Here is a 109,276-nt window from a genome sequence, read left to right on the forward strand (position 1 = left end):
TCTCAAGTTAATGATTTTAGTGCTTTTCTCTGTATGGGAAGATGCAAGAATCTGGGCTCATTGCAATTATTCCTTAGATATGCATCTTCCTTATCTAGGGCCAGTATCCTGTTTTCCTCCATCCTGAATGCCCCTGGGGCGCGCTGTCGGGGGTGGCTGCCGCAGCTGCTGACTTGGTGGCAGGCGACATTCTTTGTTTACTGAAATGACAGGCGACATTTTTTTCTCCCCACATCATGCAATTATTTTATTTGCATTCTTTCTCTGCCATTTTTCCTTTCCCTACCCATCTTTTTTTAGTTTCTCCTACACTCCTTTTTCCTTTCCCCTCTGGCATGGCCCCCTTTTCTGGGTAAGCCTCCAAACTGTGACTGTACGGTCATCACTCAGCCCCAACAGAAAGGTCACAGTGGGCTCAAAGGGCTGCCAGCCTCGAGCTAGAGTGCGCTGGGTGAGTGGAAACAGGCCATTGGAGTTATTTGTTTCCCCCAGCAGGATTCTTCTCGACCTGTCCCCCAAAGATCTGGTCTAACCTGCTAATGATTCTCAACTTGCAGCATGCATCACAATCACCAAAAAGGCTTCTGAAAACACAGATTACTGGGCCCTACTGTGGAGTTTGAGCCAGCAGTCTGGGGTGGGGCACGAGAATCTGCATTTCTGGCAACTTCCCAGGTGATCCTGATGTTGCCATTCTGGAAACCACACTCTGAGTAAAGAGGCCCCAAACCGAGGTCACCTGTCCTCTGGGGAATGGGGTTAAGAGGTGGGGGAGAAGAGACTTTCATTAACTTCTACAGTATTTCAATTTTTACAGCAATCAGATTTTTTTTGTAATAATGGTTTTTAAATTAATGAGTGCAAATCATTTTTAAAAATCAAATAATTTTTTAAAGTATGAAATCTAAAGGAAACACACTTTCTAAAAAAATATTTTTAACATCTTTATTGTAGTGTAATTGCTTTACAATGATGTGTTAGTTTCTGCTTTATAACAAAGTGAATCAGCTATACATATACATATATCCCCATATCTCCTCCCTCTTGCGTCTCCCTCCTACCCTCCCTATCCCACCCCTCTAGGTGGTCACAAAGCACCAGGCTGATCTCCCTGTGCTATGCGGCTGCTTCCCACTAGCTCCTGGACTCCAGTCCCACTCCTCAAAGTAATAACTGGTAACAATCTCTTTTTCTCAACTCTCGGGAAAAAATTATGCATGTACCTGCATATATATTTACATTTTTTAAATTAGATAAATATGAGCATGCTGTACATATTGTTTAGCGACTTGCTTTTCTCACTTAGTGGCATATCTTGAGGATGGTCTTTAAAAGTCGTATAGCTTTGCCTCATTCTTCTAAATAGATTTCATTGTGTAGCTGTACCATAATTTATATTTATTTATTTAATTTTGGCTGTGTTGGGTTTTTGTTGCTGCACGCGGGCTTTCTCTAGTTGCGGCGAGCGGGGGCTACTCTTCATTGTGGTGCGCGGGCTTCTCATTGCGGTGGCTTCTCTTTGTTGTGGTGCACGGGCTCTACGTGCGCAGGCTTCAGTAGTTGTGGCACGCAGGCTCAGTAGTTGTGGCTCGTGGGCTCTAGAGCGCAGGCTCAGTAGTTGTGGCCCACGGGCTTAGTTGCTCTGCGGCATGTGGGATCTTCCCAGACCAGGGCTCGAACCCATGTCCCCTGCATTGGCAGGCGTATTCTTAACCACTGCGCCACCAGGGAAGTCCCTGTACCATGATTTATAAAACGCAAATATTCTTAAACCCCTCTTCCCCAAACAAACCCCTAGATCTGTCTGCAGCATCACCCTGTGGTTAACATAGGAATTGCATCACATAGCAACATCATTAATAATAAGGGAATTTTAATAAATTACTTAGACTTATGTCACTGTTTTGAAAAATGGAAACTTGCCACAAGGTAAGCACCGCTGGTGTGGCCGGAGCAGAGTGAGGTCCAGCCGTTGTGATGCTGAAGTGGATTTTTGGAACCCATTCAGCCATCTGATTATCATGCAACATTAGGAAGGTCATTCCATGCTCTGTGTGCATCTGATATTCCTCGCCACACACCCCCCTCCCAACTTGGAGGAGAAGGGACATACTCAGCTGATGGAAGGAAGTTACTTCTTAGAAGAGGGACAACTTTAAACACTAGTTGGTCTCGTGTGTGTGTGTGTGTGTGTGTGTGTGTGTGTGTGTGTTTCACTTTAATCATTTAAAGAGGGGTGGTATAGTGCAGTAGTTGAGAGCGGGGCTCTGGCATTGTACTGCCTCAGTTTGACTCCTGCCTCTACTACTTACTAATTGTGTGACCTCTGGGCCTCAGTTTCCTCATCCATAAAATGGAGATAATAATAGTAGTACCTATGATGTAGGATTATGACAAGGATTGAATGAGGTACGTGAAAAACCCTGACAAGTAGTAAGCACTTGACAAACATTCCTGTTACTGTTATTAGTCGTAGTAATTGTAGTGTTCCCTTCTCTCTGCCAGTGTGTCATAGACCTAATGACTTCTCACTGGTGCTCACTGATTAAGGAAGGACCATTGCTATCCTTCATATTTTAAAATTTTTTTATATAAATGCATACATGTCCAATGAAGAACGCTTGTAAAACACTGCTAAACACCAAGAGGAAGATTAAAATAACCTGTGGCCCTACTTCCGCCTAGAACATCCCTTCTCCTCCCACCTCCTCCAACACCAGGCTGGCTTCTGCTTCTCCTTCAGGTGACATGACTCTCTCCCAAGAAATCTTCTTTAACCAGTCAAGGCTGAGTTAAGGGGGTTTCACCAACGTGCTCCCCTAAAGCTCTGGACTTCCCTCATCATGGCGTTCAGCACACTGTAATTGTCTGTTCACTGGCCCAGACCCCACCGGAGTCTGTGAGCTTCTTTAGGGCAGAGGACATGGCCATTTTTTGTTTAATTTATTTTTTTTTTGAAATATAGTTGATTTACAATGTTGCAATAATTTCTGCTGTACAGCAAGTGGGACATGGCCATTTTTTCACCTATCTATGCTCATAGTAAGCGCTCAGTAAATGCTTATCAAATTCACGAATGAATGGCAGGTCTAAGAATAGGGTCTCGCTTTTGGAGATCATATGGCCTAAGTGCTGAGCTGGCGGAACGGTCTCCCCAGCAGAATATTTCCCAAGTTTTTTCCATCTGTGTCACATCAGGGAAAGTGGCAAGATACATGCCTTCTTTCCACTAGACCAGCCAGCTGACCAAGGACAAACTGCTAACTTCCGCTTCTACCACTTTCTCACTTTCTCTTCGTCTATATGTCTCGCTTTGTTGCACTCTCTCTTTCTTTCTTTCTGTCTCTCTCTCTCTCTGTCCCTCTGTCTCTCTCTCTCTCTCACACACACACACATACACACACCTCCCTTAGCTCTTCACTGGAATCTCCACATTCTCTTTCAACTGAATAGATTATGAAGGAGAGGGATCCCAGGACATTAGGACCCACAGAACTGTGAGACTGTGTGTTGCTTAGGCAATAATGTCATATCATTCCCTTCCTTTGCAGATGGGATTTGGAGGAGAGGGCTCAGAGCCAGAGATTCTTACCTCCCCCCTTTATGACCCTGTTGATGGTGACAATAACCTGAGGCTTCAAGTGTAACTGAGAAGGCTGCTGCCAGCTCTTTGGAGTAAGATGGCAGCCACTTACTGCAGGCTCCTGATAGGGAATGATAGACATTTAAAATCAGAAGAGCTCTTGTCTGCTTCAACCCCTTCATTTTGCCCAGGGAGGTCAAGTTACTCGGCCAAGTAGGCAGCAGAGCTGGGAATAGAACTCTCACCTCTGTATTTCTTGCCTAGTGCTCTATTCTCAGTTAGCTCAGACCCTGTGCTCTAAAAGTCCCCCTTCATTAAAGTTTCATGTCATTGAGAAAGGCCAGGAAAACACTGAGGGCCCTGTTCAGTTCCGGAATTTGTTACATGGAGACCTTAGCACTCTTATGAATTGAAATGTGTAAGTTTCCTAGCAACTTCACTCTTCCAGATGTTATTTATTCCCTTTTCCAGCTGACTGTTCATGGAAGTCCTTGTTGGCTTTACAATGGGCTTTGAGGAAGACAGTCCATCTGGCCAACTCCTTCATTAGGGATGTAATAGGAGGCACGAACAATAAGTACACTTCTCTTGATTCCATCCCTTTCCTTCCATCCATGTTTCCCCACCCTTTCTCCCCAGACACAGTGATTTCTGAGAGCCAGGGTGGCTTCCAGGGTAGACACAGACACCTGAAGACCTGTGAAACCAGGATTCAGACACCAACCTTCCTGCCGCATCCAGCACAGGGCTCGCACCTAACACTCACTCACGCTCCTCAGCATAAAACCCAGGAAAGCTGGTTTCTGGGCCCATTTTGGCCACTACTCGCTCTGTGGCCTGTTCAGGTCACTTAATCTCTTTAGCCACTTAATCACAATTTCCTCTACTGTCTAAGGGTTTGGACAACAGCAGTGTTTCTCAAAGTGTGTTCCAGGGAGTCCATGGGCTCAGAGGAGGTATCTCAGAGCAGGTGGGCAGGACGTCTTGACTTTCACTCCACACCAACAAGAATGGCTCCAGTTTTCTCTGTTTTATGTATTTTTTTAATTACTGCTAGATCTTTACTTATTTATTTATTTTTATTTTTGGCTGCATTGGGTCTTCATTGCTGCGCACAGGCTTTCCCTAGTTGCGGCGAGTGGGGGCTACTCTTCATTGCAGTGCGCGGGCTTCTCATTGCGGTGGCTTCTCTTGTTGCGGAGCACGGGCTCTAGGCGTGCAAGCTTCAGTAGTTGTGGCACGTGGGCTCAGTAGTTGTGGCGCACGTGCTTAGTTGCTCCGGCATGTGGGATCTTCCCAGACCAGGGCTTGAACCCGTGTCCCCTGCATTGGCAGGTGGATTCTTAACCACCACACCACCAGGGAAGTCCCCAGTTTTCTCTGTTTTAGATCATGGGTTTTTGTGGGAAATTTTGCTTGAACAAAGGGCTCTGTGGCTAAAAAAAACTGCAAGAAACTTTGCACTAGAAAATCGCCATGGTCACTTTCAGCTGTAACAGTCTAAAATCCTAGCTTCTTTCTGGGTTTCCAAGATAGGCCTGTCTGATAATGAAGGATTCTGGTATCTTTTGTTCTAAAAAGAGCAGCTAAAATGAGAAGACTTGAAGAGCACATCCATGGCAGGCCTCTAGGGTCACCTCTAAGCTGGTGACACCAAAAAAATAGTAATAGCTACACGTGTCCTATATGCCAGGGATTGTTGTAAGCCTTTCACATGTAATTCTCACAACAACTCTATAAAGTAGGCATTATTGTCTCTGTTTTACAGATGAGGAAACAGAAGCACAGAAAAGTTAAGTAACCTGCCTGTCTTTGTCAGCTCGGGCTGCTATAACAAATTACCGTAGACTGGGTGGCGTAAGCAACAAATATTTATTTCTCATAATTCTGGAGGCTGGGAAGTCCAAGATCAAGGTGCTGGCAGATTCAGTGTCTGGTGAGAGCCAGAGCTGGTTGACAGACAGCTACCTTCTTTCTGTGTCCCCACATGGTGGAGACATCATCTCTCTCATGTTTCTTCTCATAAGGGCACTAATCCACCCTCATGACCTAATTACCTCCCCATAGGCCCCACCTCCAAACATCATTATGTTGGGCATTAGGGCTTCAACATATGAATTTAGGGGGGACACAAACATTTAATCATAGCACTGCCCATGGTCACATGTCTATTAAGTGCAAACCCTGGCAATCTAGCTCCAGTGTCCATGTTCCTAACCATTACCCTGGTTGTACAAAGTCTCTAGCACCAGGTGCTCTTTCTAATCTCTGAAAATCCATCTGCCCATTGGACATACCCACTCAAACAGCTCATTGTCACCTCAAACTTAATTTCTCCTAAACCAAACTCATCATTTCTCTTGTTCCCCAAGCCGGGTGTCCCTTCCCATTTCCTTTGTCCTCATAAAGATTTCTAGACTTTGTTTTTAATGTCTTGACATTATCTTTAATCCAGCTCCTCCATACCCCAAACTAGCCACTCACCAAATTCTGTTGATGTTTCTTTTACTATTTCTCTTGAATCTATCCTTAGCACTCTAGTCCCACCCTAGACCAGGCCGTCATTGTCTAGCTGCTCTCCTTGACTCTAATCCTTCTTACACACCAATGTCACATTGATCTCTCTCAGATATTGTTCTTACCACATCCTCTTACTAATCAAAACCCTTCACTAGCAGGAGCTTCTGGGAGAGATTTTTCCTCTCACAAAAAGAGATGAATTGGAAAAACACTCCAACAACCTCTTGCTTGAGGTACTAGAATTAGGATGTGATGTTTGGTGCTGTGGCAGCTATCTTGGAACCATGAGGGGAGACATCATTGTTGCACTGAGGATGTCAGAGCAAAAAGACAAAAATGTTGATGATATGGTTGAGTTGCTACACAAACCCCGGGACTGCCCACCTCGCAACTTCTTGTTAAGTGGGATAATAAAAGTCCGTATAACCTTAAGTCACTGTTAGTTGGGGAACTTTGTTGCTTGCACTTGAAGTCATCAGAACTAATATCCTTCATCCATGAAGCTGTCCATTTGTTCTACCAACAATTCAAATCCTGAAATGCTTTCAAGATGCAGTTCAAACCCTCCTTCTCTGCTGAGCTTCTAGCATTTAACATGTGTCCTACAGTTCGGTACTTCATTACGATGAGGTTTTGTATAACTTTTCACTCTAGCTTCTCCGAGGTTCATTTTGACTTTCCAACTAGACTAAGTTCCTTGAGGAGTATGCCTTCTACTAACATATTTTTCCCCAGCGCTGCCAGCAGTGCTTAAAATGGTGCTGCAGTCATCAGCCTTCCTTGTCTGAATAATAATGGTGTCTGTAAACTATTGGAATGTTTAGTGCTGAATAAGAGGCACCTTGTGTCTCTCCTCACAATAAGTTCTTTTTTTACTCCAGCACAAATAATTCAAAGTCCAAAGTAAGCAGGTGACATTTTATGAGCTCAAAGGGTTTTTTTGAGATTTGACAAGTTGTTAAATATTATTTAACCCCGAAATCTACACTGTGGAACGAAACAGACTCATAGACATAGAGAACAGACTCGTGGTTGCCAAGGGAGAGGGGTGTGGGGGAGGGATGGATGGGGAGTTTGGGATTAGATGATGCAAACTATTATATATAGGATGGATAAACAACAAGGTCTTACTGTGTAGCACAGGGAACTGTATTCAATATCCTGTGATAAACCATAATGGAAAGGAATATGAAAAAGAAGGTATATATATGTATAACTGAATCATTTTGCTGTACAGTGAAAATTAACACACATTGTAAATCAACTATACTTCAATAAAATTAAAAAAAAGAAAACAGAACTTTAGGTATACAATTTTGTACATAAAATATAGATTTTACCTAAAGATGTGAAAAAAATCTATACTGTGGAACATATAAATCCGTGTTTCTCAGTCAACTATACTTCAAAAAAATCTGTGTTTCTCAATAATGACTGCACAGTAGAATCACCTGAGGAACTTTTTAAAACATACAGATGTCAGGATCCCACTTCCAGAGATTCTGACTTAATGCCAGGTGTGGTCTGTGTGTCAGAGGTTTTAAAAGGTCTCTGCGTGATTCTCGTGTACAGTCAGGGTTCAGACCCACTGCTATAGATCACTGTGGAAGTCCTAAAGCAGGGTTCTTAAACTCTAGTGTCCATAAGAATAACCTGTGCTTTATGTCAAATGATAATTTCTGAGCCTCACTACCACAGAATTTAAGAGTCTGGCTGGGGCCCAGGGATCTGCATTTTTAGAAGATAGCCAGGTGATTCAAATGTATTTGGTCTGTGGGATACATTTTGAGAAACTCTATCCTAAATGAAAACATATTTAGAAAAGTCTGTGGTCCATTTACTTGCTTAAAAATATACTTTTGGCAGAAAATTAATCTGTCGCTGTTGTAAATCAGATATGGGAAAAGCAATTACGGTTCTCTGCTCTAAAGAAAAAAAAAAAACAACCCAAGATTTGTTCAGTGTTTAATGAATCACACCGAAGGACAATGCTAATTTCCAATGCGTTAGAAGTGAGTATAAGTATGGAAAAGAAAAAAGAAAATTGTGTTTTAAATGATAGGAACATTTTCCTTAAAATTAAGTGGTCATAAACTTTGCAAATGATCCAAATCTAGGAGATCGAGCTATTTTGATGACTCAGATTCAAATGCATCAAGACTTCTAACAATGTGGAACAGACTGGTACAGTGAGTCCAAACCAGTGAGATAAAACTAAACAGAGATCAACATAAAGTCTGCTTTGACTTTTTTGTTTGTTTGTTTTTAGTGTTTCACAGGTACAGGATGGAAGAGACCATACTTGGCGAAAAAGATCTGCAGGTGCTTATTACTGACAAACTCAATGTGAGTCAACAGTGTGACTCTTAAAAAAAAAAAAGGTGTAAAGTGCAAGCTTGGAGTACTTAGGTAGAAAACTCAAGTCAAAAGAGGTGATATCCCCATGGACTCTGCCCCGGAGTCATAGATCCAGTTCTGGGTGGGTACCACAGTTTGGGGACATTAAACCAGAAAGCCTCCAGGAAAGGGAGACCAGAATGGAGAGGAACTCCGAGATCTCCCCACAGGGACTTGCTCATGCTGGAGAACAGAAGTCCTAACGGGGCAGCTGTCTTCAAAGTCCTACAGGTTGAACTGGAGAGGAAATAGGAAGATTAGTTTGAAGTCAGAAGGAGCCAGGATTCAGTTCAGTAGGAAGGAAGAGTTTCTAACCATAAGATCTTAAAAAGTAAGAACTCGCACTGACTTGTTCTGAGTCACTGAAAGTGTATTACAAAGAAGCTGAAGGAGCATTTATCCAGAAAATGTAAAATGCATTTCAGCACTAAAAGAAAAGTTAGATAAGATGACTTCTAAGCACTCTGTCAACTTAGATCCCACAGCTTTCTGAAATTCCTTGTGCCTCAGTAGTTGTTAAAGGAGGGAATTTACAGTGAATGAAAATACAAAGGACGGTGATGTTGTAAAAGGAAAGGGACCACGTGATAAAAAATGCAGGCAGCCTATAGAAACTGGAAAAAGCAAGGAAACTCATCTCCCCCCAGAGCCCCCGGAAGGAATGCAGCCCTGCTGACACCTCGATTTTCGGACCTCTGACCTCCATAACTGTAAGATAATAAGTTTGTGTTGTTTTAAGTCACCAAGTTTGTGGTGATCTGTTAAAGCAGCAACAGAAAACTAATGTAACAACCCCTGTATGAAAGACTAGCAAGTTTTAGGGACTAAGAGCCCTGAGCATTTTGCCCCCAAAGTTGGCATTTATAAGATTTTGATGGAAAATGTTGTTTTTGTTTTTTTGGTTGGTTTGCTTGCTTCCTTTGCCACTTAAAAGTCCCAGAATAAGAGCACATGCCAGTTTTCAATGGTCTCAATAAAGAGTTTGGTTTCTCATCTAGCCCTCTAGAAACCTGCCCATCTGGACAACAATTGTGGGGCAGTTTGAGGCCCTGTCTCCGTTTTCCGTGCCCTTCCTACCCTTCCCTCCCCTCCGCCACTCAAGTTCCAGGAAATCTACCTAGAACCATCTTCATCTGATGACTTCTTTCCAACTCAGGGGCTGCTCAAGCACTCATACCTTCAACTTGCAGTATGGGTAGGGTTTTTTGCATCCTTGCTAACATCTTGCTTTGTAATCTAGTATCTAGCCATTTACTCACTTAAGCAAGATGCCCGGCTCCTCTCTGTCCGCGTTAGCGGCCTTTCTGTTCTTCATGTACAGTCACACCCCAGGGCCTTAACACTGGCTGTTTTCTCTGCCTGGAACATTCTTTTTTTTTTTAATTTATTTTTTATCGAAGTACAGTTGATTGACAATGTTTCAGGTGTACAGCAAAGTGATTCATATATATGTATATTTTTTCTTTTTCAGATTCTTTTCCGTTATAGGTTATTACAAGATATTGAATATTGTTCCCTGTGCTATACAGTAGGTCCCTGTTGTTTATTTATTTTATATAGAGTAGTGTGTATCTGCTAATCCCAAACTCCTAATTTATCCCTCCCCCACCCTGCCCCGAATAGTCTTCCCTCAGATATCCAGATGGCTCTCTCACTTCTTCCAAGTCTTTGCTTACCTGTCACTTTCTTAATGGAGCCTATCTTGACCACTCTATTTAATACTGAAACACCCCCCTACACACACACACACCCACACACAAACACTTTCAAACTCCCTTTTCCTGCCCATTTTTTTCACAGCCCCATCTCCTCCTAACATAAAATATAATTTATTAATTATTATGTTTATTGTTTAGGGTCTGTCTTCCCCCACTAAAATGCTAATGACACAAAATGCAGGATTTGTGTCTTTCCTGTTCACTGATAGATCCTAAGCATCAAGTACAGTGCCGGGTACATAGGAGATACTCAGTAACCATTGTTGAAGGAATGGATTTATTCTCCTCCCTGTGCTGACACTAGGCCAGATCAGAGGGTACAGCTATGAAAGAATAAGACGTTGTGTGACCTAGAATCGGCCTGCCCAATATTGTACACAGGTTTGTTTTTTTCTTTTTTTAATACATTTATTTATTTATTTATTTGTGGCTGCATTGGGTCTTCGTTGCTGTGCGCGGGCTTTCTCTAGTTGCGGAGAGGGGGGCTACTCTGTTGCAGAGCACGGGCTCTAGGCGCACGGGCTTAAGTGGTTGTGGCACGCGCGGGCTTTGTTGCTCCGAGGCATGTGGGATCTTCCCGCACCAGGGCTCGAACCCGTGTCATCTGCATTGGCCACTGCAACACCAGGGAAGTCCCAGGTTTGATTTAGTTTGACCCGCCAGGCTATAAACACCTGGGGACAAGTACACTCTTACTTCCCTCTAGTCCCCGGGCGCTCAGTCCCTATCTCCCCCTCCTCCCCACGCCTAATCACTGTGCCGGTGCTTGCCTGTTCTCTCCAAGTTTCTCTCCTCTACCCAGTGGAAAAGAGTGGGAAGGGAGTCACATCACTCCTGACCCTGATCTAGATACTTATGGATATACGTGGTGTTGAAGCGCTGTGGATAAAACACAAAAGATGCTTAGAACAATAGTTTTGGGGTTTTTTCAAACATATATTTGTAGGAAAACCTCAAACAACTCCCAAACTAAAAAAAAAAAAAAGTTCAGGTGTGTATTACCTTAAGCAAACCCAATAAATGAGAACTCAAAAACTGCTGAGGGGGAGCAGAACACATCAGCCCAAGATGTAACACTTTGGCATGTGTATTGTTTTCAGATGAAGGCAATTAAACCCCAGCAGACTCAGGAAAAGCTTTTTACCTCCCCCTTAACTGCCTAGAAGAATTGAGGTAGGGGGCCAATACTAGGAAGAGAGCTATTACCAGAGAGAACTTTTATATCACAAAGACTCCCTTGCAAGGCATGGCAAACATTTGTTTACTAAACATTTCCTCTTCCCATCTTGCTGTGAATTGTCTTCCTCCCCTTTGAAGCCCCAGACCCCTACCCCCTTCTCCTTAGCTCAGGAAGGTACAGAAGCCTGTACCTGACTGCCAGGGACTCTTCATTTTCTTTGTGGGGCTTCTGTACATATGTAATTAAATATAATTAAAATTGTTTTTCTCCTGTTAATCTGCCTTATGTCAATTTAATTATTAGATCAGCCAAAGAATCTAGAAGGGTAAGAAAAGTTTTCCGCCCTTACACTTATGAAGGTAGATTTGATCTGGGAGTGGTTATTTGCATTTCAAAGGATGCCTCACTTCACAGAAAGAATTTCCCACAGGGCTATTTCAAATAGTTTACTCAATTGAAAATATTGAAACTGAATGTCTCAAAATGGAGGATTAAGTGAAGCATGTTACATTCATACAATGGACTATCAAAGGGTCATTAAAAGTTATACAATGGGAAATGCAAATATTGTAATGAAGGAGAAGAAACTGGAAACAAACAAAATTGTATAATTACAATGATTTTTTAAAATCCATAATAAAAAGCCTGGAAGGAAAGACTCTAAATTACTAACAGGGATTGTTTCTGAGTGTTGAGATTGTAAATAACTTCCTTTTTGTCTTTTTTTTTTAATATATTGGTTTATTTATTTTTTTGGCTGCGTCAGGTCTTAGTCACGGCATGCAGGATCTTTTGTTGTGGCGCGTGGGATTTTCATTGGGGCATACGGGCTTCTCTCTAGTTGTGGCCTGCAGGCTTCTTTCTAGTTGCAGCACATGGGCTTCTCTCTAGTTGTGGCATGCGGGTTCTCTCTCTAGTTGTGGTGCACGGGTTCCAGGGCGCGTGGGCTCTGTAGTTTGCAGCACGCGGCCTCTCTCCTCGAGGCGCATGAGCTCAGTAGTTGTGGCGCGCGGGCTTAGTTGCCCCACGGCATGTGGGATCTTAGTTCCCCGACCAGGGGTCGAGCCCGCATCCCCCTGCATTGGAAGGCGGATTCTTTACCACCGGACCACCAGGTAAGCCCCCTTTTGTCTTTTGAATTGTCTGATTGTCCGCATTTTCTATAATAACTGTAGTATTTTTATCATAAAGATTAAAATAAACTTTTAAAAATAAAAATCAAGGTTTGAGTTTTAAAAATTCAATTCACACAAAACTTTCAGAATTGTCACTGCTGGGGTGTGTCTGGTGAGGGGGGTGGATTCCAGGACATCTGTTTATGAAGTCTTTATATAATTCTCCCATTTGTTTAAAAATAGGTCTATAATAATCCAATAACTAAGGGAGAGGAGTGGGAAGAAAAAAAAACCTTTTAAGATCTTTTCGAGAAAATGTGTGGCAGTTGCTTCTGTGGAGAGTGAGGGAGGAAACTGTCAAGTGATCATTTAAAACCCGTATCTTATCATTTTGCGGGCTTGAAGTGAATTGGTTAAATGAATTTAACCCGTGATTTATTTGTTCTTTGTATCCAATGGGAGAATTCCCTATAAAAGTTCAAAACTGGTAGATAGGACTATACAAAAAAAGGTGAAGGCGGTGATGACAAACCAATACATTAAAGGAGGCTGTTTGGAGAAATCGCTGAGTCAAGAGTCGGGCAGTCACGTGAAGATTTTAATAAAAACGAAACTTAACCAGAAGTGGTTGGCTCCCTCCCCTCTCCACCCCCTCTTGGTATTGTTACAGGAGCGGGGAGCATGGGTTTCTGTGCTTTGGATCCTCGGCGGGGCGGACCCGGACGGGCCAGGGCGAGAGAGGTGGCGGAAGGAGGGGGATCTTGGCCCGCCTGGCGCGCCTTTGGACATGTGGGTCAGCGTTTCGGGAACAGGAACAGATCGATCTGGGCGAAACATTGGCTTTTTGTGTCTCCTGCGTTTGGTACCTTCGGAGGGCCGGTTGCAGCTGTGGGCGGCCGCGCTTGCTGCCAGCGGTCAAGGCGACCTTGCTCAGCAAAGCGACTATTGTACTTTGAGCTAGTGACTCCGGAGGCTTTGCCGCTTTCCAGGCATTCCTCCAGGAGCTTTCTCCCCCTGGAGGCCTAGCCTTTAAACGCAGTTTGTTTTTGCAGTGCGATGCTGCTTTATTCTTGGCCTTGGCGCCAAGAATAGCCTGCAATTCTGACCAGTTAATCACGGCCTCTCGGAGAAAAGAACAAAAAAGTGCGGCGGTAGTTTATGTCTAACGTTGGTGATTCTGAGTTCACTGACAGTAGTTGCTTTGAAGTCTTTCTCCAGCGCACTTAGTCACTTGGTATCCTTTATGGCCCAAGAATCTGCACCAAAGCCTGGCGCCTCTCCTGGGTTGGCTATAGATGACTTGGATAGAAAGAGACACCACAACTGTTTCGTGCATATGCATATGTCAAAGCTCATCAAATTGTACCTTTTAAATATGTGTAGTTTATTGAATGTCAGTTATGCTTCAATAAAGCTGTTTAAAAGGAACACAGAGGATTAACTAATAAATGGTAATCAAGACTATGTAAGTATGGGAATACCTCAGAGATATTGCGGGTTCGGTTCCAGACCACGGCAACACAGTGAGTGACACGAATTTTTTTTTAAAATTTATTTATTTATTTATTTTTGGCTGTGTTGGATCTTTGTTTCTGTGCAAGGGCTTTCTCCAGTTGCGGCGAGCGGGGGCCACTCTTCATCGCGGTGCGCGGGCCTCTCACTGTCGCGGCCTCTCTTGTTGCGGAGCACAGGCTCCAGACGCGCAGGCTCAGTAATTGTGGCTCACGGGCCCAGTTGCTCCGCGGCATATGGGATCTTCCCAGACCAGGGCTCGAACCTGTGTCCCCTGCATTGGCAGGCAGATTCTCAACCACTGCGCCACCAGGGAAGCCCGACACGAATTTTTTGGTTTCCCAGTTCATATAAAAGTTACATTTACATTATATTGTAGTCTATTAAGTGCGCAATAGCATTATGTCTGAAAAAAACGTACATACCTTATTTTAAAATACTTTATTGCTAAAAAATGCTAACCATCATCAGAGCTTTTAGCAAGTCATAATCTCTTTGCTGGTGGAGGGAGGGTCTTGCTTCGACGTTGATGGCCGCTGACTGATCAGGGTGGTGGTTTCTGAAGCCTGGAGTGGCTGTGGCAGTTTCTTAAAATAAGCAAAAATGAAGTTTGCCAAATTGATTGACTCTTCCTTTCACCAACAATTTCTCTATAGCATGCAGTGCAGTTTAGTAGCATTTTTTTTAATAAATTTATTTTATTTTATTTATTTTTGCTGCTTTGGGTCTTCGTTGCTGCGCGCAGGCTTTCTCTAGTTGCAGCGAGCTGGGGCTACTCTTCGTTGCGGTGCACAGGCTTCTCATTGCAGTGGTTTCTCTTGTTGCAGAGCACGGGCTCTAGGCACGCGGGCTTCAGTAGTTGTGGCCCGTGGGCTCAGGAGTTGTGGCTCGCGGGCTCTAGAGCACAGGCTCAGGAGTTGTGGCGCACAGGCTTAGTTGCTCCGCGGCATGTGGGATCTTCCTGGACCAGGGCTCGAACCCACGTCCCCTGCATTAGCAGGTGGATTCTTAACCACTGCGCCACCAGGGAAGCCCTGTTTGATAGCATTTTACCCACGTAGAACTTCTTTCAAAATTGGAGTTGTCAACTGAAAAAAAAAAGCACGATGTAAAAGTTGAGAATTATGTTTTATTTGGTGGACTTACTGAGGACTATAGCCCAGGATACAGCCTCTCAGATAGCTCTGAAGGACTGTTCCAAAGAGATAAGAGAGGAGATTGTGTGTGTGTGTGTGTGTGTGTGTGTGTGTGTGTGTGTGAGTTTTTGCTGTAAAAAAAAAATGTAGTCGAACAGTAAAAGAGTACTACCAGTCACAAAAAAACAGCCATCTCGTTAATGATTTTAGTGCTTTTCTATGTGTGGGACGATACAAGAGTCATTGAAATTATCCCTTTGATGTGCACCTCAATTATCTAGGGCCAGTATCCAGTTTTTCTCCATCCTGAATCCCCTCAGTGTGCACCGTTGGGGGCGGCTGCAGTGACTGATGGCTTGATGGCCACAGTCTCCTTTGTTTACTGAAATGGCAGATGAAATTCTTTGTCCACTGAGTGAATCGTCTCAAACCCTGCTGCTTTATCAACTAAGTTTATGTAATATTCTAAATCCTTTGTTGTCATTTCAACAATCCATTAAGTTCTCTGTCTTATATGGGCACTGTTTGTGCTGCCCCAAAACAGTTACAATAGTCATGTCAAAGATCACTGATCACACATCACCATAACAAATATAATAATAATGAAAAAATTGAAATATTGTGACAATTACCAAAATGTGACAGAAACACCAAGTGAGTAATTACTGTTGGAAAAATGGCACCGATAAATTTCTTGATGTAGGGTTGTCACAAACCTTCAATTTGTAAAAAACGCAGTATCTGAGAAGTACAATAAAATGAGGTATGCCTGTAACTGATAAAATGCAAAAATATATTTCTTTTATCTATGTCACTGAGTGGTAAAAAATTAATATCAATTGCCCTTTTTGGTGACTTAGTTATTACTTATTTTAAAGCCTTCAATTTCTGTAAATAGAGGCACATGGTTTTATTTGCACAGTTTTTCCTAGATGAGGATATTTCGTTAGTGTTTTATTTATAAGGGCTGTGACACCTAAGAAAACACAAAGCCACCATGCCTCAAAACCAAATAAAAACAGAAAGAAAAGAAAACATCACAGACCAGTAGGAAGTAACAGGACCAGAGTCAGGAATCCGGCGAGGGAGTCAGGCTGACCTAGGTCTGAACTCAAACTCTGCTACTCGCTAGCTGTGTGAGTAGAAGTGAGTCCCTTATTTTCTCTAAGCCTCAGCTCCCTCACAGAGTCCTGAGTGAATCAGGGTCAGCAGAGGAGGAGCAGAAAGTGGGATCGTTTGGCTGGAGCCCCTACTCTAGACGGGAGAATGACTTATCACACAGGTGTTGATCCTAAGTGAAATCCATGGAACTCTGGTGCTAGAGGCTGGGAGTCTGATGAATGTCTTCAAAATCTGGAAGCTTGGGGCTTCCCTGGTGGTGCAGTGGTTGAGAATCCACCTGCCAATGCAGGGGACATGGGTTCGAGCCCTGGTTCGCCAAGATCCCACATGCTGCGGAGCAACTGAGCCCATGCGCCACAACTTGCTGAGCCTGCGCTCTAGAGCCTGCGAGCCACAACTACTGAGCCCGCGTGCCACAACTACTGAAGCCCACGCACCTAGAGCCCATGCTCTGCAACAAGAGAAGCCACCGCAGTGAGAAGCCTGCGCACCGCAACGAAGAGTAGCCCCCGCTCGCCACTAGAGAAAGCCTGCATGCAGCAACGAAGACCCAACGCAGCCAAAATAAAATAAAATAAGTAAATAAATTTATATTAAGAAAAATATGAAAGCTTCCCAGGCCTTGAAGACCTTTAAGGCATAAATGAGATAATAATGAATGTGAAGGCTCAAAACAGTACCTGATACATAGTAAGGACTGCACTCGATCAGTGGTACCTATTTTTATTTTGTTATTATTGGTGGAGGAACCACCTACCCCATAGTATTGTGAGCAGAGCATTAATGAAATAAAGCAAGTAAAATTCCTAGCAGAGAGCCCGAGTCGTAAGAGATACTCAGTGGGTATTAGTTCTCTTCCCCGTTTTCTCTCCTTACTTTGAAATGTTCACCTCAAATTCAGCCCACTCCATGAAGCTTTCCCTGCTTCACGTCCTGCAATGCAATGCCTGTGGCCTTTCCTGTGGCTATGGGCCAGGACACAGGGAAGCATCGTGAGGGGGACCTGGATTGTGTCACCTGGCGCTGAGCTGCCAAGCAGTGTCTAAGTTTGCACTGAAGTGCTGCCCTGGACTTTATGTACTTTAGCGTAGTTGCTGTGAGGGCAAGAAGTGGAGTGTCACGGCTTGGGTTTTCCAGAAGCATATGCTGAAGTGGAATTGGGGTTGCAAGATGTTTAGAGATCAATATCTGTGAAAGGAAGGCGTGGGAGGCAGGACTGGGCAAAGGGAAAAGTCGAACAGTGATGCTAGCGTCACAAAGCCGTGGCCACCCCACGGGAAGGTCTGGAGCGAGTGTTGCCTGGCAGAGTGTCCCACAAGGGGCTGACAAGTCCAGGCCTTTATCCACTTCTTTCTCTCAATCACCGGAAGCAGGCTGCCCTGGCAAGAGCATGACCTCGTGACCTGACGTGGAAGCCAACCCTGAAGTGGCTGACCACTGGGGTCTGAGCACAGTCTCCGCAGCTGGGCAGCAGGTCCTTCCTTGAACGGGGATCAGGAGGGTGTGTTCTTTGTGTCCACCGCATTGGGGGGTAAACCAACAACGCAGTGACACATACCAAACTGCTGATTGTTCAGAACACTGAATTCCAAGCGTATCTCAACATGTTAAGGAAGAGGATTGGCAGTCATCCCTTGATAGAGGATAGTAGGAAAAGTGAGTTGAAATGTCTGTGCACCAGACACTTCTACATGTGCCATAAGAGCAAAGTTTGCTCTCTCCAAGAGGAAAAGAGACCAGACTATTGCCAAACGGGTCCTGTGCTATTGGTAGGGTTTTATATAGCACGGGAGCAAGGTAAGTTAGGATGAGGAGCAGCAAGGGCTAGAAGCAGAGTAACTCTTAGCCGAGGGTTGCCCAGGAATCGATCAGGCCTCATGGCAATGTTCTCATCACTTGGGAAGCATGTTAAATTCCCAGACCCACCGCCTCTACACCATTCTACTCAGTCAGAATCTCTCAGGTTAGACCCAGGAACCAGCATGTTTAATAGGCATCCACGCTGCTTCTTCTGCAAGTTACAATTTTCAAACCCTGCAAATCTGAACAACAGCCAGTGATAACCTCTCTTTCTGACCCTTTCCAGATAAGCATAATTAACCTCCCCATGAGGGATAAAAGGAAACATGCCCAGATCACAGCAGCCAAGGACAGCTCTCAACCTCAGGTTTCAGGTAGTGGTGGAGGATGTATTTGACACTGTCCAGCTGCCTGCCACCTGTACACTGGCCAGTTGTTCCCTTGCCTGCGAGCTCCAGATATGAGTTGCAGAAGCTGTCAGGTCACTAGTTAGCAGGGTCAGTGGGAGATGTTGGAAAATACAGGTTAGGTGTACATGAAGGATGTGTCGGAAATAGAAGCTAAGCAGTCCTGCCAGACAGTATATAGAGCAGTCTGAACATTCTTGCAACAGTGGTTGTGTAATTTATGCATAGTATAAATCTACAACTATATTTTATTGATTGACAATGTTTTTCTACTTTACAATAAATCCTCTTAGAAGTAATGAGTACCAGTAAATGAAAGTGTTTATAAAAATCTAGGCACCGAGTTTGATGTTATATATGTAGCTCACACAAAATGTCTATTGATGTTTACCATCTATGGAGCCTGCAGTGATATAACTTACCGCACAGAAACCAGAAGAAGCATCACCATCTACTTCAGAAGTCAGTACGTAGTTATTCTAATAACGGGCTCAAGGATCACACATGAGGATATAGAAGGTTTACATAACTCTGTGCAGCATGACTTGTCATGTATATCAAATGGTTGTCCTAAAATCATTTTGCTCATTTTCTAAATTTCCTTGTGCATGTATGAAGAGTGAGGCAGTAGCCATGAAGGTGTTGGCTGAATTAGCCAAACAAATGGTTCAGTGATACCAACTTTATATCAGTGCCTTCAGGTGCTTCAAATGGAAGAGAAGCTAAATTAATAATGGTTCAAGGACTTCCTTGGTGGTGCAGTGGTTAAGAATCTGCCTGCCAATGCAGGGGACATGGGTTCAATCCCTGGTCTGGGAAGATCCCACATGCCATGGAGCAACTAAACCAGTGTGCCACAACTACTGAAGCCCGTGCTCTGCAACAAGAGAAGCCACCGCAATGAGAAGACCACGGACCGCAACGAAGAGTAGCCCCCGCTCTCCGCAACTAGAGAAAGCCTGCGTGCAGCAACAAAGACCAAACGCAGCCAAAAATAAATAAATAAATAAATAAATTTATAAATAATAATGGTTCAATTATTTCCTCCAATGCATGGAATCAAATAACAATTTTGGAAGTTAATTTTGATGAAGATAAAACATTTGTCAGCATTAGAAATGCTACTGTAAGTTTAGTAACAAAGTGTAACATTGAAGATAAAATTGTTTTTTCTCAGTGATAAGATGAACACAACTTTTTGAATTAATTAATCAATTAATTAATTTGCTTGTGCCGAGTCTTAGTTGTGGCAGGTGGGCTCCTTTAGTTGTGGCAGGTGGGCTCCTTTAGTTGCAGCTCAAGGGCTCTTTAGTTGTGGCACATCAGCTCCTTAGTTGTGTCATGTGGGCGCCTTAGCTGCAGCAGGCAGGCTCCTTAGTTGCAGCTCGCCGGCTCCTTAGTTGCAGCACACGGGCTCCTTAGTTGTGGCATGCGAACTCTTAGTTGCAGCATGCATGTGGGCTCTAGTTCCCTGGCCAGGGATCAAACCCGGGCACCCTGCATTGGGAGTGTGGAATCTTAACCACTGCGCCACCAGGAAAGTCCCCAAGATGAACACAAGTTTTAACAGAGGAAAATGTCATGGTAAAAATAGTGTTCTGAATCAATTAAGAAATCTATAGAGCAGGAACATCTTTGGGATTGGTTATAGTGCACATACAATCGACAACTGCATACAAATAAGCTGCAATATTATACCTATTGAAAGAGAAGCTGTAGTGTCAAATTTCCAAATATATTTTTTTCTACAAATACTATTAGGGTCCGAACTATTGTTTTTGTATGTGACAAAGTTAATGTTGAATACCCAAAATAAGAAATAAAAACCCAGCATATGCTTTCTGTCTTTGCCCTCCATCGTCAGTCACATGTTAGAAATGTTTGTACTTTTGAAGAACCACTTTGTCAGTCCACCTAAGTGTCCTACAGTGGTATTGAACTTTTTACAGAGTTCTCTGAATTTGGGGTTATTTTATTCAACATCAGTTGGAAATAGTTAATGAAAATATTCAACAGAGTCCTAAAAAAAAATCTCTTTGGCTTTTGAAGCTCTCAGCAAATATCAGCAAAAACAGGAAGGCATTGGAATGTATCCCTAAAAAAGGATTGGAACAGGGACCTCCGTGGTGGTCCAGTGGTTAAGACTCTGAGTTCAATCCCTGGTCTGGGAACTAAGATCCCACATGCCATGCAGCCAAAAAAAAAAGGATTGGAACAAATTATGGTAAACAATGAATAGGATTTAGTTGTGAAATTCTGTAATTGTGCTTTGGGATATCTTGACTTGTGAGAAGACACTTAAAATTTTGATAGAGCTCCTATATCTTAATTGAATAAAATTTTAATTGGCTACATTTATGTTCTGTACCTGAATGGAATGAAATTGAGAAGGCCTATGATCTTCAGCATCCAAATTTGGTGAAAGTTTCAAAAGAAACGTAGAGACTTTTAAATGAGTTTTGTGAAAGTATTTCCTCATGCATGGTACTTTTTTTTTTTTGAAGCATACTTAACTAACGATGTTGTGTTAGTTTCAGACGTACAGCAAAGTGATTCAGTTATACATATACATGGATCTATTCTTTTTCAACTTCTTTTAGGTTTTTAGGTTAATAATTTAGGTTATTACAGAATATTGAGCAACATTCCCTGTGCTGTACAGTAAGTAGGTCCTTGTTGGTTATCTATTTTAAATATAGCAGTGTGTACACTGATGCATGATACTTTGAATAGACAACCTACAGAATGGGAGAAAATATTTGCAAATGATACGACCAAGGGATTAATATCCAAAATTTAGAAACAGCTCATACAACGCAATATCAAAAAAACAAACAACCCAATCAAAAAATGGACAGAAGACCTGCCAGACTTTTTCCAAAGACATACAGATGGCTAACAGGAACATGAAAAGATTCTCAACATTGCTAATGATTAGAGAAATGCAAATCAAAATTACAATGAGGTATCACCTCACACCTGTCAAAATGACCATCATCGAAAGCCCACAAATAACAAATGCTGGTGAGGTTGTGGAGAAAAGGGAACCCTCATACACCGCTGGGAATGTAAATTGGTGCAGCCACTATGGAAAATGGTATGGAGGTTCTTCAAAAAACTAAAAATAGAACTACCATACAATCCAGTAATTCCACTCCTGGGTATATATCCAGACAAAACAAAAACACTAATTCAAAAATATACATGCACCCCAATGTTCACAGCAGTACTATTTACAATAGCCAAGATATGGAAGCAATCCAAGTCTCCATCAACAGATGAGTGGCTTAAGAAGATGTGGTATAGGGCTTCCCTGGTGGTGCAGTGGTTGAGAATCTGCCTGCCAATGCAGGGGACATGGGTTCGAGCCCTGGTCTGGGAAGATCCCACATGCCGCGGAGCAACTAGGCCCGTGAGCCACAACTACTGAGCCTGCGCGTCCGGAGCCTGTGCTCCACAACAAGAGAGGCCACCATAGTGAGAGGCCCGCGCACCGCGATGAAGAGTGGCCCCCGCTTGCCGCAACTAGAGAAAGCCCTCGCACAGAAACAAAGACCCAACACAGCCATAAATAAATAAATAAATAAATAAATAAAAAACTTAGGATTTCTTTCTAAAAAAAAAAAAAAGATGTGGTATATGTACACAATGGAATATTACTCAGCCATAAAAAAGAAGGAAATTCTGCCATTTGCAGTGACATGGATGGACCTAGAGATTAATTTTTTTTCTGTAGAGAGACAGATATGCCAATGAAACACCAGGAAGAAGATATCTGCTGTGTTCCAAAAAAACGCTATTAAAAGTTTGAATCCTAATTACAAAAGTAATACGTGTTTATTAAAGAAAAATTGGAAAATACATACAGTTTCAAAGAAGGGGAAAAGATCTATGATTTCATCACATAGCTATTAATAACCTTTATGTCCCTTCAGACTTTTTTCAACATATAATGCCCAGAAAATGCATACAATATCAACTGGGCCAATACCCTAAATACAATTTCGTGGTCTGATTTTCATAATATTTTTTTTGAATTTTTAAATTTTATTTTATTTATTTTGTTATACAGCAGGTTATTATTAGTCATCAGTTTTATACACATCAGTGTATACATGTCAATCCCAATCACCCAATTCAGCACACCACCATCCCCACCCCCCCACGGCTTTCCCCCCTTCGTGTCCATACGTTTGTTCTCTACATCTGTGTCTCAACTTCTGCCCTGCAAACTGGTTCATCTGTACCATTTTTCTAGGTTCCACCTACATGCGTTAATACACAATATTTGTTTTTCTCTTTCTGACTCACTTCACTCTGTATGACAGTCTCTAGGTCCATCCACGTCTCAACAAATGACTCAATTTCGTTCCTATTTATGGCTGAGTAATATTCCATTGTATAAATGTACCACATCTTCTTTATCCATTCGTCTGTTGATGGGCATTTAGGTTGCTTCCATGACCTGGCTATTGTAAATACTGCTGCAAGGAACATTGGGGTGCATGTGTCTTTTTGAATTACGGTTTTCTTTGGGTATATGCCCGGTACTGGGATTGCTGGATCATATGGTAGTTCTATTTTTAGTTTTTTAAGGAACCTCCATACTGTTCTCCATAGTGGCTGTATCAATTTACATTCCCACCAACAGTGCAAGAGGGTTCCCTTTTCTCCACACCCTCTCCAGCATTTGTTGTTTGTAGATTTTCTGATGATGCCCATTCTAACTGGTGTGAGGTGATACCTCATTGTAGTTTTGATTTGCATTTCTCTAATAATTAGTGATGTTGAGCAGCTTTGCATGTGCTTCTTGGCCATCTGTATGTCTTCTTTGGAGAAATGTCTATTTAGGTCTTCTGCCCATTTTTGGATTGGGTTGTTTGTTTGTTTAATATTGAGCTGCATGAGCTGTTTATATATTTTGGAGATTAATCCTTTATCTGTTGATTCGTTTGCAAATATTTTCTCCCATTCTGAGGGTTGTCTTTTTGTCTTGTTTATGGTTTCCTTTGCTGTGCAAAAGCTTTGAAGTTTCATTAGGTCCCATTTGTTTATTTTTGTTTTTATTTCCAGTACTCTAGGAGGTGGACCAAAAAAGATCTTGCTGTGATTTATGTCAAAGAGTGTTCTTCCTATGTTTTCCTCTAAGAGTTTTATAGTGTCCGGTCTTACATTTAGGTCTCGAATCCATTTTGAGTTTATTTTTATGTATGGTGTTAGGGAGTGTTCTAATTTCATTCTTTTACATGTAGCTGTCCAGTTTTCCCAGCACCATTTACTGAAGGGACTGTCTTTTCTCCATTGTATATCCTTGCCTCCTTTGTCATAGATTAGTTGACCATAGGTGCGTGGGTTTATCTCTGGGCTTTCTATCTTGTTCCATTGATCTATGTTTCTGTTTTTGTGCCAGTACCATATTGTCTTGATTACTATAGCTTTGTAGTATAGTCTGAAGTCAGGGAGTCTGATTCCTCCAGCTCCGTTTTTTTCCCTCAAGACTGCTTTGGCTATTCGGGGTCTTTTGTGTCTCCATACAAATTTTAAGATGATTTGTTCTAGTTCCGTAAAAAATGCCATTGGTAATTTGATAGGGATTGCATTGAATCTGTAGATTGCTTTCAGTAGTATAGTCATTTTCACAATATTGATTCTTCCAATCCAAGAACATGGTATATCCCTCCATCTGTTGGTATCATCTTTAATTTCTTTCATCAGTGTCTTATAGTTTTCTGCATACAGGTCTTTTTTCTCCCTAGGTAGGTTTATTCCTAGATATTTTATTCTTTTTGTTGCAGTGGTAAATGGGAGTGTTTCCTTAATTTCTCTTCCAGATTTTTCATCATTAGTGTATAGGAATGCAAGAGATTTCTGTGCGTTAATTTTGTATCCTGCAACTTTACCAAATTCATTGATTAGCTCTAGTAGTTTTCTGGTGGCATTTTTAGGATTCTCTATGTATAGTACCATGTCATCTGCAAACAGTGACAGTTTTATGTCTTCTTTTCCAATTTGTATTCCTTTTATTTCTTTTTCTTCTCTGATTGCCGTGTCTAGGGCTTCCAAAACTACGTTGAATAATGGTGGTGAGAATGGACATCCTTGTCTTGTTCCTGATCTTAGAGGAAATGCTTTCAGTTTTTCACCATTGAGAATGATGTTTGCTGTGGGTTTGTCGTATATGGCCTTTATTATGTTGAGGCAGGTTCCCTCTATGCCCACTTTCTGGAGAGTTTTTATCATAAATGGGTGTTGGATTTTGTCAAAAGCTTTTTCTGCATCTATTGAGATGATCATATGGTTTTTCTTTTTCAATTTGTTAATATGGTGTATCGCATTGATTGATTTGCATATATTGAAGAATCCTTGCATCCCTGGGATAAATCCCACTTGATCATGGTGTCTGATCCTTTTAATGTGTCATTGTATTCTGTTTGCTAGTATTTTGTTGAGGATTTTTGCATCTATATTCAGCAGTGATATTGATCTGTAATTTTCTTTTTTGTAGTATCTTTGTCTGGTTTTGGTATCAGGGTGATGGTGGCCTCATAGAATGAGTTTGGGAGTGTTCCTTCCTCTGCAATTTTTTGGATGAGTTTGAGAAGGATGGGTGTTAGCTCTTCTCTAAATGTTTGATAGAATTCACCTGTGAAGCCATCTGGTCCTGGACTTTTGTTTGTTGGAAGATTTTAAATCACAGTTTCAATTTTATTACTTGTGATTGGTCTGTTCATATTTTCTATTTCTTCCTGGTTCAGTCTTGGAATGTTATACCTTTCTAAGAATTTGTCCATTGCTTCCAGGTTGTCCATTTTATTGGCATAGAGTTGCTTGTAGTAGTCTCTTAGGATGCTTTGTATTTCTGCGGTGTCTGTTGTAACTTCTCCTTTTTCATTTCTAATTTTATTGATTTGAGTCCTCTCCCTCTTTTTCTTGATGAGTCTGGCTAATGGTTTATCAATTTTGTTTATCTTCTCAAAGAACCAGCTTTTAGTTTTATTGATCTTTGCTATTGTTTTCTTTGCTTCTATTTCATTTATTTCTGCTCTGATCTTTATGATTTCTTTCCTTCTGCTAACTTTGGGTTTTGTTTGTTCTTCTTTCTCTAGGTCCTTTAGGTGTAAGGTTAGATTGTTCATTTGAGATTTTTCTTGTTTCTTGAGGTAGGCTTGTATAGCTATAAACTTCCCTCTTAGAACTGCTTTTGCTGCATCCCATAGGTTTTGGATCGTCGTGTTTTCATTGTCATTTGTCTCTAGGTATTTTTTGATTTCCTCTTTGATTTCTTCAGTGATCTCTTGGTTATTTAGTAACGTATTGTTTAGCCTCCATGTGTTTGTGTTTTTTACGTTTTTTTCCCTGTAATTCATTTCTAATCTCATAGCGTTGTAGTCAGAAAAGATGCTTGATATGATTTCAATTTTCTTAAATTTACTGAGGCTTGATTTGTGACCCAAGATGTGATCTATCCTGGAGAATATTCCGTGCACACTTGAGAAGAAAGTGTAATCTGCTGTTTTTGGATGGAATGTCCTATAAATATCAATTAAATCTATCTGGTCTATTGTGTCGTTTAAAGCTTCTGTTTCCTTATTTATTTTCATTTTGGATGATCTGTCCATTGGTGTAAGTGAGGTGTTAAAGTCCCCCACTATTATTGTGTTACTGTCGATTTCCTCTTTTATAGCTGTTAGCAGTTGCCTTATGTATTGAAGTGCTCCTATGTTGGATGCATATATATTTATAATCGTTGTATCATCTTGGATTGATCCCTTGATCATTATGTAGTATCCTTCCTTGTCTCTTGTACCATTCTTTATTTTAAAGTCTATTTTATCTGATATGAGTATTGCTACTCCAGCTTTCTTTTGATTTCCATTTGCATGGAATATATTTTTTCATCCCCTCACTTTCAGTCTGTATGTGTCCCTAGGTCTGAAGTGGGTCTCTTGTAGACAGCATATATATGGGTCTTGTTTTTGTATCCATTCAGCAAGATTGTGTCTTTTGGCTGCAGCATTTAATCCATTCACGTTTAAGGTAATTATCGATATGTATGTGCCTATTCCCATTTTCTTAACTGTTTTGGGTTTGTTTTTGTAGGTCCTTTTCTTCTCTTGTGTTTCCCACTTAGAGAAGTTTTGTTGTAGAGCTGGTTTGGTGGTGCTGAATTCTCTTAGCTTTTGCTTGTCTGTAAAGCTTTTTGTTTCTCCATCGAATCTGAATGAGATCCTTGTCTGATAGAGTAATCTTGGTTGTAGATCTTCCCTTTCATCACTTTAAGTATATCATGCCACTCCCTTCTAGCTTGTAGAGTTTCTGCTGAGAAATCAGCTGTTAACCTTATGGGAGTTCCCTTGTATGTTATTTGTCATTTTTCCCTTGTTGCTTTCAATCATTTTTCTTTGTCTTTAATTTTTGACAATTTGATTATTATGTGTCTCGGCGTGTTTCTCCTTGGGTTTAACCTGTCTGGGACTCTCTGTGCTTCCTGGACTTGGGTGGCTATTTCCTTTCCCATGTTAGGGAAGTTTTCGACTATAATCTCTTCAAATATTTTCTCGGGTCGTTTCTCTCTCTCTTCTCCTTCTGGGACCCCTATAATGCGAATGTTGTTGCGTTTAATGTTGTCCCAGAGGTCTCTTAGGCTGTCTTCATTTCTTTTCATTCTTTTTTTCTTTATTCTGTTCCGCAGCAGTGAATTCCACCATTCTGTCTTCCAGGTCACATATCTGTTCTTCTGCCTCAGTTATTCTGCTATTAATTCCTTCTAGTGTATTTTTCATTTCAGTCATTGTATTGTTCATCTCTGTTTGTTTTTTTCTTTAATTCTTTTAGGTCTTTGTTAAACATTTCTTCTCGATCTTTGCCTCCATTCTTTTTCCGAGGTCCTGGATCATCTTCACTATCATTATTCTGAATTCTTTTTCTGGAAGGTTGCCTATCTCCACTTCATTTAGTTGTTTTTTCTGGGGTTTATCTTGTTCCTTCATCTGGTACATAGCCCTCTGCCTTTTCATCTTGTCTGTCTTTCTGTGAATGTGGTTTTTGTTCCACAGGCTGCAGGATTGTCATTCTTCTTGCTTCTGCTGTCTGCCCTCTGGTGGATGAGGCTATCTAAGAGGGTTGTGTAAGTTTCCTCAGACCTAGAGATTATTATGCTTAGTGAAATTACTCAAAGACAAATACTGTGTGATATCACTTATATGTGGAAATGAATAAATAAAAGAATGTATATAGCAAAACAGAAACAGACTCACAGATATAGAGAACATACTAGTGGTTACCAGTGGGAAGAGGGCAGGGGGGAGGGGCAAGAGAGAGGTATGGGATTAAGAGGTATAAACTGTTATGTATAAAATAGATAAGAAGGATATATTGTACAACACAGGGAATTATATCCATTATTTTGTAATAGCTTTTAATGGAGTGTAACCTATAAAAATACCGAATCACTATGTATGCTGTACACCTGAAACTAACATAATATTGTAAATCAACTATACTTCAAAAAAATAAATAAATAAGATAGTATGTTAAAAAAGGAAAAATAGGGTGGTTTACAGAAATGAGCCAGTTGAAAGCATGAACAATTTGAAATTTCTTAACCATCAAATGCAAGTTTGAAAATTATTGCAGACACTTTAAAAAATTTAAAAATAATAATACCATATTGAAAAAATACATTCTTCACGAAGATACCAATGATGCATTATAAAAGGCAGGACTAAGAAATTGATCAGACTATGTGAATATGAACCAATATTAATTACTCTACCTACGCTATTTTTATTTTTATTTTTTTATTTTTTATTTTATTTTTTGGCTGCATTGGGTCTTCATTGCTGCATGCTGGCTTTCTCTAGTTGCGGCGAGCAGGGACTACTCTTCATTGTGGTGTGTGGGCTTCTCATTGTGGTGGCTTCTTTTGTTGTGGACCACAGGCTCTAGGTGCGCAGGCTTCAGTAGTTGTGGCACGTGGGCTCAGTAGTTGTGGCTCACGGGCTCTGGAGCACAGGCTCGGTAGTTGTGGCGCATGGGATTAGTTGCTCTGCGGTATGTGGGATCTTCCCAGACCAGGGATCAAACCTGTGTCCCCTGCATTGGCAGGTGGATTCTTAACCACTGTGCCACCAGGGGAGTCCCCCTATGTTGTGTAAAAAAAATTTTTTGGCCACGCTGTGTGGCATGCGGGATCTTAGTTCCCCCACCGGGGATCAAACTTGTGCCCCCTGCCGTGGAAGCATGGAGTTTTAACCACTGGACCGCCAGGGAAGTCTTCTTATGCTATTTTTAAATGTTCAGATAATCAATATAAATAACTTATATCTTGCTTTAATATACACAAGTAGATTTAATTTTCATTTTTTAAAAAAGGATTTTCTTTTTGACCCTGGGTTTTGCACTCCAATATAATTAAATCAGTTTGGTGAAAAACTTAATATTTCACAAATTATAAGGTTATTTTTAGAGTTCCCTTCACTCTCAAAAGTGTCTCGGTTTGGACAAGAAGTTATATTATCACCGTAACTATAGCATACTTAGCACATTTGCTTTGGCAGCAGCTGGCCAGGGCTTCAATCCCAGCTCTGCAATTTAGTAGCTTTGTGACCTTAAGTAACTTATTTGATCTCTCTCAAACTCAGTTTCCTCATCTTTAAGATGGGAAAATAACAGAAACTCTTTCATTGAACTGTTGTGAGGATAAAATGAGATAACACGTATAAGGCACTTGGCACAGTGCCTTGGCTTATCTAGCACTCAATAACCATTATTGAATTATTGATAAATATCATTATCGTTTTTGTTATTATTATTAGGAGGCTATGTTTGTGATTGTTGTCAGACTTTATCACTGACTTGGCATCCTAACATTAGCACATTGCTTGCCTGACCTTATCTTTGGTGATCAGGAAGATTCACCAAATTAAATTACTGCATAGACGAGCATTTTCAAGAATATTTTTTGTAGAATACTGGCATTGCAAGATGCTCTTCCAGCAAAGGGTTCTGCAGTCAGCTGACACTGGGAATCTATAGTCATGGCTTGCAAATTCAGAACACGTACTGTATTAGCACTGCAAAATGTGAGAACTCCTACAGTCAAGAAACACTTTTATTTTGTTTAACACCCCATTTTCCAAATTTATTTGATAATGTAGCCTCTCCTCTCTCGATTGTGTGTATGTGATACCTCAAAATTAATATTCTATAAAGCATATTCCGCGAAACATGGATCTTGTCTAACTTTTTCATTTGAAAAATGGGAGGCCTAATTGGGAGAAGGACTTTCCCAAGGCCACACAGTAATAGTTGATACATAGGTCTTGATTCCAGGTCTCCAAATCCTTGTACCTCTTCTTCTAGGAAAGTCTCTTTATATGTAATAATCTTTGTGTACGGATACAGTAATGTGAACTGTAGGTTAATAAGTAGCTGTGTGATACCTTTGAAAATTCAAGGCCAAGGACAATTTTTTAAAAAAATTTATTTATTTATTTATTTATTTTTGGCTGTGTTGGGTCTTCGTTTCTGTGCGAGGGCTTTCTCTAGTCGCAGCAAGTGGGGGCCACTCTTCATCGCGGTGCGCAGGACTCTCACTGTCGAGGCCTCTCTTGTTGCAGAGCACAGGCTCCAGACGCGCAGGCTCAGTAGTTGTGGCTCACAGGCCTAGTTGCTCCGTGGCATGTGGGATCTTCCCAGACCAGGGCTTGAACCCCTGTCCCCTGCATTGGCAGGCAGATTCTCAACCACTGTGCCACCAGGGAAGCCCCCAAGGACAATTTTATAATAGCCAGAGGTTTTGTATTATGAAACCTGCAGCTTTAACAGCCTTCACGTTCTCTGGGACTGAGGGTTTCTGCACATAAGCAGAAACCGCAGATCACAGGGACTGCGGATCACAGTTAATGGGACATTGTCTCTTGAACTGACACAAGATGAAAGCCAGAGGGCGCTCGTTCCCAAGGCTATCAATTTAGATGCAAAGAGTAGGAAGACACAGAAGCAGCAAGTTTCAAAAAGACTGAGGAAGACAGAAGATACTATCACTGAAGGCATGATAATGTTTAAGATATAAAGCCATGGAAGACAAATTAGAAAAGAAAGGGAGGCCGAATAGGACTGTATCAATGTATAAAACTTCTGTTTCATAATCAACAAAACGAAGAAAAAAATGTAATGTGAAAATAGATGTGTGTATGTATGTGTGTATTTATGTATATACATACATACATATATCCTATACAAATCTATGAGACCAGCAATTTTCCAACCAGCCAAAATGTGTCAAGTTCATATTAGATGAAATAAGATAGAAATAATAATTGCTAATATTTATTAAGCACATTCTATGTGTTAGGTATGTGTGCTATCTCATGAACACTTAAACAAGCCTATGAAGTATTATTAGAGCACTGTCCTCATTTTACACATGTGGAAACTGAGGCTTAAAATGTTAAATAACTTGTCCAAGTTCACACTACTATCAACAGAATAAACAGCTGAGACTCCAAGTGTCTCCCTCCAGAGCACCCAACTACTCCTCACTCCCTCCCCATGGGTTATAAGGCCCTGCGTGGCCTGGCTCTGGCTTCCTTCTGCAGCCTTTCTCATCACAATTTGCATCCAGCAGGACTGAAATACAGGTCCCTGAACAGGTCATGTTCCTTGCATAGGACCCTCTTCCCTCCATCTTTACCTGACTCAATCCTACTTGTCTTTCTGGTCTCAGCTTAGACTTCACTTCCTCCAGAAGTCTTCTCTGCTCTGCAAGTCTGGCTTAGGTGACCTTCCTCTGTGCTTCCATAGCTCCCCATCATTTCATCACACTGCATGGCAGTTGCCCACTTCCTGATCTGTGCCCTCTGTTAGATTGAGAATTTGGGGAGAGCAGACACTAGGTCTCTCTTGCTCCCGACTGCATTTCAGCTCCTGGCACAATGCCTGGCATATAGTAAAGTTCCCTATACACACAGAAACTCCTCTATTTGAGACATTTCTTAGAGCCACAAAGCTGTATGGAGGGCAAATGTCATTAACTCTGTCTGCCACCAGCAGCTTATTGACTGTCATTTTGGTCTCTGGCATTGGCATTCATTGGATGTGTTTGCTGTGATTTTGCCTAGGTTTGAGCAGTTTAATGAACATTATTAACATATATCTGATACATACAAAAGCAGTGAGAGTGTTGAAAGTCCTAGTAATAAGTGACGTAGGGTTACAATAGAAAGGAAATTAGAATATGAAAATTACAAGTGCTGCACAAAAATATACATGAATAGTTGAAGAATAGTAAACATTCTGATGGGCAAACACTAGATCATGCAACATGTGAACAATGATGAGCCTATGGAGGCCAAAAAAGTCAAGAACTATGTATTTTGTCTGAGGAAATCAGTGTCCTAAGCTAGTTCCTAGAGCACCTTATTTTGGGGATAGCTAGAGGTCTTTGCCCACTTTCCGGAAGTCAGTTTTCCATCCTTTTATGACACTACTATCAGAGCTTCTCTGAAAACTATTATTGTGAAACCTTGAATTTAAAGATGGTATGGGAAAAAAAGACGTTATAGCAAAGAACCAGGATAATCAATCTTTATGAAGAAGGGCTACATCCTTTAAAAAAAAAAAAAAAAGCAAGTTCCTCCCATTGCATATCTCCTTGTTCCATTTGTATAGAATTTTACAAAATATTATCTAGATTTTGTAATTTATTATCATTTCTTCAGTGCCTTTTAGAGGTCAGGCACTTTTGAACTCACTTAATCCTCACAATGTCCCTGTGAGACAGATATTATCCCATTCTACAGATTCGGAAACTATGGCTCTGAAAGGTTGAGTAACTTCCCTAAAGTCACACAACTATAAAGTGTTTATATTGGAATTGGAAGCATAATTTTGTTGAATCCAACATGCTCTTTACACTACACCAACAAGTTTTCCCTATTATCTAATTTCATCCTCACAACAATCATGCAAATGAAGGTAAGAAAATTATTTTCCCCATCTTCAGATGAAGACAGGGAAGCCCAGAAATGCTCAAGGTCCCACCATTAGGTAGTGATAGAGAAGTAAACTCAAATCTTGTTTTTTTTTTTTTTGCTGCACCTCGCAGCTTGTGGGATCTCAGTTCCCTGACCAGGGGTTGAACCCAGACCATGGCAGTGAAAGCCTGGAATCCTAACCGCTAGGCCACCCCTAGGGAACTCCCTAAACTCAAATCTTTTATTTCTAAGTGCAGTGCTCTTTCCAGCTCACCATAATTTTACTTCTTCACAGATTGGTTAAACGCTAATGGTTGGAGCCTTTGCAAGGGTTGGACATTCTTAATGGCCAAGGAGCGTGTGCCTGAGGGGAGGTGGGGGAGGGGCTGGTGTGCTCTTTTGGTGGGATGAGGAAGGGAAGCAGCAGCAGCAGAGGCCCTGGCCATTGGATTTTGTCCCCCAGCTACTAGGCACTTCCCACTGCACTGGCCTTTTGGTGACATTCCTAATCTGTCCAGTGAAAACTGTCCATCGCTGACCTGTACTCTTCAAATGCAATCCTGGCCAGGCTATGTGGGGGCATGATAGATTTCGTGTGTCCTTTCAAAACACTGTGTTCTGGATTATGAGGCCTTTGGACAATTGAGTTGATGACAAATTTGTCTTATATGATTAATTGCCAGCTTGTGTCTTTAGGGAAATAGAACAGAATGACCCATTTGTGGATTAACTCTTTATATGCTATCCTGGAACCCAGGGCTAGCTGGGAGGGTCCCAGGGCACTGGGGCAGATATTAAAGCCTGAGGACAGATTCTGGTCAAATTTCTTGAAATGATTTCCCTGAGAGTTATATGTTTTGCATTTTAATGAGATTGTACCCATTTCTGATGTATGTGTTTATCCCTAAGAATTCCAAATATTACTATTAGTTTAGCTTGCCATTAATCTGATATTGAACTCTTTCTTATGCAGTTGCACAATACTTATGTACAATACTAATGCATAATACTCAAGATAAATGTATGGAAATGTAGAAGACTTCTGCCTCCAGTCAAGATGGAGTAACAAGGACTGAATTCACCCTCTGCCTGAAACAAGCAAAAAAGAGAGAGAAAAAAAAACATACAAAATTCATGAAACAATAATTTTTTAAGATACATCAGGCAATGAAGAAAAAGTGATCCCTGAAAGATGGTTAAAAAATAAGGTGAGTCCTCTGATCGAGACTGGTTACATAAGTTGCAGAGCCCAGTACAAAATGAAAAAGTAAAAGCCCTTATTCAAAAGGCAGGAAAAGGGCTTCCCTGGTGGTGCAGTGGTTAAGAATCCGCCTGCCAATGCAGAGGAGACGGGTTCAAGCCCTGGTCCAGGAAGATCCCACATGCTGCGGAGCAACTAAGCCCATGCGCCACAACTACTGAGCCTGCGCTCTAGAGCCCACCAGCCACAACTACTGAAGCCCATGTGCCTAGAGCCTGTGCTCCACATCAAGAGAAGCCACTGCAATGAGAAGCCCGCGCACCGCAACGAAGCGTAGCCCCCACTCGCCGCAACTAGAGAAAGCGCGTGCACAGCAACAAAGACCCAACTCAGCCAAAGATAAATAAATAAATAAATAAATAAATATATTTTTTTTTTTTTTAAAAAGGAAAAATGTTTTCCTTTCTTCCACATTCTCTCTCTCAACCCATCATGGTGGTTTTTATGTGCTATTTAATGTTACATTCCCTCAGACATGGGATACTTGCAGGGCAAGTGCAGACCCTCAGAGGTACCCAGAAGCTGTGCCCTCTGACAAGGCATGCACACACATGCTTGCAGCAAACCAGCTGTTGGCTTCTCCCTCATGCCACCAGCTGAATCAGTGCCCCCAGGAAGATGAGCCAGAAATCCCCACTTCCCATGGTCTGACACCCCAAACCACTGTGGATAGACAGCCCCAAAGAGTATTACAACTTCTGTGCCAGGATGGGTAGGTAACTGGAAGAAAGTAGGCAAGAGGTTCATCCTGGCTGAATCTCCTGTTGAATGTACTGTGGAACTGCCAGCTTGGGGCAGGGATGGTTGCCACCATGCCCCACCCTGAGATTCCACAGAAACAGTCATCTGATTCTGGCTCTCCCTGTGCCCATGCCCAAGCCCCCACTGGAGAGACAGGGTATCACTAGTTGCTGGGCGGGGGACGAGGGAGGAAGCTGAGGTGCCAGAGATAGGAGAGTGGTTAGCAAAAACCTATCCAAAGAGGCAGTGAGACAGAGAGAGGAAAGGCCACATGTGAACCCTGGCTCCAAGCCCCCAGTGTATGCTCTGTTGTCCCACAGGATTTCACTTACAAAACACAAAGATAAGATTATGAATTTCAAGATGGTGGTCACAGAGCATTAAATCCAAACATGGGCCCTTTTGGAGCTTGGGGCCCTGCACTACTGTCACAGGTCCATGAAGCCAGCCTGTCTACCAAAAAGGGGAAACCAAGGCAGCCTGGCAGACTTCCTAGATTGAGTAGGCACAGCTAAGCATCTGGAGACTCCAAGGCAACTAGAGCACATATGAAAGAATACCAGAGAGGAGAGAACTGCACAGAGGCAGACCTCCAAAGGTCTGCAGATGGTGCCCCTCAAGTGTTAAGCAGAAAACTAAGCAGTGCATTCACGTGAGGAAAATAACTCACACAGAAAAGATCTGAAAGAATTTGAAGAAAGAATGCCCGGTGCTCATATAAGGCCAGGAATAGTGCCTGTTCCCACCAGCCAGAATAGAAAACCTCATGATTCACAGGGCATTGAGTAGAGTAGACAGATAGGTCTTGCTGGAGTAGCAGAAAATAATCAACACTAGGAAGCTCAAGAAGATTCACAGAAGTACAAAAATATCCAAGACCCAAATGGTAAAATTGACAGTGCCTGGCATCCAATTAAAATAACTAGACGTGCAAATAGGCAAAGAAACACAACCCATAATAAGGAGAATAATCAATTGATCAAAAACAAAGCAGAAATGTTAGAATTAGCAGAGAATATTAAACCAGTTATAACTATATTCAACATGTTCAAAAAATTAAGTAGACACATGGAAGATATAGAAAAGACACAAAATGAACTCATAGAGATAAAAACTACAATGTGTAATATGAAATATATACTGGATGGAATTAACAGCAAATTAGACATTACCAAAGAACATATTAATGATTTGGAAGGCATAGCAATTGAAACTACCTCACCAAAAAAAAAAAAAGAATGAAACTGGACCCCTATCTTATACCATGCACAAAAATCAACTCAAAATGGATTAAATACTTTAACGTAAGACCTAGAACCATAAAATATATAAAGAACACATACAACTCAATAGAAACAAAACAAAAAAGAAACAAACAAAAAATCCAATCAAGGGACTTCCCTGGTGGTCCAGCAGTTGGAGTCTGCCTTCCAACGCAGGGGACGCGGGTTCGATCTCTGGTTGGGGAACTAGGATCCCACATGCCGCAGGGCAACTAAGCCCATGCGCCGCTCAACTACTGCGCCCACACGCCACAACTAGAGAGAAGCCCGTGCACCACAATGAAAGATCCTGCATGCCACAACAAAGAACCCATGTGCCACAACTAAGACCCGATGCAGCCAAATAAATAAATATTTTTAAAAAATCCAATCAGGACTTCCCTGGTGGCGCAGTGGTTAAGAATCCGCCTGCCAATGCAGGGGACACGGGTTCAAGCCCTGGTCTGGGAAGATCCCACATGCCGCAGAGCAACTAAGCCTGTGCACCACAACTACTGAGCCTGCGCTCTGGAACCCACAAGCCACAACTACTGAAGCCCGCGCACCTAGAGCCAGTGCTCTGCAACAAGAGAAGCCACTGCAATGAGAAGCCCATGCACCGCAACGAAGAGTAGCCCCCACTCGCCACAACTAGGGAAAGCCCACACGCAGCAACAAAGACCCAATGCAGCCAAAAGCAAATAAATAAATAAATAAATAAATTTTAAAAATCCAATCAAAAAATGGGCAGAGGAACTGAACAGATATTTTTCTACAGAAGACATGCAAATGACCAATAGGTACATTAAAAGATGCTCAACATCATTAATTATCAAGGAAACGCAAATCAAAACAATGAGATATCACCTCACACCTGTCAAAATGACTATCATCAAAAAGTCTACAAATAACAAATGCTGGTGAGGATGTAGAGAAGAGGGAACACTTATGTGCTGTTGGTGGGAATGCAAATTGGTGCAGCCACTGTGAAAAACAGTATAAGGGTTCCTCAAAAACTTAAAAATAGCCCTTCCATATGATTCAGCAATTCCACTTCTGGGTTTACATCCAATGGAAATGAAAACAGGATCTCGAGGAGATATCTGCCCTCCCATATTCATTGCAGCATTGCTCACAACAGCCAAGGTATGGAAACAACCTAGGTGTCCATCAACAGATGAATGGATAAAGAAGATGTGGTGTGTGTGTGTGTGTGTGTGTGTGTATATATAAACAAACATAACAGTTATGATTAAGAAGTAAATCTTTCCATTTGTGACAACATGGATGGAGCTGAAGGCATTATGCTATGAGAAATACGCCAAACAAAGAAAGATAAATACTGTATGGTATCACTAACATGTAGAATAAAAAAAAAGTCAAACTCATAGAAACAGAGAGCAGAAAAATTGTTGCCAGGGGCTGGGACAGGGGTGGGGAAAATAGGGACAGGTTGGAAAAGGGATACAAACTTTTAGCTATAAGATGAATATGGTCTGAGAATCTAATATAAAACATGGTCCCTATAGTACTTCCCTGGTGGTCCAGTGGTTAAGAATCCACATGCCAGTGCAAGGGACACAGGTTTGATCCCTGGTCTGGGAAGACCCCACATGCCGCAGAGCAACTAAGCCCGTGCACCACAACTACTGAGCCTGTGCACCATAACTACTAAAGTCCGTGCACCACAACTACTGAGCCCACATGCCGCAACTACTGAAGCCCGCACGCTCTGGGGCCTGCGTGCCACAACTACTGAGCCTGCATGCTGCAACTACTGAAACCTGCGTGCCTAGAGCCCATGCTCCACAACAAGAGAAGCCACCGCAAAGAGAAGCCTGCGCACCACAATGAAGAGTAGCCCCCACTTGCTGTAACTAGAGAAAGCCCATGTGCAGCAGCAAAGACCCAGCGCAGCCAAAAATAAATAAATAAACAAACAAAACCATGGTCACTACAGTTAACACTGTATTGTATAATTAAAATTTGCTAAGAAGGTAGAACTTAAATGTTCTCACAAAAAAAATAAATAAATGAGGTGATGGATGTGTTAATTAATTAGATGGTGGAAATTCTTTCACAGTATACATATATATACCCATATCAAATCACCACAATGCACTTTAAATATCTTACAATTTTGCCAACTATACCTAATTTTAAAAAATTAGTTATTTTAAGAGGATATCATTTGGGAATATGTCTTTCATTTTGACTGAGGACCAATCTGAATATGAAGATCAACACATGCGTAGTGAACAAACATTTCAAGGCTGACTGTACAACTTTTAAAATTTCTCATCCTATTTGTAGTATAAAATATACAAATAAAAAAAGGGTTAGAGTTTTTATGAAGATTTCTTTGTAAAGTATGTGGCCATGCTATGTATCATGAAGGGAGGGGGTTGGGGTAGGGAGGGGAGAGGTGGATGAGTTGGTAACTCCTTCACCTCAAGCTTCCTTGGGATAGTTACTTCCACTGAGATAACCTGAAAGTTTGAAGTGTGTTTAGGGCAATTCAGCACCCTTAGAGCTGGTGTCTGCCATATGTCTGAAAACTAAAGAGACCTATGGCAACAGGATGGAGGGATTTGTGTGGGAAGCAAATATACTTTCTCTGATTGTAGGGGTGACAGAAAGATGGCTACATTCTTACTGACCTGAAGAGTTTATTGTCATAACACTAAATATGTTAAAGATAATATCATTCATCTAACATTTCTAAGTATCATGTTTGCTGTAACACTGGAAATTGAAGATTTATGTTACTTTATAGATATGTAGCTTACTAATATCTTGCTTGAAACACATCAAAGTGGTTCATATTTAATATGGTTTGCCTTTTCTTTTACCAAAAAATTATTTAATGTAGTGCACCCTCCCTCTTATTGTTGGTGTATTTATCCTAGAAAACAGACAGATTTAGAAAAGCAGAAAAAATTAAAACAATAAACATTGCATGTTCCAAAGCTTGAGAAATCTTACACAATGATTTATTCATGGTTCCTAATTTATAACTTCTGATTTCTTGATAATATACTACTTAGAGAACTGAAAACTATTAACTGAAAGACTTAAAATAGTATAAAATTGTATCCAGAAAATTAATTTTTTTGGCTTTTTAAAAAAAATTTTTGTCTGCGTTGGGTCTTTGTTGCTGCACGCGGGCTTTCTCTAGCTGCTGTGAGCGAGGGCTACTCTTCACTGCGGTGCGGGGGCTTCTCATTGCGGTGGCTTCTCTTGTTGCTGAGCACGGGCGGGCTTCATTAGCTGTGGCACGTGGGCTCAGTAGTTGTGGCTCACGGGCTTAGTTGCTCCGCGGCATGTGGGATCTTCCCGGATCAGGGCTCGAACCCGTGTCCCCTGCATTGGCAGGTGGATTCGTAACCACTGCGCCACCAGGGAAGCCCTTATTGGCTTACTTTATAATTGTTCATATATCAGAAACATTCTTCTCAGTAACAAGGGACAAGGGATCTATACATAAAAAATATAGCCATTAAGTAAGAACTCTTATTAAACTTGAGTTGCGGAGATTATTTTCTTGTCATCACCTGTTTAGTTTGTGACCTAGATAAATGCTACTTGCATTAATGACTTAAAGGAGGAAATAAATAATCTATTCTATTAAATATTTGCCCTGTCCTTGAATACTTGTACAGAACAAGGTAGTTTATAATAACAGTTAAATATCAGACGTATATGATCACTAAATCATTTAGTTTTGATTAATATTAAGATATATCAATTTGCAAATGATAGCAGAGATGTTTGACCCAAGTCTTTAAGAGCTCATTTATTTTTGACCCATGTTGAGGTATAAATTGAAAATTCTTATAATAATAAAAACTGCTTTTGAAAACAATCAAATAAGCAAACAAAACTATCCAAAAGGAAACACAGAGAGAAAAACAATACCAAAAAATGTAAAGACCATTAATGAACTGTGTGACAATTTCAAATGGCCTAATTGGAGTCCATAAAGGAGGGAGAGGGCAGAAAAAAATATTTGAAAAAAAAATAGCAAAAAACTTTCGAAACTTTATGAAAACTATAAACCCACAGATCCCAAAAGCTCAATGAACCCCAATTAGAAGAAACAGGAAGAAACAACACCATAAGGAACATCATAATGAAACAGCTCAAAACATGTGGTAAAGAGAAAAACTTAAAAGCAACCAGAGGAAAAAAAGGCATTTTGGAGGTTTGGCAGACTGCTGGAGAGGAGTGAGCACCTGTGGCTCTACTAAGTTTGGTAATCTGGAAGAAAAGAAGTGAACTGGAGACATTAAGAGGCAATGCTCCCACAGATAGCCTCATCCACCAGAGGGCAGACAGCAGAAGCAAGAAGAACTACAATCCTGCAGCCTGTAGAACAAAAACCACATTCACAGAAAGACAGACAAGATGAAAAGGCAGAGGGCTATGTACCAGATGAAGGAACAAGATAAAACCCCCAAAAAACAACTAAATAAAGTGGAGATAGGCAACCTTCCAGAAAAAGAATTCAGAATAATGATAGTGAAGATGATCCAGGACCTCGGAAAAAGAATGGAGGCAAAGATCGAGAAAATGCAAGAAATGGTTAATAAAGACCTAGAAGAATTAAAGAACAAACAAACAGAGATGAACAATACAATGACTGAAATGAAAAATACACTAGAAGGAATCAATAGCAGAATAACTGAGGCAGAAGAACGGATAAGTGACCTGGAAGACAGAATGGTGGAATTCACTGCTGCACAACAGAATAAAGGAAAAAGAATGAAAAGAAATGAAGACAGCCTAGGAGACCTCTGGGACAACATTAAACACAACAACATTCGCATTATAGGGGTCCCAGAAGGAGAAGAGAGAGAGAAAGGACCCGAGAAAATATTTCAAGAGATTACAGTCAAAAACTTCCTTAACATGGGAAAGGAAATAGCCACCCAAGTCCAGGAAGCGCAGAGTCCCATACAGGATAAACCCAAGGAGAAACACACCGAAACACATAGTAATCAAATTGGCAAAAATTAAAGACAAAGAAAAATGATTGAAAGCAACAAGGGAAAAACGACAAATAACATACAAGGGAATTCCCATAAGGTTAAACAGCTGATTTCTCAGCAGAAACTCTACAAGCCAGAAGGGAGTGGCATGACATATTTAAAGTGATGAAGGGGAAGAACCTACAACCAAGATTACTCTACCCGGCAAGGATCTCATTCAGATTCAATGGAGAAATCAAAAGCTTTACAGACAAGCAAAAGCTAACAGAATTCAGCATCACCAAACCAGCTCTACAACAAAACTTCTCTAAGTGGGAAACACAAGAGAAGAAAAGGACCTACAAAAACAAACCCAAAACAATTAAGAAAATGGTCATAGGAACATACATATCGATGATTACATTAAACGTGAAAGGACTAAATGCTCCAACCAAAAGACACATGCTCGCTGAATGGATACAAAAACAAGACCCATATATATGCTGTCTACAAGAGACCCACTTCAGACCTAGGGACACATACAGACTGAAAGTGAGGGGATGGAAAAAGATATTCCATGCAAATGGAAATCAAAAGAAAGCTGGAGTAGCAATACTCATATCAGATAAAATAGACTTTAAAATAAAGAATGGTACAAGAGACAAGGAAGGATACTACATAATGATCAAGGGATCAATCCAAGAAGATAACAATTATAAATATATATGCACCCAACACAGGAGCACCTCAATACATAAGGCAACTGCTAACAGCTATAAAAGAGGAAATCGACAGTAACACAGTAATAGTGGGGGACTTTAACACCTCACTTACACCAATGAACAGATCACCCAAACAGAAAATTAATAAGGAAACACAAGCTTTAAATGACGCAATAGACCAGATAGATTTAACTGATATTTATACGACATTGCATCCAAAAACAGCAGATTACACTTTCTTCTCAAGTGCGCATGGAACATTCTCCAGGATAGATCACATCTTGGGTCACAAATCAAGCCTCAGTAAATTTAAGAAAATTGAAATCATATCAAGCATCTTTTCTGACCACAACACTATGAGATTAGAAATGAGTTACAGGTAAAAAAACGTAAAAAACACAAACACATGGAGGCTAAACAATACGTTACTAAATAACCAAGAGATCACTGAAGAAACCAAAGAGGAAATCAAAAAATACCGAGAGACAAATGACAATGAAAACACGATGATCCAAAACCTACGGGATGCAGCAAAAGCAGTTCTAAGAAGAAAGTTTATAGCAATACAATCCTACCTCAAGAAATAACAAACATCTCAAATAAACAACCTAACCTTATACCTAAAGGAACTAGAGAAAGGAGAACAAACAAAACCCAAAGTTAGCAGAAGGAAAGAAATCATAAAGATCAGAGCAGAAATAAATGAAATAGAAACAAGACAATAGCAAAGATCAATAGAACTAAAAGCTGGTTCTTTGAGAAGATAAACAAAATTGATAAAGCATTAGCCAGACTCACCAAGAAAAAGAGGGAGAGGACTCAAATTAATAAAGTTAGAGATGAAAAAGGAGAAGTTACAACAGACACCGCAGAAATACAAAGCATTCTAAGAGACTACTACAAGCAACTCTATGCCAATAAAATGGACAACCTGGAAGAAATGGACAAGTTCTTAGAAAGGTATAACCTTCCAAGACTGAACCAGGAAGAAATAGAAAATATGAACAGACTAGTCACCAGTAATGAAATTGAAACTGTGATTAAAAATCTTCCAACAAACAAAAGTCCAGGACCAGATGGCTTCATAGGTGAATTCTATCAAACATTTAGAGAAGAGCTAACACCCATCCTTCTCAAACTCATCCAAAAAATTGCAGAGGAAGGAACACTCCCAAACTCATTTTATGAGGCCACCATCACCCTGATACCAAAACCAGACAAGGATACTACAAAAAAAGAAAATTACAGACCAATATCACTGATGAATATAGATGCAAAAGTCCTCAACAAAATACTAGCAAACAGAATCCAACAACACATTAAAAGGATCAGACACCATGACCAAGTGGGATTTATCCCAGGGATGCAAAGATTCTTCAGTATACGCAAATCAATCAATGCGATACACCATATTAACAAATTGAAGAAGAAAAACCATATGATCATCTCAATAGATGCAGAAAAAGCTTTTGACAATATTAAACACCCATTTATGATAAAAACTCTCCAGAAAGTGGGCATAAAGGGAACCTACCTCAACGTAATAAAGGCCATATACAACAAACCAACAGCAAACATCACTCTCAGTGGTGAAAAACTGAAAGCATTTCCTCTAAGATCAGGAACAAGACAAGGATGTCCACTCTCACCATATTATTCAACATAGTTTTGGAAGTCCTAGCCATGGCAATTAGAGAAGAAAAAGAAACAAAACGAATACAAATTGGAAAAGAAGACATAAAACTGTCACTGTTTGCAGATGACATGATACTATACATAGAAAATCCTAAAGACGCCACCAGAAAACTACTAGAACTAATCAATGAATTTGGTAAAGTTGCAGGATACAAAATTAATGCACAGAAATCTCTGGCATTCCTATACACTAACAATAGAAAATCAGAAACAGAAATTAAGGAAACACTCCCATTTACCACTGAAACAAAAAGAATAAAATACCTAGGAATAAACCTACCTAGGGAGACAAAAGACCTGTATGCAGAAAAGTGTAAGACACTGCTGAAAGAAATGAAAGATGATACCAACAGATGGAGAGATATACCACGTTCTTGGATTGGAAGAATCAACGTTGTGAAAAATGACTATACTACCGAAAGCAATCTACAGATTCAATGCAATCCCTATCAAATTACCAATGGCATTTTTTACAGAACTAGAACAAAAAATCTTAAAATTTGTATGGAGACACAAAAGACCCCGAATAGCCAAAGCAGTCTTGAGGGAAAAAAACGGAGCTGGAGGAATCAGACTCCCTGACTTCAGACTATACTACAAAGCTACAGTAATCAAGACAATATGGTACTGGCACAAAAACAGAAACATAGATCAATGGAACAGGATAGAAAGCCCAGAGATAAACCCACGCACCTATGGTCAATTAATCTATGACAGAAGAGGCAAGGATATACAGTGGAGAAAAGACAGTCTCTTCAGTAAGTGGTGCTGGGAAAACTGGACAGATACATGTAAAAGAATGAAATTAGAACACTCACTAACACCATACACAAAAATAAACTCAAAATGGATTCGAGACCTAAATGTAAGACCGGACACTATAAAACTCTTAGAGGAAAACAGAGGAAGAACACACTTTGACATAAATCACAGCAAGACCTTTTTTGGTACACCTCCTAGAGTACTGGAAATAAAAACAAAAATAAACAAATGGGACCTAATGAAACTTAAAAGCTTTGGCAAAGCAAAGGAAACTACAAACAAGACAAAAAGACAACCCTCAGAATGGGAGAAAATATTTGTAAACGAATCAATGGACAAAGGATTAATCTCCAAAATATATAAACAGCTCATGCAGCTCAATATTAAAAAAAAAAACCCAATCCAAAAATGGGGTGAAGACCTAAATAGACATTTCTCCAAAGAAGACACACACATGGCCAAGAAGCACATGAAAAGCTGCTCAACATCACCAATCATTAGAGAAATATAAATCAAAACTACACTGAGGTATCACCTCACACCAGTTAGAATGGGCATCATCAGAAAATCTACAAACAACAAATGCTGGAGAGGGTGTGGAGAAAAGGAAACCCTCTTGCACTGTTGGTGGGAATGTAAGTTGATACAGCCACTATGGAGAACAGTATGGAGGTTCCTTAAAAAACTAAAAATAGAATTACCATATGACCCAGCAATCCCAGTACTGGGCATATACCCAGAGAAAACCGTAATTCAAAAAGACACATGCACCCCAATGTTCATTGCAGCACTATTTACAATAGCCAGGTCATGGAAACAACCTAAATGCCCATCAACAGACAAATGGATAGAGAAGATGTGGTACAAATATACAATGGAATATTACTCAGCAATGAAAAGGAATGAAACTGGGTCATTTGTAGAGATGTGGATGGACCTAGAGACTGTCATACAAAGTGAAGTAAGTCAGAAAGAGAAAAACGAATATCATATAGTAATGCATATGTGTGGAATCTAGAAAAATGGTACAGATGAATCGGTCTGCAAGGCAGAAATAGAGACACAAATGTAGAGAACAAATGTATGGACACCAAAGGAGGAAAGCGGGGGGGGGGGGTGATGGTGGTGGGAGGAATTGGGAGATTAGGATCGACATATATACACTACTATGTATAAAATAGATAACTAATAAGAACCTGCTGTATAAAAATAAATAAATAAAATAAAATTCAAATCACACACACACACACAAAAACCAAAGGTGAAATACGTTCAGACATAAAAAAGCAGAAAGAACTCATCACCAGTAGATCCCCCACTAAAAGAAATGTTAAATGATGTCCTTCAGAAGAAAAGTGATACCAGATGGAAATCTGGATCTATACAAAGGATTTTAAAAAATCATTTAAATCTCTTTATAAGATATTTGACTTAAAAACAAGAACGGTGTTTTGTGTGGTTTCCAACATATATAAAAACAAAATGAATAAAGATCCAGAGGGCAGAAATGGAAGAACAGTATTGTGTGATTCTTATACCGTAAGTGAAATGGTATAATATCACCCAAAGGCAGAATATGATAGGTTAAAGATATATAACTATAAAATCTAAAGCAACCTCTAAAATAACAGTTATAGTTAATAAAACAACAAAAGTGATAAAATAAAATCATAACAATGCTCAATTAATATTAACTTTAAGTCTAATTTATCACTTTTTCCATTTATGAATATTTTTGATTTGATATCTAAGAACTTTTTATCATAAATCCCCATAGATTGTTCCCTGTTTTTTCCTAAAAGTTTTATATATTACATTTAAGATCATGATAAAATTTGAAAAATGAAGCCAATTTAAGAGATAACATTAAGTGTACCAACATTTGCATTGTAAGGGTCCCAGGAGAAAAGAGAGAGAAGGGGATTGAAAATGTATTTAATGAAATTATGGCTGAAAATTTCCCAAACCTGAAGAAGGAAACAGATATGTATACAGCAAGCACAGAGGGTCGCAAACAAGATGAACCCGAACAGACCCACACCAAGACATATCATAATTAAAATGGCAAAAGTTAAAGATAACTAAAGAGGTCTTGGGACTTCCCTGGTGGTCCAGTGGTTAAGACTCTGGGCTTCCACTGCAGGGGGCATGGGTTGGATCCCTGGTCAGGGAAAATCCTGCATGCTGCATGGCAGGAGTTCTATAGGCAGCAAGAGAAAAACAAAATCATATACAAGGGAATCCCCATAAGGCTATCAGCTGATTTCTCTGCAGACACTTTGCAGGCCAGTAGGGAGTGGCATGATAATGTTCAAAGTGTTGAAAGGGAAAAACCTGCAACCTAGGATACTGTACCCAGCAAGATTACCATTTATAAAAGAAAAAGAGATAAAGAACAAGACAAGCAAAAACTAAAAGACTTCATCAATACTAAACCTACCCTGAAAGAAACATTAAAGGGTCTTCTCTAAGTGGATAAGAAGAATGTATAGGAAAGGGAAAATCCCACTAGGAAAGGCAAATATATAGTAAGAACTGAGAATCAACCACTTAAGCCAGTATGAACATAAAAAGACAAAAAACGGTAAAAGCAACTATAACTAAAATAAACAGTTAAGGGATAAGCATGAAGATATAAAATAGGACATCAAAAACACAAAATGGGGGGAGGGGAGTAAAAAATGTAGACCTTCTAGAATGTTTTTGAACTTAAATGACTACCAGTTTAAAATTAGTAGATACAGGACTTCCCTGGTGGCGCAGTGGTTAAGAATCCGCCTGCCAATGAAGGGGACACAGGTTCGAGCCCTGGTCTGGGAAGATCCCACATGCCGCAGAGCAACTAAGCCTGTGCGCCACAACTACTGAGCATGTGCTCTAGAGCCCGCGAGCCACAACTACTGAGCCCACGTGCCACAACTACTGACGCCCGCGCGCCTAGAGCCCGTGTTCCGCAACAAGAGAAGCCACCACAATGAGAAGCCCGTGCGCCGCAACGAAGAGTAGCGCCTGCTCGCCGCAACTAGAGAGAGCCCACACACAGCAACGAAGACCCAACGCAGCCAAAAAAATAAAATAAATTAAAAAATAAAAAAATAAAAGTAGTAGATATAATTATAGGCCAACACATATGAACCCCATGGTAACCACAAATAAAAAACCAACAATAGATACACAAAAACTAAAAAGATAGGTACACAAGAAAACTACTAAGGAAAATCATCAAACCACAAGGGAAGAAACAAAAAGAAGAAGAAATGAACAGAGAAGAACTAACAAAAACAACTGGAAAACAAGTGATAAACTGGCAGTAAGTACACACCTATCAATAATTACTTTAAATGGCAATGGACTAAATGCTCCAATCAAAAGACAGAGGGTGGTTGATTTGATAAAAAAACAATACACTTGAATATGTTGCCTACAAGAGACTCACACCATATACAAAAATAAACACAAAATGTATTAAAGCCTAAATGTAAGACCTGAAACCATAAAACTCCTAGTAGAGAACATAGGCAGAGCAGTCTTTGACATAAATCGTAGCAATATTTTTTTGGATCTGTCTCCAAAGGCAAAAGAAATAAAAGCAAATATAAACAAATGGGACCTAATTAAACTTAAAATCTTTTGCAGAGCAAAGGAAACCATCAACTAAAGGAAAAAACAACCTATGGACTGGGAGAAAGTATTTGCAAATGATATGACCGACAAGTGATTAATATCCAGAATATACATAAACAACTCATACAACTCAATATCAAAAAAAAAAAACCCCAAAATGGGCAGAAGACCTGAATAGACATTTTTCCAAAGAAGACATACAGATGGCTAACAGGAACATGAAAAGATGCTCAACATCGCCATTAGAGAAATGCAAATCAAAACAATGAGGTATCACCTCACACCTGTCAAAATGACTATCATCAATCAGTCTACAAATAACAGTTGCTGGTGAGAATGTGAAGAAAAGGGAATCCTCTGCACTGTTGGTGGGAATGTAAATTGGTACAGCCACAATCGAAAACAGTATGGAGGTTCCTCAAAAGACTAAAAATAGAACTACCATATGATTCAGCAATTCTACTCCTGGGTATATATCCACAAAAAATGAAAACACTAATTCAAAAAGATACATGCACCCCAGTGTTCACAGCAGCATTATTTACAATAGTCAAAATGTGAAAGCAACCCAAGTGTCCATCAACAGACAATTGGATTAAGAAGATGTGGTATATATATACAATGAAATATTACTCAGCCATAAGAAAAGAAATTCTGACATTTGCAGCAACATGGATGGACCTAGAGATTAGTATGCTTAGTGCAATAAGTCAGAGAAAGACAAATACTTAAATGCAGAGTTACAAAAATAATACAATGAATGTACATAGCAAAACGGAAACAGACTAAGATATAGAGAACAAACTAGTGGTTACCAGTGGGGAGAGGGAATGGAGGACCAGCAAGTTGGAGTATGGGATTAAGAGATACAAACTATTATGTATAAACTACATAAGCGACAAGGATATATTGTATAGCACAGAGAATTATAGCCATTGTCTTATAATTTTAATGGAGTATAATCTGTAAAAATACTGAATCACTATGCTGTACACCAAAACTAATATAATATTGTAAATCAACTTACTTCAATAAAAACATAAGAAAATAAAGCTTCCAAGAAAAAAATATTCTTAAGACCTTGTGGTAGGGAAATACTTTTTCAACGAGATACAAAAAAGTTCTAAACATCAAGGAAAAGATTGATAAATTTGAGTAAATTAAGAAATTCTGTACATCATAAGTCACCTGTAAGAGTGTAAAAAGTGGGACTTCCCTGGTGGCACAGTGGTTAAGAATCCGCCTGCCAATGCAGGGGATACAGGTTCGAACCCTGGTCCAGGAAGATCCCACATGCCACAGAGCAACTAAGCCCGTGCGCCACAACTACTGAGCCTGTGCTCTAGAGCCCAAGAGCCACAACTACTGAGCCCATGTGCCACAACTTCTGCAGCCTGCATGCCTAGAGCCTGTGCTCTGCAACGAAGAGAAGCCACCACAATGAGAAGCCTGCACACAGCAACAAAGGGTAGCCCCTGCTCGCCACAACTAGAGAAAGCCTGAGCACAGCAACAAAGACCCAACGCAGCCAAAAAATAAATGTATCTTTTAAAAAGTGTAAAAAGTCAAGCTACAGTGTATCATACAATTGTCTCTAGTCATATGCAGTTATTGAGTACATGAAATGTGACTAATCCAAATTCAGATGGGCTGGAGGTGTAAAATACAGTCTGGGTTTTGAAGACTTTGTATAAAATGTAAAATCTCTCTAATAATTTTTATATTGATTTCATGTTGAAACAAAAATACTTTGGCTATGATGGCTGTGATGATTAACTTCATGTGTCAAGTTAACCAGGACACAATGTATCCAGATATTTGGTCAAACACTATTTCAGGTGTTGTCTGTGAGGGTGTTTTTGGATGAGATTAATATTTGAATTGGTAGATTGAGTAAAGCAGATTGCCCTTCCTAATGTGGGTGGGCCTCATCCAATCATAGGCTTGAATCGAACAAAAAGGCTAACCCTCCCATGAGTGGGAATTTCCTCCTGCCTGACTGCTGTGGTGAGACATCAGTCTTTTTCTGCCTTTGAACTCCAACTGAAACAGCTCTTCTTGTGTCTCCAGTCTGCTGGTTTTTTGGACTGGAACTACACCATTGGCTCTACTGACTGCAGATCATGGGACTTCTCAATCTTCATTACTGTGTGAGCCAGTTCCTTAGGATAAACCTCTCTCTCTCTCTCCACACACACACACACACACACACACACACACACACACACACACACACACACACACTCACTACTTGTTCTATGTCTCTGGAGAACCTCAATAGATTGGGTTAAATAAAATATATTAAAATTATTTTCATGTTTATTTTTGGCTTTTTTAAGATGGCTACTAGAAAATGTAAAATTACACGTGGCTCACATTATATTTCTATCGGCCACTGATGATCTAACATATATAAGGAACTTCTGTAAAAAAAGAAACAAATTTATATCCCCCAAGTGCTTTAGATATTGGAATTAACTGATACAGGATACAAAGTTACTAGTGTAAGAAAAATATTTACTTAAAAGAAAGAACGACAAAAATGAGCAAGCAACAGCAGATTATCAAAATGACTAGGCAGATTTATATAAGAAGCAAATAAGACTTTTAGAAATAAAAAATATAAACTGTTGAACTTAAAAGTTTGGTGGATGAATTAAAGAGAAGGTTGGGCACTGAAGACAGAATTAGTTTATTGGAAAACAGTTCTAAAGAAATTACCAAGAATGCAGCCTTAGGGATGGAAAATATGAAAGAGAGATAGAGATAGAGGATAAAATAAGAAACTCTACATGTCTGACTTAGTTCCAAGCGGAGAAAAGAGAAAGAATGGAGGAGAGGCAATATTTGAAAAACAAAATAATGGTTGAGGGCTTCCCTGGTGGCGCAGTGGTTAAGAATCCGCCTGCCAATGCAGGGGACACGGGTTCGATCCCTGGTCTGGGAAGATCCCACATGCCGTGGAGCAACTAAGCCCACGTGCCACAACTACTGAGCCTGTGCTCTAGAGCCCGCGAGCCACAACTACTGAGCCCACGTGCCACAACTACTGAAGCCCACGCACCTAGAGCCCATGCTGCACAACAAGAGAAGCCACCGCAATGAGAAGCCCGCACACTGCAACCAAGAGTAGCCCCGGTTCCCCGCAACTAGAGAAAGCCCACGTGCAGCAACGAAGACCCAACATAGCCAAAAATAAAATAAATAATAAAAATAAATACATTTTAAAAAAACAGTAAAAAAAAAAGATGTTATGGAACCAGCTTTTAACTTGGAGGAAGGGACAAAAAAACAAAAAAAGAAAAATAAAATAAAGTAGAGGGAGGGGACATGAGACGAGGAAATGTAGCTCTAGAGGGAGTGTGGCCCTGCAAACACCTTGATTTCAGGCCAGTAAAGCTGATTTCTGACTTCTGGCCTCTAGAAATGTGAGAGAATTAATTTCTGTTGTTTTAAGCCACTACATTTGTGGTAATTTGTTACAGCAGCCACAGGAATCTAATGTACCTACTATGGCTAGAAACTTCCCTAAGTGTTTGAGATACATCAATGAACAAAACAAAGGTCTCTGCCCTAATGGAGCTTAAACTCTACACTAGCGGAGTAAACAGACAATATGCCGTTAAGTATCGTTAACAAGTAAATTGCATAGTATGTAAAAGGTAACAAATGATATGTAAAAAAGGAAAAAGAGCAGGGTGAGTGTGGAATCGGTAGTGTACGTGTGGTGGCATTGGTGGGCAAGTTGAAATTTTAAATAGAATGGCTATGGTAAGCTTCACTGAGAAGGTGGTGTTTGAGCAAAGACTAATGTTTTAATTTGTGGTGTTCATTTTTAAAAAGAGGACAAAACTAAAACATTGGACAACAACACTGTGTTAAGTTGGGGGAGAGGTGATCAGTATTAAAGTGTTTTAACATCTTTATATTAATTGGGAGGAAAATTTAGATATTTTTGACTTTGTTAAGCATACATGCTAACATATCAAGGGTAATCAGTAAAAGAATAGAAATAGAATATATAACTTCCAAATAAGTAGTGGGGAAAATGGAATAAAAAACAAAACTCAATATATAGTTTTTAAAGCTGAGAAAGGAGAAAAAGCAAAGAAAATTAGAAGAGATAAAGAGCAACCCGTAAGATGTTAGAAACAAATGCAAATGGATATAATTTTCCAGTTAAAGGACAGAAATTGTCTTCAACTACACCTCAATAAAAAAATAAATGTATATTATGAAAAAAATGACAGAAATTGTCAGATTAGGGGAAAGATGGGAAAATCCATCTAATATGGAAGAGACACACCTAAAATATAAGAATATAAGAAAAGGCTGTTAAGCAATGAAGAGATGTACCAAGCAAATACTAGACAAAAGTCTGGGTAGTTATTTTAAGACAAAATACTAAAACTGACTCAAGAAGAAATAGAAAATCTGAAAAAAACTATTAAGAGATTGAATCAATAATCAAAAATCTCCCCATAAAAGAAAGCCCAGGACCAGATAGCTTTGTGAATTCTAGTAAATATTTAAAGAACTAACACCAATCCTTCTCAACTTAAATCTAGACTAGTTTCATACTGACTTTACAAAACTACTTGACTTTGAGGATTTGGATAAAACAATGTTTCTACTTGTGCTTGATTTTTCTAAAAGAGAACATTTAAGAATAAATACTCACCTTGAGGATTCCTGGGAATCATCCGTTACCATACCTTCCCCTCCACATTTCTACAGCATTACCATCAAACCACCACAAAAATTAAAGAGAAACTTAAAAAATAACAAAATTGACAACTGTGAATTCATTAAAGAAATCATTAGGAAGAAGATGTTAAGTTCTGTGGTTTTATAATATTCTTACAATATTTGAATTTTAAAGATCTTCTCCAGAAACTTTTTTTAAATAAAAGTTTTATTGGAGAAAAATAGAACCACCACGTACACAGGGAAAAGAGCACAAAAATTCAACTGATACAGAACTGAAAGTCACAATTATCCAATGTTGTTTGCGATTACTTCTCAATTTCTTAAACAGCTTCCCTCAATTTGTTTAATAGTCTCACCAATTTTTCAGCTGAAATAGCATCAAGTTTTCAAAAAATTAAGAGCCTCAGGGAAGGGACCAGCTTTCAAGATAACAAAGGTAACACCAAGAGTCTCCTAATGGTACCAATTCTACCTAAAAATTCATTAAGAGTAATTATCGAGTCTGGTGGAACAGTCTACGTATCTCACAGACCATCAGGGATGAGTTAGAACACTGACTTAGATGGTCCAGTATGGAGAGAGGGCAAACAAAATAGCTGCATTTCCTTGTCAGATAAGCTCAGTTAAGGAAACCAGGGAGGCTCTAAGAAAATACAGGCAATGGCTGCTCAAAAATAGTTAGGAAGGCATTCTAAATACCACATACTGTTGGACAACAGTATGTTAAGTTTGATGCAATTATCAAGAAAACAGGCAACTTTTTAAAAAAAATAGCTGGTCACAGTTCTTTGAGAACTCAAGAAAACAATCAATAGCAAACACAAGAGCCAAAAGTCTCAGTTGAGGGTTAGGACCTAGGTATTCTTCTTAATGGTTCCAAATAGTCAAGGAAATACACTGTTGCAAAAAAGCATTAAAGCAGTTCTGATTTTTTAAAAAATCAAAACAAAATTTCTGCTTTTCCTCCAAGATCAATTCCCTTCAAAGCTTCAAGGAAAAACAAACAAGGAAGCAAAACAGAACCCCAAACCCAAAAACAAAAGACCACTGATGGTAAAAGAGAAGACTTTTACTCACATTATCAATTTGAAGAACAATACTTTTGCTATTTTCTATGTATGAACAATCCTAGGACATTCCCCTGAAAAGTAGGTGTCCAGTGGCTATGAGAACTCTTTATCTTCAAGCAATTTTGAAAGGAATAAGATCAGCATAATACAGAATTTGAAATTCCCAACTAGGGGGTGTATGGGGGAAATGAGGAAGGATCTAGTTCTATCTAGGGCTTTAGGAAGTTAAAATAAGGATGATAGGAAATGCTTATATGCCAACAAAAAGGAGAGTTGAGGTGCTTCCAAAAAAAACCTTTGGAGGTATTTGTAGTGAGGTGGATGGAGTTAGAGTCTGTCATACAGAGTGAAGTAAGTCAGAAAGAGAAAAACAAATACAGCATGCTAACACATATATATGGAATCTAAGAAAAAAAAAAAAGGTCATGAAGAACCTAGTGGCAAGACGGGAATAAAGACACAGACCTACTAGAGAATGGACTTGAGGATATGGGGAGGGGGAGGGGTAAGATGTGACAGGGTGAGAGAGTGGCATGGACATATATACACCACCAAATGTAAAATAGATAGCTAGTGGGAAGCAGCCGCATAGCACAGGGAGATCAGCTCTGTGCTTTGTGACCACCTAGAGGGGTGGGATAGGGAGGGTGGGAGGGAGGGAGACGCAAGAGGGAAGAGATATGGGAACATATGTATATGTATAACTGATTCACTTTGTTATAAAGCAGAAACTAACACACCATTGTAAAGCAATTATACTCCAATAAAGATGTTAAAAAAAAAAAAACTTTGGTAGAGAAAATAGGAATGCTAAGTCCCAGGAAGCCTGTAACAATCTACAATTGGTCCAAGTTAAAGACAAAACTGTCCAAACAACATTAAAGTCTAAAGGAAGTTGAAAACTAGTTTATGAATTTTTGCTCTTGTAAAAAGTTACAAAACACGTGGGTTTTGGTCTCTTTTGCGACGTTCATATTATATTCATTTTTAATATGAAGAAAGAGTTGGATTTTTCTCTCCTACCATGTTCTTCTAGTACAACTGACCAGCAATTTTCTATTTCAGCTATTTTTATAAGTACCTGTTAATCAGCACAGTAAACTCAGGGCTGAACCATATACACACATCCCATGGGAACATTTTAGGATGTGTGTATACAAGACTATGTAAGCAACTGTCCCTCTGCTTGAAAACTTGTTTCCAAATAAAATTTTTAAAAACATCCCTTTCAGTGTAACAGAACATTACTTAGTAAAATATCAATAGCTATGACAACTTATTTTTCTCTTCAAGGGAAATCACAAAACAGGTGAACAACCAAGTCCAGGGTGGTTTTTCTATTTGATAAATACATCCAGAACTCTGTACAGTAAATAAAGTTTGCATGCAGTTTAAGTATCTTTAAATGACATTTTAAGCAAATAAACCTTTTGCTTCATAATTAATGGTGTATAAGAACCCCCCTCCTCTTTTTTTAATAGCCATAGGGACCTCTTCCCCAGTTCCAAATAGGAATCATGAAGACCAGGTACTTTCTTAAGAGTTTTCTGCACATCATACTAAATAACATGCAAAGAGTTCAACAACATTCTTCTTAAAGGTAAGTATTACTCTTTAAATGGGCATGTTAACCACTGAAAAGTCACTCAACTATTTCCATTACACTGCTTCATTTGGTCATTGGTAGTATAAAAGAAGTCAAATAATAACAGGTTAGTTTATCCACTGGCTACTGCTTATGACACCAAATGCTCCAAGGCCAACATTTTATGCAATATAATTGTACTGGTTTGGATTTTCTTTATCTCTTTCCATGTAGTCCCGGTCAATTAAAGATTCTATTCTCTTCTTAAGATCAGCAGGCTGTAAGAGAAGGCAAATTTTCAGTGCAAAGCTCATAATCACTGGCTCAAGCCCATTTACCAATACCCCATGAAAAAAAAAAAGAACAGTTTTGACTCATTGATTTAATGTATTTAATCTCCTTAATATTTAATTTTTATTTTTAAAATCTTAGTATTTTTTAATTTTTATTTTTTAAATCTCCTTGATTTTTTAAAGAGGAAAGTATAATGAAAATAAACCAGGTTAAAAAATGTTTTTAGGGCTTCCCTGGTGGCGCAGTGGTTGAGAATCTGCCTGCCAATGCAGGAGACACGGGTTCGTGCCCTGGTCTGGGAGGATCCCACGTGCCGCAGAGCAACTGGGCCCGTGAGCCGCAATTGCTGAGCCTGCGCATCTGGAGCCTGTGCTCCGCAACAAGAGGGGCCGCGATAGTGAGAGGCCCGCGCACCGCGATGAAGAGTGGCCCCCGCTTGCCACAACTGGAGAAAGCCCTCGCACAGAAACGAAGACCCAACACAGCCATAAATAAATAAAAATAAAAATTATTAAAATGCTGCTAGGTTTTCTTTAAAAAAAAATGTTTTTACACTATACATACACTGTCACATCTTATCATATTATTTATTTATCTGTTTATCTATTTATCTACCTATCTATCTATCTATCTATATCTATCTATCTGGCTGTGCTGGGTCTTAGTTGCGGCAGCACGAGGGGTCTTTGTTGCTGCGGGCGGGATCTTTACTTGTGGCATGTGGGATCTAGTTCCCTCACCAGGGATGGAACCCGGGCCCCCTGCACTGGGAGCAGGGAGTCTTAGCCACTGGACCACCAGGGAAGTCCCCTGTCATACTGTTATACAATACTTTACTTTTCTATTTTAAAGGGGTCTTCTAAGAACCAGCTATTCTCTGCACAAATACAAAAGACTACCATAACTTCACAAAAGGAACACATTATAGTTTAAGGAAACAGAACACTATTTAGTTTTGCCAAGATAGTTTGAGAAAATAAGTAGACCCTAAATTTGGACAAAAGCTGGTTCTCAAAGTCAGGTTGCATTTTTATAAATTAAATTAAAAATGTACTATGGAAATCACTATTTAAAAGAATACTACAACAAATGGTTTGATAAGTGAAGTATCATCTCATAATTCAGATCTTCGTATTTCAGGTTTAAGGTTTAACTGTTACCCGCTATAAATGATTTGAATTTTTGAATCCTACTTGTTGAAAAATCATTGAGAAAGCTTATAGCTTGTTCTCATGATTGCATTCTTAGCTCTTGGGTAACAAAATTCCACTGTCTTTTGTATCTAGCCTATAAAGAGAATATAATCTTGCTTGCTAACAGTTTTTCAGATTGTGTAAAATGGCTACTTGATCAAGAAAGGTAAAGAGGGAAAGTAGTTTGATGGGGCAGCCAAAATTTCACCAAAGTTTGAATTCCAAGATTTGAAAATCAAAATGACTTTCTCTTAATTATGGTGAAAGACCTAGAATATCAGCACAATATTTATTACAGTGATCCTCTACCTTCCCTAGCTAGCTAGCATCAGTGATCTCTCTGGCTAGAGGTGAAATGATTGTTAAGGCAGAATATGAGGGTGAGAGTGTGGTAATGAGGAGGCAGTATTAGGTTTGGAGGAGAGAGAAAGCCTACCTTATTAGCAGTGACAGCTAATGAGCACTTATGTGCCAGGCCCAGTGCTAAGTTTTTACATATATTATCTCATTTAAGCTTCACAATAATCCTACGAGATAAGTACTATTATCATCTCCATTTTACAAAAGAGGAAACAAGCTCAAAAGGTGAAATGACTTACCTAGGCCCAAAGCTCATGAGAACCCTAACAGCCAAGAGTCTATCCAAACTTTACCAAGTGTTTATCATCACAAGAGTTTGGGAATCTTCTAAAACATGAGATACAGTCCAGTACAACACCACATTGTCTAAGGCGCTTTATTACTGGGCATTTATAACGGAACATGTCCATGTGACGACTAATTTGTTTGCCAGAACTACCGCTAAGCTTTAAAAAAGATGCCTAATGATTACTAGTTATCTGTATAGTTTTTAATGGACACTTACACAAGCTAACTAAACAGATTTAACTTAATTAAAATAACCAAATCTGTCAAATAGCTAGGTATTTCAAGGAGAAAAAGGAAATAAAAATAACAAGGAAGCTCAAAAAAATAAAGTGAATAAACTTGAAAATTTCAAAGACTCACTTAGCAGCTAAACTTTCAGGTATAGGAGCTTTTATAAATTGTTTTCCCCTTTTGTCACAACTGCCCACATATGCCAACAAAGGTTTTTTTGGAATCATATATATGAGCATAAGAAATGAAAACTTTTGTCCCTCCAAATGGTCTTGAGGTTTTATTCTATGTTTGTAAGATTTGTGTCTGAAAAATCTAATTTTTATATATAATAAACTCAATATTTTTTATATATAAGCAGCTCAATAATAAAACACAGAAGTACCTACCTTTACTGGAAATTTCAACTGGTTGTACACTTCTGAAACAAGAAGATTGTGGCTAAGTGTCTTTCTCATCTTCATAATTCGAACAATTGCAGCATCAATTTGATACTGTCTGTCTTGAAATACTCTTTCTGTGGTGCTTGCTTGTTCCTCAACCTAACAAAAAAGTTTTAAACTTAGGAACTGTACCTGAAGTGAAACTTGATTACTTATACAAATTGTACATTTTAGGGACATGATACAGTTAATGCTTTAAATATACTGAACTATCAAAAGAAACCTTATAAATACAGACAAGGACAGAAAAAACCCTACAAACATAACTCCTACCTGTCCTAATGTCCTATATCAATGAAGTAACGCCAATATTAGTTAATAGAAAAATACCATCTTTGAGCTGCTTTTCTAGAAAGAGAGACAGCTGATGCAGAATTTATCATTTTCTTTTACTCTCTTCTCAAAATCTTAATGTGTCACAAGAGGTTATTGACCAGATTTCTGTATGACATTAGCTTATCTGTAAAAGTGACTGATTCTGACATCTGACTCAAAGTATGATACCAACCAGCTAAGCTAACCAGTGTCAAACTTTTTTTTTTTAACTTTTTATTTTATTGTATTTTATTTTTTGGCTGCCTTGGGTTTTCGTTGCTGCGCAGGCTTTCTGTAGTTGTGGCGAGTGGGCGCTGCTCTTCGTTGTAGTGTGTGGGCTTCTCATTGTGGTGGCTTCTCTTGTTGTGGAGCATGGGCTCCAGGAGCGCAGGCTTCAGTAGTTGCGGCTCGCGGGCTCTAGAGCACAGGCTCAGTAGTTGTGGTGCACGGGCTTCGTTGCTCCGCGGCATGTGGGATCTTCCCAGACCAGGGATCGAACCCGTGTCCCCTGCATTGGCAGGCGGATTCTTAACCACTGTGCCACCAGGGAAGTCCCAAATTTTTTTTCATTAATTTTTATTTTGTAATATATAAATCAGAAACGCACAGTTAAAAAAAGTCAGTTAACCAATTCTAATGCTAAACGAAGAATGTTCCTCTTTAGCACCTAAATTAAAAGAGTAGTTTGGGCTTTTTTTTTTTTGCCTCATCACTCGGCATGCGGGATCTTTATTCCCCCCATCAAACCTGTGCCCTCTGCGGTGGAAGCACGGAGTCTTAACCAATGGATTGCCTGGGAAGTCCCTAGTTTGGGCTTTTTGCAGTTAGTTTCTTTCTGATACAGCACACGTTTTAAAATAACACAGTAATCTAAGGGAATATCACGCCTTTGATGTGAATGTTAACGAGACGAGACAGGAACTTGTTTGCGACCTTGACTTCTATCCCTATTATAAAACTTTTTCTCAAATACTGCATTAAACCTTGTTGGAATTGAAACCAACTGGTTTCAGGAAATGCTGCAGTTGTTGGTTTCCTTAATAAAAGTCTCTTACAAATTCAAATGGTAAAAACAAACAAAATATTCACTGTTGATCAAAGAAACACTAACTAAACCTTCCAATTTTTCACCAAGCAAGCTGGCAAAGATTAAAAAAAGAAAATATAATCTTTAGTGCTGGCAAGGGCACAGTAAGACAGGCACTCACATTAGACAGTGTAAATTGGTCCAATCTTTCTAGAACACAAAATGGCATAATGTATTAAGACTCTTAAAATGTTCACACTCTTTAACCCAAAAAATCTACTTCCATGATAAATTTGTAAGGAAAGGATAAGAGAGATTAAGATTTAGGTACAGAGATGTATCTTGCTGTTTTATTTACAATACTAAGAAGTTATGAATTTAAGTGCCCAACAATGGACATTGGCTGAATAAATTATTATAGCTGTGTAAAAGAATATTGTGTGGCCATCTGCCATTTTATAAAGATGCTTAATGGCATGGAAAAATTCTAAAGACTTGGGGCTTCCCTGGTAGCACAGTGGTTAAGAATCTGCCTGCCAATGCAGGGGACACAGGTTCGAGCCCTGGTCCGGGAAGATCCCACATGCCGTGGAGGAACTAAGCCCATGCACCACAACTACTGAGCCCGCGTGCTACAACTACTGAAGCTCGCGCACCTAGAGCCCGTGCTCCGCAACAAGAGAAGCCACCGCAATGAGAAGCCTGCGCACTGCAATGAAGAGTAGCCCCCACTCGCCACAACTAGAGAATGCTCGCGCGCAGCAACGAAGACCCAACGCAGCCTAAAATAAATAAATTTAAAAAAATTCTAAAGTCTTATGTTAAACACACAAAAAGCAGGATATAAAACTATCAGGCCCAATTGTGTACACCCCCGCCCCCTCAAAACCTACAAAATCAAATACTGAAATACACTGAGCTAGATATAGGCATAGATAATGTTAATGTTAGTGGTAGTATTCTAGGCTAAAATCTTCTTTATAAATCTTTATTATGAACAAATATAATTCCAGTACATTAGAATGAGGAGAATGCAAAAGAAATACCGTTTCTTTCATCTGAATTTGATTGATCTTTATCCTGAAAAGTTTGTGCTTGAAATCATCATTACAAATGAACTTGTCACCATCTTCGATATCTTTACCCTTTGGATTTTTCGCCAGAACTCTAGCTTTGCCACAAGCCAATGACTGCAGTGTTCTTCTTAACTCTCCATCCTCTGAAGAAGAAAGAGTGGCTTAGTTATTTGTTACTTGTTACTAACTCATCAACACGCACAGCTACATTCAACCTCAATCTAGCTTCTACCCCACCCATCTATTAAAACTGTTTCCTTTTTTCCCCAAGATCATGAACAACTTCCTCTTTGTCCTATCCAATGGCTTTTTTCCTGGTCATCCTCTAAAGGCTTCAATTATCATTCCAAGTGGATAACCACCACATCTTCAGAAATGACATCTCATTTTCCCCAGTCCTACATTTAAAGGATACCTCCAGCTGGCTCTTTTACTATCATCAATTTCAGTATGTCCAACATTTTATTCATCATCTTCCCCATAAAACTGTCTTCTTTCCAATTGTTAGTTATGAAGCTACCAACCTCCTCTGGTGAGAAACCCTGGAATCATCTTTTAACTCTTTCCTCTCCTTCATCCTCCACATATCTAGTAGTTGCTTCCTTAGAGATGCTTCGTCTCTCTTCTCATTGGCCTCATTCTAGTCTAAGCTCGTTATCACTTTACGCCTGAATTATCCCATTAGCTTCTGGACTGGAATCTCTTCATCCTTCAAGCTGCCCTACTATCTATTGATTATAGGCAAGCTGCCCAAGTAAGTCACTTCCAATATGTCACACACTTGAGATCCTACAATGTATGTTTCACTTGCTAGATTTGTAAGGCTCTCCATATCTTACCTATCTAACTTTGTATCTCACTACTCTATGCTGCAGTTAAACTTTTTATGACTCCTGCCCACACTGTGCTCATTCCTTCCTCCACGCCTTTTCTCACGGTATTTCCTCTTGCAACATATGCCTTCTCCCTAACTTAAATCTGAAGGCCCAGCTCAAGTCCTACCTCCTTCATGAAGGCTTTCCCAGTTGTGCCAGTCCACAGTTATCTCTTGCTTCACTGAACACCTAACACACTCTGTCAGCACCACAGATTGGTATTTATTGGTCGTGAAATTAAGTGTCATTTCTCCCTTTCCCCATGGTTATAAGTGCTGAGGAGGGGGATTATCCCTTTATAGTCCCCCAGAGCTCTTAACCAAGTGGAGTGCACATAGTGGACACCGACTAATGCATGCTAATCAAACGATTCAACACATACCTATTCCGGTAGCCTGCTTGATCTCTTCTAAACTGAACTCCTCTCCCTCATTAAACATTAGCAGCACCAGTGTTTGAAAAAGAGAGACCTGGAGTTCCTTTTTACCCTGTTGGAGAAACAACAGTGTTTAGCCATCATTTTTTTAAAAAAATGCATGAAAATTAATCAAATAACTAATCTCTTACTGGAAAAGCATTTTTCAATTAGTGGATTTAGAAACTCGGATTAACATTATCCAGAAAAGCCGGTATGTTCAGTGTAGGGTTTAGGTGTGATCCTACCTAAAATAGGAGGAAGGATTGGGTGACCTTTCTACAGGTCTTTTTTTAAGCCTTATAATTAAAACAACAAAGTAATGAAAATTAATAACTCGGTTTTATGTGTCATTACAGATATTTATCATGAGCAACAAGAAATCACTATTTCAATGCATTTTCAACTTGTCTGATTCAGATTAGTCATGAAAAGCTGTAGGATTTTTTGAAATTAGATATGAGAACTGTTCCCCTTAACGCCCACTCTATTCTCTAGCTCCCAGCAACAAGAAAAGAAGTTTCCTGTCAAGAAGTGGCAGCGTGAATTTTGCATCCACAGGTGGGGAAAGGGTGTGGGAGAAAAGGGTTATTGGTTTTGGTTTTGCAGCAGGGCCCAATCAACTGTGGAAAAGACCACATTCTTATAATATACACAGGGCTGTGACAAGCTATCACTATCTCATGCAGATATTTAGGACAAATTTGTAAAACACCTTAAACCTTCAAATTAAGAGGGATGACCTCAATATCAAAGATGAAGGTGAAAACTAAGTTTGGGGAACATCCACTTACCTCTTTAAATTCTGCCTTTAGCACACAGTGTCCTAGGGTTGACTGCCATTGAAGTTTCCTGCCACTATGTTTGCCTAGATAAAAGGTCTTGAAAATCTCCTGAAGTTTTACCATCTACAATAAATAAAACAAAGCTTTATTTAAGCTCTGTATCCAATATCACGTTCACCACTTTTTATATTTACCTCATATGTAAAAATTTCTGGAAGTTTTAAAGACTATACAGAGCAAGTCCACTGATCACTTTGATGTAAGGTAATAACCACCAAATCTAATGGCATTAATCAGTCTTTACACTCTCTGATCTGTCTGCAACATTTTATCATCCCCTCTTTTGAAACATTCATCTCCAATGTCTTCGGTGTCTCTGCAACATGCTGGTTCCTTTATCTCACTATTGCTTCTTCATTGGATTCCTTCACAGGTACCTCTTCCTACCACCTACCAAATGTGATCCTTTTTCAAAGTTCTGCCTTAGGCCTGTTCTTCCTGTTTCCACATTCTCCCTCTTAATGAGGGAGATCTGCTCCTTGGGCTTCCATGATTATCTCCATGGAGGACTCTCAGTATCTATCTCTCTAGCCTTAACCCTTTTCTAAGCTTCAGTCCTGGGTTAAGACATTTCCCCAGGAGTTAGGATGGATTTACTCAAGCATCTATCACTCAGCAGTCCAACCCCCAGGTGATATACGGGCAAGAATTTTTGAGAGCCGGGCAGAGTGATGGGTACAACCTGGGGAACTGAAGGAAGAGTCAAGGAAATTGGCCCTGAACTCAGAAACTTGGCATCTTTAGCTATGCTCTAATGATATGAAGTACAAGAGTAATATAAATAAAAGAATAAAGTGTTAAAAACAGTTGACATTTGGTGGTGGTGTGCTTACTGACAACAAACTTTTAAAAAAGTACATATTTTTCAATGATAAGCAAAATAGAAATGTCATGTATTTCTACGCTTATAACTCAAGTCCTAAACAGCAACTCTTACCTCTGGTGGTAAATGAACTTCCATAGGCACATATGTTGGCCAATAACCCATCGTCAGGATATTCACAGTTAATTCAATATTCCCAGGTACATTCTGGTTCTGCATATACTACAATAAGAACAACACACACTGAGATCTTAAAAAATAAAAGTGCATACATTTCATGCCATAATAATGACCCATTTAAGAAGTTCCCCATTACAAAACTACATGTGAATACTGACGATCTTTAAAATAAAAGGCAACTATTAAAAGGACTATAAATGAAGCCTATATTAAGTGCACTAGAAAAGTACACTGGATAACATTTTGCTACAATGGCACACAAAGATCACATGACTCTGTTAGAGGCATTAACGACTTAAATAAATAATTTCTCACATACGACCGGGCTGTTAAAGGATTTCTTCTCCATTCTTTTCCCCATACCACCTGCAGTCCCCATCTCTGGAGACCCCTATGTGGCTTGGAAAACCTGGCAGCAACCCCCATTCCTCACCCCACCAGCCAGCCCAAGTCTCCGGTTTTTCACTTGCTCCACTGCCTGTTTGCAGGGGGTGACCTGAAATGGGGAAGGAAGAAGGGGAAAGGGCAAAGCAAATAAACCCTATTCTGTAGCTACTACAGGACCCATGATCCTACTGACCCTGATCTTTCTCTTGAGTCTTCCACTCTCATTTCCCACCGTAGCAATATAGTGGTAAAGAAGTCATTATTAAAACCCCAGGAGAGGAAAATCTACTTTGCTATCACTATTACCTATAATCTCAAATATTTCAAAACCAGCTTCTACCAACACCTGCAAAACTATGGATCTAGCTTTTCATTCCCAATGTCCCTAAAGGCCTTATACAACCACTCTATCACTTCTCCTCCCTCCCCACCACCAGCTTTGAACATGCAACTCACCAACAGTGATTAGATGCTAGAAGCCCTGTTCTCACTAGCTACAGCTTTTCTTGTCCTTATTTCTGTTCAATACATTTTATTTCTATTTTTGTGTTATCTTGGGTGTATACTGAGAATAAATTTTGAAGTAGGTCAAATATACTTACATTTCATTTGTGATTTTTTTCCTCTACTGTGACTATCATCTAAGTTGCTATGAAGTATTTATAACAAATACATGTTTCTATTTATCCTCTTCAGTACAAACCAAAGTAAGGAGATAACTAAATACATTTAAGTTGGAGGAATTAAGTAAGAGTTTAACTCACTTTTACCTGTTTGAACTGAATCATGATGTCTTTAGAAAGTTCCATGTCTTTAAACATTCCTTCAAGTTTACTGGTGAAAGCAGCTCCACATTCTATTAAAGATGTTTGTACATTTACAGTATTTTAAAGTGGTAAAAACACAGAATTTAGAATTGAAAACATGAAATATAAAACTTACTTTAGCATGAAATATGATCTGTAACTATTCATAAGAACAAAAAAAATCCTTACCCCAAAGTGTATGCCCCACTAATTCAGAGTCAAATCTTTAATCCTGTAGTAACCTTATCTACTATTTAGGCATAAGATAAATGGGAAACTTTTATACAAATAATAAAAGAATAATGCTTTATTTAAAAAAAAAATCACAACAGCTCTGGATATGTAAATAGGTTGGAAACCTAATGAGCTTACTCAATTTACGTTTTTATCATACGAACATACAATGATTGACAAAAGAGGCAACTGACTGAAAGAGTAAAAATTAAGCTAACATTTTCTCTCAGAAATCAAAGAAGAAAAGGAACAGAAAGAATGACAAACATACCATGTTTAAGTTTGGACAGCATTGATTTTTCAGCATCCACAGATGCACTCTTCCCAACTAACAGGCGCTTGGCTAAATCTTTCTTATAGAAGGCCTCAAAAACATCCTTGCCTATGTTAAATAATAAAACACAACTCTCATAATACTCCAATATAAGGTTTTGACAAAATTGACTCAAAGTGCTTAATAAATCGCACCATTACTCCAAGTTATTTAAATTTATAGATTTTATCCAAGTTTGCTAAATGCAAGAAACATTAGAGGTAGATTTTTGTGCCAAACCTTTCAAAAGTTCTTTGCTGTAAAGAATTAAGACTGAATTAACTTTTCTTTAGAAAAGCTTTAGTCAACTAGTAGCTTTAGCATCAATACTCTAGAGATTAAAATAAGTAGCAAAATTCAAGGCTCTTAATAGTGGAAAAGTCAAAGCACAAGGCAATTAAGTAACATTCCTCAAGTACCCCAATAAATTAAATGCAAGGAATGTAACAGAATTTTAAATAGCTAACCCCCAAATAAATATACCTTCTAGGCTGGTTATACTTGCTAGTTTCTCTGTTGAGTGCTTTGTTTTAAAAGAAAAATATTAAAACAAAAATACATACCATAGATAAATCTAAATATAATCATAATCTTATCCAACATTTTCTCAAGTTCTTCATCTGTAGCTTCTTTGTTGCCTGCGCGAAGCTTTGAATCTACATACTTAGCTAAAATGGGGGGAAAGTTTGTTGTTTAGTGATCATGGGTATCCATGAGGTACTGGTCACTATAAATACCAAATAGGAGTATGATATACTGACATTTTCAATGTTTCACATGTATACATGCATTTTTAAAACAGTCTCCAAAGTCAGGGAGATCAAGTGACTTGTTCAATGTCACAGAGCTAAAAAATACAAGAGCCTCAACTCAAACCCAAGTCTTCTGGCTCTACATCTAACATACTTTCTACCATACTGATGCTTACTAAAATGGGATATGTGGGATATGGGTACCCCGGGGGTGGGGGGTGTATACAGCCCTGTGCTGGGGTCATCAAAGCCGTTGAAAGACACGGCACATCTTCTGGAGTATTCACTTTACACTGATGGTAGGCAATCTTAAACCCTTTTCTATTAAAACAAACCAGATACATTACAGAGTAGGAAGCAAATTTTGCAAAAATTTTAAGGGTTAAGTAGTAAACCAACAAAATTTCATCCTTTTGGGACTTCCCTGGTGGCGCAGTGGTTAAGAATCCACCTGCCAATGCAGGGGACACGGGTTCGATCCCTGGTCTGGGAAGATCCCACATGCCGCGGAGCCACTAAGCCCGTGTGCCACAACTACTGAGCTGACGTGCCACAACTACTGAAGCCCGCGCGCCTAGAGCCCATGCTCCGCAACAAGAGAAGCCACCGCAATGAGAAGCCCACGCACCGCAATGAAGAGTAACCCCCGCTCGCCACAACTAGAGAAAGCCCGCGCGCAGCAACGAAGACCCAACGCAGCCAAAAATTAAAAAAAAGAAAAAATTTTATCCTTTTGGCGAAGGACCTTCTCAGCTACCTCCTCCTCGACATTAAGGGGTACCCAGGTGGGAGAAACTGAGAACTGAAGTATACCACACCTTTTACTCTAAATGAGCCCAGATTATTAGGTTTATTTTCATCCTGGACATTCTACCTTTCTCACTGGCAACTGTAATTTTGTGCTATCCTTTCCTGTAGCCCTATGTGTGGGCCTCAAGAAATGGCACCCTGCCTCACCTCTAAATTGCAGGAGGTTTGTAAAACAGCTATCAAGCTTTTTATAAATAAAAGTAAATAGGGTCTTACAAAGAAAGACCATGTTTGACATGTGGGTTTTGAGATATTCTTTAGCATGAAGGACTTATTCCTTGCATCCAGCTTCTTAGAAACCACCAAGCATGCAACTCCAAATAAATTAGGTGTTAATATACAAAACCTTGTCAAAATTTCAGGTTAACTGGAATTTTATGAGTAAAAGAAGAACATTAAAGAACCGGGAAAAGGGACTGGAGAAATACCTATAAGTTCAGCAGGTTTGTTTGGTCTTTTGTTAATGAATGTTTCAAATGCTTCTTTCATGGCGTTGATAAATTTTTCATTCTTCAGGAAACAGATATCAATTATATGGTCAACCTTATCTTTAAAATCCAGCAATTCTTGAACCATGGTTTTATCCTTTTCAGGATTAATTACAATAGTGCTACCAAATGCCTAAAGAAACAAAAATGACTTTTTATTAGAATTTAATTATCTGCAATGAAAACAATCCCCCAAATCATATTTTAAATAGATACACATACTTTAAAATCTCAAAAAATTAAAATAAAATAAAGCTGGCTTTGAAGTCAAGACAATAAAAAAATAAAGTTATAAAACATCCAGACTGATACCATTCATCTATAGTCATAAAATAAGTAATGGCCACTGGCTATATAATATCATAATGGGGCATTATTGTAGAAGTCTCTAGGGTCTTTTTCCTACTTTTAAAGAAGTCGGGTTGAATTTTTAAAAAACAGCAATCTGCCTTCAGTGTAAGATCAAAGAAAGCAAAGAAATTTGGATCCAAAAAAAGCCCTCTTCCTTCTTCCACATTCACTGCTATAATTATTGGAGCTAGAAATCACATCAGACATCAAGAAGAGAACTGTTTTATTGCTAATTTGCCACACAGCTATCATTCTCAGGTTGACTGTTCTCAAAATGCCCATTACTTAAAATAAAAAAAAAGGATCTAACAAATAAGAAATTCTTGCTGATATGTACTCTAGATGTATAGATTATAAGCCATGAGAGAGAAAAAAAAAACAGGTTAATGTTAATACCTTAATGTATTCAATCCATTGCTGCAAGAGAACCTGAACGCCACCTCGAACTCTACTGAAGAGCTGATACAGGAGAGATAAATCTTGAATTCGGTTTTCATCAAGGAGGTTATTCAAACCTGAATTTTGAAACATTTGGTATTAAAAAAGTGAACAAAAATGTCAGATATTTTAATGAAAAATAAGTTATTGTGATACTGGTCTGAATTATGACTAGCCTGTGATTTTAATATAAAGATGTGCTTTGAATTAAACTCAAAGAAACAATCACCTTTCCAAGTGAAAACTAACTATAGGAAACTTTACTTTATATAAAAACAAAAATTGTGTAATGGTTTGTACCATTTAGCATAGTAGATGAGATGTATAAACCAACTTATAAAAATTGGTTTACATAAATACACATTATAAATACCTCATATGTGCAATAGCCACATATTTGCATTAGTATACACATATATATATTTCAGAGTATTGGATATGGCCTGTGGTATATCAAAAACCATGCATCAATAGGCCAAGTTTAAATGAAGTTCTAAAGTATTTGACTTTCAGAATGAAATAAAAGTGTAACTGCATTAATGTACTAAAATACCTTAAACAAAAGAAAAGATGGCTGGAGAGAAAGGTAAGACTTTTTTGCCTATTTGTAGCATTGTCAAAGTAAAATTCAGGGTATACTCATACATCACTTAGGATTAATAGAAATGCTTGGTTTTATATGCTAGAAACAAAAACATTTTAGTGCAAAAAGGAACGCATTTCCTTATTACTGCAGTCTTAAAAATTAAATCAAGAATCCCCCAATTCCCACTGTTTCTTTACTGGAGTTGGTAGTCTCCTCTCATCTCACTCCCTGTACCTTTAAGTTAAGGAAACAGGCACCTCTTGAAAGTTTACTGTGATGAATAGGGAAAAGGGGTTGTGTCCCGCCTCAGAAATGCAGCCACACGCTACCAAACTTTTAAAAGGGCAATCTTTAAAAATTTTTCTACTTGTTTGCTGCTACCATTTTAAAAGTAATCTCTTATTTGTAAATTACCAAATACCTTTCTGAAGAATCGCTGTTAAGTGTTCACCTAGAAGTTGTTTTTCCACAGTAGCAATTAATGACTTTCTACAAGGAAAAAAAAAGTTTAGAATTATTGACTTTGACTTTGCTGAAAATTTATAGTCTCTCCTGGGGGGGGGGAGTCAAATAGCTCATTATATGTTAATTTCAATATTCCTATTCCTATGTATAAATTTATTGTGCTCAGAGTTACTCTACTTTATGCCTAGAAGGAAAACATTGCATATTTCAGAATTTTGTTACATCACGAAATAAATATTTTAAGGGTCTTGCTATGGCTGGCTTTGCCCAAATTTCTCTGCTTTCACTAGGAAAGTAAAGAATTTATCTGTGCTGCTTACAGGAACTCCTTGGCTGGTAATATTTAGGAAAGCACAGAAATACTTTCTCCTATGAACACCCACTGAATTTTAATCAGCCTGAAGATTTCAAAGATCACATCAGCTTGTAATACTATTTTTTAATTACATCCTAAACATAGACAACCAATTATCAAATCCTTGATTAAATCTAATTAAGTAGGGAAAATAACTCGAAGGTTGCATTATGAAAACAATTGTTAAAGACTCAAGACACCTGAAAATAGTTACTAACAACATGTTTGGGGATGCCCAAAGTGCCTTAAGTGACTCAAAAACACAGGTTAAGGCTATTAGGCTGAGCATGTAATACTTACTGGGTGGTCTGATCTAAGTAAGTAATAAGTCTGTCTGCTTCTTCTTCTAGACGTTTGTTAACATGATGAAGATATTCAGGAACCTACAAAGATAGTTTTTTATATTATTGTTTTCCTCCCCATAAATCATTCAGAAAATGTCAAGTCCAAAAGATCCTGGGAGCAGCCCTGTCAAATGTGACAGGGTTGAATCATATGTAAAATTATAGGTAGAGTTTACGATCCAGAATTCTGGCCTTTAAGAAGAGAGAAAAGAAAGGAGCACCTAAGTGAGAGAAAAGCAGCATAATGTTGGGAAGATAAATGCAAAGGGCAGCTTATGTTCAATAAAGTAGGGTCTATTGTGAGACACAGTGGATTTATTAATCATGATTTTTAAATACCTCTCTTTCCTGCATTAATTTTTGGCCTTCGGCTGCGTAGAGTCGGTTAGTTTCTTCCAAAAATCGTTGTTCAAAAGAATCCTGATAAATCTGGGAAGGGGTAACAAAATAAAGGAGTTCAATTATCCAGTAAATGTTTATTGAATGCCCTTAATGGGAACAGCACTATGAGTTTGGTTTTTATTTTTTTGGTCATGCCTCGCAGCTTCTGGGATCTTAGTTCCCCAACTAGGGATCGAACCTGGGTCCTCAGCAGTGAGAGCAGGGAGTCCTAACCACTGGACCGCCAGGGAATTCCCTGAGCTTGCTTTTTAAACATCAAATTAGGGATAGCAATCAGCTCTGTAGTAAGTGAAGTAGTTGACTTACTTGCAAATCAGAGAGCATGCTTAAAAGGCTTCGGAGTAAACTTCTATCAATTGCTTCACCATTCCTTTCCCTCTCAATCAAAAGAAGAATGCCATCAATTGTCTTATTCTGGACTTTCTGATCACTTATAATATGAGCCCTAAATAACTCCAGTCCCATATCCCTAAAATAAAAAATATATATAATCTAAATTAATTGACGACAACACCACTTCTGGAGAGGCTTGCTTAACTTCTCACCACATGTTAATTAGGGTTCCAGGCTTTGAAGCAGCAATTGTAAAAGTATAAAATCCACACATTTAATTTTAAATAACATTATTAGATTAAAGCATACAGGAAACTCATTTTGTCTTTAATGAAAGCTGAAGCTAAATTCCCATCTTCCTCCATAACTAAGTTTTATTGTATTATTTTCTTTGGTAGATTTCTTCCTTGGTCAAATCAAGAGACAAAATTAGTTCAAAGCTATAAAATGGTCTTCACTGTACTGGTAATGAAGGCTTAATTGCTCATTTGTCATCTGGCTTCAGTACTCAAAAATCAGTAAACTCTGATAATTGCTGTAGGTAGATGCTAGGCACATGGTGGGGGGAAGAGCTCATTATACTCTTCTGTTTTTGTGTATACATGGAATTTTCCACAATAATGTTAAAAGATAATGAGTGAACTCTTGATCAGCAACAAAATGATGCACACTCAGACAATCCAGAGCAAACTTTAGTCCCCTTGGCTAACAAAGAAACTTCTTCATAAGTTATTATATGCCCAGGGAATGTTAGCGATCTCCAATATTAGCATAGGCAAAACATAATTAACAAGGTAAAACTGCTATAAACAGAAGTCTAGAAGCCAAATATGAGTTTTTAGGAGAATATTCACAGTATCACTCTCTATTAGTGTAATTAAGATTTGACTATGATTTGTTACAAATCTTTTCATAATTTTTTTCTGGTATCCTTACCAAATGGAGGGTAGCATTGAATTTTGAAGAACGTAAGTCCTATCCAGAAACAAAAAAATGCTCCTGATCATGATCTGCCAATGAAAAAAAGAAATCAAACAATTTTTTATATTTTGTGAAGCTTAAATATTTTATAAAATAAGATTGCAGGGTTTACTTGTATATATACTAGACTACTAGGATCAAACATACAGATAAACACATCTACCTGAGAATATGCCCACACCATTTTTATTAAACTATTAATAAACCTTAATTCTTGCTGCAGTTTCCAGAAAAAAAAGAAGACACTTAAAATGGTCTATGACTTCTTTGCAATCTGAGAAGCAACTAAAAATAAAAACAGAATCAAGGGGCATACGATTTTTCCTCAGCAACAGTCCTCAGGGTGAAACTGCCTTAAACTGTATACGTGGGATTTTGGGTGGGTGGGATGGATTTTAAGATTTTTAATTTGCAGAATATAAGGTTTAAAATAATACCAGATTAGGGAAAAAGGAAAAGGTTGTGATCCGAATAAGCTAAAATGCAGAACCATCAGGCACCTTCACAAGTAACCAAATAGCGAGTGGGATAGCCATCAAAACTGACAGGCAAAATGTAACTTTTTTAATGAGATAAATACTTTTTGCTTACGTGTTACAAAAATAAAAATGATCATAAGGTGCAAGTCATTCTAAAATACTGGTTTACCTGTAACTTGCAGTTTTAAAATAGAAAACTCAACCAAAATTAGTTTCAGTCCCCCCATTGCAAAGCTTTTAAAACTAGCATTCCTGTATTTGAAGAAACTTATTTTAACTACAATATTTAGCTGAAATGTAATGCTTTTTCCATCTTACCATTTGTCTGCAATGGTTTTGCCAACATCTATCGATCTTCTTTAGAAAAAGAACACTATCCAATGAATCCGTGAGATATACGTTAAGGATATTTTAAAAGTGCTTAGTACAAGTAATATATGCAACGTAAGAGCACATTTGTCTTAAATACGGAATGCCCTACGTACTAAATGAAACTAAACAGCACTTAATTATGAAACAAAATGCTACTTCTTAAACTGTAAAAACATGTTAGATCCCACTAAAAAAAAAATACCTCTAAAAACAAGTCTTAGTGGGACTTCCCTGGTGGCATAGTGGTTAAGAATCCACCTGCCAATGTAGGGTACACGGGTTCGATCCCTGATCCGGGAAGATCCCACATGCCGTGGAGCAACTAAGCCCGTGCACCACAACTACTGAGCTTGCGCTCTAGAGCCCGCATGCCACAACTACTGAAGCCTGCGTGCCACAACTACTGAAGCCCGCGTGCCTAGAGTCCATGCTCTGCAACAAGAGAAGCCACCGCAATGAGAAGCCCGAGCACCGCAATGAAGAGTAGCCCCCGCTTGCCACAACTAGAGAAAGCCTGCACGCAGCAACAAAGACCCAAAGCAGCAAAAAAAAAAAAAAAAAAAAACCCAAACAAAAAAACTGTCTTTAAAAAAAACAAAACAAACAAACAAACAAAAAAAACAAGTCTTAGGGGACTTCCCTGGAGGTCCAGTGGTTAAGACTCTGCACTTCCACTGCAGGGGGCACAGGTTCAATCCCCCGTCGGGAAACTAAGATCCTGAAAGCCACTAGGCCAGAACAACAAAAAACAAGTCTTAGACATAACTGAGCATTGCGTTTTCAGTTTATTATTTCCCAATTATCTTTCCTCAAAAAGAGTAAAGACATAAACACATTTTATTTATTTACATTAATAGTACAATGTAGGGCTTCCCTGGTGGTGCAGTGGTTGAGAATCTGCCTGCTAATGCAGGGGACGCAGGTTCGAGCCCTGGTCTGGGAGGATCCCACATGCCACGGAGCAACTAGGCCCGTGAGCCACAACTACTGAGCCTGCGCGTCTGGAGCCTGTGCTCCGCAACAAGAGAGGCCGCGATAGTGAGAGGCCCGCGCACCGCGATGAAGAGTGGCCCCCGCTTGCCACAACTAGAGAAAGCCCTCGCACAGAAACGAAGACCCAACATAGCAATCAATCAATCAATCAATAAATAAATAAATCTTTAAAAAAAAAATAGTACAATGTAGATTTGGACCCTAATTAGAGATAAAAAGTCAAATTTTGCATCTTCTTACTCTAGAGGCAAGATGAACAAAAAATAAATCTACAAAACACAGGCATTCCATTTTAAGCTGGGTTTAAAAGTGAGGGACAGAGAGGTAGGGATAGATGAAAATACAAGGTTTTTTGTTTTTAAAAGGATATTCTCTGAACTGATGAATTTGTGCTTTGATGTGATCTTCACAAATCTGTCTCAGCTGTTTGTACAAGTTTGCAGAAATCTTGTAAGAACAGAGATTTTCCACAGCCTGCAAAATTAAACACATACTTTCTTACGGAGTGAATGGGGCGGGGAGGGGGGATTTCTTGATTACTTACATCAAATTCCTATTATTTGTTATTTCTACCATGTCGGCTTATTAAAAAGGATTATTCGTCCATTTAAAACACAAGGTAAAATAGCAAAATATCAACATGGGTAGTGAACTTTTTTCATAACCAGTGTACTATACCAACCCCCACACACACAAATTAATACATTTATTGTGGCAGTACAGGTTAAGGATGGAGGGAATCAAGCCAAATTCTCACCTTGTGAAGACCAATTTGTAACAACTGCTACATATAAATTGTCTTGTTCTTAAAAATGTTAATTGTTTTCATAAGCAGAATTCCATTTTGAGTTTGAAAATAATTTCACCAATTGTTTATTAGATGGGTTGGGTGGTCCAACCACCACTGAAATAAAATTTATTTATACTTTCTTTGGTTTTCCTGAACAGAGCAATGCAGAATTTATTGCTAGCAGTATTATAATGAGTATGATATAATTATACACAAGGATTTTTCTCCAACATTGCAGCTTAAGAATATTTAAATAAATAGAGGTTTTAAAATTTGCACAATGGAATAAACGTTAATTACTAAAGAAATACTGAATTTTTACTTCATTCTAATAGTTGAATTGGTCTTTTATACTCAGATCCCAAAAGGACAAACTTGAGATTTCAGTGAGTTTCTTCTTATGTGCATGAAAAGACTTTCAAATTTAATCCAACAGGCATGGTAAAACTCTTTGGATGAACTCTGATATAATCTACAATTCCAACTAGTAATGACTTAAGTATAACACCAGGATTTTTTTCTCACCACAACAGAAGGCAAAAATTCCATTATAATTGACTCTAAGGGACCATCCAAGTCCTGTTGGTTGGAGTGGAATTTTATAAATATGTAGTTGGAAGTCATATTCCCAGCATGCAGGTCCAGCAAATAAACTAGCAAATGAAAAGAAAGCCTAAAGGAAACCACTTATACCAAAGGAGGAAAGGCACTACACCTTACCAGGAAACAGCAGACCACTTAGATATAGCAGCTAAGGAGGAATAAGAAGGCTAAGTCTCTGCTGGCCACCACTTTCCATGGGGCCTTGGGTCAGGCCACAAATGCCTAAGGGTGTGTTTATGTTTATTTCATGTGCCTGACTGGTTCACGTTAGTCCTCTATGGACTCTCTCCCTTCCTCCTTTAGTAGTCTTCTCATTGTATCTTGGTGTTCTTTTTGAGTGACTAATTTTCTCAGCATTTCTCGTTTTCCTGCTTAGATTCTTTGTATTTTACCTTCTCCACATTTCCCACCTGCAGTACTTTTCCGAGTCCTCCTTCACCATTCCCTTCTGCTCTGTTACTCTTTCTTCCATATATTAGTTCTCATCACATCTATTTATCTTCTTACACAAGATACCATATTCCCTTACTACTCAGCTAGGTTCCACTTCTTCCAATAAGCTTTCCTTAATTGCCTTGGCTACCAGTGACTCATTTGGCACTATCACCAATCATACGACACTGACTTGTCCCTGAGTCAATACTGTATCTCTTAATGTGTATAACCTGTCCCCCAACTCTCTTTAATGACAGAAAGAGACCATGTGCTCATGTACCTATATGTTCTTTAATACTTTTTGGGCTTTGAACCAGGTGAATATAGTAAATATTCAAAAAACTAATGTACCTATAACTAGCAATGTGTCCTGCACACAGAAGGGGCTTACAGCATAAGGAGAAAACTGGTCAGAAAACATATAATTACAATACACTGTGTTGGGTGCTATGATGGAGATAAGATAGAGGTGAGGTCCCTAACCCAATCTTTAGGGCAGAGGTAAGTCAGGAAAGGCTTCCAGAGCACAAGTAAAGAGGTGGAGTCCCAAAGACCCAGGGGGAAATAGATAAAGAACTTATGGGAATAGTGAGAAATAAGAGAATTAAGCTGGTCTTCATATGCATACAGCTTCACCTGTGTTTAGTTGGAGAGTGGTTTAAGATATGAGAAGCAACAACAGAAGGAAAGGAAAAGGCAGGAGGATCTAAGGTGAGTTTTGAAGGTCAAGATGGAAAAGAACATCCTGCTTCTCTAATTTAGCCTTGACTGCTTAACATATAGACCAGATTTAGTAATTTCCATTCCTTAAGAACTTTTCCATCAAGCTCTTCAGGTACCATTATGGAGAAATCCCATAAGTGGTATAAAAAAATACAAAGGACTGAATGGTGTGGTGCATGGTCTACTATCATTTATGTAAAAAAAAAAAAAAGAAAATTAATTTAAAAAACCTCCACACAGTTGTTTTTACACACATGAACCATTTCTGGAATGATACCCCCAATTATGTTTGTCGAGAGGGGAATTAGCTGGGGGAGCAGGGTTGGAGGATGGAGTGGAAGTGAAACTTTTTACTACATGCTCTGTAATACTTTTGGGACTTTGAATCAGATGAATATACTAACTATTCAAAAAACTTCAGTACTTGCCTCCCCCAATAAAACCCTATCTTCCCCACCACCGTACTTTTTAGCATGGCATTCAAGGCTCAATATTACCATTATTTTACTCTCATGTCTGTCTATAATCTTCCATACACCCCGTGATCTAAATACTCTGCTTTGCTCAATTTCAAGCAAGGTTTGTTTGGAGCAATCATGTGTGCCTAAAACAGTGGCTTCCAAAAGTTTTTGACAAGCCACAGTAAGAAATACATTTTATGTCACAATCCATTATACATAAAATTTATGTAATTGAAACAAAATCTTCATGAAACTGTACTTACCATTACTATGTGTGATGTACTCCGATATTTTCTATTTTACCTTTTTTAAAAAATGCTGGTCACAAACTACTAATTTCATGAACCTACTAAAATATAAGTGCCTTAGGGGCAAGGACTAAGTGATCTCTATATGCCCATGGCATTTGTCCAGCTGTGCACACAGTAAGCAGTCACGCAGTCACTGATTCAACAAGAATGGGGTGTTTACTAAGTACTCTGTCCTGTTAGGTGCTGGGATAGAAACATGAATAAGTGTTAAATCACTACTGAGGAGCTTGAGGTAAACTCTATTTTATTCCAGATCTTTGAAAAGCACTTTTAGAAATGTATCATTTTACATTTCACTAAACACTCTGGAAATCCCTGGAAGTTTGATCTGGTATAATTATTACTAATATAACCTTGTTTCACAGGTAACTATTTGTATTAAACATTCTGGATAATTCTAGAAGTCTCTTAAATAAAACTATCTTTTTTTTACTTAAGCTCCCAATCACTACTGGTTAAATATGCTGCCTTAAATCCTTTTTGCAGGTAGTCGGATATAAGATAAAAACATTCTAATAAGGTTTTAACTTTTATTCCTCCAAATCCCAGCCCCCTCCCTCCAAAATTCATACACTGCATCAAACACATGTTTGTCTGAAGAAAAAAAAGAACTCCTAAGAAAATATAAACGTGTAGCAAATGAAATGCAAAACTATAGTTCCTGAAATTTGCAGAATATAAGATTTAGAAACAGCAAAGGCACATAAGCTTGCATTTGGGATGAGGAAAAGAGTGGAAATGAGGGTAAGAAGACTAGAATAAAAAAATGAAGAGGATTAGAATAAGGATAAAAAATACAAAGAATGCGAAAATAAATGGTAAGGGAGGAAATCTGGAAAATTTTCTGATTTAGCAACAACAGACACTTAAGAAAGATAGTAAATTCCCACCAGGGTGCTGAACTCTGGTCACTGGCCTAACAGGTTGGGGCTTATTTTTCAAACCATAATGTTTAAAGAGAGAAAGAAAAGCATACCACAAAACTTTTCAACAACTGATACAACAATAAAACTCAAAATTATGTCTTTTTACATCTAGTAAAAATGCCTAAAATAAGATAATCAAAATATATCAAAAACTAAGAATTTGCAGAAAGGAAGCCGAACAATGAAACCTAAATTATTTCTCTTTTTACATCTAGTAAAAAAGAGCTTAAATAAGACAAATTATCAAGGACTAAGAATTTGTAGTTGGGATAAATAGCAGGGATAGTATTAACAATTCAGTAAAAAGAGGAGTAATAGTAACGTGACAGACTAAGCTTAAACACATCAAAGGTTAAACTTACAGAACACAATACCTAGTCATCAATATAATAGCTTGTCACCTCTGCTAAGAATCTACTACCTGCTCTCCACTGACTGCTTAAGAAACCCGATTTTACAATGGAAAATAACCTATACTCAGATGGATGCACTATTTGCTTCCAGTCTTGCGGTCATGTACTTGATGAATGAATCATTAATTGAAAGGCTCTGTTATTTAAGATTTATTTCACAAAAAGCTAACCAAACAAGAGTTCTCATTATTAATGATGAAATTATTTTCATCGGAATTGAAGTATGGACTAAGCTTACCTTCAAAGATAATAGCTAAAAATTTATACTAAGAATAAATGTAACACTTTCATACAGAAACCAGCCAGCTCCAAAAAAGGTAGCTGATTTAAAAACACTACACAGCTATTCACACAAGGCTGAGAACATGAGGAAAATAATCCCATTACTTAAAATATCACTTAGTAAAAAAGTCACACGCCAAAACCAAGATTCCAACTATTAAGATACCACATATAAAAACAAGACACATTCTTGAGCAGTGCGGAGGGACACTGTTCCTAGAGAGTTCTCTTTTTCTATTATTTTTTCAATTTGGCTAATGATGTTTTCTGATGCATATTTGGGATGTAATCTATTTATCAGCCAGCTGTTCTGGCCCAGTGTGATTTAGAATTTAAAAACATGTGTGGTTTTAGAGCTGTATAATAAAACATAATCTTAAAGATACCTTTTTTAAAGACTCAAATACTACTTATCATCATCATCACTGATGACACGGACATACAGCAGGCAGTGTAGTAAGTACGTTTTGGCAGTATTTTATTTACAACTGAACAACCCTGCCATATAGGTAGTCTCCCCATTTTGCAAATGAGGAAACCAAGGATTAGAGAAGTAACTCACCCAAAGTTATCATGAGTGGCAGATCTCAAATCTAAGGCAGGCTGATCAACTCAAAAGTCAGTGCATTTACCATACCCCTATCTGTAGTCAATCAAAAACAAACAAGCAAACAAACAAACAAAAAAACCCAAACCAAAACAACATGAACCACTGCCTCACTCTTAACAGGATTTCAAGGTTGTGGAGGAAAGATAATTTTTAAACTCAGGTACAAGTCACACTTTAAATCACTTTTGAAAGACAACATTTACTTATCGCAAATATACTCAGAACAGCACGTTCTTTTCTAGAAATTAAAAACTTATGAGGTAGTATATGCAATCCACACTAGGGAAGACTTCCATGCTTAAGCCTTAAAGCAAAATGGTTTTTCATTCATAGAAAAAAGTTCTGCATAGACATATGCCAAGTTAAGTGTTTACTTCAGGGACGGGGGTGGGGGGGATGGGGGGTGATGAGGAGTTTGGAGAACTTTTGTTTGGTACACTACATACTTCTATATTGTTTCAATTTTAGAAGAGTACTTTTAAATTACATTTCAACCTGTTAAAAATCAAACAAGCACCTGAAATCCAGATGGTATGAAATAATTTTACTCCCTTTATCCTTTTATCCTCTTTTTTGAACTTGAACACCTCAAAATAATCTTTCTGAGAACAATCCCAAGGAGCATTTATAAAATTAAGGTCAAAAACAGTAAAAGAGCTAGAAACAAATGCTTTTGAATTTATTATCACAGAAGTAGTAAAGTACTATGAAAAATGCAAAGAGTGAAAAGTTGTAACACTGACTTTAGGCTAAAGAAAGGCAACTGAACAACAGCAGGTAAAAATTCTGAAGTACAAGAAAGGAAAAACACAAAAAATGTGAGCTGTGAGCTCTTGAAACACAAAGGGATTTAACAGAATCAATTTATCAGAAAAAGTATTTTTTTTAACCCAAAAGCTCTAGAAAAATATTCAAGGTAAAGTAAATAGGGTTCATTAGCAACTACAATCAATATGTTATAAATATGGGGACTTCCTTGTTGGCGCAGCAGTTAAGACTATGAGCTCCCAATGCAGGGGACCCAGGTTCGATCCCTGGTCAGAGAACTAGATCCCACACGCATGCCACAACTAAAGAGCCCGTGAGCCACAACTAAGGAGCTCGCCTGCCGCAACTAAGACCTGGAGCAACCAAATAAACAAGTAAGTAAATAAAAATTTTTTAAAATGTCATAAATATGAAATATGTAAAGTAACACATTACTGAAATTAAAGATGCTGTACGCCAGCATATCCAAAGAAACACCACATACATGCACGAATGCAAAAAAATTACCTTTTTTTAAATTAATTAATTAATTTATTTATTTATTTTTGGCTGCGTTGGGTCTTCATTGCTGCGTGCGGGCTTCTTCCTAGTTGCAGCGAGCGGGGGGCTACTCTTTGCTGCGGTACGCGGGCCTCTCATTGCTGTGGCCTCTCCCGTAGTGGAGCATGGGATCCAGGCATGCGGGCTTCAGTAGTTGTGGCACGGGGTCTCAGTAGTTGTGGCTCGTGGGATGTAGAGCGCAGGCTCAGTAGTTGTGGCGCACGGGCTTAGCTGCTCCACGGCATGTGGTATCTTCCTGAACCAGGGCTCAAACCCATGTCCCCTGGGCTTCCCTGGTGGCGCAGTGGTTGAGAATCTGCCTGCCAATGCAGGGGACACGGGTTCGAGCCCTGGTCTGGGAAGATCCCACATGCCACGGAGCAACTAGGCCCGTGAGCCACAACTACTGAGCCTGTGCGTCTGGAGCCTGTGCTCCGCAACAAGAGAGGCTGCGATAGAGAGAGGCCCACACACCGTGATGAAGAGTGGCCCCCGCTTGCCACAACTAGAGAAAGCCCTCGCACAGAAACGAAGACCCAACACAGCCAAAAATTAATTAATTAATTAATTAATTTTTTAAAAAAAGTAAGAAGACCCAACTGTCTTTTAAAAAAAAAAAAAAAAAACCCGTGTCCCCTGCACTGGCAGGCAGATTCTCAACCACTGCGCCATCAGGGAAGCCCCAAAAAATTACCTTCTTTGATGACAGAGTTTTTTTTCCTAAAGTAAGACTATTTGCTTCAAACACTGCACTACAGAGGTATGTGAAGTGCTGTGGTGTATTAGTGAAAGTGCACTGGACTAAAAACTTGGGCATCTCGGTTTAAGTCCCCTGCTCTGCCAATACGCGACTCTAGACTTCGGAGTCCCTGAGACTCCATTTCCTCATCAATAGAGTAGGGATAACTACTACCTTATCTACTTCACAAAGGGTTTCTATAATGCTTAAATGAGATAATTCTACTTTGTAGGCTGTCACATAACACTATATGAAGAAAAGATACTGGACCACATAATTGCTTAAGGCCTTTCCAACTGTAATTCTACTTTTATTACTGTACAACTCAGGAGCCACATGTGTAATATACCAACATAGCCAAATGAGGTGGGCTTACCCTTAATACCTTAGAACTACTACTGACTACTACCTGACACTTACATAGCATTATAATGCTTATAATATTACACAGCATCATTACTATGTATTTGGCACCGTTCTGAGTGTTTGGCATGCATTGACGCATTATATTTAAACAGCAACAGAAACTGGTGATCTCAATTGACATATTACAAGTGAAAAAGTCATACTGTGCCTTATGAAAAAATTTAACTAGTGATAACATCAACTTATATTTCTATCATAGTGCTTCAAGGTGTTTTTCACAAACATCTTATTTGAGTCTTATAAGCAACACTGTGAGGTAGACAGAGCAGGAGTTCTTCCCCCATTTACAAAGGAGGAAACAGAAGCTGAGAGGTTTAGTACCTTGCCCAAGACCACAAGGGTAATAGAGCCAAAACTAGATCCCTTTGTCTTTTGACTCCTAATCCACTGTTTGTCCATCACCATACTATCTCTACAACTAAAATGAATAGATGAAAACTATGAATTCTGATAAACTGAACCAACATAATTTCTTACAAAGTACTCATCAATACAAAAACTCAAGCCATTGGATTTTTTTTTTAATATGAAACTGCTGACGCTATAATGGAAAGTAACTTCTTGAATTGGTTGTGGCAAAAATACAGTAGGTCAAAGTATCTTGGTAGCAAGAAGTCTAAATCAGGAATTGCCCTTAATTGTATATTTAAGTTCAACACTTCAAATACAGATCCATTTGTTAAGCAAAAGAAACAAACCTGAACCTCAGACCAAGTTGCTGAACTACAACCTGCTGATCATTTTTGGGCTAAGGTATTATGTCTTGTACACCAGGAGAAAAGACAAACATAAAGAACAAGAGAAAGAAATGGCAAAAGTATGCTAACAGCAAAGACGCAGAATAAAGTATATGGAGAATATCTGCATTTCTTGAGGGCTTTCCTATATAGGTAACATCACTTAGCAAGAAGTATCACAACAGAATGACATGTCACCAGAAATCATCTTTGGGATCCAGGCTATAGGATTCTATTATAGGTCAAACTTATTACAGCAAGGTACTCCTAACTGTAAATCCTAATTAGAAGGGTCCAAGATAAGCCCAATTTATACCAATAAGACTGTACCCATAGTTTATGTCAGAATATATGGTCTGATTATAAAACAGAGTGCATACATTAATCAAGAAATTGTAATTAGAAGGGAACCAAAAATCTACATAAGCGCCCATTTCAGAAAGTAAAATCCATATACATTGCACCTCAATTTACGCTAACCAAATCTGGCAATCCAAGTTAATACATACCTGATAGAGTTCTTCTAAATTGTACTTAATCGAAGTACTATTCTGGATAGCTTCCACTGCTTCTTTCAGTTTCTGCCATGTTTCATCTGTGTAGTTTTCCGGTAATTTAGGCTTATCTAGATGATATGTAAAAGGTTGATAATCAGAATAATATGTAGGAATAATATGTATTACTATTACAGAATAATTACTATACAGAATAATATGTACTACTATTAATAATATGTATTACTATTAATGAAAATATCCATAAAATACTAGTATTATTGCTCTTTAAGGGTAAATTGTTGTAAGTATTATATCTAACTATTAAAGTAACCATTATATTTAGGCTTAGTATAAAGTATAAAATTTGAAATGCCAGGATACTGTGTAAGTCATTTTGACTCACCTATTAAAACTGAAGGTGAGGGTTTTTTTCTGCTATTGACTGAATTGCTTCAAAAAATAAAAATTCAAGAATGACAAAAAAATAACAATCCTGATCCTATCCCATCATGTGTAAACCAAAGTCAACATGAATTTTGCACCTGAAATTTAAAATACTGAGTGCCTACTATGTACAAGGTACTTTATAAACATCTTAATTTTCCTAATAATGTCCTAAGGAAAGTATTATTATCCCTATTTTGCAACTGAGGCTGGAAGACTCATTTAGTAAGGCTTGCCCAAGGTCACCATGGCTAGTCAATGGTAAAACTGGGATTCTAACTCAGGTCTGTTTGACCCCCTTATTTATGTAGCATCTACAGAAATGGAGAGAAACATCTTAATTCATGTTTTAATTTAAACTGCGTTTATGAGCAGAGTGAAATATAAAAAAATTAAAACATCCAAACAACTCCAGAACCTATGTAGCACTTTCAGAATGGAAAGGAACATCTTAATCCAGGCTTTAATTTAAACTTTATTGACCAGCAATGAGTATATTTTTTATTAAAACATCCAGATACCTTAATAATGTGTTTTTATTTTGGGAGGGGGAGAAAAAAACCCAAACCAAATCTCTGAAACCAGTATACAAATGCAATTAGGGTCATAGCTCATCTCTTTAAAAATCCTTGGCTATTAAATTGATATATTTTAAATAAAACAGTGAACAAATTAGTCAATTACAATTCATATTTACTTCAGAAAGGTCTACTATTAAATCAGAAAGATTACAACACTTGAGAGCCTGGAGGTGGGAGAGGAGTGATAGAAAAAAGAAAAGGTTAAAAATAAACAACACTATGCTCTGCTTAAGACAAAATAGAGCATATTACTGATTTCCACACTAATGTTGAAAATACAAGCATGGAGAATCTAATTTTCTCAATACTAATATTTAGCCACAAGGCACTGATCTGGTAAATATTACTTTAGTTCATTCATTTTACTTGCCCATTTAATAAACATTTTAGCATCCACTACTTGCCAGTTAAGGGTGTCGAAAAAGTCAGAGAAACAGAAACACACTCAAGAGATTAAAAAGTAATTCAGCTCAATTACATTTTAAAAAATTGTTGATTTTACATTTGCATCAATGCATTCACAATACTCTCAAGCACATATCTCAAAAACTTGAAATGAACAAATTTTCCTAAAAGCCGCAGGTCAGTACTTTAAGACCCATTTCAGTGATTAAAAAAAAAAAAGATGTAGTAATTGTTCCTATCTTTAGACTAGTGGTACACAGAGTTACTACTGTGTATACACAGTATTTTCACTTCCAAACCCTACCTTTGGAAAGAAATGCAGAGATCATAAATACTTTTCTCCAACTATTGCTTCCACAATGAGTTTCAAGAGTGTAGTATTCAACATTATAAATCTAACTATAAGTCTTCTTTGAACATGAAAAAAATCACTAGTCCTACCTGCATTTCTAGGGACTAGATAACGTGGCCTACTGAAGGATAAAAATAAAAATCCCAACAGTGCCAAGGTTCACTATGCACCTGAAATAAATAAACCTTTTTAGAATACAAATTTCTCACCTGTAAAATCCGGATCAATCATATCGATTGTCAATGTTATAAGGAATAACAGATTAGATACTATAGGGTGAGACAGACCTCAAAATACTGCACAGAAACACCTGGTGTCTGCTTCAGCACAAGGATACTAACCACCCCCGGAAAATGAACCCTCCACCCAAAAAGGACCTCCCTCCACCTCACTGATTATGCATAAAACATTAGGCCACCTCTATACTGTTTAATATATTAACATAAATAGAGCACGTGACCACTCAAGTGTCAAATCCTTAGATGATTATGGATTTTGGCCTTGGTTACCTTTAAAGTTCTTGATCACTAACTTCTTAGCAGAGCCAGGCTTGCTGTTAGCAAAGCTAGAGACGGTGGTAGAAGATTTGGCTAGGCCGTTTGCGTGATGCACCGAAGCCACAGAAGAGATTAATATACTCTTATTTTTAAGTTGCTGCTGCTGAGATGTTGCAGCAGTTGGTGAAGATGAGGAGGAGGAGGAGGAGGATTCCTCAGCCATCTTCGCATCAAACCCTACAAACTCCAGGGTGTCTTCAAAACGCAGCTTCTTCTGTATCGGTACGTGGCTGGGAGCAGCCACTGAAACCCCCAGGCAGGAGAAGGACGAGGTTGAAGGGGATGCCGAATCCCTGGGTTGTAAAGGAGTGGAAGAGGAGGGAGAGGTGGAATCAAAGTCTTCTCTCTCGTTACTACTGTTACTGCCGCTACTGCTGCTGCTGCTGTTTAACTTTCTCTTCTTGGCAGAGGTGGGCGGAGTGGTGCTGGTATTACCATCAGTGGCAGATCTGACCTCCTGAGCAGCAGCAGCAGCAGCTGAGGGATTGGGGGAAGAAAAACCTGTTGGAAACATGAAAATAGCGGGGTCAACAGGCAGACGAGCATCAAAAACCTACGTTTATATGCCTGAGTGCGTGTAGGAGAGAAGGTGGCAATGCTAGAGGGGGAAGGGAAGAAAGAGAGGAGAAACACAGAGGACGAGAAGGAAAGTGAAGGGGGGGCTCCACCGGGGGAATGGGAGGGTTTGGGAAGGAGGATAGGCTGACACCAGGAGTGAGCAGAACAAGGGGGGGAGAGCGAATGAGGAGGCAGACAGGTAAACGGCCGTGCCGTCCCCCTCCCCTGCTTTTCGGTCTCTCTCCCCCCTTTCTGCAGGAGCGACTCAGTAAGTCTGTGAGGCTGCAGCTCCTCCTCCTTTTCTCCCTCTCTCTGGGAGGGGAGATGCCGTGGTTGGGGGGAGGGGGGAGGGGGAGAGAACCGGAGCTTGTTATTGTCAATAGCACAAGAAGCTAAAGATGGCGCCACTTCCGGTCACGCGGCGGCGAAGGAGGGGCGGTGTTAGTCCGCGAGAGTGGGGGGTGGAGAGCAGCACTGCAGGCGGCCGGGGGGCGGGGGAGCTGGCTTGTGGGGAGGCGGCGGGAAAGGGGCCGCTGAGGCGCTCGAGACGCTCGCGCTCGCTCTCCCTCCCCCTCCCTCTCCCGCTCCCCTTCCCAGGCAGCACTCTCCGCCCCCGGCCCACCGGTTACTTCCACCCCCTCCTAAACGGTCCCGCGGGAAGCTTCGCGCCGCAACGCCCTTACCGGAAGTGACTGAGCAGACACTTTTCATAGCGCCCAGATCCCGAAGCCCCCAGGTCCGCAGGACTTGAGTGGGGGTGGGGTGGGGGAGGGAGAAGGGGGGGTAGAGAAGTGGAAAGGGGGGAGGGGGCGGGCCTTCGAGACACCTTCGGAGCTCCTGATTGGAGCTTCCCGAACGCGAGGCGGGCAGGGAGGGGTGGTGGCGGGAGAAGGAGCGGGAAGGAGCCTGAAGGGGAGGGAAGGTGGTGACGGTGAGGGGCGGGGTGAGCTAGCTGGGAAAAAAGAGGGAGGGAGTAAAAGTAAGGGAACGGAGAATGGAAACTTTGAAAGCGATAAAGGAATAAGGAGGGGTTGCAAGGCGAGAGGAATAACCCGAAATGGAGGAAAACATAATCATGCCATTATGCCTAATGCTAGGGAGGAATGTCATGATGTTAAGATAGGAAAGGAAAAGAAAAAGAGCTTATATAGAAAGAAAAATGAGTTTTTCATTTGGTTGAGCTATAAATTGTTTCTTTTATGTCAAGGACACAGCTGACCCAATACTGAGTGTTTTGATACTTTTCTCAGTAATGTAGTTGCAAATCCTTTTACCTTCCTACCAGGAGCATTTTCTAAGATGGCTGGCTAGAGTTAAGGGTGCATTCTTTTTTTAAAAAAATTATTTATTTATTTCTTGGCTGCGTTGGGTCTTAATTGACGGTGGTTTCTCTTGTTGCGGAGCACGGGCTCATAGGGACGCGGGCTTCAGTAGTTGTGGCTCACGGGCTTAGTTGCTCCATGGCATGTGGGATCTTCCCAGACCAGGGCTCGACCAGGGCTCGACCAGGGCTCGACCACTCGACCAGTCGAACTAGTGTACCCTGCATTAGCAGGCGGAGTCTTAACCACTGTGCCACCAGGGAAGCCCTAGTTAAGGTGGTATTCTAAGGCCAAGAAACAGGAAGGTAACTAACACTTCTCCCTAACACAATTCCCAGGACCAACCCCAACCCCCATCAGTCATTAACCCAGTAATTTACAGACTAAACAAAGCCACTTCTTTTACCAAATCCTGGTTCATACGTTTTGTCTCAAGACATTTTAGGAGAACAATATTGGCAAAAGTCAATCTTTTCTACCAATATAGTACATGAGCGCAAATTTTAAAATGAAGTAATCCTAAGAACAAACCTCTAAATTTGGTTAAATTAGCAACAATAAACCGTGTAAATCCCCTGTTGGGAGTTTTTATTTAACCTGAGGGTATTGGGGGGGAGGGGAGGTAGGAGAACACAATGCCAAATAAAACTAAATTTGCCAACCTGTTGATCTTTCTAACTGCGGAAACATTCAAGGAGCATGTACTGAAAGACTCTGTATGCCACACACTATACCAGGTCCTGCCATCAAGAAGCCAGAGGGAGAAGAGTCTCAAAACTAATTTCTATAACAGTACTATAACCAATGTACAAAGTGCTGGGGCAACAGGTGAAACAAGACATTTGAGAGAATTCTGGAATAGTCAGAAAGAGCTTCACAGAGGAATTGAGGTTTATGCTGGGTCTCAAAGAGGAAGTTTCCAAAAAGACAAGAGGAGAGAGGGTGAAAGGCATCCTGGGCAGTGGAAACAGGGGCAAAGCAGGGAGTTGTGAAAGGTCCTGGCCTGTTTATGGAAAAATGGAAAATGCAGTGAGGCTGGAAAGTAGTATGTCTGGTTGAAAGTAAGAAAAATGAGGCTCAAGGATGCCTGGAACATGAAGCCAAAAATTTTGGAGTCTACCCTGTAGGCTAGGGTAGACGGTATGGAGACCAAACTGGGCTTTTAAAAGCAGGGTAGTGACAGGATTATGGATGGAGTAAAAGCAGTTTGTATTGTATAGTTTGAGATAGACAAATCAGAACCCTAAGAATAAATCAGTTTTCTTAATTTTGTTTACACAGGTCCACTTTTTATTTTTTATTGTCTTGAAAAGTCCTTGGTTAAAAAGCAAATCCTCCTAGAAAAGGCACCAACTTGGGCCACTATCAGCTTTGTGCTGTTTGATGACAACAGGCTGAAAGCAAGGCTCTAATGGAACTAAGGCCCCAGGGCCACAGAGAAGAGAGATAAGAGGCCTCAAAGGGGGAGGATGGACTCCTACCTGTTTTGAATGTACCGTGTTGTTGTTCCTGTCCAAAATGAGACTGTAAACTCTTAAGGCCAGGGAAGGTATCCGAAAATATTAAACCCTCTTTTATTGTGTCTCACATTTCACACGGTGCTGAACAACTGTGTAAATGCAGAGTAAATACTTACTGAGTTGAGTATTTCATTGATTGAGAATAAAATAATGCCAAGTCTTCATAAGGGAGGATTAACTGGCTAATTTTCAGGACAATGATAAAGGTCATTCTAATTCATGTACTTATATTCCTTAGAAGGGTGTATGGATGGGCCAGCTGATAACAGCCCACAGTGGTACCCTTTCTAGGAGGATTTGTATTTTAACCAGGGACTTTTCAAGACCAAAAAAAAGAGAAAAAAAGTGGGCCTTGTTCTAATTCATGTAATTATATTCCTTAGAAGGGTGTATGGAAGTGCTAGCTATTTTAAAAATTACAAAAATTAGTGCCATACAAAGATAAACTTTTATGCTAACATACAGGATAGCTGAATCCTGTTAATATCCAACTACGTGGTAGTAATAATAGCTCCCAATCTGACACGGTTATCTAAGCCCTTCAGTCTTCCACATTACATGTTAGCTCTAAAAGCACAGATACTTGACTCTTGAGCTCTAGCTCACTTTGAATGACCCAGTAGTCTAACCTACTAGTTAAGTTTTCCATGAAATATCCTTAAGTGAGTTTTGTAGGAAAATATTTTTTCTTTTTTTTCTTAGTGATTAATAAAAATCTCCCTTTTGAGGACTTCCCTGATGGCGCAGTGGTTAAGAATCTGCCTGCCGCTGCAGGGGACACGGGTTCGAGCCCTGGTCCGGGAAGATGCCATATGCCACAGAGCAACTAAGCCCGTGAGCCACAACGACTGAAGCCTGCACGCCCTAGGATCCCGTGCTCCACAACAAGAGAAGCCACCACATTGAGAAGGCTGCACCGCAACAAAGAGTAACCCCCGCTCGCCACAACTAGAGAAAGCCCGTGCGCAGCAACAAAGACCCAACGCAGCCAAAAATAAAATAAATAAATAAATTTATATAAATAAGTAAATTAATTAATTTAAAAAAATCTTCCTTTTGACATTTTACAGTCTTAATTTATTTTGTGCCAGGTCAATTCGCACATATTTAGCACATCTTAATATGGATACGTAATTTATGTAATTTTTTTAATTTAACATTTACATTTTGTGGCACAAACCAACTTAGATATTACTATGTGATGTATGAAGACCAGGACTTTGTGTCTTTTTGTAACTTTGGACCAATTTAAAAGGAAGAAAAACCCACATTGCTTTGTAAAACATCTTTTACATCAAGAATCGACTAATTGGGGCTAGCTAAAACATAAGCTTATGTTCTATATACCCAAATGTTTGCCAACCAACATTAAAGACATTCTCAGCATTAAAATTCATTTTTCAAGGTTAACTCAATGAAACCACAATAATCAAGTTGTGCAATGTAGGACACCATACAATTATGGCCATTATCAGACTAAACCCGATTGGGCACCTAACATATTCCATATATAGAATCTTTCATCTTGTGAGTTCAACTCATATCTTAGAAACATTAATAAAACTTTACAATGCTGCCAGATGAGGTACAGTTATTATTGGCCTTCTTTTAATCAAGTAAATAAATAAATCTGTAGCTATTTATAAAGGTAAGTATATGCATAAAGGAAGAGATACAAATAAAGACAGAGGACTATCTAATGTCCATTCCCCTATTTTTGTAGGCATCTCTCTAAAAAGGCAGAGTGTAACCAGTTTCCCTTTTTTGATCGTGGAGATTCCCCAGGGTGCGTGGTTTGGGGTCTTCTCCAGACATCTCTGAGGAGGGGCTTGTCAGTGAATAGTCACTCCTTGAAGCCTTGTTATCCATGGGTGGGATTTTCCTTAAAAATAGGAGATACTGCTTTCTCAGAAAGATGTTCCTGCAGCAAGCATTATTTAAGAATGTGTCCAGAAAAGACAACTGCTGGGTAAAAGCTGGTCCATGTTCTCTACCCACTTTTCGGAAGGACCATCTCTGAAGGAGGGAAATACAGAGGAGTCAAACCTAGCAGTGGTGACGTAGTAAACATTATACCATAATAAGGGTTTTGTTATGCTATCAGTAGTAAGGGACCGCTAGGGGATGACTGAGGAGGCCAAAGCTTAAGCAATGATGATCCAGCTACACAATGTGAATTCACCCTTTGTCCATCCTGGAGTTGCTTTATAAAGCAAGGAAGTTAATAACAAATCCTGAACCTATGGTGTTCAGTAAAATGTAAATAAATGACACAGATCTCATGTTTTTAACAAAATCATTTCTCTTCTATGTAAAGTTAGCAACTGAAGATTTACTGACTTGGGTACATCAACCATTAGAGTACTTATCTCCTTATCTCAGAGATTTTATCTACTGTCATAACCTGTGAACCATCTGGAAAGTAGATTTTTAAGGACCAACAGTTAGGGGCAGGCAGTTTCCCCTGGGGGTTTGGGAGTGGCGGACAGATCAGTCACAGATTACTTCTTCCTTTGGTGCTGTCAAGCACTTGCTTATTAAGGAGTTGCTGGGCCTATTTTTAACCTTCTGTTCACTTTATCAATGCCTCTCACAGCCCTTCCACCCCCACCCTGCTTTAAGGTTTGATCTTCCAATGGCATTCAGCTTTTCTTAAGAGCAGGGCCAATTTACGTTTAAATCAGAGGTTCCCAACTCTAACTGCACAACAGAATTGCCTGGGGAGTTTTTTAAAAAACACCTTTGCCCAGGTCTGCACCTAGTCCAACAGAATTAGAATCTCGGTGAGTAGGGCCTCAATTATCAGTTTTTTTAAGAAGCTCTCTGGGTGATTCTACATAACTCCAGGGTTGAGGCAACAGCTGTAGGTGAAATAAGTACCACTGTGATCTGAATGAGGCTGATAAGCCTTTGTATTCCTTTTAATGCCTGAAATTTCACAATTATTTATTCACTCCTTTTGATAAAAATAGCCACCTTCTCTAGAAATCCTTTTTTCAAATGCAAATTAGCCAGGGAGACTTAGTTCCTGACCCTTTTAGGTGAATGCTTCTTGGGAACAAAGGATAATACAAAAGTCCTAAGTGCCTGGAGGTAAACAGAACTATGTGTAGGCACTGCAATGTGGGTAGGGGAGGAAAGTTACCATCATGGGAGGAAAGATTTCTGAGAGTACATTTTGCTGACCTCACAGTATTGCCTGGGGCCAACCCTGCTTTGAGAGGACTGCATATTGAGCATCAAGTCAAATTTGACAGCTTATCTCAGCTGCCAAAATCATGTTAAAAGAAAATTTAAATTTTTTAAAGAAGCAAAACAAAGAGCAGACATTGGAAATGTAGGTTTGGAGCTATCCATAGATGCCCAACTTTTGAATTATCACTCACCATATGGATGTTTCTATTGCCAAATGATCTGTTTTTCCTGATTCTATTAAATGTTCTTTATTCCCACAGATAGCATTATCTCTCTTGCCAATTCATTTGGTCATTCAACAAAAATGTATTGAGCAAACTACTCTGGGCAAGGCATGGTGCTAGATGTCATAAGGGAATACAGAACTAATACGAAATTCCATTTGCAGTTGATTTTACAGTTTTTCAAAGCACTTTCACACACAATCTTATTTTATCCTCATAACCACACTGTGAAATAGGTCAAGTGTCATCCCCATTTTACAGATGAGAAACATGCTCAGGGCAGGAGGTTAAAATGACTTGCCAAAGTCACAAAGCACAGACTTAAACCAAACCCAGCTTTTCTCTAACTCCAAATACAGTACTTCCCATAGTTTATAATTTAGTAAGGAGACATGCCATAAAAACGTTTCAAGTAATAGACAAGTTAGGAAAAAACGTTCAGAGCCCCACTCACCAGGAGGAAAAAATGAGGAATAATGAAACAACTCCTTTATGGAGATGAGCCAAATCACAGTGCCCAAAAGGAGCCCAAGCTTGGATTTAGTTCAGGCCATCATCAAGCACACAGCACACAGCACCAAGCAATGCACCTTCAAAGAGAGAGTGGCAATTTGGTTATAGAAAATCAGTCCATTCCCTGGCTGGACCCTCAGCCAGTGGCTGATCCTCACCAAAGGTTGAATCCAGCTCCTCCTAGCCAAATCCAAGCAAACACTGAACAAACCTTGCCCGAGGACCCATCATGATCCAGTCACTGAGTATACAAAGACAATCCTTGCCCTCAAACAGTTCTCAACTGGCCTAGTGGGCGAGGCATACAACTACAGGACAGAGCAGATAAAGGCTGGTAATAGGAACACACAGGAGAGACACCTGCACAGCCTAGGAAGGTAGGGTGTGGTGGGGTGGAGAAAGGGTAGGGGTGGGGAGTTAAGAATAGCTTCCAGAGAAAGTAAATTTAAATCCCAGAGGGTAAGTGGGAATTAGCCAGGAAAGGGGAGTGGGAAGGAGTGGGGGGGGGGCACAGAAAAGAAAAATGGGGAGCACAGTTAAATCCTGAAGGTGAGAGAGAATAAGGCATATTCAGGAAATTGCAAGGAGACTAGTTCTCGGGAGTAGTTTCAGTCTTAACCAGAAACCCTGGAGTGCTCAGGACAGAAATCAAGGCAGCATCCCAGTCTCAAATCTGGTACAGCAATTCCTAGGCCTCTTAGCACTGGGCCTTACTTCTATACCCTACTTGCTGTTGGAGCTGTGGCTACTGATAATAATTCTTGCTTTGAGCCACACTGGTTCAGGAATTGGACAAGTTGGGCTCATCATTACATATAGGAGCTCAGAATCACAAAGGGCAGGAGGAGGGGGTGATGAGGCATGGGAAATAAGATAATGAGAAAGAAATGAGATGACACAGATGCACGTATGACTGCAATATTGGACAATGCTACAGGAATTCAGACGAACTAGAGCAGGGTTTGGGAAATGATGGCCAGTGGACCAAACTCAGCCAGCTGCCTATCTTTATAAAAAACGTTTTATTGGAACACTGCCATACTCATTCATCTACATATTTTCTGTGGCTGCTTTTGTGCTAAAACAACAGAGTTCAGAAGCTGCAACAGACCATATGGCCCGCAGAGCGTAAAATATTTCCTACCTAGTCGTTTACAGAAAAAAGAATTGCTGGGTTTCCCTGGTGGCGCAGTGGTTGAGAGTCTGCCTGCCGGTGTGGCGGACGCGGGTTCGAGCCCTGGTCTGGGAGGATCCCGCATGCCGCGGAGCGGCTGGGCCCGTGAGCCACAACGACTGAGCCTGCGCGTTTGGAGCCTGTGCTCCGCAACGGGAGAGGCCGCAACAGTGAGAGGCCCGCGCACCGCGATGAAGAGTGGCCCCCGCTTGCCGCAGCTGGAGAGGGCCCTCGCGTGGAGGCGGGGACCCGGCGCAGCCGTAAATGAATAGATAAATAAATAAAAATTAAAAAAAAATTGCTGACCCTTGCTCTTAAATACGCTAAGTGCTAAAAAAAGATACATGGAGAATGTTTAGTGGTGGCACAAAGGACGAAGTGATTCAAAACATGCTAAGGATTTTCTGTTCCTAGTCTGCAACACCTTTGACACAGACTTCAAAGAATGGCAAGAGAATATTCTTCGACAGAATGACTAAATGTGGTATATTCACACAAGAAAATACTACACAGCATTGAAAAATAAATTGCAGTTACATGCATAAATCACAAATAATGTTACATGAGAAAAGCAAATCACAGAATACATACATACAATTTGGTAATTTTTTGGTAAAGCTCAAAAATAAGAAAACTCATGGATATATAATGTGATAAAACTTAAAATATAGAAGGGAAATAATAAACACAAAATCCATGATAGGGGACTGCTTTAGGGGAAGCAAAGGGGGAGAATTTAGGTAGATTCAAAAGCATTGGTAGTGTTCTAGTTCTTAAGCTGATGATGGGTTCTTGGATTTTTGTTTTATTATTATGCTCCATAAATTACATGTCACACATATTCTTATGTATATATTAAAATTATATAATAAAAAGTTTTAAAAAGTATAAAGACAGCAAGTGGTGATCAGTTGAATGCTAGAGCATAGCAGTTTGGAGAATGAATACCTGGAAGAGATGGCAAACGACAACTAGGGCTGATTTTTGGAACATTTAAGCATTTCTCCTGGATTCCCTGAAATTACTCAGGAGCTGGAGGAATCGCCATCCAAACTGGTGGAAGAATAGACTTCCCATGGTCCAGAAGATGGGGGCTTGGAATTGTTATTTGTATATTAATTATACAAATATGAACTTAATTTGTAGTATCAGGATGGTGAGATCTGGAAATCTACGGGTTACCTGAAAAAGGGAACAATGTGTACAAAGACATGGAAGTATGAGGAAAATCATGGCCCATTTAAGCAAATGCAAGCATGACCATGCTGTGTGACTGATGTGCAATAGGCCTACAGGACGGATGGCGGGAGACGAAGACAGGCAGGGTTCAGATCATGACGAACTTTGTATGTCATGCTCCAGAGTTTGGATTCGCTCCATTAGGTCATGGGTAACCCACTGAAGGGCTTCAAGCAGTGAAGGGAGTAATACGATCAGCTGTACATTTAGATATGTCCAGGTCTCAACAACCTTTGACTACAAAATGAGGTGACAGCTCCCCCCAATCCCCAAAGGTAATCTCAGTTAACAGTTTGCTAATTAAAGATCTTTTTCTATATATTTAGCTATATACAGAGTTTTTGCTTTTTTAAAAAAATAATTCACACTGTGTGAATTGTTCTGTGACTTTTATTTCGCTTAATATTATATCATGGACATATTTCCGTGTCAGTATTCATAGATTTACCTCACCATTTTTGCGGGCAGCATAGTACATTTAGCCCTCTGTATCCACCAGTTCTGCATCAGTGGATCCGGAGGGTGGAATGTACTATACCATTTCAGGTAAGGGACTTGAACATCGGGGATTTTGTTATTCCTGCAGAGGGTGGGGGGGAGGTGAGGGCAAGGGGGAGGGGGGAGGGGGGGAGGTGGCGGGAGGGGGAGGGGGAGGGAGAGGAATGGGGAGGGCGGTGGGGCGAGGGGGTCCTGGAACCAATCCACGGTGGATACCAAGGGACAACTGTATATGGATGTACATATTCCTGTCATTTTTAAAAAATTCTAATTATCACACTGTCTTGTCCCTTTTTCCCCTTTCCTTACTTTTGCTGGACCGACTGAATTTCCTTTTTTCCTTCTTTTTTAACTATTAGTGGCTGGGAAGTTCTATGAACTATTTATATTCTATTAATGGTTACCTTTCGGTTTTGTTTACTTATACAAATGACACACAAACACATTTTTGTAAAAAAGAATACAAAAACAATATAGAAGAACATAGGATAAAGAGAAGAAGTGTCCCTTCACTGTTAAGTTTGGTGCACAGCCTTCCTCAGCATTTATGTACATATATATTTATATTTATACAAATAAGCTTTACTGTCTTTTTAAAAAATGGTATCATTACTGTACATATAGTTCTACAATTTGCTTTTTAAACCTAATATACATTGGAGATCTTTTTCATGATAGTACATGGAGATCTATCTAATTCTTTTTAAAGCCTGTACTATTTGGTAATAAAAACATACCACATTTCATGTAATCATTCCCCTATTTGGGGACGTTTGGTTACTTCCAATTTTTTGCTACTACAAACATGCAGCAATGAACATCCTGTAACATATATCTTTGTGCATGTGTAAAAGTATTTCCGAGAAACCATATGATCATCTCAATAGATGCAGAGAAAGTTTCGACAAAATTCAACACCCATTTATGATAAAAACCCTCCAGAAAGTAGGCATAGCGGGAACTTTCCTCAACATAATAAAGGCCATATATGACAAACCTATAGCCAACATCGTCCTCAATGGTGAAAAACTAAAACCATTTCCACTAAAATCAGGAACAAGAAAAGGTTGCCCACTCTCACCACTATTATTCAACATAGTTTTGGAAGTTTTAGCCACAGCAATCAGAAGAAAAAGAAATAAAAGGAATCCAAATCAGAAAAGAAGTAAAGCTGTCACTGTTTGCAGATGACATGATACTATACATAGAGAATCCTAAAGATGCTACCAGAAAACTACTAGAGCTAATCAATGAATCTGGTAAAGTACCAGGATACAAATTAATGCACAGAAAACTCTTGCATTCCTATACACTAATGATGAAAAATCTGAAAGTGAAATTAAGAAAACACTCCCAATTACCATTGCAACAAAAAGAATAAAATATCTAGGAATAAACCTGCCTAAGGAGACAAAAGACCTGTGTGCAGAAAATTATAAGACACTGATGAAAGAAAGTAAAGATGATACAAATAGATGGAGAGATATACCATGTTCTTGGATTGGAAGAATCAACATTGTGAAAATGACTCTACTACCCAAAGCAATCTACAGATTCAATGCAATCCCTATCAAACTACCACTGGCATTTTTCACAGAACTAGAACAAAAAATTTCACAATTTGTATGGAAACACAAAAGACCCCGAATAGCCAAAGCAATCTTGAGAACGAAAAATGGAGCTGGAGGAATCAGGCTCCCTGACTTCAGACTATATTACAAAGCTACAGTAATCAAGACAGTTTGGTACTGGCACAAAAACAGAAACATAGATCAATGGAACAGGATAGAAAGCCCAGAGATAAACCCCCGCACATATGGTCACCTTATCTTTGATAAAGGAGGCAAGCATATACAGTGGAGAAAAGACAGCCTCTTCAATAAGTGGTGCTGGGAAAACTGGACAGGTACATGTAAAAGTATGAAATTAGAACACTCCCTAACAGCATACACAAAAATAAACTCAAAATGGATTAAAGACCTAAATGTAAGGCCAGACACTATCAAACTCTTTGAGGAAAACAGGCAGAACACTCTATGACATAAATCACAGCAAGATCCTTTTTGACCCAGCTCCTAGAGAAATGGAAATAAAAACAAAAATAAACAAATGGGACCTAATGAAACTTAAAAGCTTTTGCACAGCAAAGGAAACCATAAACAAGACGAAAAGACAACCCTCAGAATGGGAGAAAATATTTGCAAATGAAACAACTGACAAAGGATTAATCTCCAAAATTTACAAGCACCTCATGCAGCTCAATATTAAAAAAAACAAACAACCCAATCCAAAAATGGGCAGAAGACCTAAATAGACATTTCTCCAAAGAAGATATACAGATTGCCAACAGACATATGAAAGAATGCTCAACATCATTAACCATTAGAGAAATGCAAATCAAAACTACAATGAGATATCATCTCACACCAGTCAGAATGGCCATCATCAAAAAATCTAGAAACAATAAATGCTGGAGAGGGTGTGGAGAAAAGGGAACACTCTTGCACTGTTGGTGGGAGTGTTAATTGATACAGCCACTATGGAGAACAGTATGGAGGTTCCTTAAAAAACTAAAAATAGAACTACCATACGACCCAGCAATCCCACTACTGGGCATATACCCTGAGAAAACCATAATTCAAAAAGAGTCATGTACGAAAATGTTCATTGCAGCTCTATTTACAATAGCCAGGACATGGAAGCAACCTAAGTGTCCATCATCGGATGAATGGATAAAGAAGATGTGGCACATATATACAATGGAATATTACTCAGCCATAAAAAGAAACGAAATGGAGGTATCTGTAGTGAGGTGGATGGAGTTAGAGTCTGTCATACAGAGTGAAGTAAGTCAGAAAAAAAAAACAAATACAGTATGCTAACACATATATATGGAACCTAAGGAAAAAAAAAAGGTCATGAAGAACATAGTGGCAAGATGGGAATAAAGACACAGACTTACTAGAGAATGGTCTTGAGGATATGGGGAGGGGGAGCAGTAAGATGTGACAGGGTGAGAGAGTGGCATGGACATATATACACTACCAAATGTAAAATAGATAGCTAGTGGGAAGCAGCCGCATAGCACAGGGAGATCAGCTCGGTGCTTTGTGACCACCTAGAGGGGTGGGATAGGGAGGGTGGGAGGGAGGGAGACGCAAGAAGGAAGAGATATGGGGATATGTGTATATGTATAACTGATTCACTTTGTTATAAAGCAGAAACTAACACACCATTGTAAAGCAATTATACTCCAATAAAGATGTTAAGAAAAAAAGAAGGTATATTTAAATTTCGATAGACTGCCATATTACCCTTAAGGAATGTTGCACATACACATCCACCTTCAGAATGACCACTGATTGCCCACACCATTAGCAACACTAAATATTATCAAACTTTAAAAAGTTTTTGTCAAAATACTACATGAGTTCATTCTCACTATAAAACAACCACAACACAGCAAAAGTAGAATTGCCCACTTGACCACCATCCCCTGATCCCTCTCAGGAAACTGATTTCCACCTTGCTATTAATTTTTTATAATGGTTTCATTCTGCTTGATCTTCTTAGTAATAGCTTAATAATTTACTCAAGCTTCTTAGACATATTCTTTCTTTCTTTCTTTCTTTCTTTCTTTCTTTGTTTCTTTGTTTGTTTGTTTGTTTCTTTCTTTCTTTCTTTTTGGCTGCGTTGGGTATTCATCGCTGTGCGCAGGCTTTCTCTAGTTGCGGTGAGTGGGGGCTACTCTTCATTGCAGTGCGCAGGCTTCCCACTGTGGTGGCTTCTCTTGTTGTGGAGCACAGGTTCTAGGCGCGTGGGCTCAGTAGTTGTGGCTTGTGGGCTCTAGAGCACAGGCTCAGTAGTTGTGGCACACGGGCTTAGTTGCTCCGTGGCATGTGGGATCTTCCCAGACTAGGGCTCGAACCCGTGTCCACTGCATTGGCAGGCATATTCTTTTTTTTTTTTTTTTAACATCTTTATTGGAATATTTTTGACCGTTCTAATTATTCTTTTTTTTTTTAAATTAATTATTTTTGGCTGCATTGGGTCTTCAGGCTTCCTCTAATTGCGGCGAGCGGGGGCTACTCTTCGTTGCGGTGCGCAGGCTTCTTGCTGTGGTGGCTCCTCTTGTTGAGGAGCACAGGCTCTAGGTGTGTGGGCTCAGTAGTTGTGGCACGTGGGCTCATGGGCTCTAGAGTGCAGGTTCAGTAGTTGTGGCGCACAGGCTTAGTTGCTCTGCGGCATGTGGGATCTTCCTGGACCAGGGCTCAAACCCACGTCCCCTGCATTGGTAGGTGGATTCTTAACCACTGCGCCACCAGGGAAGTCCCCATTCTAGTTATTCTTTTCTAGTTATTCTTAACACACAATCCCAAAATTTAGTGGCTTAACACAAAAATGTAATAATAATTATTATTATATCTCATGCTTATTTGGGTCAAGAATTTAGACAAAGCACATCAAGCTCATTTTGGCTTCATGATGTCTGGGGCCTCAGCTGGGATGACTTGAATGGCTGAGAACTAGAATATTTGGGGGCGGGCTGGACACCTTCTTCTCCAGACAGCCTCTCCACGTGGCAAGCTTGGGTCTTCTCACAGAAGGACGGGCTCAGGGTAGGCAGACACATTACATGGTGCTTCAAGAGTCCAAGAGTAAGTGTTCCAAGAGGCCTAAGTGGAAGCTGCAAGGCTTCTTATGTCCTAGCCTTATACATTCCAGAATATCACTTCTGCTGCATTCTTTTGGTTAAGGAAGTCACTAAGACAAGCCCAGATTCAAGGAGAGAAGAATTAGACTCCAGAGAGAGGTGCTGAAGAATCAAGACAGAAAAGGGATAATTGATAAGGCAAGGTTTCTGAGAAAATGGAAAAGAATGGAATTCCAAGGACAGGTGGAGAAATGGGTCTCAGAAGGAGGGGTAGTTCTTCTATTGTTAGAAGAATGAGAAAAGTTAAATGGAACGGGATGAAGGTAGACAGTTGCAAGTTGTATGTTTGGTACCAGGCAGATGAAGGCAATCCCATCTTCCTTTCCATTTTATGTATAAAGTAGGATGTGATGGTTAGGGGAGGGGTGGCAAAAATTTGAGAAAAGTGGAGAAGGTTTGAAATAGTTCAGAATAACTTAATAAGAGATAAGATTGGGGTTGCTGGCCAGACTTTCAGGCATATTTGAAGTAAAATATTTCTCTAAGAAATCATCAGATCATGTGAATAAGTAAGGATATACAGAAGTTCATAACACTACTCAACAAGGTTGAATATATATATATATATATATATATACATATATATATAAGGTATATGAGATTACCCTGTCCAAACATAGAATGTGTTTTCTTTGCAAATACGCATAGAACATTTGCCAAAATGACTCATTTATTTGCCTGCAAAAATGCAGAAATCATAGGAGTAACAGTCTCTGATCACAGTGCAATAACATTACAAATTAGCAACAGAAAGAGCCCCCAAAATCAACACCCTTAGATAACAGCTTTCTTGAGATAGAATTTATATGCCATAAAATTCACCCCTTTAAAGCATACAATTCAATGATTTTAGTATATTCACAGAGTTGTGCAACCATTGCCACATTCTAATTTTAGAACCTTGTCATCACCCCATAAAGAAATCCTGTCCCTTTCCTCAGCTGCCACTTAGGTGGCTAAGGCCGCGTTGGGGTGAGGCCCTCACATCATCGGGCGACTAGAACCACGCCAGGCAGCCCCTGCCTAGCACTCGCCCGCACCATGGCCTCCGTATTAGAGCTCGCCTGCATCTACTCCGTCCTCATCCTGCACGACGATGAGGTGACGGTCACGGAGGATAAAATCAATGCCCTCATTAAAGCAGCTGGTGTAAATGTTGAACCTTTCTGGCCAGGCTTGTTTGCAAAGGCTTTGGCCAGTGTCAACATTGGGAGCCTCATCTGCAATGTGGGGGCTGGTGGACCTGCACCAGCAGGAGGTCCTGCCTCCTCCACCACTGCTGCCCCAGCTGAGGAAAGTAGAAGCAAAGAAAGAAGAATGTGAAGAATCTGATGATGACATGGGCTTTGGTCTTTTTGACTAAACCTCTTTAGTAACACGTTCAATAAAGAGCGGAGCTCTTTGCTGACAAAAAAAAAAAAAAAAAAAGAAATCCTGTGTTCATTAGCTGACACATCCTATTCCCACCTTTCCCCATACCCTGGCAACCACTAATCTACTTTCTGTCTCTATGTATTTGCCTATTCTGGACGTTTCATATAAATGGGACTATACAATATGTGGTCTTTTGTGATTGGCTTCTTTTACTTAGCCTAATATTCTCAAGGCTCATCCATGTAGTAGCATGCATCAGAACTTCATTCCTTTTTATGGCTGAATCATATTCCATTGTATGGGTAAGCCATATTTGTTTATTTCACCAGTTGAAGGATATTTGTGTTGTTTCTACTTTTTAGCTATTATGAATAATGCTGCTATGAACATTCATGTACAAGTTTTTGTGTGGGCATATGTCTTCATTTCTTGGGTAGATACCTAGGAGTGGAATTGCTGGACCATTTGGTAACTCCATATTTAACATTATATGGAACTGTCAAACTGTTTTCCAAAGAGGTTGTACTGTTTTATCTTCCCACAGCAATGTGTGAGGGTTCCAGTGTCTCCACATCCTTGCCAACACACGATATTATTTGTCTTTTTAATCATAGCCATCCTGATAGGGTATTTTTAAAACATTTAACAAACTCTTTTAGGATAGTTTTACATTTACAGAAAATATATAAGAATATTACAGAGAGCTCCTATATATCCTGTACCCAGTTTTTCCTATTGTTAGTATTACTATGGTACATTTATCACAACTAATGAACCAATATCGATACACTATTAATAACTAATGTCCATATTTTCTTCAGATTTCCTTAGTTTTAACCTAAATGCCCCTTTTTTCTCCTCCAGGATCCCATCCAGGACACCACATCATCTTTAGTCATATCTCTTTAGGCTCCTCTTGGCTGTGACCATTTCTTAGACCTTCCTTGTTTTTGACTACCCTGACAGTTCTAAGGAGTCCGGTCAGATATGTTGCAGAATATCCTTCAATTTGAGTTTGTCTGATGCATTTTCCATAGTTATACCAAGTCATACCAAGGGTACATGCTATCAACATGATTTATCATTGATGAGGTGAACCTTGATTGCCTGGCTGAGGCAGTGTTTGGCTTGTTTCTCTACTGCAACACTACTCTCTTTCTCTCTTTCCAAACTCCACTGTTTATAAGGAAGTCATTATGCACATCCTACACTTAAGGAGTGGGCAGTTATGCTCCACTGGCTTGAGAGAGTATCTACATAAATTATTGGGAATTCTTCTGTACAAGAGATTTGTGTACTCTCCTTTAATTTATTTATTCAATCATTTATTAATATCAGTATGGATTTGTTGATATTTATTTTATACTTCGAATTATAATCCAATGATAATTTTGTTGCTCAAATTGTTTCAAATTTGGCCATTGGAAGCTCTTTCATTTGGCTCCTATATCCCTTTGACATACCTCTATAATTGCAGGGGGTTTTTGTTTTTATGTTTGTTCAGATTTTTATAATTAAAAAAAATTTTATGGTGCTCCCGACTCATCTTATATTTTCCATGCCCCAGTCCTAGAGTCAGCCATTTCTCCATGGAGCCCTGATTCCTTCTATTGGAGAATGGAGGAAAATTTGGTGCTATCTACTAAATTAAATATCCACTTAACCCTCAACTCTGCAATTCTGTTAGGTATGTAGCTTAAAGAAATAATGGCATTTGTTTTGAAAGAGGTATGTGCAAGCAATTTTTTGTGTGTAAGCATTTAAAATGCAGTATTATATGTATTGATAATTCACTTAAATATTTATTGCATGCTTATTATGAGTTCAGCCTATTCTAGGCCTTGGGGATATAGCAGGGAGTCAGACAAAGTCCCTACCTTCTTCTTTTATTTGTTTTTTTTTAAATAAAATTATTTGTTTATTTATTATTTATTTTTGGCTGCGTTGGGTCTTCATTGCTGTGCGTGGGCTTTCTCTAGGTGCGGCGAGTGGGGGCTACTCTTTGTTGTGGTGTGTGAGCTTCTCATTGCAGTGGCTTCTCTTGTTGCAGAGCACGGGCTGTAGGCACACGGGCTTCAGTACTTGTGGCTCGCAGGCTCTAGAGGACAGGCTCAGTAGTTATGGCGTACAGGCTTAATTGCTCCGCGGCATGTGGGATCTTCCCAGACCAGGGCTCGAACCCGTGTCCCCTGCACTGGCAGGCAGATTCTTAACCACTGCGCCACCAGGGAAGTCCCAAAGTCCCTACCTTCTTTTTTTTTAATTTATTTTATTTTAATTTATTTTATTTTTGGCTACATTGGGTCTTTGTTGCCATGTGTGGGCTTTTCTCTAGTTGCGGCTAGTGGGGGCTACTCTTCATTGTGGTGCGCAGGCTTCTCACTGCGGTGGCTTCTCATGTTGTGGAGCATGGGCTCTAGGCGTGCAGGCTTCAGTAGTTGTGGCATGCAGGCTCAATAGTTGTGGCTCACAGGCTCTAGAGCGCAGGCTCAGTAGTTGTGTCCAACAGGCTTAGTTGCTCCGTGGCATGTGGGATCTTCCCGGACCAGGGATCGAACCCGTGTCCCCTCCATTGGCAGGCGGATTCTTAACCACTGCACCACCAGGGAAGCCCCTACCTTCTTGAAGCTTACTATCCACTGGGGGAAACAGACAATCAACAACAAAAAAAATAAATAATTTTAACGTCAGGCAGTCCTGTCACTCAGGGTACTGGCAGAAAAGAGAGGTGCATTCAAACAGAAGGATTGATAAGCATTTAATGAAGGAGTATTTACAAAGTTGTAAACAATGTTAAGTGAAAGGACAAGAAATGATTCAGCAGCCACAGGTGGGAGGGGGATGAGAAGACATTACCATAGCTTGGCCCTGAGTCAAGCTGGAGAGAAGTATGGCAATAGGAGAGAGTCACCGGACAGGAGTGTCACAGCTGCTGGAAAATCGCAGCAGGGAGGGAGCTGGGGAATAAATGCTACAACTCCAGTCTCTCCCACCCTCTTGTCTCTTGAGGGTATCTCTCACAGGCAAAACCAAAGGGGAAACCAGAAGGCAAGGAAGCTATTATTTCAGATCATAAAGATCTGCTGCGGGGCACAGAGCAGGGTGGAAAGGGGGAGAGTGGATCCGGAGAGGCAAAGTGAGAATATTCAGCGCAGTAGTGATAAGTGCTATGGGGAAAAGTAAAGAAGAGTAAAAGAGAGAGGGTAAAATGGGGCACTATTTTAGATAGTGTTAGGATGATGTGGCATTTGAATAATGGCGTGAGTGAAGTGAAGGAGGGAGTCATGTGGATATCTAAGAGAAGCACATTCTAGGCAGAGGGCAAAAGCGCCAAGGCCTTGAAGTGTTATTCACACAATGAAATATTATACAACAATCAAGATGAATGAACAACAGCAACATGCAAATATACATGGGTGAATCTTAGAAAAGTAAATATGGAGGGGGAAAAATTAGGTTCCCAAAGAGTACATACAGCATATAGCTGTATAAAGTTAAAATACATTATAATAAAAATTATACTTTTAAGAAAGATATATATATATCCATATATGTATGTAGGCACACATATCTATATATGTATGTGTATATATATGTATATATATCTATATATGTGTGTGTGCATATATATATATGACATAAAATTGTATTAAATGGAGCACCACAAAATGATGAACACACGATTCAGGATAATGATTCTTTGCCAGGGGGTTGGGGGAGACAGAGGAATGAGATTAGGGCCATATGGTTAGATTTAGTTATTAGGTTCATGGATACTTATTACATTATTTAAAAAACTAACTAAAAATGAACCATACTTGTATTAATAAAGAGAATGTGCCATGAATCAAAGTTTATGATCAATTTAATTCTATTCATCCAAGAACCAATGGAAAAAAATAAGACTCTGAGAAGCAAGGGACCATGCTTGGCATGCTTGTGGAATAGCAGGAAAGCCAATGTGGCTGGAGCAGAGAAAGGGAGAGTAGTAGTAGATGAGGTGGAGGGGTGGATGGGGGCCAGATTGTGTAGAGCCTTCAGGGCAGGATGAGGACCTTGGATCTTATTATAACTGAGATGGGAAGCCACTGGGGGTTTTGCGCAAGGGAGTTACATGATCTGACTTACGTTTTAAAAGGTTCATCCTACCTGCTGTGTAAAAAATAGACTGCAAGGCAGCAGACGTAAGAGTGAAAGCAAGAAGCAGAATAAGTAAGAGACGAGTTTGGTAGTCAAGGTGACAGATGATAGTGAATTTGACTAGAGTCATAGTGTTGGAGGTATGTGAGAAGCGATCAGATTTTGGATATATTTTGAAAGTAAAGGTGATAGTATTTGATGATGGACTAAATGAAGGATGTAAGAGAAAGAGAGGGCTTCAGGGATTTTTGATCCAAGAAAATAGGTGGATTGGACTCCCATTTATTGAGATGAGGAAGATTGCATGTTGGGGAAGGGGCGGAAATCAAGAATTCTATTTTGGACATGTTTCATTTCTAGTGTCTATTATTCAAGTGGAGATGTCAACTTTGGATAGTTTGAAGTGTAGAGGAGATATCCAGACTGGAGATTTCAAATTGGAAGTCCATGGTATATAGATGGTATGGAAAGCTATGAAACTGGCTAAGGAGAATCAGGAGAGGGTGGTGTTAAAGAAGTCAAGGTACCAAAGTGTTTCAAGAAGGAGATCATGGTCAACTCAAATACTACTGAGAGTTTGAGTAAAATGAGAACTGAGTATGATTTTTGGTTTTGGCAAGGCGGAGGTCATTATTAACTGAACTGAGTAAAGGGATGGCGGGGGGGTGGTAGATGGCATTTTAAAATACTTATTTATTTATTTATTTTGGCTGCGCCGGGACTTAGCTGTGGCACGTTGGCTTTTCGTTGTGGCACGCAGGATCTTTACATGCATGCGGGGATCTAGTTCCCATACCAGGGATCAAACCCGGGCCCCCTGCATTGGGAGCGTGGAGTCTTACCCACTGGACCACCAGGGAAGTCCCTAGATGGCATTTTTAAAAGGAGGGTCTATGGCAATACCTTATTGAGAAGGTAACATTTGAGCAAAGGTCTGAAGGAGGTGAGGGAATTGGTCATGTGGAGATCTGGGGTAGTGCTTTCCAGGTAGAAGGACCAACCAGTGCAAAGATCCTAAGATGCTGTGTGTTGGAAAATAGCAAGGCGGTCAGTGTGACTGGAGAAGAGTAAGAAAAGGGAAGGAAGAGTAGTAGAAAATGAAATTGAAGAGGTAACAGGAACCTAGACAATTAAAGACCTTGTAAGCTATTGTACAGATATCGGTTTTACTCTAGTTGAGATGGAGAGCTGTTGGAGAGGTTTGAGCAGAGAAAAGACTTTACTTTGAATTTCACTTTTAATAGGAAAATCTGGCTTGTGTTGAAAATAGATTGTGGTGCGAGGCAGAGGTAAAAGACCAGTTTGGGGGCTATTGAAACAATCCAGGCAGTAGATAATGATGGCTTGAACCAGGATGGTAGCTGTGAAGGTCATGAGAAGTGGTTGAATTTTTGATATATTTTGAAGAATCAATAGGCCTTACCAATGACTTGGGGGTGGAGTGTGAGAGGAAGAGAGGAGTGAAGGAAATGCCTAAGATTTCAGGTCTGAGCACATGAAAGGATGGAGTTGTCAATAACTGACGACTGTGGGTAAAATAGGTTTGGGGACAGATGAGTGTGTGAGGGGACAGAATGGAGAGAGTCTAGAAGTACAGTTTTAGACATGTGTTTGAGATGCTGGTAGAAGTGGGTAGATGGGGTGGTGGGAGTCTGTGAAAGGTGTTGGGGGTTGAAGGAGAGAAATAGTCATCTAGGGGAGACTGAATGGCTTATGCTGAGCTGTCCAATACTTAGCCACTAGCCACATGTGACTACTGAGTACTTGAAATGTGGTTACTATGGCTAAGGAACTGGTTTTTCAAAGTCTATCTAATTTAATTATTTAAATGTAAACATAAGTAGCCACATGTGTTAATGGCTACCGTTTTGGTGAGCACAGATTATAGAATATTTCCATCATTGCAGAGAGTTCTATTGGACAGCACTAGTCTAAGAATATATACTATAATTGCCAGGCAGCATTAAGGGCCCACTTGAGATTAGTGATCATGAATTTAAAATGAAGCTGGTTAGCATGGTTGTGTGTTTTTTGTTTTTTTGGTTTTTTTTAAATTTAATTATTTTTGGTTGCATTGGGTCTTCGTTGCTGCACGGTGTGCGGGCTTCTCACTGCGGTGGCTTCTAGTTGTGGCACGTGGGCTCAGTAGTTGTGGTGCACAGGCTTAGTTGCTCCGTGGCATGTGGGATCTTCCCGGACCAGGGCTTGAACCCGTGTCCCCTGAATTGGCAGGCGGATTCTTAACCACTGCGCCACCAGGGAAGCCCTGTGTGTGTTTTTTAAAAAAATTTTTAATTGAAGTATAGTTGATTTAGAATGTTGTGTTAGTTTCTGGTGTATAGCAAAGTGACTTTATATATATATATATATATATATATATATATATATATATATATTTTTTTTTTTTTTTTTTTTTTTTCCAGATTCTGGTACTTCATAGCTTGGTAATCTTGGGCAAGCTACTTTACCTCTTTTTTCCTCAGTTTTCTCATCTATAAAATGGAAATAATAATAGTATCTACTTCATAAAGTCACTCGGAGAATTAAATAAGTTAATACATGAAAGCACTCACAACAGTGCCTGACATAGCATAAGTAGTCAGTAGATGCTAGCTATGATTATGGTCATTATACTTCCGTGTTGTTTGAATGTTATACGATGCGGGTGTATTCACGTATTTCTGTTGAAAGAGCTGAGAGGAAGGAGCCAGTAGAGAGGGAGAGGTTGAAGGTATAGGACAGAGGCAATGACAGCTTGAGTAAGGTTACTGAGGACCTGTACATGAAAGGGATCTGGAAGACAGATGGAGGAATTAGACCTAGCTTGGAAGAGGGCTCTCTCTCATTTTAACAGTAGAAGGATGGCTCTGAATATATTCCTAGTTTGGCAGTAGTAGGTAGTAGGAAGTTGGTTTCCCACATGGAGACATCTATCTTATCTTTAAGAGGTGAGTTATTTGGTAGATTGAAGGGGCTGTTGAGGTGTTGGAGTTTTGAGGAAAATGGGCAAGCTTTGAAAGAATCACTGGGGAGAATGAGAGAGTGACCTGAAAACATGAAAGGATTTCCCCAGGAATATTGAAGGTCCACTTGAGGCTGGTGACTACGAATTCAGGGTGGTACCTGTTTATTTAACTGTGATTTTTCTCTTGCAGTGTTTAACGACTCTAGGGTGGAGAGGAAAGGCTGTGAACCAGGATCTTCAATGAATGAGCAGAGTACAGCAAATAGGAAGTCGAGGTGTAACCAGATAGTATGAAACTTAGAGGAAGAAGAATCAGGGATTTGTTTTTTTTTACCTGAGGGTGAAGGAGGAATTGTCTAGAAGTTGTAGTGTGGCTGGAAGAGGGCATCACATCACCTCCTGACTCCCTAGTACATGCAGCATCTTGGTGTAAATCACTTTCACTTGAAAGGGCTGTAAGGGAAGCTCCAATCTCATGGGAAAGCCAGGAATATCAGTGGACATTCAGGGATAAGTTGGAGGATGGGTAGGAGAGTTTGTTAATCATGGAATTGTGTTCCAGGGAGGCGTAGCAGAAGCACCTGGAAATTAAGGTAGAAATGAGAGGTCAGGTGGCAGGAGAAGAAGCACAGAGGAATATGAGAATGAGATTAGAAGAGAGGAATAACAACGACAACAATAGTAATTTAATAATAACAATACTAATAATTTAACAATGCTTTGCCTGTATTCTCTCATTTAATCCTCATAACAACCTCATAAAGTAGAGCCTTTATTTTTCAGATGAGAAGACAGGCACACGAGTTTAAGTGACTTGCCCAAGGTCACATAATAATAGATTGAACTGGGTGCTTACATATTGGGCGATGACAAAAGAAAATAGGGATGTGAGTGAGGCACAGTGAGTTCGGCTTATCATAAATTTGTTAAGATGGTTACTTCTGACAGTCTTTTGATAAATAGGGGTCTCTCAGCTTTCTCCAAATTTAGCTGTATTTGGGACTAGAGGTGGATGATGCTGTTTGGTTGGTGTTCCTTATATTGCTCTGTATGGAAGGATCCAGGCCGTGGCCAATGCATTTTCTCACCTGTGCTCTGCACAGTGATTGGTGGTG

The 109,276-nt window shown here is 39.5% G+C and overlaps 1 protein-coding gene and 1 pseudogene across 5 annotated transcripts; one reads left to right on the plus strand and one right to left on the minus strand.

Moving 5' to 3' along the window:
* Window positions 1-53,270: 53,270 nt before the first annotated feature.
* CUL4B (cullin 4B) lies at window positions 53,271-86,081 on the minus strand. Of its 4 annotated transcripts, none has more exons than XM_082377098.1 (21): window positions 85,967-86,081; window positions 84,678-85,226; window positions 82,399-82,514; window positions 73,496-73,599; window positions 72,079-72,148; window positions 71,237-71,310; window positions 70,274-70,436; window positions 69,905-69,994; window positions 69,522-69,604; window positions 68,823-68,890; window positions 67,774-67,892; window positions 66,967-67,159; window positions 65,540-65,644; window positions 64,935-65,045; window positions 64,394-64,479; window positions 63,171-63,278; window positions 62,183-62,296; window positions 61,356-61,461; window positions 60,069-60,241; window positions 57,627-57,779; window positions 53,271-55,149 (listed from the first exon to the last, which is right to left on the minus strand). In XM_082377098.1, exons 1-21 carry the CDS (start codon window positions 85,992-85,994, stop codon window positions 55,054-55,056), a joined length of 2,709 nt encoding a protein of 902 aa, XP_082233224.1. In that variant the 5' UTR covers window positions 85,995-86,081; the 3' UTR covers window positions 53,271-55,053. The 4 variants fall into 4 exon arrangements, with proteins under 4 accessions (XP_082233224.1, XP_082233223.1, XP_082233226.1 ...); XM_082377097.1 differs by having other exon boundaries at window positions 64,388-64,479; XM_082377100.1 differs by lacking the exons at window positions 72,079-72,148; window positions 73,496-73,599.
* A 9,099-nt stretch (window positions 86,082-95,180) lies between these two features.
* On the plus strand, window positions 95,181-103,188 carry LOC309620460 (large ribosomal subunit protein P1 pseudogene; annotated as a pseudogene). Its single transcript has one exon. The product of its transcript is annotated as a large ribosomal subunit protein P1 pseudogene (transcript).
* Window positions 103,189-109,276: the final 6,088 nt, after the last annotated feature.

This window comes from Balaenoptera borealis (assembly GCF_965194805.1).
Source record: "Balaenoptera borealis genome assembly, chromosome: X".
NCBI lineage: Eukaryota > Metazoa > Chordata > Mammalia > Artiodactyla > Balaenopteridae > Balaenoptera > Balaenoptera borealis.

What these genes read in the sequence shown, in the direction of transcription:
- CUL4B (XM_082377097.1), bottom strand. Translation starts at nt 85,994, where the DNA reads ATGAAAAGTGTCTGCTCAGTCACTTCCG. An exon ending in AGTGATCAAGAACTTTAAAG is followed by an intron (nt 82,515 to 84,677) that starts GTAACCAAGGCC and finishes CATATCATCTAG; the next exon opens with ATAAGCCTAAATTACCGGAA. An exon ending in CAAACCTGCTGAACTTATAG is followed by an intron (nt 65,645 to 66,966) that starts GTATTTCTCCAG and finishes CCCCCATTTTAG; the next exon opens with CTAAGTATGTAGATTCAAAG.